Source organism: Paroedura picta, chromosome 1, assembly GCF_049243985.1.
Source record: "Paroedura picta isolate Pp20150507F chromosome 1, Ppicta_v3.0, whole genome shotgun sequence".
Taxonomy (NCBI): Eukaryota; Metazoa; Chordata; class Lepidosauria; order Squamata; family Gekkonidae; genus Paroedura; species Paroedura picta.
The window spans coordinates 12491237-12626010 of record NC_135369.1 but is presented as its reverse complement, the minus strand read 5'-3'; the positions used below and the strand labels follow the sequence as shown (position 1 = coordinate 12626010).

General features: G+C 53.1%; 4 protein-coding genes across 16 annotated transcripts; all 4 read right to left on the bottom strand.

Annotated features, from left to right (window-relative positions):
• Positions 1 to 2011: 2011 nt before the first annotated feature.
• ZBTB7B (zinc finger and BTB domain containing 7B) lies at positions 2012 to 57183 on the bottom strand. 6 transcript variants are annotated; one of them, XM_077322013.1, is made up of 3 exons: positions 57107 to 57183; positions 8132 to 9128; positions 2012 to 2498 (listed from the first exon to the last, which is right to left on the bottom strand). In XM_077322013.1, exons 2-3 carry the CDS (start codon positions 9118 to 9120, stop codon positions 2012 to 2014), a joined length of 1476 nt encoding a protein of 491 aa, XP_077178128.1. In that variant the 5' UTR covers positions 9121 to 9128; positions 57107 to 57183. The 6 variants fall into 6 exon arrangements, with proteins under 6 accessions (XP_077178128.1, XP_077178101.1, XP_077178137.1 ...); XM_077321986.1 differs by lacking the exon at positions 57107 to 57183 and adding an exon at positions 56704 to 56834; XM_077322022.1 differs by lacking the exon at positions 57107 to 57183 and adding an exon at positions 49249 to 49315.
• A 15363-nt stretch (positions 57184 to 72546) lies between these two features.
• On the bottom strand, positions 72547 to 93061 carry LOC143830080 (mothers against decapentaplegic homolog 6-like). Of its 4 annotated transcripts, none has more exons than XR_013228342.1 (5): positions 92918 to 93061; positions 86041 to 86420; positions 84106 to 84198; positions 77921 to 78753; positions 72547 to 77860 (listed from the first exon to the last, which is right to left on the bottom strand). XR_013228342.1 is itself a non-coding variant. In XM_077321961.1 (4 exons), the coding sequence occupies exons 2-4, from the start codon at positions 86414 to 86416 to the stop codon at positions 78236 to 78238; spliced, it is 987 nt and encodes a 328-aa protein (XP_077178076.1). In that variant the 5' UTR covers positions 86417 to 86420; positions 92918 to 93061; the 3' UTR covers positions 72547 to 78235. The 4 variants fall into 4 exon arrangements, 1 of the variants encoding a protein (XP_077178076.1); XR_013228347.1 differs by having other exon boundaries at positions 72547 to 77758; positions 77941 to 78753; XR_013228343.1 differs by having other exon boundaries at positions 77985 to 78753.
• Positions 93062 to 106909: 13848 nt separating this feature from the next.
• FLAD1 (flavin adenine dinucleotide synthetase 1) lies at positions 106910 to 122834 on the bottom strand. 5 transcript variants are annotated; one of them, XM_077321919.1, is made up of 9 exons: positions 122746 to 122834; positions 120791 to 120990; positions 118805 to 119034; positions 116196 to 116958; positions 114040 to 114187; positions 111966 to 112064; positions 110617 to 110806; positions 109252 to 109325; positions 106910 to 107308 (listed from the first exon to the last, which is right to left on the bottom strand). In XM_077321919.1, the coding sequence occupies exons 3-9, from the start codon at positions 118967 to 118969 to the stop codon at positions 107173 to 107175; spliced, it is 1575 nt and encodes a 524-aa protein (XP_077178034.1). In that variant the 5' UTR covers positions 118970 to 119034; positions 120791 to 120990; positions 122746 to 122834; the 3' UTR covers positions 106910 to 107172. The 5 variants fall into 5 exon arrangements, with proteins under 5 accessions (XP_077178034.1, XP_077178045.1, XP_077178026.1 ...); XM_077321930.1 differs by lacking the exon at positions 120791 to 120990 and having other exon boundaries at positions 122742 to 122834; XM_077321911.1 differs by lacking the exon at positions 120791 to 120990.
• A 3722-nt stretch (positions 122835 to 126556) lies between these two features.
• Positions 126557 to 133882, bottom strand: CKS1B (CDC28 protein kinase regulatory subunit 1B). The gene is made up of 3 exons (XM_077321899.1): positions 133654 to 133882; positions 130581 to 130708; positions 126557 to 127040 (listed from the first exon to the last, which is right to left on the bottom strand). Exons 1-3 carry the CDS (start codon positions 133710 to 133712, stop codon positions 126988 to 126990), a joined length of 240 nt encoding a protein of 79 aa, XP_077178014.1. The 5' UTR covers positions 133713 to 133882; the 3' UTR covers positions 126557 to 126987.
• Positions 133883 to 134774: the final 892 nt, after the last annotated feature.

The window sequence follows — 134774 nt, the reverse complement described above, 5'->3', positions numbered from 1 at the left end:
ACTGGGGTGTGTGTGTGTGTGTGTGTGTGTGCAGGGAGGGGGGGGAGTGCTAAAGAAGACGGGGAGGGGGGGGGAAAGATGAGTGGAAAAGGGGAATGGAGTATAACCCAGGCTGGGTCTAACCTGTTGGGCCCTACGCTGCAATTCTGGACTTTCAAGTAGCTAAAAATTCAAGTTTAAACATACAGGCACTTTGAAGCCGAGGAAGACACCCAGGCGACCCCCCCCCACCCTTTCCCTCCTCCGTGGTGAGACACACACACTCACACACACACACACACACACACCCCGGACAGGGGGCTTCTACTGGGGGTGCGGGCAGAGGACGAGGACGGTATGGAGGAAAAGCGGAGCACAAAAATAATATATTACATCATCTTTTAAATATAGATAAACTCTGAATTAATACTCGGGGAGGTCCCTCTCCTGCCCATGACCACCTCCCCCCCCCGCCCCCCCGGCCCCCCCACAATAACGACAAAGAAAGCGACTCTGCCCCTCCCAAGGGGGGGGGCTGAGGGGTTGAAAATTCCGGGAATGTGCAAACAGGTGGGGGGACGGCCTCGATCCCTCCCCCACCGACCACCACCCTGCTGTATGCCGGCCGGACCCCGGCATTGGTGCCCCCCCCCCCAGTCGACTGGGATAACTCTAGTGCAATAAAGTGGTTGAGAATGGGACGTGGGGCAATTAAAGCAGGGGTAGTCAAACTGCGGCCCTCCAGATGTCCATGGACTACAATTCCCAGAAGCCCCTGCCAGCATTCGCTGGCAGGGGCTCCTGGGAATTGTAGTCCATGGACATCTGGAGGGCCGCAGTTTGGCTATCCCTGAATTAAAGCTTGGGAGAAGGAAGGGCAGGGAGGAGGGGGACGCACCTGTGTGCAACCCTAGTCCCCCCCCCTCCCCCGTACACAGTGTAATTTCTTACTGTGGAGGTATAAATCTATGATTTCGGAAGAGACCCCGTTTTCCCCGCCCACTCACCCACCCAAGTGCTAAATGTCTGTCTTTGTAAAGAGGGGCGTGCCCGTGGGCTCCGGCCCCCTGTGTGGAGCGTTCTCCCCACCTCCCGTGAGGCGGACGGAGGGCAGGGGGGGAGGCCCGGCGCAGTGTGCAAGAGAGCCACCAGGGGGCAGCACGGGCTCGGCCTGCCACAGCGATGCCTCCTCGGCCGTGCCAGGGGACAAGGTGCAGCTGCCAGAGCCAGGCACGGCCTGTTCCTCCAGTTGGGACGGGGACTGCCCTGGGCGGGGAGGGCACCCCCGCCCCCACACCAGGCAAAGTCTGCTCGCCTGGCGCGGGCCCCGAACACAGCTGCCGTGCCCAAGAGGGGGAAGGAAAAGAAAAGCGCGCCGAAACCCCTTCCCCCCCTCCCCTCCCCTCTTTTCTGCACAAAAGTCCAACGGCAGGAGGAGGAGGGCAACGCGACCCGGAAGCGGGCACGGAACCCAGGAGGCCTGGCGGCCACCCAAGACTCTCCGACGCCACCTCTTTCTTCTGCACAGCCTGGCGGCGTCTCTTCCCTCCCACCCCTGCCCCGTTTCGGCCTTCCAAAGTGGAGGGCGGAACCCGAAACGGGCCTGGGCCAGAGGCCTACGGGGTGGGGGCCAAACACCACCCCGCTCCAAATTCTAGCCCCCCTTCCTCCCCCACCCCCCAGGAGGTCAGGACCCCCTGTAGCTGCTTCTTTTGCAATCCTGAGCGTGCAGCCTGTCCTGAGGGTGCTCCCACCCCTGTCCCCCGCAGGGGACCACTTTGGTTCAGAACGACCTCTTCCCCCCCCCCACACCGCCCCAGAGGCCGTTGTAGGCATGGAGGCAGCCCCCTGGGGGAGAGGGCACCCCGTCACCATGCCAACAGTTTGCTACCATGATACGGTCCCTATAACAACGGCACATCAACAGGGTTTGTGAAGGAGAGGAATAGTGCATCTGGTCAATGGCGGAGTCCCTACACAGTCACCACGGCAACCGTCCAAGCAAGGCAGGGTCGAAGCCTCGGCCCAGGCCTTACGCCATTCCTATCGCGGCTGGCCCGTCGGTCTGCATCTTCTCCGCGGCGCCGTCCTCGTCTTCCTCGTCTTCCTCCTCGTCCTCCTCTTCTTTGGGAGCGGGAGACGGGGCGCGGAGGGCACGGTCCTGATCCCAGTAGCGAGCGAGCGAGAGCAGCCCCTCGATCTGCCCGTTGGTCAGCTCGAGGTCGCCGGTGGGCGGAGGCGTCCCCGCGGCGGGCAGGGACTCGGACTCACGGTCGCCCCCACGGCGCCGGCGCCTCGTCCGGACCTCCAGGCAGTTCTGGCCCTTGAGGTGGCGCTGGAGGTGGTCGTCCTTGGCAAAGGCCTTGTGGCACAGGCAGCACTCATAGGGGCGGGCCCCCGTGTGCAGGTGCAGGTGGTTCTTCAGGTCGTAGCTGTGCAGGAAGCGAGCAGGGCAGTGAGGGCAGGAGTAAGGGCGCTCGCCTGTGTGCTTCCGCATGTGGATTTTCAGCTTGTCGTTCCTGCCGGGGAACAAGGGGAGAAGCAGAAGGTGCCGGTCAGTGAAAGCAGGGAGGAGAAGAGAGGAGGCCGAGAGGGGATAGGATGGCTCTCTTGGAGGATGTGAAAGGTGGTCCCTTGGAGCAGGGGTAGTCAACCTGTGGTCCTCCAGATGTCCATGGACTACAATTCCCATGAGCCACTGCCAGCATTTTCTGGCAGGGGCTCATGGGAATTGTAGTCCATGGACATTTGGAGGACCACAGGTTGACTACCCCTGCCTTGGAGGAGGGCAGGGAAAGGTTCATGTTGGCAGCAGAGGAGAGGACCCAAAGGAATGGGTTTAAACTACATGTCAAATGGTACTGGCTAGATATCAGGAGGAGAAATTTCACAGTCTGAGTAGTTCGGCAGTGGAATGGGCTGCCTAAGGAGGTGGTGAGCTCCCCCTCACTGGCGGCCTTCAAGGAGCAGCAGGAAAGATACTGATCACCGTAGAATCCTAAGAGTGGGAAGGGGTCCTATGAGCCATCTAGTCCAACCCCTGTGCTCAAGGTTGGAGAAGTATCCTGGGTGCTTTAGGCTGAGTCTGCCTTGAGCTGAGGGTTGGACTAGATGGCCCGCAGGACCCCTTCCTATTCTAGGATTCTAGGGTTGGAGACAGGAGGGCTTTTGACCCACAAAGAATCCCAGATTTGAGAGCGCAGGTTTCTAGTCCTGATCGTGTTTGGGCAGAGGGGGCTCGGGCAGAGAAAGCTGTTTTCCAACAACTGACCAGGGATCAATTCCCCTGGAGAAAATGGCAGCTGTGGGGGGTGGACTCAGCACCTTAATGCTCTGGCTGGGGTCCCTCCCCTTCCCAGGCTTCGCCCCCCTAATCTCCAGGAATTCCCTAACCCAGAGTGGGTAACCCTAACCGTGGGGGAGGGGTCAAAATGTCATAGGATTGCTTCAAAAAATGGAATGGCTGTCCCTCTAAAGCAGGGGTGGACAAATAATGGCTCTCCAGATCTCCACGGACTACAATGACCATGAGCCGTGCTGTCAAGGGCCGGACAGAGGACGTTAATACAGAAATAATAACCATATCAGGCATCGGCAGGTATAACCAAGACCACAACGCATCCGAGCAAAATTGAGGGCAGGTCTGCGCAGAAAGCACTTGGACCTGGAGGGCCCAGGAGAGCCTGATCTCATCAGAACTCGGAAGCTAAGGAGGGTTGGCCCCGGCCAGGATTTGGGGGAAAAACCCCCAAGGAATACCCGGGTCGCTAAGCCACGGTAGACCAACTCCGATCGTCTCTTGCTTGCCTTGAAGAGCAGGATGGCAAACTGGGGCTCCCCAGACACCCATGGACTACAAATCCCAGGAGCCTCTGCCACTGGCAGGATGACCGTGCTGGGTTAGGGTTAGGGAAACGGGCCAGGACCCGCAAAAACTCCCCCTGAAATCAGCATTGCTGGTCTTGAAGGCACCAGTGGGCTTTGGGGTGACTCGATGGTGGAAAGGGCCCTCCAGGGCCAGAAGGCTCCCGGCAACCCCACAGGGCAGGGTCCCCAACGGGGCGCCCACCAGGAGATTTTTAGGAAGGGGGTGGAGCCAGGCGGGGCTTTGGCCCAGCAGGGCTTCTGATTGGCTGTGCAGATTTTTTAAAATGGCGCTTTGAATCCTAGAATCCTAGAGTTGGAAGGGGCGTCCGGGGCCATCCAGTCCACCTCCTGCAGGATGCAGGAAATTCAAAGCTTGGGAAAAGGATCTTCACTTGCATGACGGTAGGTAGCCGTTTTGGGGCCAACCCTGCTTCGCTTCTCAGAGCTGACTAAATTGGGCCAACTGGGACAAGGTGGGTTGCCAACCTCCAGGCGGCATCTGGGATGATCTCCAGACAACCAAAATCAGCTCCCCTGGAAAAAAACGGATGCTTTGGAGGGGGGACTCTGCGGCCTTAGAACCTGCTGGTGGATTTGTGTCTGGTCAGGCAATACCCTGCTGAGGCCCCGCCCCCTCTGAAGCACCAGACTCCACCCCCAAGCGCTCCAGGGATTTCCCAAGTCAGAGATGGCAATCCTAAGGTCCCCCCTCCTCCTCAAAGCCTTTTTCTGTTGGATTTTGCTAAATGTGTAAAGGGTATAGTTCAGGAGTGGCTCTCCAGAGGTCCATGGACTACAATTCCCATGAGCCTCGGCATCTGGAGAGCCACATTTTGGCCATCCTGGGCTATAGTTCAATGACATTCTGAGACTGGCCAGTCTGCCGGCTGCATTCCAAGAGAGCCTTAGCTGGGCACGAGAAGCTGCTCGGCAACCAACTCCTAAACACTCCAGTTGAATACTTCCTAAACAGTTCGAAGGACCCACAGCTTTCTGCTGCCCCCACCCTCCCACCTGCAAACACTCCAATTTGGGGAAAGAGGGTCGTGCGTCAGACCCGGAAGGGCTTACTGTGCGAATGCGACGGTTGGCTGGGAGTTTGCTAAAAGCTCAGCCGTGTTTCCCCCTGAACGTGTGCCATCCAGGTGAGGGAAGGATGCTGTGGACGTGCCCTCTCCACTCGACCCAGCCTGCGCCGTTCAGAGAGCAGCGAGGCCCCTCAAATCAGGCCCTGGGGATCGGAGTCATGGCGCCCACCCAGGACCTCTCAGGGAGATCATCAGGAGGACCACCAATTCAAATTAAAATTAAACATCATCAGGGCATGCAATTGGGGTCCCTGTGAGTGGGCAGGTAGTTGTGAATTTCCTGCATTCTGCAGGGGGTTGGACTAGATGACCCTGGAGGTCCCTTCCAATTCTATGATTCTATGATTCGATTCTCTGGCCAGATTTCTATTTTGGCTCTTGCTGTCTCGTGCAGGCAGGTAACATGGGCTCTTGTGCCGTCAGATTTCTGTCTACGGGCCTAATAAAGGAGACTGCAGCCCAGGGCAGAATGATTTGGGGTACGAATCTCTGTGATAGTTTCCCAGGACAGATGCCACCCCACTAGGAGGCTCCAGCCTCCGGGTGAGACCCAGGGAATCCCCCGGAATTACAGACTACAGAGATCGGTTCCCCTGTAGGGTGGACTCTGTGGCCTTGGAGCAGACTTTTTGCCATTGAGCAACTCCTGAAAAATCCCTCAGGTTTTGAGAAACCCCAGAAGTGGGACCATCATACAGAATAGGGTTGGGAAGCAGAGCTGTGGACACGCCTACCCGGGGCCCCTCCCCTTCTCACCCCCTCCAGGCCCATCACTGGCCATTTTGGGAGGGGGGGGTTGAGTTGACATCACCCTATAAATGTGTAACAAATTTTAAAAATGTATTAAAAAACTAATTCACTCCCACCCGTTCAGGAAACCCTTCCTGCGCCGCCAAGATACCCCAGGGTTTGACAAAGCCCTGGTTGAAACAGAACCCACTGAGGTCCCTCTCCTGCCCACCCCCAGGCTCTGTCCCCAAACCTCCAGGGGTTACCCACCCTGGATCTGGCAACCCTACCCCATCCCCACTGGTGCCCACCTGCCCCGTCAGCGTCTTTCCTCTGCCCTCCCAGAGTCACCTGCATGCAAGGCTTCCCCAGCATGAAGCTGTAACACAAATACAAAGCTCAGTTCGGGCACAGAATTTTACGCGTCTCCCGGCACACGCCCAGCGTCCATTTCGGGAGCCCTGCCCCGAAACATGCCGTTTCAAAGAAGCCAGTGGGGGAGAGGGAGAAAGAAGCTCCCATCAAAAACCGTTCCTGTGAGGAAGACCGCTGGCTCATCAAGACCAGTTCTGTCTGCTCAGATGGGCGGCGACTCGCCAGGGTCTCTTCCGGCAGCGTTTACACATCACCGGCTCCCTGACTGAGGCTTCTGCCTGCCAAGCAGATGCCTTAGTCATGGCCCCGCCCAAACGCGACCCAAGGATGCTTCCAGTTCAGCTCGACTGTCGTGTTTGGGCAGCAAAAGATTGTCCAGCCATGTTTGCCTTGGGTGGTGGCAGGTAAAGAGGGACGCATCTCTTTGCGATCCCTGACTAGCCCTAGACTGTCAGGTCCCGGAAGCTAAACTGGGCCAGCCCTGCCTAGTATTAGGATGGGAAACACCTAAGGATTAGAATCATAGAGTTGGAAGGGACCTCCTGGGTCATCTGGTCCAACCCCCTGCATTAAGCAGGACTCGCTCATCCACCATCAGATGGCTCTCCAGCCTCTGCTTAAAAATCTCCAAAGATGGAGAACCCACCACCTCCCGAGGAAGCCTGTTCCACTGAGAAACTGCGCTGACTGTCAGGAACTTCTTCCGGAGGTTTAGATGGAATTTAGAATCATAGAATCATAGAGTTGGAAGGGACCTCATGTGTTATCTAGTACAACCCCCTGCACCATGCAGGACACTCACAACCCTCTCGCTCATCCACTGTCACCTGCCACCCCCTTGAGCCTTCACTGGATCAGCCTCTCCGTCAGATGGCTATCCAGCCTCTGTTTAAAAATCTCCAAAGATGGAGAACCCACCACCTCTCGAGGAAGCCTGTTCCACTGAGGAACCACTCTGACTGTCAGGAACTTCTTCCGGATGTTTAGGTGGAATTTCTTTTCCATTAATTTCATCCCATTGGTTCTGGTCCGTCCCTCGGGGGCAAGAGAGAACAACTCTGCTCCATCCTCTGTATGGCAGCCTTTTAAATACTTGAAGATGGTTATCAGATCCCCTCTCAGTCGCCTCCTCTCCAGGCTAAACAGACCAAGCTCCCCCAACCTTTCCTCATACGTCTTGGTCTCCAAACCCCTCACCACCTTTGTTGTCCTCCTCTAGACACACTCCTATTTGTCTACATCCCTCTTCAGCTGGGGTGCCCAAAACTGGATGCTAGTAGGAACACCAGGGGCATGACAAAGAGGCAGGCAATGGCAAGCCACCTCCGAGGGTCCTTGCTGGGCTGCCGGACCACCCTCGGATCTCCTGCCTACATGGCAACAGGCCATGCGTAAAAAGATTAAAGCGATCTCTTGGCAAGCAGCCGTGTTCCAGCATCTCCCCAAGTCTGGGATGGCTGCCATCCGGATTTCTGACACCGTGACCCAGGAAGTACATTATGGACGGGGAAAGGAACTTGAGCTATGGAACCTTTGCTCAATATATATATATGTACATCAGGCTTTCCCAACCAGGGTTTCTGGACAGTCCTGGAATGGTTTCTCAAATGGGTGGGAATCAATTAACTTTTTAATCTCTCTTTTAATTTGTTAAGCATTTATCAGGTGTTAGGACCATATATGGTCATGTTGACTGCCCCACCCTGCCAAAATGGCCAATGAGGGACCTGGAGGGGGTGATGTCACTTCTAGGGGGTGTGGCAAGGGGTGTGGCCAGCTGACATCACTTCCGGGGCTTCCTGGAAGCCTGAAAAATGATTTCACAGGGTCCTCCACGGTCAAAAGGTTGAAAAAGGCAGCCCTGGGCCTCCCACGTATCATCACCAAAACCTCTGGAGCAGGGGTAGTCAACCTGCGGTCCTCCAGATGTTCATGGACTACAATTCCCATGAGCCCCTGCCAGCGTTTGCTGGCAGGGGCTCATGGGAATTGTAGTCCATGAACATCTGGAGGACCGCAGGTTGACTACCCCTGCTCTGGAGGACACGGGCCCGGGTGGGAGAAGGCCGCATCGAAAGGCGGAAGGCACTCACCGAGTGAAGCGGACCCCACAGACTTCGCAGGCGAACGGCTTCTCCCCGGTGTGGGTGCGCATGTGGCGGGGCAGCTTGCCGGCCCCGTGGATCACCTTGTGGCAGACGGGGCACTCCTGCGGCATCTGCGACCGGCGCTTGCGCACCAGCTTGTCGGGAGCGTCGAGGCCTGGAGCCAGCCCGTCCGGGTTCAGCGCCCGCATGCAGCTTAGGATGTTGGGGTCGACGGGGTCTTCGTCCGAGCCCAGGTCCTCGGGCGAAAGGCTCCGGCCGTAGGCGTAAGGGTAGGTGCGGGACGGCTGGAGGCCCTCTTCCTCGTCCTCTCGGGGCAGGCCGAAGGCCGGCGCGGGAGAGGCCTGGCTCGGGGGGCTGGGCCGCCCCTGGGTCCCGGTCGAGGAAGGGGACGGCGAAGGGGACGGCTCCGTGGCGTGGTTGTTGAGGCGGGAACCTTTGGTTTGCAGGAACTTGCGGGTTTTCTTGCTGCGGCGGGGGGCCGGGCAGGCCGGCGGCTCGGCCAAGTCGCCCTCGGGGTTGGGCAGGGTGGCAAAGGCCTCCAGGTAGCGGCGGGCGCGTTCCCGGGCCGCGTCATCGGGGACGGGGGCTTCCAGCCCGTTGCCCTGCAAGATCTCCACGCAGGCCGCGATGACGCAGGGGATCTCCAGGAGGCGGGCGGCCCGCAGCACCTCGCCGAGGCTGCCCGCGCTGATGGTCAAGGTGGCGGTGTAGGCAAAGTCCAGGAGGGCCCCCAGGGCCTCGGCGCCCACGAAATCCAGCTCGCACACCCCCATGCCCGGCCCGGCGAAGAGCCGCTGGAAGTAGCGGCTGGAGGCGGCCAGCACGGCCCGGTGGGTCCGGTATTCGGAGCCCTGAGTCCGGAGGGTCACGTCGCAGAGCACCCCCCGCCGTCGCTGTTCGTTCAGCCGTCCCAGGAGTTCGCTGCTGTGCTCCGGGAAAGGGATCCCGATCAAGTCGTCTTCGGGGCTGCCCATTGCCTCACCTGGGGGGGAACAGAGGGGACGGGGAGGTGAGCGCCGGGCGGCATGATGGGCAGAGGGAGGCAAAGGTTGGAGCGTTAGGCCAGACCTGGGCTATCGGATTCAGGATCAGAGCTGGAAGGGACCCCGAAGGGCCATCCAGTCCAGCCCCCCGCCTTCTCCGGGACTCATAGAATCACAGAGCTGCACCTCCAGGGTCATATAGTCCAACCCCCTGCAGAGTGCAGGAAACTCACAACCACCTGCCAATCCGCTGTGACCCCAATTTGATGCCCAGATGGTGCCTCCCCCGAAAGAAAAAAAAAACAGAATCCCTGGCCAGTGGCCTCCCGATTCCGAAGTGGCCATCGACATTTCCCTGGGCATTCAAGAGACAAGCATCTAACAGGGACTCATCCAATCTCCTCCTCAAAACGCCCAATGAAGGAGACTCCGTCACCCTCCGAGGAAGCCTATTCCGTCGACCGACAGCCCTCCCCGTCAGAAAAATGCTCCTTAACATTTAAGTGGAACATCTTTTCCCATCGTTTGAACCTACTGCTCCTCGTCCTTGCCTCTAGAACTGCAATGAACAAGCTGGCCTCCACTCACCCACAAAACTCCCTGGGTGTCCCGGGACCATTCGTTCCCCCTCGGCTCAACTTACCTCTCAGAAAAGGAGAACTACCCCATCTTCCACAGAAGTACAGAGCCTGGCTTCTCAGCTATCAGGTCAGAAATCCTTTGAGGTCCCCCAGCGAGGCCCTGCCATGTACTTATTTATTTTTATCTATCAGTTTCCTATTCCGCCCTTCCCCAGTGGCTACGTTCGGCAGGGGGTGGCACAGTGTTGTGGAAGTCCCCTTCGAGCAAGACTCCCTTCTTGAGCTCCCCGTTTCCCTGAGATAGGGATAGTCACTCTGTGGTCCTCCAGATGTCCGTGGACTACAATTCCCATGAGCCCCTGCCAGCAAACGCTGGCAGGGGCTCATGGGAATTGTAGTCCACGGACATCTGGAGGACCACAGGTTGACAACCCCTGCCTTAGATGAGGAGCTGAAAATGGTGTCAGAGGCCCTCGGAAGTGCACGGATGGATGCTCTCTTGGTTTTTAAGCTCGTAGGCGATTAGCTCCTGACATATTTGACCAGTTATTGGCTCCCATCGGCTGCCACTACGTATCTCCCCTCTTTAGGGATGGTTTTGCTCATGGATGGTTTTCTGTCTTAGGGCATAAGGAGGCTCGTGCAGGTCAGAAGGAGGGACTCAAGTTATTTTTTGACCCAACGAAACCGAGACACGTAAGTACATTTCAAGACCCTTAGCGTTAGCTAAGATGGGCTGCAAGAGCTAACAGAGCGCAGTTTAACTCCCCGGTTTAAAATCTCTCTTGTTCTACAAACTTGCTAGATTTCGTAGGCCTTACGCCATCTTTTGAAAGAGAGTCCTGCTGCTCCTCCACATATAGCCATCTGGGTGACCTTGGGCCAGTCTCAGTTCTCTCAGAGCTCTCTCACTCACTTATCTCACAGGTAGGGATGCCAGCCTCCAGGTGGGGCCTGGGGATCTCCCAGAATGACAGCTCAAATTCAGGCTACAGGATCAATTCGCCTGGAGAAAATGGCTGCTCTGGAGGATGGGCTGGAGGGTCTTGGATACCACTGTGGCCCCTGCCCTGGCTCCATCCTCAGATTTCCAGGGGCTCCCCTACCTGGATCAGGCAACCCATTTCCCCCAGCCCATTGGCAACTCTACTCACAGGGTGTCTGTTGCAGGGAAAGGAAGGATAGGTCACTTAGAGGCTCCTTCCGACCGAGAAAAGTGAGGTACAAAACACCCAGCTCTCCTGGAGGTAGCAATTCTGCTCTACTTCACAAGATTATTGAGCAGTGTGTGATACATCTGAACGCCGTAGAAAGTGGCTGAGGAAATCACAGAATCCTAGAATAACAGAGTTGGGAGGGACCTCCTGGGTCATCTAGTCCAACCCCCTGCACTATGCAGGACACTCACATCCCAATCGCTCATCCACTGTCACCTGCCACCCCCTTGAGCCTACACAGAATCAGCCTCTCTGTGGGATGGCTCTCCAGCCTCTGTTTAGAAATCTCCCAAGATGGAGAAATGCTGCTGTCCCGTCTCTGCAGAGGAGGGAAAGCCAGAGCAGTGAGCAGACTACCCACACAGGTCACGGAGCAAGTCTACAGAGCCCACAAAATTTGAACTGGGGGCTTCTTGGCTCGGCACTAGGATGCCAGACTCGCTCTCCCTACCCCCCCTCCAAATCTGAACAAGCCTTCTTCAGGGGAGGAGGAGGAGGAGGCAGCCGGGGACCAAAGCGGCTCTAAAGGAAGTGTAAGCACACCAACAGAACGCCGCGGCTTTGTCTCCACCGAGAGAGGAAGTCCTCTCGCCCCCATACCACGCAGAGCAGATTGGGGGCCCAGATACCAGCTTGGCTGCGGCAGATTCCTAGGAAAGATACAGCCGTTCCCTCCTGCCACCCACGGCCTTCTCCCCACCCCACACCCAAGTGGGGGGAAATGTTAGAATTTGCAAGCCTAGGGTTCGAACCCACAGCCCAATGCCGGTCCTAGAAGAAGAGTTGATTTGTGGATGTTGCTTTTCTCTGCCAGAAGGACCCTCAAAGTAGCTTCCAATCGCCTCGCCTTTCCTCTCCCCGCAACGGACACCCTGTGAAGTAGGTCGGGCCGAGAGAGCTTGGAGAGAACTGCTCAGAACAGCGCTATCAGGACTGTGACTGGCCCGACGTCACCAGCTGGCTGCGTGTGGAGGAGCCAAGAAGCAAGCCCAGCTCTCCAGCTGCCGCTCTGAACTGCGACACCAAGCATAAGAAACTCCGCTTTCCCTTGCTTGACGTGCGCAGCTTCCGTGCCCTGGCCTTCCCCTCCATCTGTCAGTGAGTCCCTGCCCCACCCCTGTGCCTGCCCACAGCAGAAATGCAGCAGGTAAGTCTTCTCCTGCAGGTCGGCTTCGCCAGCTGGATTTCCGCCCGGACACCGGCACCTCTGGCAGCTGCCGATCGCTCTCCCTCCTTAATTGTGCCACTTACGCTGACGCCAACCCACCCTGCTGTTCTCTGCAACATACAACCCTGTGGCAGACAGTGGGCTGCCGACCGAAACCAGGATCCCAAGGTCAGAACCCGCAATCAGAGACAAGGATCAGAACCAGCGGCAGCCGGTAATTTGGCAGAGGCAGAGAGAGCTGCACCGTGCTTATTAAATGGGCACAAGGCCGAGGCCCTGAGAAGCATCAGAGAAGCCATGTTGGATTCAGGCTGACACTCAGCGTCACACAGTGGCCAAAGGCCAGGCACCCTCAGGAGGACCACCGATGGGGCCAGGACTCCAGAAGCCCTCCCACTGTGACCTTCCCAGCGCCAAGAACATCAGGGAAGCCATGTTGGATCAGGCCAATGGCCCCTCCAGTCGCACACTCTGTGTCACTCAGTGATCAAGACCCAGGGGCCATCAAGAGGTCCACCAGCGGGGACAGAACTCCAGAAGTTCTCCCACTGTAGCCCCCCAAGCACCAAGAAGAGAGCGCATCACTGCCCCAGATATAAGAACATAAGAAAAGCCATGTTGGGTCAGGCCAATGGTCCACCCAGTCCAACACTCTGTGTTATACTGTGGCCAAAACCCAGGGGCCATCAGGAGGTCCACCAGCGGGGCCAGAACTCCAGAAGCCCTCCCCCTGTGCCCCCCCAAACACCAAGAATACAGAGTATTGCTGCCCTCAGAGACTTCCCTCTACCTCGTGGCGAAGAGCCACGGATGGACCTCTGCTCTCCAGTTCCCTCTTGAAGCTGCCTGTGCTTGTAAGTCACCACCCCGTCCTGCGTGTCCCTCAGCCACCCCAAAACTGAACCAGGGATGACCATCATGTCCCCCCAGCCCCTTCCAACGTACTTATTTACAGGACACTTGTACAAGGTGCAAGCCAGGGGGGCACTGATGTGCCCCATAACCAATACCCTGCCCAATGCCTTTAACTGGAGAGGCTGGGGCTCAAACCGGGGACCTTCTGCATACAAAGCAACTCCTCTACTACTGAGCCACGTCCCCCCCCCCCTTAGACGGCCCTGTCAAAACTGGTTCCTCACCTGGCCTTCGTCCCTGACCGGGGCTGTTCCCTAGCTTGGCATCCTACGTGCCAGGAGACCCGAGCGGAATTCAGGGTTCCTGAGTCTTACACCTTAGTACAATCTGTAATACTGGCGCCCAGCAGGCAGAAATCTAACAGGTAGAGCTTTTCCTCATCGGAGGTCAAGCAATGGGGAAAGGCCTCACCAGGTAGCCGCAAAACGCACATCGACCCTGCTTGGTAGGAAAGAAAACACTGGGAGACTTAGGAGGACAACGGCCTGCTAAGCTCTATAAAGTGTCCTGTCTCTCCCAGCTATTTTAGGGAGTCTTCTCCCAGAAAGGACAATCCTGAGACAACCCTTCCCCTCTTTGCTAGGGCGCTTTTAAGACCCGCACGGTTATCTTTCCCTCCTTCCCCCATCACACCGACCCTGCGAAGCAGGCCTGGCAGCTCTGGCCTCTGTGGCACGAAACACCTTTGCCCTAGATAAACTGGCTGCCCATGGGCACGCAGGGCAAAGGTGGGGGGGGGAGGCAGAGGGAAAAGAACAGCATGCCCCTTCTCGCCTGGGCACGGAGGATAGCGCTCTCTGGCCACTCCCTGCCCGCCTTGGGTGCCCGCCAGCGGAGCTGTTTGCCTTTGCAGTGGCAGGCAGGGGGGTGGGTGGGAATGGGCTCCGGCAGGGGCAGCCGCGCCCCTCTCTGCCAAGCAGGCCCAACCGGCCGGGCGAGGGGACGGGCGGGCTCCGTGGAAACTGCCAGGCGTGGCTGCGAGGGAGCACTCTGACCCGGGAGCTGGGTGCGGCCGCGTCATGACAGCTCCCCGGCCAGGGTGCCAGCTCAGCCGGAACCCGCATGGCGAGGAGCAAAGGGGCATTTCTTGGAGCCGGCTGGCTGGCAGGCTGGCTGGCTGCCTACCCGGGGGCGGCACTGGGGAAAGCCAACCGTACCGAGCTCGGGCTCTTCCCACGATGCCAGCTGGCCTGGCCTTGAGGACCGAGGCAGCCGGGCTCCTCGCCTGCCTTCTTGGCCATGCAGGGAGAGTGAAGCCAAATGCTCATCTCCCCCCCCCCCAGTGCCACCAGGGTACCATCTTTTCCAGACTGCTATAGGGAGGGAATCTCCAGTTATTTTTCAGGTTTGGGACCCCGGTTCCGATGTGCGGGCAGAGGGCCTGCTGCAAATGGCCCTTTCGTCTCTTGAAGAAGAGTTGAAGAGGGATGTAGACAAACTGGAGCGTGTCCAGAGGAGGGCAACAAAGATGGTGAGGGGTTTGGAGACCAAGACGTATGAGGAAAGGTTGGGGGAGCTTGGTCTGCTTAGCCTGGAGAGGAGACCACTGAGAGGGGATCTGATAGCCATCTTCAAGTATTTTAAAGGGTGCCATGTAAAGGATGGAGCAGAGTTATTCTCTCTTGCCCCCGAGGGACGGACCAGAACCAATGGGATGAAATTAACGCAAAGGAAATTCCGTCTAAACCTCCGGAAGACGTTCCTGACAGTTAGAGCGGTTTCTCAACAGAACAGGCTTCCTCGGGAGGTGGTGGGTTCTCCATCTCTGGAGATTTTTAAACGTAGGCTGGAGAGCCATCTGACGGAGAGGCTGATTCTGCGAAGGTTCAAGGGGGTTATGGTTGGATGAGCGATTGGGATGTGAGTGTCCTGCAGAGTGCAGGGGGTTGGACTAGATGGCCCAGGAGGTCCCTTCCAACTCTATAATTCTAGTATTCTCTGCACTAGTTCCACAACCACCGTTCCTATCTGCTGTCCGAAATTCTGGGGGAGATTGATCCCCGGATCTCTCACTCTGCCAAGGAGTCAGAAAAGTGGCTTTTCCCGGCACAGGAAACGGGGCAGGGGAAGGGAGGGGAGGAAACAGGAGCTTGACCTGTTGCGTTCTGCCTGCCGGCGTGGCTTGACAGTTCGAGGAGGGAAATGACGAAAGCGCGTGGAACACCAGGGAAGGGGGAGGTGGAAATCCTGGGTCTCGACTCCCACCTCGAGCTGGGAATAGAAACCTGGGGAGTCCTGAGATTACCCACGAGGCCTCCGCACCTGGCCTTGCGGCCCCAGGTGGAAAGCAGGAAGGGTGGTTTAGTGGCAATTAAGCCGTCAGGCCCCCTCCAGTTTACCAACCCTGACAAAACCCCGATCAGATTAGAGGCGGATTAAGGAGGAAGAGTCAAGGGCTGGGATTAGAGCAGGCAGCTTCTCCCCGGGCGAGAGGGGAAGGTGGTTTTGGCGGGGGAAGGGAGAGGGAGGGAAAGGTGCTTCAAGGCAAGGGGGGGGGGGTTGAAGACATCCTCGGGAAGGAGGCAGCATCTGCCAAGCAGAAGCCCAACAGGTTCAGCGGTCTCCAGAGAGGGGAACGAGGCCTGTCCTGCTTAAACTTGCCCTGTCCCTTAAGGGGGTGGGGGAGCCAGGAAAGGTATCGATTTGGAGCACCTCACCCCTACACCTTGTGCAGTTCCATCCCCTCTTCTTCGCAACTGGATGCCAACGAGAAAATCTCTGGGCCCATAAAGAGTGTCATTCCTTCCTGTGATCCAGCACTTGAAAATGGGGTACTGGTGCATGGCAATCTCTTATCTAGCGCCTGAAGAAGTGTGCATTCCCATGAACAGTTATACCTGGAATAAACCTTTGTTGGTCTTAAAGGGGCCACGGGACTCAAGCTTCAGTAGCCTCTTATGACACCGCTGGAGCAGGGCCGGCGACCCCCACCCCCTGCACATGCCAGCCCACCAATGGACAAAAATGGAGATGGAGCGATGCTCGCATCCCCGCCGCATGTGTGAGAGCCAGCCCGGTGCCAGCTTGGTGCAGCGGTTAAGAGCAGGGGCTTCTAACCTGGCAAGCTGGGTTTGATTCCCCACTTCTCCACCTGCAGCCAGCTGGGTGACCTTGAACCAGTCGGAGTCCTGACAGTGCTGTTCTCACTGGGCAGTGCTGCCAGAGCTCTCTCAGCCTCACCTATTTTCCAGGATGTCTGTTGTGGGGAGAGGAAGGGGAAGGCGATCGTCAGCCGCTTTGAGACTCCTTCGGGCAGGGAGAAGAAGAAGAAGAAGAGTTGGTTCTTATATCCCGCTTTTCCCTACCCGAAGGAGGCTCAAAGCGGCTTACAGTCGCCTTCCCCTTCCTCTCCCCACAACAGACACCCTGTGAGGGAGGTGAGGCTGAGAGAGCCCTGATATCACTGCCCGGTCAGAACAGTTTTATCAGTGCCATGGCGAGCCCAAGGTCACCCAGCTGGCTGCATGTGGGGGAGCGCAGAATCGAACCCGGCATGCCAGATTAGAAGTCCGCACTCCTAACCACTACACCAAACTGGCTCTCTGGGAAAAGCAGGGCATAAAAAAGCCAACTCTTCTTCTTCTACTCCTACTTCTGAAGGCCTCCCCATCCTGCTTCTCAGTGCTACACATTTCCTCTGCGCCCACGTCTCTTGTGCGCTTTCGGTGCCAAGAAGGCTGTTTGCTCTTTGGGTTAAAGTTATACTAGATCCGGGCCGCAACCGTCACCGTCGCCGGTTCAAGCCCCGTTTCCGCAATGGCAGCAGCGTTGCAAAATGCCCAGCAATGCACGGCCCAGCACACCCGTGGCCATGTGCAGGCACTGAGGGGCACTTGAAGCGAGGTCCCACCTAAAAGAGTGACTTGGTGGATGATGGAAAATGCCAGGTGCCACAAATCGCACTCCCCAAAAGCAAATGTCTGACAAGACCCCAAATACAGGTGGGGAACAAGAAAGGACAGGCGGCAGAAAAGTGGGAGCTGCGCAGCATCGAGGGTAACCCTTGCTGGGTGTACCTCCTCAACTGCCACGGCTCAAGCAGCACCCAGCACCTCACAAGGTAGGACACTGCTAGGTGCATCTTCACTGGCCATCTTCAAGCAAAGGCTGGAGACACACTTTTCTTGGATGCTTTAGGATGCTTAGGGCTGATCCTGCGTTGAGCAGGGGGTTGGACTCGATGGCCTATATGGCCCCTTCCAACTCTATGATTCTATGATCCTGCGTTGAGCAGGGGGTTGGACTAGATGGCCTGTATGGCCCCTTCCAACTCTATGATTCTGTGATTCTATGATCCTGCGTTGAGCAGGGGGTTGGACTAGATGGCCTGTATGGCCCCTTCCAACTCTATGATTCTATGATTCTATGATCCTGCGTTGAGCAGGGGGTTGGACTAGATGGCCTGTATGGCCCCTTCCAACTCTATGATTCTATGATTCTATGATCCTGCGTTGAGCAGGGGGTTGGACTCGATGGCCTGTATGGCCCCTTCCAACTCTATGATTCTGGGATTCTATGATCCTGCGTTGAGCAGGGGGTTGGACTAGATGGCCTGTGTGGCCCCTTCCAACTCTATGATTCTATGATTCTATGATCCTGCGTTGAGCAGGGGGTTGGACTAGATGGCCTGTCTGGCCCCTTCCAACTCTATGATTCTATGATCCTGCGTTGAGCAGGGGGTTGGACTCGATGGCCTGTATGGCCCCTTCCAACTCTATGATTCTGTGATTCTATGATCCTGTGTTGAGCAGGGGGTTGGACTAGATGGCCTGTGTGGCCCCTTCCAACTCTATGATTCTATGATTCTATGATCCTGCGTTGAGCAGGGGGTTGGACTAGATGGCCTGTCTGGCCCCTTCCAACTCTATGATTCTATGATCCTGCGTTGAGCAGGGGGTTGGACTAGATGGCCTGTGTGGCCCCTTCCAACTCTATGATTCTGTGATTCTATGATTCTAAACAAGCACCCCAGTAGGATTTGCTCACCGCCCTTATTCGGCTCGATCCAGTCGAAGGGAGAGGAGGACTCAGCTGTCGTTTACAAAAGAACGGAAGCGGAGATAGGGTTAGACGTTGGGAAGGCCCGCACTGCAGGGCGGTTGCTAAATCTGCTGGCTCTCGATATCTATGTCAGTATTGGTAGGGTTCTTGAGGGCGAGACGGGTGGAGGCAGAACCCGCCGATTCAGCGCAGGAGGGACGGCAGGGCCAGTGTCGATGGCAGGACGTATGGGCCACAACCAGAGGGTGGCGAGTTCCATTCCTGGCGTCTCAAGGGCCACGGACACACCGGGCTGCATATTGTGCCACTGCGGCCTACTCCCACAAGGAGAAGACGGTCCAGTTGCAGGCAGTTTCTACGATGCTGTGGGTCACGCGGTATCTAACGATGGGCGGCCACAGCCCAGGCAAAGGACCGCAGGTTGGTGGAGAGGAGAAAGACCTGGACAGTATTCTGAGTCTGCAGAACAGGGGTCCCCAACAGGGTGTCCACAGCCCCTGCCTGCACTTTCGCTGGTGTCCAATCAGTGGCTTTAGAAAGAAGGTGAAGAAGACCTTTCCCTTGCAGAGCTGCTACTGGCCAGAGGGGGAAACCTTAGGTGAGGCAGAGGTTCCCAAATTGACTCCGTGGGGGCCATGGCTATGCGGCCAAGCGCCTGCGTTGGGTGCCAAAGGCTCCGGGTTCAATTCCCGGCCCCTCTGCTTCAAAGGTCTGTGGCGGGTGGTATGGAAAAAGAGATTCCCTCGCCCGAAATTCCGGTCAGCGGCTGCTAATCAGAGCAAGTAACAGTGAGTGAGATGAACCAGTCGTCCTGATGCATTAGAGATTCTGCTGTGCAAATGTCCCTTGCCAAGAGAAGGGTTGTGGGCCCTTTGCAAGGGGAGAAGGGCAAAGCATGTGGCTCAACAGTCCAAGGTGAATTCTGGCACAGACTGGAGAGCACAACTTTAAGGGGGCTAGTTTATGGACTAACCACTATGCGGGAGAAAGAGGAGGAGGAGGAGAAGAGCTGCTTTTTGCTACCCAAAGGAGTCTCAAAGCAGCTTACAAACACCTTTCCCTTCCTCTCCCTGCAACAGTCACCCTGTGAGGGAGGTGGGGCTGAGAGAGCTCTGTGAGAAACATGACTGGCCCAAGGTCACTCAGCTGGCTGCCTGTGGAGGAGGAGTGGGGAATCCAACCTCTTCATGGACAGGGGTTCTGGGTTGGGTTTTGGCCTTTTTCTAGACGTAGAACAGGGGACACGGGGCGAGCGGGCAATCAGGAGGCAGCTGTGAATTTCCTGCATGGCGCAGGGGGTTAGACTAGATGGCCCTCAATGTCCGTTTGAGCTCTATAGTTCTATGTTAGGAAGTTTCCACTTGTCTGACACAGCATATGCAAAAAGATCTGGAAGGGGGGGGGGCAGAAAACAGCTTGGCTATTGTTGCAGCTAATCGGGCGTCACCTGTAAACTTCTTTTGTCACCTTTCGAGGTTAAGTGACGTCTACCCCTCTCCCCCCCAATGCTACAAAAGAGCAAATGTGAATCTAAAGGAGGCAAGCCCTTCTTCAGAGTGAGATTTCTGACGCCTCTCAGATAGTGACACCAAAGCCACATCTTTAGCTTGCCTCCTTCTCCCTCCTCACCCCGACCCCCCCCCCACATCGTTCACCGTGGGTGCTCTGGGTTCAGGTTCCTCTTCCTGCTTTCAGAGAAAGAGCTGCACAGTGGCAGCCAGTGGCCCAGCCACGGGGCCTACGAGAATCGCATGGCCACAGCCCCCCAAACACCGTCTAGGAGCATGATTTTAAGTCCCGGGCCGGAGGCTGTAGCAGACACACACACACATGCACACGCACCTCTCACGTCTGGCAAAAACAGTTAGTGGTCCATCCTACGTTTTGCTAGCAAAGGGACAGAGGGCAAACCCATCGCCTCCTCCATGAGGTCTGGAAACATGCTCCTCCCCAAACAGAAGTTTTTTAAAAAGTCAGAACAAGGCTTTTCTTGGATGCTTTAGGATGCTCTGGGCTGATCCCGCGTTGAGCAGGGGTTTGGACTAGATGGCCTGTATGGCCCCTTCCAACTCTATGATTCTATGATCCTGCGTTGAGCAGGGGGTTGGACTAGATGGCCTGTATGGCCCCTTCCAACTCTATGATTCTATGATTCTATGATCCTGTGTTGAGCAGGGGGTTGGACTAGATGGCCTGTATGGCCCCTTCCAACTCTATGATTCTATGATTCTATGATCCTGCTTTGAGCAGGGGGTTGGACTAGATGGCCTGTATGGCCCCTTCCAACTCTATGATTCTATGATTCTATGAAGAGCTCTCTCCGCAGCTTGGAGGCCCCTTTTCGACAGTGGGTCAGAAACACACCGAAAGTGGCACTTTCCCACCACCAAGCTGAACGCAGTGCCCACCAACGTATGGCAGGTCCTACAAGGCCTCGAGAAACCTGATTCTGCCAAGTGCCCCGGACGGCACATAATGCAGGAATTAGTCATCAAGAATCTGGCATCGTAGCTGATCTCTGGCTGACCAAGATCGGTTCCCCTCGAGAAAATGGCTACTTTGGAAGGTGGAGCCTGTGGCATTGCATCCTATCAAAGTCCCTCCCCTCCCCAGGGGCCCCACCCCGAATACCTCCGGCTTTTCCTTAAAGACAACCATGGGTGGCTGGCAGGGGAGCTGTGACTGGTTGGGGGGCTTGAATCTGCCCTACAACTTTCCAGAGATTCCTCTATGGTCTGCCACAGTCCTGATTTTCTGGTCCCCACCCCTTGTAAGTCAATATACTGCTATTTACTTTTGGGGAATGCCTTCTTGAAACATTGAGGAGGTAAGTTTTCAGAATCACCAAAAGATAGGGGTCCTCGGGCTTTTTACAGCCAATGGGCCCCTCTGGAATTCTGGCACAGAGAGGAGGGTGCAGCCACAAAATGGCTGCCATTGGAGGCGGAGCCAACAACACAGAGGACGCCTAAGCACAGGGGGAAAGAGGGAAATTATATTAAATGATACACTGGGAAAGAGGAGAGAAACAGAATGAAATCACCCCTGGGGCGGCAGCTGCCATCAAAACAATGTTATTTAAATGTGTGACTTTAATTCAGGAACGAGGACCGCTCTGACCAATTGGCTACCTGTGCCAGATTGTTCCCCCGCATCTCCAAAAGTGACACGCTGTTCTTTGTGAATGCAGAAAGATCATGGAAAACAGAGAACGGCCTGCCCACAAAGACACGGCTGACGCGGGCCTGTCCAGACTAAAGTCCTGACACCCGGCTATGAGATCGGCACAAATCCTGCAAGCTAGCGAATGAATGGGGGTGAACCCGGATGAAATCAGTTCTACCTGATATCCAGAACCGGATAAGCCCCAATGCAAGGCCTATAGGATTTGACTTGCCAGGGCAGGTGGGGAAGACAGCCAACAGAATATGAACAGGTTTTGGCAGATGTGCAGGCCTGTGGTGTAAATGGGGCAAAGTACCCCACCAAACTATTTTCCACCTGTCACGGGAACGTCAGCATTGTGCTTTCCAGGGAGATGTGACGGAGCTCTTTGAACTCTCCCCAGCTGCAAATGAGTCGATGGGAGACTTAGATATCAGTAGTCAAGCAGATTGCCCGATCTGGCTGCATAACCGTTGTACCTACTTGGCTATATATTTTTATATTATTATGTGTTTCCTGCGCCTAACTGCCATGCAATCATCTGCCCAGCTGGAGAATCAGAAGCTTGGCTGGCCCCACGCATTTCCTAAAACACTAGGAGCCCATGGGCACCGTGTTGGGGACCTCCTGAATTCGACAAGCCGCAGGTGCCACTTTTACCCTAATGTACATGTATGCATGGAAATGGGCGCATGTGCACATGACAGCTTCAATGAAGGCCCTGTCTGACCGCTCACATCCTGGTGACGCTCGTTTTCATAAACTGCTGACCCATCTTAGGGGAAATGAGTCTCTAGCGTCCCTTTGGCCAACAAACAAGCGTCTTCTTGGGCCTGAAAAGCAACAGCAGAGAAGCCTTTGCAGAGCCAACCCACAGAAAACCCCTTTAGCAACTGAACAGCTTGTGCATGTTTGGGGGGGGGGAGAATATCCCAACCACATTCCTGTTTTCACCTGTATAAGAATCAAGAAGGTCTCTGAACATGCGCAGAGGGCCCTCCCGGGACTTGTGGACTGCAACCAGCAGACCCTCAAAGCGGGTTCCGGGTCGGGCTGGGGGCAACACCCAAGCTTTCGACCGCAGACCTGACAAAATTCGGCGCCGGCTTCAGGCCGGATGCAACAACGGGGCTGAACTACCCATGCGGGGTGTGGGGGAGGGGGATTTTCCACCCCTGCAGTTGTGGGGGGAAGATCCTGACAAGATAAGGTGGAAAGGTGTGGGGGGGGGGCAGAGAAGAAAGACGAAAGACACATCTTTAGGCGCTGAGGTGGCGCATTTACTGGAAACCCAGAGCATGAAGGTGACCAGATGCAAAAGAGAACGAAACTCCAGTCGCTTGGGTCAAGAGCACGGGGGAAATTTGTCAGGCAGAGCTCAGCGCGGAGAGGAGAGCAGAGAAGCTGCCGTTACCAAATGTCCCCATTACAATTTAAACCCCGTTTCCCCCCTCCCAAAAAAGAGTTCAAGGGCAACGCCCACAGTTCTCCAACCCTTGTTTGATCCTCACAGCTAGTATAAAGATATAAAAACACCCCTGCTGGGTCAGACCAGGGAGGGTCCATCTAGTCCAGCCTCCTGCCTCACACAGGGGCCAGCCAATCCCTCTCCAGGGCCAGCAACAGGGCAGGGAGGCCGAGGCCTTCCCCTCATAAGGACACAGGAGAGCCCTGCTGGGTCAGACCAGGGAGGGTCCCTCCAGTCCAGCCTCCTGCCTCACACAGGGGCCAGCCAGTCCCTCTGCAGGGCCAGCCACAGGGCAGAGAGGCCGAGGCCTTCCCCTCATAAGGACACAGGAGAGCCCTGCTGGGTCAGACCAGGGAGGGTCCCTCCAGTCCAGCCTCCTGCCTCACCCAGGGGCCAGCCAGTCCCTCTGCAGCACCAGCAACAGGGCAGGGAGGCCGAGGCCTTCCCCTCATAAGGACACAGGAGAGACCTGCTGGGTCAGACCAGGGAGGGTCCCTCCAGTCCAGCCTCCTGCCTCACACAGGGGCCAGCCAGTCCCTCTGCAGGGCCAGCCACAGGGCAGAGAGGCCGAGGCCTTCCCCTCATAAGGACACAGGAGAGCCCTGCTGGGTCAGACCAGGGAGGGTCCCTCCAGTCCAGCCTCCTGCCTCACCCAGGGGCCAGCCAGTCCCTCTGCAGGGCCAGCAACAGGGCAGGGAGGCCGAGGCCTTCCCCTCATAAGGACACAGGAGAGACCTGCTGGGTCAGACCAGGGAGGGTCCCTCCAGTCCAGCCTCCTGCCTCACCCAGGGGCCAGCCAGTCCCTCTGCAGCACCAGCAACAGGGCAGGGAGGCCGAGGCCTTCCCCTCATAAGGACACAGGAGAGCCCTGCTGGGTCAGACCAGGGAGGGTCCCTCCAGTCCAGCCTTCTGCCTCACACAGGGGCCAGCCAGTCCCTCTGCAGGGCCAGCAACAGGGCAGGGAGGCCAAGGCCTTCCCCTCATAAGGACACAGGAGAGCCCTGCTGGGTCAGACCAGGGAGGGTCCCTCCAGTCCAGCCTCCTGCCTCACCCAGGGGCCAGCCAGTCCCTCTGCAGCACCAGCAACAGGGCAGGGAGGCCGAGGCCTTCCCCTCATAAGGACACAGGAGAGCCCTGCTGGGTCAGACCAGGGAGGGTCCCTCCAGTCCAGCCTTCTGCCTCACACAGGGGCCAGCCAGTCCCTCTGCAGGGCCAGCAACAGGGCAGGGAGGCCAAGGCCTTCCCCTCATAAGGACACAGGAGAGCCCTGCTGGGTCAGACCAGGGAGGGTCCCTCCAGTCCAGCCTCCTGCCTCACCCAGGGGCCAGCCAGTCCCTCTGCAGGGCCAGCAACAGGGCAGGGAGGCCGAGGCCTTCCCCTAATAAGGACACAGGAGAGCCCTGCTGGGTCAGACCATGGATGGTCTATCCAGTCCAGCCTCCTGCCTCACCCAGGGGCCAGCCAGTCCCTCTGCAGGGCCAGCAACAGGGCAGGGAGGCCGAGGCCTTCCCCTCATAAGGACACAGGAGAGCCCTGCTGGGTCAGACCAGGGAGGGTCCCTCCAGTCCAGCCTCCTGCCTCACCCAGGGGCCAGCCAGTCCCTCTGCAGGGCCAGCCACAGGGCAGGGAGGCCGAGGCCTTCCCCTCATAAGGACACAGGAGAGCCCTGCTGGGTCAGACCAGGGAGGGTCCCTCCAGCCCAGCCTCCTGCCTCACACAGGGGCCAGCCAGTCCCTCTGCAGGGCCAGCAACAGGGCAGGGAGGCCGAGGCCTTCCCCTCATAAGAACATCAGGAGCAACTTACAGCCTTTTTCTCATCTCGGTTTAATCCTCACAACAACCCTATAAGGTAGGCTAGCTGAGAGGACACAACAGGTTCAAGGTCGCCCAGCAAGCTGGCACAGAAGCAGCCAAAAGCATTTCATCTATGTACACCCCAGCTTTCTGTCCACTCCGATGGGCAGCAGCTCTCCAGGGTCCTTCACATCACCTTCTGCTTGGTCCAGTTTAACTGGAGATAATGGTTTGAATCAGAGACCTTCTACATGCCATTCCAGCTTTACCACTGAGTCACACACTCGCTGTGGCCCTCCAGGGTCTCACGTGAAGGCCTTTTGCATGCCCTACAGCCTGAATTAGAGCCTCTTGTGGCGCAGAGTGGTAAGGCAGCCGTCTGAAAGCTTTGCCCATGAGGCTGGGAGTTCAATCCCAGCAGCCGGCACAAGGTTGACTCAGCCTTCCCTCCTTCCGAGGTCGGTAAAATGAGTACCCAGCTTGCTGCTGGGGGGTAAACGGTCATGACTGGGGAAGGCACTGGCAAACCACCCCGTATTGAGTCTGCCATGAAAACGCTAGAGGGCGTCACCCCAAGGGTCAGACATGACTCGGTGCTTGCACAGGGGATACCTTTACCTTTACCTTTACAGCCTGAATCTTTAAGTGGAGATGCTGGGGATTGAACCGAGGACCTTCTGTACATCTCTACCCGAGTCCCTCCCTCTCAGAGTAACCTGCCTCACAGGCATCATGAGAAGAGACACCGGAACAGAGATGAACCACGTTTGGAGGACAGGTAGGATGAGCTCTCTAGAGAGCCAAATTAAACTCACTGTTTCTTCCCACCCATCCCTTCCAGGGTTTCACAGATCAAAATACAAATGCGTTTTCGGCTCCTATCAAGTAACTTGCTGCAAAGTTCACCCTTTAGCGCACGGTGATGAAAGCTCTTTCCCAGCCAAGCCGGTTCGCTCCACCCGCATTTGTTCCAGGGATTTAAAATACCCTCCGTGGACTGAAAACCACGCTCTCAAAACCTGAGCTACCTCCCAGGGTGTTAGCGACAGTTCAGAGCATACCTCGGAAGTAGAAGGCTGTCAAAGAGTGTGCAGTGTTCATGCGCGGGCCATGCGCACCAGAAACCAGACGCCCACCAGGACATATCGCTTTGAAAGAGAGTTCGGAGGTACCTTAAAGAGCAAGAAACTCACGGCGGCAGAAGCTACCGTGAGCCCGGAAAGAGAGACGCTGATCTAAGGCCAGCCTTCGAGTTTCAGCAAGAATTTGAACTCGGGACTCCCAGGTGCTTAGCTCTACCTGCTAAACCGCTGTGTCTCCTGGGTTTAAGCCAAAAGATCCGAACAATGGAATCCCACGAGGGCAAAGGGGGATCGGGAATTAAAAAGAAACAGAGACCAAGTCACACGTCCGTCTGGCGGGAGAATCCTAATAGTTGGATGCACACCACAAAACAAAATTGAGGTGCACATTAAGGCAATGCAATACAAGACTGCATCGCTAGGAGCACAGAAACAAGAGCATGGGAATTACAACAACGCTCCATCCCACAGTGGCTGGGCCGCATTCAGGATTTTGTGTCCAGTTCTGGGCGCCAAAACTTCAAGAAGGATAATAACAATCTAGAACAGGGGTAGTCAAACTGCGGCCCTCCAGATGTCCGTGGACTACAATTCCCAGGAGCCCCTGCCAGCGAATGCTGGCAGGGGCTCCTGGGAATTGTAGTCCACGGACATCTGGAGGGCCGCAGTTTGACTACCCCTGATCTAGAAGGACGACTAGGATGGTGGAGGGATTGGAACTCAGGCCTTACGAAGAGAGGTCGAGAGAGCTGGGCATGTGTCGCTTGAAGAAGAGGAGGGGAAAGGGGGATCGCCGTGTTTAACTACGGCAAAGGCCCGTTGAAGGGGGGGGGGCAACTGGTTTCCTGCAGGGTTAGAGATAGCCGTGGGTTCAAATGATGGGAAAGGAAGTTCAACTTAAAAATTGGGAAGTATTTTCTGACAGGGAGGACAGCCCGTCGATGGAATAGGCTGGCTCGGAGGGTGGTGGAGACTCCTTCATTGGACGTTTTGAGGAGGAGATTGGATGAGCCCCTGTCAGGAGGGTGTGGTTTTTAAGTCCCCAAGAAAGTGTGGGGCTGGACTAGATGGCCCTTTGGGGTCTCTTCCAGCTCCGTCTGATTCTGAAAAGAACTGCCAAGGATGAAGAAGGCTTTTATACCCCACTTTTCACTACCCTGAGGAGTCCCCAAGTGGCTCTCTATCGCCTTACCTTCCTCTCCCCACAACAGACACCCCGGGAGGTAGATAACGACAAGACAGCTCTGAGAGGACTGCTCTAGGAGAACAGCACTATCAGGGCTGTGACTAGCCCAAGTTCACGCAGCTGGCTGCACGCGGAGGAGCAGGGAATCAAACCAGATTCGAAGCTACCGCTCTTAACCACAACACCGAGATGGCACAGCCTAGGCACCGGTTACAGGCAGGTCCCTAAGCAGCCGGGCATCTTTGCCCAATGCCCATAAATCCCTCTGACGCAAGGCAGGCCCGAAGGAAAGGGACTAAGGCAGCACTCAGGAGGTGCCAGTCAGGCTGTGGGTGGGAAAGTGGCGTGCTCAGGCAGGCTCTGGGAACAGCCCCTGGTACAGAGGGCCTCTCCCCTGGGTCAGGACGACCCTGGCACAGTGCGAACTACCCAGCCCGCCAGCTAAACGGGGCTGGGAGGGGAACAAGAACGAGGGCTGCAAACCACACCGACGCCGCCTGGCTGTGCCATGGCTGCCAGCGAGTTCCCAGAGGAAGGGAGGGGCCCAGATGCCAGCCCCTTTGCAGATCGGGCCACCAGATCGGCTGTGGACAAAGATGCCGAGGAGTCTGGAAACTCGGGCTCACCGAATTTCACACACCAGTTCAAAAGCGTATTGGCTTAAAAATTAATGCCATACAGAGGGGTAGGGGGGGCTGCTGGGTGGAGAAAACCTCATCAGCCAAGGCAGACAGAAGAGGGGGGAAACAAGAAGAAGAGTTGGGTTTTATGCCCCGCTTTTCACAAAGCGCCTTCTGCTTCCCGTAGCAGACCCCCGAGGAGGTAGGTGGGACTGAGAGAGCTCAGGCAGAACTGTTCTCTGAGAACAGCTCTAACAGGATTGTGACCAGCCCAAGGTTACCCAGCTGGTAGAGGAGTGGGGAATCAAACCCAGGTCACTGGATTAGTAGACGAAACTCCTAACCATACGCCATGCTGGCTCAACCCAAAAAGCTCCCAATGTGCATCAAAAGCTCCAACAAACTAAAAAAAATGAAATCTTTATTATATAGGCAGCGCTTACAGAATTAATAACAGGGGTCTGAGTGTCAGGCTCACCAATTGGCAGACATTCCAGGTGGGTGAATCTGAGCCGAGAACCACGTAAAACCAGACCCATTTTTGGCTTCCGTGGCCGAATATAGTCCATTTCGATTTTAATAATGGGGTTTCTCATCCCCCCTAGCAGGGCCTCATGGGAACTGTAGCCGCAGTTTGGCCACTCGTGCAAGGGTAGCCAAACTGCGGCCCTCCAGATGTCCATGGACTACAATTCCCATGAGCCCCTGCCAGCATTCGCTGGCAGGGGCTCATGGGAATCGTAGTCCATGGACATCTGGAGGGCTGCAGTTTGAGTACCCCTGGTCTACGGCAACGTGAAACAGCGTGGGAACAGCACGAGAAATGGGCTAATACAAACACACACGCCTGTGGAATGCAGAAGAGTCACATGTTACTAGTCCTCAGCGTTACTGGGGGGGGACAACTGACTCCCTTCTGGCTTCTCCTGCTCTTCTCCTCCTCCTCCTCCTCATTATCCACTGTGGGATCTGCCTGACTCGACGCCCTATAGGAACACCGCCTCTCCCATCTGAAATGGCCCCAGACCAGGCTGCCTCCTCTGCCCAGTGGCACAGGAACAGCCCAGCACAGAATGGATTCCATACCATGGCAGAACTGCAGATAGAATCATAGAACCATAGAGTTGGAAGGGGCCATACAGGCCATCTAGTTCAACCCCCTGCTCAACACAGGATCATAGAATCATAGAGTTGGAAGGGGTCACACAGGCCATCTAGTCCAACCCCCACAACACCCCCACAACACCTCAGGAGTGGTGTTCTCTGAAACGTGACACAGGCGTTCCTGTTTGCAAGACAGCTTTTTAAAAATAAAGTTGTTTGGGGGGGGGGGGGAATGCTCAAAGACGGAATGCTCAAAAACAAAGAGTTTTGCTCTTTCTTGACTGGAAAGAGCACCTTGAAGCTCTACGATTCAAGGGCGGGTTTCCGGAGTGATGGGAACCCTGCTTGACATGGGTAGAGAGCCCAAAGAGGCGCAGGGTGCGTCGGCCACAGGGGGCCGCTGGGTCCTGACCCGAACGAGATCAGGCGACACAGAATCTGGTCCAAGCAGCAGCCCGTGAACTGGCAGCCACTTAAAAACTGGCTTGCAATCCCTCCACTCTGTTTCATCTATCTTCTATCCAGTAGATTTCACTGCCCCTTTCTCCCTCCCCCCCCCCGAATCCAGCATCCCTATAAAAGTTAGCTTTGTTTAAACCAGGGGTAGTCAAACTGTGGCCCTCCAGATGTCGCGTTCGCTGGGGCTCATGGGAATTGTAGTCCATGGACATCTGGAGGGCCACAGTTTGACTACCCCTGATTTAAACACCTGAAAGAGGTTACCTTCTAGATTATAAAGGTACCTGTCTTCAAAAGACCCAATTTCCCTGTATTTCATAAACCAAGGCCCATAGGATTGGAAGGAGATAAGGCTAACGCAGGGACTCGTGCAGAGACGTGATGGAAAGCCTCGTTTGAGGGGAAAAGACTTGATGCTCCACAGAAGAGATGGGGCAGACTTGTGCCTTGATGTATCCATTTGCTAGGAGCTATCGAAGACTGGCAGAGTCTGGCAGAAGCTAATTGGAAGGACTCAAGCGTGCAGCAGGGGGAATCGTGCAGAGTGGCAGCAGGCAGGCTCTTTCTCGGCACTGTGAGCTCACAAGCGCCTAGAATTATTTCTCATATTGGCGGACTCAGAGAGAGTTTGGAACAAAAGAGCGCACCCCTTGTTCAAACAGGAAAATGCCTGCTTGTTTAAAAAAAAAACCTTAAAAAAACCTCTTTGCTTTCTATAAGCCTCAACAGAGAGAAGCAGATGACTTCAAGGTACCCCATCATCATGAATAGTTTTGCCAAAGTGGAGAGGGACCCCAGGCTTTTAGAAGAAGAAGGAGGAGGAGAAGGAGAGGGAGAGGGAGAGGGAGAGGGAGAGGGAGAGGGAGAGGGAGAGGGAGAGGGAGAGGGAGAGGGAGAGGGAGAGGGAGAGGGAGAGGGAGAGGGAGAGGGAGAAGGAGAAGGAGGAGGAGGAGGAGGAGGAGGAGGAGGAGGAGGAGGAGAAGGAGAAGGAGAAGGAGAAGGAGAAGGAGGAGGAGGAGGAGGAGGAGGAGGAGGAGGAGGAGGAGGAGGAGGAGGAGGAGGAGAAGGAGAAGGAGAAGGAGAAGGAGAAGGAGAAGGAGGAGGAGAAGAAGAAGAAGAAGAAGAAGGAGAAGGAGAAAGAGAAGGAGAAGAAGGAGAAGAGTTGGTTCTTATATGCCGCTTTTCCCTACCCGAAGGAGGCTCAAAGCGGCTTACAATCGCCTTCCCTTTCCTCTCCCCACAACAGACACCCTGTGAGGGAGGGGAGGCTGAGAGAGCCCTGATATCACTGCCCGGTCAGAACAGTTTTATCAGCTCCGTGGCGAGCCCAAGGTCACCCAGCTGGTTGCATGTGGGGGAGCGCAGAATCGAACCTGGCATGCCAGATTACAAGTCCGCACTCCTAACCACTACACCAATCTGGCTATAGTAGGTGTGCAGACAACGGATTTTGAACAATCCATGTCTCCTAAAACACATTCATCATGCCTTCTAACCTCAGCCTGATGGGAAAGGTTGTTACTGGCCACTCGAGCTACGTTAAACCTCCATAGACTGAGGCAGTCTAGCTCAAAATACCAGACGACAAGAGCAAACCAGCAGGGGAAGGCCTCTGTGCAAATTTCCCAGAGGAACCCTCGATCTAATTCAGAAGGTTCATCGAACGGGCGACATTTCCCTTCTGGTACAACCCGGCAAGGGTTCCGGCTATCTTGGGGTTACTTTGTCCTGCTAAATTATTTTTGGCACATGGATGCATGGCTAATCTGGGGCTCAAGATTTCAGAGAGGGGAGCTGGTCGAGCGGGGTCCCATTTGTGGGGCTGTGTGGAGCAAGACTTTGTGGGGCAGTTGCCATGGCCTGCCAGCGTTTGGGGGGGGGAGGAAAAACCTCCTTTCCCTCCATCATCCCAAAAGCCAACAGCAAACCCTACCTAGAACACTTCGCTAAATCATTCCAGCTTTTGACGGGACGGTCCTGACGGCTCCTGGCCAATCTATCTATCCAGTCGATTAGGATCCTGCTCCTCCTCCAAGGAAGGTTCTCCGTTCCGTTTTACCTTCAAAACAGCCCTGTGCTGCAGGTGAGGCAGAGATTGACAGCCACCAAGCAACCTTCACGGCAGAGGAGAGATTTGAACTTGGATCTACTGTATCCTGCTTGGGCATTCTAGATGTGGGAGGAAAGAGACGGAGCCACAATCCAGGACGTTCCTGATCCAAATTCGCTAAAATGGGCTTGAGCCAGGGGTAGTCAAACTGCGGCCCTCCAGATGTCCATGGACTACAATTCCCAGGAGCCCCTGCCAGCATTCGCTGGCAGGGGCTCCTGGGAATTGTAGTCCATGGACATCTGGAGGGCCGCAGTTTGACTACCCCTGGTTGAGCAAATCACTTGTTCTCAGCTTTGTCCCCTTTTCTCCTACCCATCTGCAATACAAATTTAATATTATAATAATAATAATCTGGATTCTGCGATCTGTCTTTTGCCGAAGCCTGGAGCGCTGGAGAGGGAAGGAGGTTTGGGAAGACAGGGAGAGCCACATGGGGTTCATGGCAGAGGCAGATGTGAAAACACAAATGGCCAAAAAGCCCCTCCAGGTTTGCTTGTTTCTCCTGAACTCGCTGAGGACTAGGAACATGTGGGTGTTCTTAATTCCAAATTAGATGCTGGCATTTTTAGCAGCCATACCAGTTCAGAGCTATAAAACCTGAGCTTTGACACTGCCCCTGGGACGACCACACCTGTTGCCTGGTTCTTGCTTGATGCCCGCCGTTAAGCAAAGGTGAATCTTTATAGGCTGCAGAGGGGAAGCAAGAGTTGGCGTTTCGGGTACGAAAAAAGCAAAGTGGGAGGGAAGGAAAACTACCAGCCATACCTAGAGACTGGACGGACTTTCAGGAGAGAACCTCAGCGTGGGCTTCTGCGAACCATCCTGTTTTCTTTAAAGATAAGCACGGTCGGAAACCGTATGATGCAAACCAGAGAGGGATCACCAAACAGAGGGACGGAAAGCCGGTCGCCTCTTAACCACGCCTTGGAAAGAATAGGCAAAGCTGTTCTTCCTGACCTGGGTGGACCAATCTCTTATAGAGATAGAATCATAGATTTGGAAGGGACCTCCTGGGTCATCTAGTCCAACCCCCTGCACGATGCACGACACTCAAATCCCAATTGCTCATCTACTGTCACCTGCCACCCCTTTGCCTTCACAGAATCTCTTCGTGTCTCAGAAGCTTAGCAGGGCCAGCCTCGGTCAGCATCTGGATGGGGGACCCTCCAGGAAGTTCAGCATCGGCCTGCCAAGGGAGGCAACGGCCAACCACCTCTGCTATTTTGCCTCGAGATCCTCACGGCTACAGTTTCCTGTCCCAGGAAAGGGGAAACGCATCAGGCTTGGACAAGAATCCCACATGCTGGATCTCGAGATTGCTTAATCGGTAGGAAACCGTGCACACATACCCCCTTCAAACCCCAAGCCCGACTACGGGGGCAGAAAGGCCTTGCCAGGCAGCCTCAGGGACCTGGCCGCGCCACGGTGCCAGCAAAGGGTGATCGCCGGCTGAACATCGGCCTCGGAAACGGGGGGTGCCCTTTGCGCCAAGCCACCCGGGGACGGCCCGTACCTGAGCTCAGGGCCTCTTCCTCGGCTGCCTTTCACGCGGGCACGAATCCCTGGCACAGGTGACCTCGCTCGGCACGGCCACTTGGCAGGATGTCCCCCACCCCCAGGCCTCACCCCGAATATGCTGTGCCCCCCCATTTGTCGTAGGTGCCCCCAAGGTTACCTCACTTCCCCTCTGCCTGCCTCTGCTCCCCGTCGAGCGCCGCAGATCTGAAAGCAGCCTGGCACCCGGACGCCTCGCTCTCTGAGTGCAGATTCCCACCTCAAAAGCGGGCGACGCCCACACCCCGGGTCACGCTGCACCCTGCCCTCCGTGCGCCTCTCCGCCACCCCCCTCTTGGCCGTGCTCTCTGCTGGGACTGGAGGGCCCTCGTTCCACCCTCCCCGCGGGAGATAAGCTCCTGGGCTTCCCTTGGAAAAGGCCAAGGCTGGTGACGGTTTATCTGGAGGTTGCACACCGCTGGGGAAGGCCTTGCCTCCGAGCCAGATACACGGACGGACAGGGTTTGCAGCAAGGAGGGAGGGAGGGAGGGATCGAAACAGCCAGATCTGAGCAAGCAGCTTGGTGCTGTGCCTCCAACAGCCACCCTCTGAAACAAGAGCTTCCACGTTCAGATGCAGTGTACCATCCGAAGCAGAGCTTCCACGTTCAGAGGCACCGTACCGGATGTGGGGAGGATGGTGAGGCCGAGAGGGGCGGTCCTATAAATCAGGGGTCGTCAACCTGTGGTCCTTCAGATGTTCATGGACTAGAATTCCCATGAGCCCCTGCTGGGGCTCATGGGAATTGTAGTCCACGAACATCTGGAGGACCACAGGTTGACTGCCCCTGCTATAAATCCAATAACAAGTGAAAAGCGTGGCTACGTCTCTGCTCATGAGCTTCCAACTGGAACAAAGTGATGACACCAGTCCTGTCACTTGCCGCTTGCAGCAGGTGCACTGCCTCTGAATATGGAGGCTCCACGAGGTAGCTGTATTTGTTATTTGCTCTTACCTGCCCCCTGCATCTGGTATACTGTCTTTAATCATGGAGGTTCCGCGATGCAGTGGTCATCGCTTTTTGCCAGATCTAAGCCCCCACTCTTGTTCCAAAGCTCAGGATTTTCAGCCTGGGAGCGCACAAGGATGAACCTCATTTACTTATGTGATCCTTTTAAAACAACATTAAGGTGTTTTACCTGTTTCAGTGGGTTGAGTTGAAAAATCTCCCCCTCCCCACACACACACTACATTTAGGGACAAGGGACAGCCCAAAAGAGCTGAAATTGCTGGGGAATTTTCTTAAGTGCCCATTCCAAAGAAAGGACCACGGAGCATGCGCAGAGTGCTCTTCCAAGATTCCAAACCTCACTGTCCAAAAGTGTTCCAGGAGCCCCAACAGAGCTGGGCTCAAAAGCTGAATCTCAGCCGCTCGCTGTGGATTCTTTGTTCTCCCAGCCGCACAGCCCCAGGCCTGGCCTTGGCAGGAACTCAGCTTGGATATCGCCTAGGCCTGGCGTCTCCAACCATTCTGAGTCCGCGGGCACAGTGGGCATTCCGACACGGCATAGTGAGTGGAGCAACAAAATGGCTGCCACGGGAGGCGGAGCCAGCCGCAAAATGATCTCCGCAGCTGAGCTTCCGCCACGTGGCACAGATCCTTGTCCTGCGGTGGCAGCCGCTACCTAAGCGACATTTCCGAAAAAATCTGCACAGTCAACCAAAGCTCCAACAGTCAGTCAGAAACCTTGCTGGACAAAAGCCCCGCCCACTCTCTAACGCGCTTGGTGGACACCCCAGAAGGTGTTAGTCAGTGACATGGCGCTCACAGGCACCACATCGGGGACCTCGGACCCAAGAGACCCAATCTGCTCAGCAATGTCGCTTGAACAAGCAAGGAAGTGGTCAAGGGCAGGGAGAAGCCTGCCACCCACCCACCTGCCCAGCCAGTGTCAGCCGAGTGGCCGGGAGTAGCTGAGTGGCCGGGAGCAGTGGGTTGTACCCTCCTTTCTTCTCTTCGTGCCCCAGTTCTCCAAACCGGATTGTGTCACCCCACCAGGGCTGGGCCAGGGTTAGCATGCCCTGACCTGCTTGGGTAAGTGGCCCGGCAAGGCGGGCGCTGCCACGGCCGTGCCGGACCACGCCCCATGAGAAGTCACTCCCCGAAAGTGCCAGCCTGACGCAACCAGCGAGCAGGAGCTGCCGGGCTTCGCCGCCTGGCCCCGCAATCCCTCGCCGTGATCTGAATCGATGAGGGTACAGCCGTGGCAAGGCCCCAGCTGGCACCCGCAGGGCCAAGCCCCAAAACCTACCGGGGCCAAGGGGGTGGAATTGCAAGGAAGCCGGGCGACGCCAGCGAGAAAGGGCAGAATTTCAGGCCCGTCTGCTTGTCTTAAGAACTGCAACAACCCAACAAAAACTGGGGTTGACAGTAAATGGGAAATCCCAGAAATCTCAAGGAGCTCGTTGTCGCTTCCTTCCCTGAACCACCGAGCAGGCTGGGTGCAGCTCGAAAAAGTCCCATACGATGTACTAAAATTAGTTCCCTTTTTAGAGAATTCTCCCAAGTCGATTTTTTAAATTTATTCCCTGGAAGAAGTTGATAATATTATATTCGTCCTGTTGGGTCCGCTGTAGAATCCGCCCTGCGAAAACAGGGGGCTACGAGGCCCACGTTTGGACTTCAACTGGGCCTAACCTGTTGGACTTTTGCCTGATTTTTTTTTTGTATTACACCTGTTGCATTACTGTAGACAGCAGGGGTAGTCAAACTGCGGCCCTCCAGATGTCCATGGACTACAATTCCCATGAGCCCCTGCCAGCATTTGCTGGCAGGGGCTCATGGGAATTGTAGTCCATGGACATCTGGAGGGCCGCAGTTTGACTACCCCTGGTATACAGAGTTATAGCATTGCATGGCTATTACTCATGACTGTCTTGATGATGCTTTATAAGGGGACTATTTTTGCACTTTTGGAGGCATTCTTTCAAGGTCTCTGCAGAAGCGGGTGTGTGCCCACAAAAGCTGGAACCCCAAATAAAACTGCGCTGGTCTTAAAGGTGTCACCAGACTCTGCTGTTTCCGGAAATGCTACGTTCGCATCACAACCTCCGGCACGGTGAGACAGATTCAGCCTGGTAGTCAGCATGGTATTGTGGTTAAGCGCAGCAGCCTCTCATCTGGAGAATCGGGTTTGATGCCCCACTCCTCCTCCCTATGCAGCCAGCTGGGTGACCTTGGGCCAGTCGCAGTCCAGATAGAGCAGTTCTCTCGGAGCCCTCTCAGCTCCACCTATCTCGCAGGGGGCGTCTGTTGTGGGGGACAGAAAGGGAAGGGAAGCCGTTTGAGACTCCTTTGGAGAGTCAAACGTCTCCCCTTCTTCTCCCCACAACAAACACCCTGCGAGGTTGGTGCGACTGAAAGAGCTCTGAGGGCACAGTGCCTGGCCCCAGGTCACCCAGCCCCAGAGGAGCACGCCTGGCCTTGACCAGACCCAAGGCCTTTTCCACCCCTGCTCCAGCCTGGTAGAACAATTTGCCAGCTGAGATCCGGGCCCTTTTTGGTGTTCTGAAGGGCCTGCAAAACAGCACTCTTCCGCCGGGAATACGATGGAGGCCAAGCACTCAGTGGTATCTCAGTGAGCCTCCTGCCTCCCTCCACTCCCCCTCTCTCCCATCTAAGCTGGGGTGAAACTCTGATTCCTCCACTCCCACACCTTGTTGGGCTTTGTTTTAATGTGGCATTAAACAGGCTGCTTTAAATGCAAACGGTTTCATCTTGTACGAGGTTTTATCTGTTGTGAGCCTCCCCGAGACTTCCGCTAGAGAGGGGGGGCCCAGAAATAAAAATGGGAAAAGGAGGAGGAGGAGGAGGAACCGGGAATCAGAAATCGACTGCAGCCAAAATCCGACTATATTCCAAGCATTTTTGAGCATGTGAAGAGTGCTTTAACTGTCCTTGCCTCTGTGCGCTTAGGGGAGTTTTGGTTCCAGCGATTTTATCTTTATCTTCATCATCATCTATCCCAGGGGTAGTCAAACTGCGGCCCTCCAGATGTCCATGGATTACAATTCCCATGAGCCCCTGCCAGCATTCGCTGGCAGGGGCTGATGGGAATTGTAGTCCATGGACATCTGGAGGGCCGCAGTTTGACTATCCCTGATCAATCCTTTAATAGCAGGAGTAGTCGACCTGTGGTCCTCCAGATGTCCATGGACTACAATTCCCATGAGCCCCTGCCAGCAATTGCTGGCAGGGGCTCATGGGAATTGTAGTCCATGGACATCTGGAGGGCCGCAGTTTGACTACCCCTGCTTTAATAGCATATAAGGCTCCAACACTGGAAAAGGTGGATTTGCCTGATCCTCCCCAAATAATTTTTTTTAAAGAAACTGCAGCCGACATAGCAAAGAGGAAATGAGCAAGCTGCACAGATGTACACAACTCTCTTCTATGGAATCAGACTCTTGGCCAACCAAAGTCAGCGTTGCCTGCTCAGACAGGCAGCTACTCTCCTGTCCCAGGCTGGCAGAGGTCTCTTGTGTCACCTCCTACTTCAATATTTTTAAAACAGGAGAAGCCGGGGATTGAACCTGGGACCTTCCAGGTGCCAAGCAGATGCTCTGCCACGGAGCTTGGCCTCTACTCTGAGTAGCAGGATCTCTCCAGTACCTCAGAAGGAAGGTCTTCCAAATCACTGGACGTGCCGGGGATTGAACCGGGGACCTTCTGCATGCCAAGCAGATGTTCCACCACAGAGAAGAAGAAGAAGAAGAGTTGGTTCTTATATGCCGCTTTTCCCTACCCGAAGGAGGCTCAGAGCGGCTTATGGTCGCCTTCCCATTCCTGTTTCCTGCCCCCTGCCCCAAGGCCTCTACTCGGACTGTCAGCATCTCTCCAGAGATTCAGGCAGAGGTTTTCCACATCACCTGGTCCTTTCTAACTGGAGATGCCGGGGACTGAACAATGGACTTTCTGCATGCCAAAGAGAAGCCATCCCACCGAGCCACACCCTTTCCCCAAAACATGAACCTGCCATCTACTGGATCAGAGCTTTGACCCGTTATGGTCGGTACTGTCTCCTCCAGAGTCGCAGGCCGAGGTCTTCCACATCCCCCCCTCCCTGGTCCTTTGGGCTGGGGGCCCCCAGTGATTCAACCTATTACGTGCCACGAGTAGGAGCCCGCCCGCTCTTTTCACTCACCATGCCGGGGAGAAAACCCGGGAAGCTCCGCAGGCCAAGCGGCAGCTCTGCGGCCGAACCACAGCTCCTCCCGGAACCGAACCACGGGAGGAGCGGAGAAGGGCCGACCGAAAGGCCGGGGCTGGGGGAAGCCGAGAGCCCACGAGATTTCCCTTTGCCCGGCCCAGCGGGCGAGAAAACGGAAGCGGGGCCGGGGTTGCCCAAGAGCTCTGCTGAGCCAAGAGGGCTGTGAGAAGGGGGGCCTGGTGGTGCAAGAGACCCACCTGGGCCAGCCGGCGAAGCGGGCGGCAACCAGGCGGGGTCAGGAGTCTAGACAGGCACCGGCGTGCCCGGACGCGAGGCCCAGAGCAGGGGCACACGCACGGGGGCTCCTGGCGCTTCTCTGGAAACCGTCGGCTTTCCCTGCCTGGGCCGGGGGTACCGAGTCATGCCAAGGGATGGGTTACAATGCCTGAATCACACCCCGGCAAGCCAACTCAGAGGAGCTGTGGAGGCACCAGGGGAGCCTTTTGTATAAGTCTCACCCCTGCCACAAATTCAGGAGCGCGCTATTCCGGCTATGCACTCCCTCCCCAATTCTCAATTCCCAGGGATGGTTTATGGCTGTTTGGCCGCGCGGACGGAGTACGCTGCTTCGGGGGATTTGCTCGCTTTTATGATGGCAAACGTTCCGGAGCCAAGCTCTGGCAAGCAAAAGGCGGCACTAGGCCGTGTGCCCTTTGGGTCGGCCCTGGCTCCGGATTCATCCTGGTTCCAGCTCTCTTCGGCGCAAACACCCAGCCTGTCCGTCCCCCCCCAATGGGGTCCTTGCAGCCGTCCCAGTCTCCACATCTCTTGGAGCCCACCACATGTTCTCAAGGCATCCGACTGGCTGGGTAGATTTTTAAAGACATCGCCAAAGGAACAGCGGCCACCGTAACACGGGGATCTTGGCCACGTGGCCAAAGGTAAGCCCTGGTTCGTGCTTTGGCGGCAGATGTTTTGCTGCTGGGCCCACCGGAGATGCCTGGAGGCTGAAAAAGCTTGGGGATCCCCAGACTAGGATCTGGGGATCCCTGTTCAAATCCCTGTCCAAATCATGGAAGTTTTCAGGGTGACCTTGGGCCGCACACATCCCTTTGGCCTCACTGACCTCGCAGGATCATTCTGAAAATAAAACAGAGAAGAGGAGACTGTCCTACGCCACTTTCCGTCCGGGTGGGAGAGATAAATGAGGGGCAGGTGAAATAAATAAAATAAGATTGCCAGGGCGGGTGGAAGTTTGAACTGGGCCACTGGGAATCGCGGTTCTTCAGGGAGGTCTCCTCCAAAGGTGTGCCTCCAAGTAATCCTTTCTGACCATTTCTTCCCCCTTCCGTGCCTTATCTCTGCTCTTCTCACGTGCGCATGTGCAAGATCCTAAACCCACATGGCAACAGCAGGCGCATAGGGGCCCATGCAGAACTCCCTTTGAGTTGAGACCCTTGGGTGGGATGTGGAGTCTCTGTAGAGCAGGGGTGGCCAAACCGTAGCTCTCCAGATGTCCATGGACTACAATTCCCATGAGCCCCTGCCAGCACGCTGGACACCCCTGCTATAGAAACAGCTGCGCGCTCAATCCTGCGCCTCTCTTTGCACACATGCACACTCAGGGAAGCAGTAAGGTGGGAAGACGGAGGAGATTCGTCCGTGGGTCCAGCCCACAATCCGTTCCTCACCTGGGGATTCGATTTCTACTTCCTCTCTCCAAGGCTCTTTGTCTGATCTGTGTGTCCAAGTCCTGGCCGCGACACCCAACAAGGTCATAACGCTGTCCTTTTCTCCTTTCGAAAAACTTCCTGCACGTGCGGCCGAAAGGGTCTCCTGTTTAAGGGGGCCCGGAAAGGTGAAAGGACAGCGCATGGCTTGCGCCACTGAAGTGCAGGTGCTCTAAGAATGCGCCTTGCCAGATCAGCCCAGAGGCTGCTGTACTCCTGCATCTCGCAAGCCAGCCCAGGGAAATCCAGACAGAAAGGGAATAGTCCTCCATGATGGTTTGTCACTTAACAGGCCTCCCATGCAGGCCTCTGATGGGTAAACTGCCTCTGGAAAGGGAGGATCCACTCCCAGCCGGCAGAATGCATAGCCTTTGTTAGAACGGTCCGATGGGTATTAATCTTTTGGGTCACACAGTGAAGGCCCATCTAGCGCAAGGGTGGCCAAACTGTGGCTCTTCAGATGTCTATGGACTACATTTCCCATGAGCACTATGCTGGCAGGGGCTCATGGGAATTGTAGTCCATAGTCTTCTGGAGTGACGCAGTCTGGCCACCCATGAGTCTAGCCCAACATCTAACGACCGGTCAGGTGAAAACATGAAACTGCCCTGATCAAGCCCGTCAGCCCATCAAGGTGAATATTGCCTCCTCAGGCCGGCAGCAGCTCTCCAGGGATTCAAGCAGAGATCTTTCCCGTCATCTCCCATCTGATCCTTTCACCTGGAGATGGTGGGGATTGAACATGAGATCTTCGACACACAAGAAGAGCTGATTTAGAAGAAGGGCTGGTTTTTTTTAGACCGTTGCTTTTCACTACCCAAAGAAGCTTATCAAGACTTTTCCCTTCCTCCCCACGACAGGCACCCTGTGATGTAGGTGGGGCTGAGAGAGCTCTGGGAGAACTGTGACTAGCCCAAGGTCACCCTGCTGGCTGCATGTGGAGGAGTGGGGAATCAAACCCGGTTTCCCAGATTAGAGTCTGGCGCTCTTAACCACTGTCATAGCCAGACTCGGAGGGGCTCTGCGGGGTCTCTGGGAGCGAGATCTCTCACGCTGCCTACAGCTTGGTTCTTTTTTAAACTGGAAATGCCCGGGATCGAACCTGGGACTTTCTGCCAGCCCAGCAGAAACTCTTCCCCTGCTTCTGGAAAGCTCCTAAGGCAGGGCGTGAAGCTGGTCCGACCAATTGTGCCAAGCCGCCAGAGGTAGACTGCCCCATGAACATGGAGGCCCCATCTTCCAGTGACAAGTTGGAGGCCCCTGGCAACTCCCTACGTGAGGATGCAAAAGCCGCAGCCCTCCTGGTTGCGCTAAGCGCGGCGAGGTAGACTGCCTCGGAACATGGAGGTTCCATACCTCCCACCCGGCCCTCCGAGGCAGAGCTATGAAATACGAAGGTGCGGCCCCGGTGGTGTCCTTTGGCCCGACGCGGCTCCCCCACCACCACCACCGCTGCCACCCAGGTCGCGCCACTTCCTGCTGCGCCAGGTGCGCCCAGCGAGGAGATAAGGTGGGCGAGGCAGCCTGGGAGGGGTGCAGGCATCTTGTGCGGCAAGAAGGGCTCCAGCCAGTGGCATGGGGGGGGGCCTTCCCGGGAGGGAGTGACTCATCGTGGCTGGGAGGGGTGGCCGGGTGTTGTAAGCGGCCTTCCCTCTGTTGCAAGCCACCGGGTGGTTATTCGAGCCGGTGGGGGGTAGGGAGCGGCGGCAGCCATGGGGCCACGGAGGAAACAAACCCACCCAAATCCCTGCCTCCCCTCCCCTCCCCTCTGTAGCCCCGAGCTGAGTCTTCTTTTACAGCGGCTCTTGGACACGCAGGCACACGTAAGAGATATATAAACAAGGGGGAACAAAGGCGGGAGGCCGGGCGCAGAAGAGGCTCACGGGGTTTTACCCAACAGGCTTGGAAGCACCGAGGACCACGTGCCAGAGGGAGCCCCGCTGCTCACGACCCAACCGTGGCCGGCGGCCTTCAACCGGGTCCCACGTAGGGACTGCCGAGCTCTGAGTTCTCTACTCGGCAGAGTGCAATCTGGAGAACTGATTTCCCGCTCTTCTTCCACCTGCAGCCAGCTGGGTGACCTTGGGCTCTCGTAGAGCTGGCTTCACAATGCAGTTCTCTCAGAGCTCTCTACTTCGCTCGGCGCCGGTGGTGGGGAGAGGAAGGGAAGGGTGTTTGCCACTTGCGTTGGGTAGTGAAAAGTGGGGCTATTAAAAAAAACCAAACAAACACAGCTTCTCTTCTTCTCCCAGGTGTTTTACGTCTCCACGCACCTTTCGAACTCTGACCCGGCGTGGTGGGCACAGCAGCCAAATGGATGCCACAGCCTCCCTCCAGTGAAGATCCTCATGGGGGGGGGGGGTTTGGCAGCTGCTGTCCTAGCAATATTTGCACCTAGCTGCACAACCGGCAAAACCTGCAAAGGCCAATCAGAATCCTTGCAAGGCAAGCGCTCCACCCAGCCCAGCTCTTTTGCTACAAAAACAGTTGCCAGGGGCCAGGGAAAGTGCGGATGGGGGCCGAGGGGCCCATGGGTGCCACGTTGGGGACCCCTGGTCTGGCCTCCCCGACAGCAAGGAAAGGTCTTCCCCAGCACCTGCCTCTCCAACAACCACTCGCTGGTGATGTCTCGAACAGGAGCTGTTCCCACGTTGCAAGCAAAGGTCTAGTCCAGGGGTAGTCAAACTGCGGCCCTCCAGATGTCCATGGACTACAATTCCCAGAAGCCCCCTGCCAGCGAACGCTGGCAGGGGGCTCCTGGGAATTGTAGTCCATGGACATCTGGAGGGCCGCAGTTTGATTACCCCTGGTCTAGTCTGACAGTCACCAGCCCAGGGTCCCCAGCAGAGAAAAGCCCGCCCTCCACATCTGCCACTTGGAAACTTTAAACGGGCCAGGCCCAGGATCGAACCTGTGGCACGCAAAACTCCCTGCTCCTGAGACGCTGGCCCCGCTTACAAGCACCACACCGATGATATGCATTTGCTTCTTTAATACCCTGCCGAAGCAGCCGACGTTCTCCTCCCTGGTTTATCGGCACAGCAGCCCTGCGAGGTAGGCTAGATGCTGAGGGTGTGACTGGCCCAAGGTCGTCTAGCAACCTCCCACAGCAGAGCAGGGATCGGAACGCAAGTCTCCCACAGCCTAGTCCTCGCCTCTGCTCTATCCTCACAACAGCCCTGTGAGGCAGAGAGAGTACGACTGGCCCCAGGCCACCCAGCCAGTTCCCATGACAGAGAGGGGATTCGAACCTGGGTCCAACGCTCTATCAGCATGAAGGCTTCCAAGGACCCCGGAGTAATTTGGATGTTGTCTCAAGAAATGTTGTTTTCTGACCTTTTTTTTCTAGTGCCAGATTATCAGGCGATCTGATAGCCATCTTCAAGTATTTAAAAGGGTGCCATATGGAGGATGGAGAAGAATTGTTCTCTCTTGTCCTGGGGGGACGGACCAGAACCAATGGGATGAAACTAATGCAAAAGAAATTCCGTCTAAACCTCCGGAAGAAGTTCCTGACAGTCAGAGCGGTTCCTCAGTGGAACAAGCTTCCTCGGGAGGTGGTGGGTTCTCCATCTTTGGAGATTTTCAAACAGAGGCTGGAGAGCCATCTGACGGAGAGGCTGATTCTGGGAAGGCTCAAGGGGGTGGCAGGTGACAGTGGATGAGTGATTAGGATGTGAGTGTCCTGCATAGTGCAGGGGTTGGACTAGATGACCCAGGAGGTCCCTTCCAACTCTATGATTCTATTATTCTCTACTCTGTCAGATTTCAGAGTGTCAACTCCTCAGGGCAGGGACCCACAATGCAAAGCACTGTGCACAGCCATTGGGGGAGGGGGGTGTCTTTCCCACCTCTGCCGGAAAGGCAACTGTGAACACCCATGAACACATGAAGCTGCCTCAGACTCAAATCAGACCCTTGGCAGCAGCTGGTCTCAGGCAAAGGTCTTTCACAGCATCTGGTCCTTTCAACTGGACATGCCAGGGATCGAACCGGGGAAGTTCAGTGTTCCAAGCAGAGGCTCTGCCACTGAGCCACAGACCAGCAGTGGCTCTCCAGGGTCTCAAGCCAAGTTCTTTCCCGCCTGCCTGGGCCTGCCTGGGCCTTCCTAGCAGATGCCAGGGACCGAACCTGGGACCTTCTGCATGCCAAGCAGCGGCTCTGCCACTGAGCCACCGCCACAGGCCAAAAACCAGAGAGACCTCATTGGTCCATGGCCGTGACATCATCTAATAGCACAGCGGCAGCCGCCCAGTTCGGCAAGTTCTGCTTGAGTCCCCGAAAGAAGAGAACATCAGCCGGCGGAGCTTATTCCAGGGAAACCCCGGGGTTCTGAGGAACGCTCCCCGGATTTCTTACCCAAGATTACGAAAGCTGCCTGAAAGAAGACTTCCTCCCCACCCCCGCCCCACCCCTGCCCCAGTTGCCCACTTGGGTCACGGCAAGAAACAGCTGCCAACTGGGTGTCCCAGAATCCTCTAGGAGGGGTTTCATGGCAGGCCACTCAAGGCAGAGCCATCCTCTCTGTGGCCGCTGACCCCAGGTGGCGATCGGCCCCTCCACGCCCAGGGGACCTGCAGGAGGCCACAGAGGGTGGCCATCTCCAGGCGATCTTCCTGGGGGAATTGGGGGCACAGTCCCCAATTTTTTAAATTGCGCACATTAAAAAGTAATATAATTTTAACAATACAGACATTCAACCTTTGTAGCTCCTAACTGTTACTAGTTAGGTTTTTAAGATTCCAGTTCTATTTTCGACCCCCCCAGTTTTGGTTTTTTCCCCTCCTGCATAGGGCTTCCAACCTCCAGGTGACACCTGGAGATCAGCTGTAATAGGCAGGAGTTCTCCTGGAAAACCTGGCATCATCTCCTGCTGTGGCCCCTTCCCTCCCCAAACCCTGCTCTTCCCATCTTCCACTCCCCAAATCTCTAGCTGCCCCCCACAGGTGGCCAGAGCTAGCCACCTGACTCCTCTGAGCTGGCCACCTGAAGAAGAAGAAGAGTTGGTTCTTATATCCCACTTTTCTCTACCCAAACGAGTCTCAAAGCGGCTTACAATCACCTTCCCTTTCCTCTCCCCTCAACAGACATCCTGTGAGGGAGGTGAGGCTGAGAGAGCCCTGATATACCTGCTCGGTCAGAACAGCTTTATCAGTGCTGTGGCGAGCCCAAGGTCACCCAGCTGGCTGCATGTGGAGGAGGAGCGCAGATTCAAACTCGGGTCGCCAGATCAGAAGTCCACATTTCTAACCACCACACCAAGCTGGGGAGGGGAGGTCCTCTATCAGGCACCGTGCCATACAGACCCTTCCAAAGTACCCGTCTTCTCCAGGAGCAGTGGCACCGATACGTTAAACAAATCAAAACGATATAAGCTATCCACGCAGCCTGGAGGTGCGACACAATTCTGACCTGGAGGCTGGCAACCCGAAGGTCACTGCGCCACAGATAGGGGCTCACAGTCCACATTATCCCGGATGGCCTCAAGCGAAAAGAGCTGCACAAGTTGAGAGAAGGCACGCATACCCCCAAGGCCTGCCGGGTACCACAGGCAGCAATCCCAGAGGGTTGGTGACCCCCTCCCCGAATAGGGGCTGTGGTCAGTTTGGGGGAATCTCAAGAGAAGAATTTCTACTAGAGAGGGAAATTCCCACCGAAACTCATTTAGGGGTGGCCAAATTGTTGCGCTCCAGATGTCCATGGACATTAATTGTAGCCTGTGGATACCTGGAGAGCCACGGTTTGGACACCCCTGCTGCAACGGAATGCCTTCCATTCCCAAATACAGGAAGGGGGTCACCCAGCAAACCGCACCAAGGGGAAAACGGTTCTGTCAGACCCTTCTGGAAAGGGATCTTTCTCTGAAGAAGGGAACTGTGACTCTCGAAAGCTTGCACCCTGAAACTCATGTTGGGTCCCCAAGGTACTACGGGACAGCTTTGCGAGAACAGTTCTAAAGAACTGTGAGAGGCCCAAGGTCACCCAGCTGGAGGAGGAGTGAGGAATCAAACTCGGGTCTCCAGATTGGAGGTTGCCGTTCTTGACCACTACACAATCCTGCATAGTTCAGGGAGTTGGACTAGATGTCCCTGGGGGACCCTTCCAACACTATGATTCTAAACGTGGTGAGACAGAGAGCTCTGAGAGAACTGACTGGCCCAAGGCCACCCAGCCAGCTGCATGTGTAGGAGGAGGGTGACCCTTCCAATATTATGATTCTAAACGAGGTGAGACAGAGAGCTCTGAGAGAACTGTGACTGGCCCAAGGTCACCCAGCCAGCTGCATGTGTAGGAGGAGGGGGAAATTGATGATGATGATGATGATTCTAAAAGAGGTTAGACAGAGAGCTCTGAGAGAACTGTGACTGGCCCACATGTGTAGGAGGAGGGGGGATTCAAACCCGGCTCTCCCGATTAGAGCCTGCCGCCCTTTAACTGCCACGCCACGCTGGCTCGCCACCACGTTGACCGCTTCCTCCCGCCCCGTTGTAGGCAGCGTCAGGCCCAGCTTCCCCCACGTCCAGCGGAGCGCTATTGGGACCGGAACTTTTCTTGAAAAGCGATGTGGCTCTTAAAGAACAGCAGAGCCGGGTGGGATCCCCCCCCCCCCCCGCGTTCACCCAGCCAGAAAGTTAAAAGCCAAAGGCAAAAGGCAGGACGGAGGGAGAACGGAAGCTGCTGGGGAAGCCACACACGGAGGAGGAGGAAACAGGAAGGAAGGATTCGAACGGCCACAAAGTACCCGGGGTGGAGTGGGGGGGACGACAAAGACAGAAGAGCTTGTTCTAACTCTTGCAGATCTCTCTCCTCCCACCCGTTGGCACAAGGGATTGGGCCTTAATGCAGAATTCAGGCAACAAGGGGGAGGGAAACCCATTGCCTGTGGGGTTACCAACCTCCAGACGGGGACTGGCGATCTCCCAGAATTACAAGGGATCTCCTGACGGCAACAGCTCCTCTCGCCCCAAACGGCAGAGGCGAAGGGTAGGCCTTGGCCCTACAGCCCACCGAGGTCCCTCCCTTCCCCATACCCTGAAAATCTCCATGGTCTTCCCAACCCGGAGTTGGCTAGCGAAGGAGACACAGGCTAGGCAGGTCTCCAGAAGAGAGCTGGAGCTTTGGACCTTAACCAAGCCTTTCCCCAGAAGCCCACCGCTGGCCGTTTTGAATCCCTCGGCTGAGGTTCCTTCTCCCGATCCCGGCCTCGGGAAGAGACGGAGCCAGCCGGGGTGGGGGGAGGACGGGGAGGAGGCGCCACTTGGGAACGTTGCAGGGTGGGACGCAGCCCCGCAGGGCTGGGGAGAGGCTCTTTGGGTGGGGTTCCTCGAGTGGGCGGGCGCCAGCAGCAAAAAGGGGCAAGTTTGGAACACCACCGGGGGGGGGGGGAGAAGGAGACACGCCAGGCACCCAAAAGACTTGCAAGCTGACCTCACGCTACACCGCCAGTCGCTCAGCCCGGCCTGTGCCAGCCTGAGTTGGCACTGCCACGGTGAGCGGGCAGAGGCTCGAAATGCCTTGGATCCTGAGCTATGGCCGATGCTTGCTGGGCAGTGCCAGGGTTGCTGGCTGTGCCTGCCGGGCAGTGCCAAGGCAAAGGGCAACGCAATTCCGGCCTCCAGACCGAATGTGCCCGTAGCCCCCTGGAAGGCCTGCGGCTTCCTAACAGGCAGGGAGTGAACAGAGGAAACTTTAACCTGCCGCTGCAGGTACCTGTTGAATTTCTGCCTCGCAGGTGCCCGATTAAAGCATAAACCCTCTGCTGACAAAGAGGCTGGACGCCGTAAGCCACAGAACCGGTGGGGTTAAAGCTTCCAAGGGTTCCTTTCTTTCCCCGAAACCGCTCCCCAGTCTCTTCGAAAGCCCAAGAAGAAAGTAAACCAAGCTCTCTTTTCCATAGCCAGGCCTCTGACCATATGCAGGGCGCCCTTTCCGACGAGTAGCCAATGAGCAGATTAGGAGAAACGATTCCAGACAGGGGAGACAGGCGTTCAGGCCTCAGCATCTGTAATTTGGGGAAATCTCAAAGGCCTGTGGAAATAAGCAGGCTGTCTCCCTTTCCTCCCCACCCCAGCACGACCTTACCTCCGCCAACTCCAAGTACGGAGCCAACCAGAGAGGAGACAGCAAGTCTAATCCTCTGGGCCGGCTGGCCTCAGCTCCACCAAACAACCTTTGCCTTAGAGACCTCCCCCCCCTCCAAACGCCCCCAGGCCAAGCTGCCAGACTCTAGATCAGGGGTAGTCAAACTGCGGCCCTCCAGATGTCCATGGACTACAATTCCCAGGAGCCCCTGCCAGCGTTCGCTGGCAGGGGCTCCTGGGAATTATAGTCCGTGGACATCTGGAGGGCCGCAGTTTGACTACCCCTGGCCTAAACCATCCAGGATAAGTCTCTGTCCAGCCGCTGCTTGAAAGCCTCCTCTAAGTGACACCCTTTCAGATCCTTCAAGAGAGCCATCCTGTCCCCTCTCAGCGTTCGCTGGCAGGGGCTTCTGGGAATTGTAGTCCATGGACATCTGGAGGGCCGCAGTTTGACTACCCCTGATCTAGATCAGTGGTTCTCAACCTTTCTAATGCCGCGACCCTTTAATACAGTTCCTCAGGGCGTGGTGACCCCCAACCCTAAAATTATGCAAGTGTTCTTTCACTGAAATTAGGCCAAAACTGACCAATGGCATGAAGATCCATTGTTCGTGATTGCATATAAATTGGGTTTCTCAGTTCAGTTCTGCCTCTTGTCCCACCACGCCGATCTCACTCTTTTCTGCTGCTCCAGACAGACGAACGCTCTATCTCGATCTACCCCACAAGACTGTTGTGTAGATGGCACCCCCCTAGCCAAGCTGCTTGCCCTGCTGCGACCCCTGTGAAAGGGTCGTTCGACCCCAAGGGGGTCTCGAGCCCCAGGTTGAAAACCGCTGCTCCAGAGAATTCTCCTCCAGGAGCATTTTGCCATGAGCATGTCCCCAAAAGCTGCCTGCCCAGGAAAGCCAGGCGCGATCATAACCCCCTCCTTGCTGCCCATGCACTCCGGGCACCAAGGGCACCTGTGAGGTGGAGCCAGGAAAGAGCCGTGGGGTTTGTGTGGAACCACAAGGGAAGCAGGAGGCAGGGTCCCATGCGCCGTGCCATAGCCCTGCACGGCGCTACCCCCAAAAGCTTAGGGCTCCCAACCTCCTGGTGGCACCTGCAGATCTCCTGGAATTAAAAACTCGATCTCCAGGCTAGTTCTGGAGAAAATGACTGTTTTGGGGGCACTGTACCCTGTTGAGGCCTCTCCCCTCCCCAAAATCGACCCCCATATCCTCCGGGAATTTCCCAGCGAGGATGTGGCAACCCTACCCCTCTTGATATTCCAGCGTCCATTCTTTTTTGCACTCCCTGGGCATGCAATGGCTGCCAGCCTGTACAGGGTGAGTGCGGCTATTTCCCCGTGGCAGTGGAGGCCTAGCTGGTCTAGCGCTCCCATTCAAGCCTTCGACCGGAAGCCTTATGAGCTTGCTTTCTGCCTGCGAGGGCAGCCACCTTCGCGGCCTTCAACACACCAGGTTACCCCGGGACACCTTGCTCAGAATTACCTCCCGTCCGTTCCTCGCAGGGCACCGCCAGCCCCGAATTCAAATCTCCCACGATGTGCAATTCTCAAAAAAAAAAGTGGGAGGGGAAGGAAACAGGTTGTTCCTTGCCCTCCCTGGTTGCAACCGCAGCCGCCCAGATCAAGCCGACCGTGTGAAGCAATCCTCTCTAAGCAAGCCCGGCTGGCCGCCAGCCTGGCTCCTCTGCCCCACCGACGGCTCCCGCCCCCCTTCTTACCCCTCTGCTGCCCATGTGGCCGGTGAAGAGCCAGCAGCCCAGGCCTCAGGAGGGTGGTGCCAGCGGAGATGTGGCGGCAGCACTGCGCCCAGCCCAGCCTGACCTAGTTATCTTTCCTTTCTGTCACCTGCTCCTTCTCCCTCCTCGGGGAGGGGAAGTCGGCCGAGCCGTGCCCACAGTCGCTCAGGGGGGTGGGAAGAGAGCCCACGCGCCCCCCAAGAACATAGGCCCAGGTGTGTTCCTTTTCGGGTCTTCGGAACCCGCCTCCACTGGAGAAAACGACAGAAAAGACGGCCGCGTTGCACCTGAAAGGCTGGCAAACTAGGTCACCGGGCACTGGCTCAGTGGCATGAGCAGGCAATCGATACTGGCACGAAATGGTGAACAGGGCCTCTGGCCTACTACTTGCACCCATCTGACTTTCTCTGTATGCCATAAAGGCAGTGGTGTGGGGGGGGGGACAGCAGCCGGACCTCCTGCCAACCACTCCGGCCCTGCCTCTCCTTGGCAATGCCAGAGGCTGGCAGGGGGCCCACCTTGGCCTCGCTTCCCTGCCGCTTCCCCCCTGCCAACGCAAGCTCATTTTCAGGCCTCGCCCGTGGCAGAGCTGCCAGGACGGCGTTGCGTGCCGCGGGGTTGCTATGGAGCGGGCGGGAGCTCAGGGGCAGCGTCGCCCCCACCCTGGGGGGGCACCTGGCACGAAGGAGAGGGCGTGGCGGCAGCAGGGACGGAAGGAGAGTTTCTCGGCGGTTTCATCAGCTGCCCCAGAGGAGCATGGCTGCTGCTGCCTCACAGTCGTCGAGGGCTCCCACGGCAACGGTGCCGTGGAGGCCGTAGGCCCGGATAGGCTTTGCTGCGGCCTACTCCGGGCAGGGCTATACCAGGCTTGTGATTCGTGCTAGCAAGGGCATATTTAGGAAAAGCAGGCAGTGCGATATCATGGTCAGAATGTGCCGTGACTAATGTGCCAGACCGGGTCTGAGAAGAGTTGGGTTCAAATCCGCACTTTGGCCTCTCTTGGTCTAGTCTACTCCCAGTCTCAGCCTAGTCTACTCTGGCCTAGTCTGTTCCCAGTCTCGGCCTAGTTTACTCCCAGTCTCGACCTAGACTACTCCGGCCTAGTCTACTCTGGCCTAGTCTATTCCCAGTCTCGGCCTAGTCTACTCCGGCCTAGTCTATTCCCAGTCTCGGCCTAGTCTACTCCGGCCTAGTCTATTCCCAGTCTCGGCCTAGTCTACTCTGGCCTAGTCTATTCCCAGTCTCGGCCTAGTCTACTCCGGCCTAGTCTATTCCCAGTCTCGGCCTAGTCTACTCACAGTCTCGGCCTAGTCTACTCACAGTCTCGGCCTAGTCTACTCAGGCCTAGTCCCAATCTCAGCCTAGTCTACTCACAGTCTTGGCCTAGTCTACTCAGGCCTAGTCCTTGTCTCGGCCTAGGCTACTCGCAGTCTCTGCCTAGTCCACTCCAACCTAGTCTACTCGCAGTCTCCGCCTAGTCTACACGCAGTCTCCGCCTAGTGTATTTCCAGTCTTGGCCTCATCTACTCTGGCCTAGTCTACTCCAAGTCTTGGTGTACTCTATTCCCAGAGTTGCCGTCAAGATGAAACAGAAGTGGGGAGAAGCATGCCAATCGCCCCGGATTCCTTGGCATGAGTAAATAGCCTCTCCCTTCTCATCTATAAAGATTTTTATCTTCCCTACCCTTGGAAGAATCTGGACAGGCATAGATGCGTTTCCTGTGCTGTCCAAAACCCTGTGAGGTAGGCTAGGCAGAGAGGAGTATGACTACTAGCCCCATGTCACCTATTAAGCTTTGGGTCCTGAGTGGGGATTTGGACCCTGGTCTCTTAAGCTTCCAGGTCCAGGACTTGGCAGTATGGCCTACTGGATAGTGTGTCAGATGATGATCCTGGGAGACCCAGGTTCGAATCCCCCCATGTGAAGCTGCCTTATACTGAATCAAAACCTTGGTCCGTCAAAGCCAGTATTGTCGACTCAGAGCAGTGACAAGCTCTTCAGGGACTTAGGGGGAGGTCTGTCCCACCTCCTACTGCCTGGCCATTTCAGCTGGAGATGCCGGGGACTGAACCTGGGACCTTCTGCATGCCAGACAAGATGCTTTACTGCTGAGCCTTTCCGCAGCGGCCAGGTCACAATCTCTCAGCCTAGCTTCCCTCCCAAGAGTTGTCACTGTGAGAAAACGGAGGCACAGATCAAAACATAAAAGCAAATGCATCTAATCCAAGCTTTCATGAAACCCTGGGGTATCTTGGGTTTCGCGAACGCATGGGAGTAAATTTTTTTTAATTTGTTAAATATTTATTGGGTGTTATGACCGTATATGGTCATTTTGACAAATTTCCCCCCACCCTCCCAAAAGGGCCGATGGGCCTGGCGGGGGGTGAGAAGGGGGGGGTCCCTGGGTGGGCGTGTCCACAGCTATGCCTCCCAATTATATTCTGCAAGATCAATCGCACCACTACTGGGGATTCTCTAAGCCTGAAGATTGTTTCAGGGGTTTCTCAACAGTAAAAAAGTTGAGAAAGGCTGATCTATCCACTACCCCAACCACGTTTGACCCCCCCCCCCACTAGGAAAATGTCCCTTGCATGGAAATCTCCACGACCACACCCCTCCGGACAATTCAAGTGTGTTAGGGGTGAGGAAAGGAGGACGTGTTTAGCCTTGCTGCCCTCCACCAGGCTTCAAGCCCCACCTTCCTCTAACATCTTTACTGTTACAAAAGGCCTTCCTGGTCTTTGGGACGCAACATGCACTTCCCCCTCCTCGATGCTTTAAACGTCTTAACAGAAGGAAGTCAACAAGTAGAGTTCTTCCTAGTCTCTGACGAAAGGAGCTTTGCACATGCTCATGAGAATTGTAGTCCATGGACATCTGGAGAGCCACAGTCTTACACCCCCAAAGTCTTGCTGGTGTCTGAAGTATGTCTGGATTTAAATCTTGCTGTATCCTGGCATGGTGGTGTGATTGGGATAAGCTTTTCCTGTTGGATTTCTGCCTGCTAGGGCCTTTATGGGTTTTTTTTTTCAGAAGAGAGGGCCCGGTAAGGTCTAAGCACCCCAACCCTGTGTGAATTCAGAACCATCAGCAGAGCTGTCCAAGCTATCTAAAAGGTAAAGGTAAAGGTATCCCCTGTGCAAGCACCGAGTCATGTCTGACCCTTGGGGTGACGCCCTCCAGCGTTTTCATGGCAGACTCAATACGGGGTGGTTTGCCAGTGCCTTCCCCAGTCATTACCGTTTACCCCCCAGCAAGCTGGGTACTCATTTTACCGACCTCGGAAGGATGGAAGGCTGAGTCAACCTTGAGCCGGCTGCTGGGATTGAACTCCCAACCTCATGGGCAAAGTTTTCAGGCGGTTGCCTTACCACTCTGCGCCACAAGAGGCTCTCCAAGCTATCTGGACCTCCCTAATTTATCCTCCTTAAAATGAAATAAAATTTAATGCCCGGGATTATATAGATAAGGCATGGTTCTTTACTACTGCTCCTTCTAAACTAGCCTCCACCCATCTCCAGCACAGGAAGGCTTTGCACATGCTTAGAGACACTCTGGTTATGCTTTGACAAAAACCACCCAATAGGCGTCCATCGCTGCCTATCCTGCCAGCTCTGCGTGAAAGCGAAGCCCATTTCAAAATTTGCATTGCTTCAAATGACTCTGTGCCCCCATGCAAATGAGATGGGCAGAGTTGATGCCTTCAGGGAGAGCGGCCGACCACAGGAGTCCCCTCTGGCCCTTTATTTCTGAAGCAAAGCAGCACCGGGGCTCACCAGCCAAGGACCACACAGGGGTGAAGCTGGGGGGGGGAGGGGGGTTGCATGAGAAAAATAACCCCAGACATGCTCAGAGGCAATCGTATCCCGTCGGCCGCCATGGAACAAAAACAGCATCCTTCCCGACAAGAGAGAGAAGAGCAATGCCCGCCCCCAAGGGCTGGTACCAGGGCTCAGATTAAATTTCTGCGAGCCTCCTCCTTACCTTCTCAGCCGTGCTGACAGCCTGCCTGCTAATTCCTGCCTGTGCGCTCAAACGCCTCCAATCCCCTTCGGCTGCCCTAAAGCCCCCCCTCCCCCACAGGCACAAGGACACCTGGGGACACAGAGCAGGTGTATTCTTAGGCATACATCCGCCCCCACCCTGCTTACCCTTGCGCTGCCGGTTCAGAGCCCTCGGGGAGGGGGGCCGATGCAAACAAACAGGTGCGGCAGGCAGGCCTCCCGCTCAAGCCCCAGCGTGCATGGCTCGGGGAAGGGCACCCCACCTCTGGCACGCAGGCGGACCAGCAAGGGTGCCCACCTGGATCCCGGGAGGAAGGGCTTCCCTCCCAACTGGCATGGCAGGGAGGAGCAGCCAAGTTCCACCCGTAGCCAAAGCCAAGCCCGAGAAGACCCAGGGGCTCTTTGCAATGCCATGGGTAAAGCCTAATCCAATGCCACCCTCTCGGTGCCCTCTGCTTTAATTAATCTGGAGTAACGACTACCTGCGGGTGCCCGATTTCCCCACGGCCAGTTTAGGTCATCAATCGGACGGTGCCATCGGCCGTAAGGGGCGGGAAGAAGGTACCAGTCTGCCCCCCCGAGAGGCCTGATTCTGTGGGCCCTCAACACAACCCCTTTCCCCTATAGCAGGGGTAGTCAACCTGTGGTCCTCCAGATGTTCATGGACTACAAGTCCCAGGAGCCCCTGCCAGCAACGCTGGCAGGGGCTCGTGGGAATTGTAGTCCATGGACATCTGGAGGACCACAGGTTGACTACCCCTGCCCTATGGCATTATCCGATGGCAATGACTGGGCACGCCCAAGGAAGGTTCTGTTCCCCACAATTTTCCCACGGCTTTACAATCTCTTTTCTTTTCTCTCTCTGCTGTATCCCACTGTACCCAACTCCTTAATTTACCCGTCTCACCGTACACCTCCAAGAATTAATTAAAAGCCCTTCGTTTATATTCCTCACTGTACATTTCCAATAACTGCTGGAAATGTAAGTCCTGCCTCACTCAGAAAGAGAGAGAGAGAAACTTTTTGACCCTTCTCAACTCTCTCGCTTGCGAATGAAAGGGACTGGTTGAAGGCAAGATACGAATGACCTCAGTTCCCACACGGATGCTAAACCAAGCCTCCATACGCAGAGGCAGTACACCTTTGTATCTCAATTGCCAAACAGGCAAGAGCTTGAGAGCACTGTGGCCTCCCTGTCTGGTTTGCAGGCTTCCTGAGAACATCCGGTTAGAAACAAGATGCTGGACTAGGTGGGCCTTTGGTCCGACCCAGCTGTGCCTGTCGAGATCAGAACCTGGCCCCTCGTGGGTCTTTAATCCTGGCATTTAGCATCAGATTGAGGGGCACATTGTGGGAGAAGAAAGAAGGAGCTCTGGGAGAAAGGCTGGCAGAAGGACAGCTGGCACATACTCAAGAGGGGCACTGCCAGGACAAACACGCATATCTACACCCCCGTCGGGGAGGGCAGAGGCATCAGGAGGGCTGGGTGTGCCCAGGGGTGTGTATGTGTGGGGCCCAACAGGAAAGCTGCCCAAGGAAAAACCTGTTGTTGGTAACCGGGCACTTGAAAGCTTTTAGTCTAAAGTCCTCCAACATTTATGCCACTGACCGTATTCATTGCCCCAGTTCCGGCCGCCATCCACAAACGGGATCTACACGAAATGGATTGTTCACGAGTAATCCATTCCCTGCCTGTGAATCCAAGAACAGGAGGAGGCAAAAACCATGTTGGATATTCCGCTAGTAAGATTGTGGCCACAGAAACCCACCTGCTTGCTCAGGACATTTACGGGGTTTAATTCCCAAAAGGAGCTGGAATATCACGAGACAGATGACTTTAAAGGTCAAGAGAGCACATCAGTTGTTATGAAGGGAGAGGTGGGAGAAATCAAAGACCGGGCCGACATAAAAGCAAGTGGAAACGTCGGTAGCCAGAATAATCTGAACTGTCAGGTAGGCCTTTCCCAATACGGCCCGCTCAAACCCAAAACACAGCCTATGGAAAAGGGGTAGGAAGAAATAAGCCGTAGAAGAACAGCTAAATGGTAAATTCAGGGGGGTAGCCATGTTGGTCCGAAGTAACAGAACAAAGTCTTGAGTCCAGAGGCATCTTTAAGAACTACAACGTTTTTGTTTTTTTCGGGGTATAAGTTCTTGTGTACACGCACACTTCTTTGCATACACCAAAAAAAGACATCTTCAGCATTACATATGGGCAGAGAAAAGGGAGGGGGCTTAGTTGCCAGGAAGGACTAGTTGGAGTCAAGAGGCAGAAGTAACCCAGCGGTAAATATAGCTAAAATTGGATTAAACCAGTTGTAAAGGTCTGGGAATAGCCGCACATGAGCATCCCAATAAAAGAGTTAACAAATAGATGCCGGGACTGACTCTGAGTCCAGCGGCCTCTTTAAGCCTGACAAAGTTTCATGCTGAGCTTTCAGGGGCATGCACACTTCATCGGACCAATGGTAAGAGATAGCTCAACGCCAGCTTCGGTGGCTGCCCAAGCAGGGGGGGGGACGATGCCCTTGGCGGGCACAGGCCGAGAAACACCATCGGATGATCCTCCGCTTTTCTCACCAGACTGCTTCGCCAACCGGGCTAGAAGGGGGACCGGGCCAGTCGGCACACTACCCTCCCCCCCCCCTTTTGGCCAGCGCATCCCATATGTGAAAGGTTAAGCAGAAACCCATGTGCTCGTGCCTCCCCACAAGGTACAGTTAGACCGCCAAGGCCCAGACCGGACACAGGTATTCCCAAAACGGCATCCCTCACTGCCCCCCCCACCCCAGCACCCACACAATCCTCTTTCTCACACCACCCACTAGATCCCCAGCCTCTCTCCCCATCAACGGGTGGCACGTCACTGCCCAGGGCCAACGTGGGCACCCCAAGACCTTTCCTGGCTGCCAACCCCAGGCAGCAGAACGGCAGAGGTGCCAGTCCCTTTACTGGGGGTGGAGGGCACCTAGGTTTTGGGAGGGCAGAATCTGAGCAGTGGGGGGTACCGGGATCTCCCCAGCACCACCCCCTTTCTCCATCCCCTACAAGCAGAAGGACGCTGGGTGCTTGCTGAAAATTGCTTCCCTTTCGCTGGAGGCCAGGTCATTTGTGTCCCCCCCCATCAAAGGCCGGACGCTAAGGTTGAGTCAATAGGGGAAGAGGGGCTCAAGGGGGAACGGGGAAGGATGTCTGAAGCAGGGACGAGTCGGGGAGGCTGCGAGCGAATGCCAGCCGAGGCGAGCGCCGCCGTCCAGACGCGCCGGGGCCGGGATTCGAACTCGGCTCCCGCAGATCCTCGGAATCCAGCGAGCGGGAGGGGAAGGGGCGAGTGGGAAGTTGGGAGTGGGGGGGCTTCCCAAATCCTTGGCCGGCGGACGAAGAAAGGGGGAGGGGGCGGCAGCCCAGCCGGCTGATCGGAGCCGCGCTTACCCCTCGCAGGTCTCGGCGTGGCTGTCGGCGCGGGGGCTCCGGGGGGATTCCTGCCTGCTGCTCCGGGCTGGGCGTGCGGGGCGCGATCCCTCCGTCTGCCTGGGTGGCCCTCCTGCCTGCCTGCCTGCCTGCGCGCTGGCTGGCTGGCTGGCTCCCCCCCACCTGCGGCTCCCCCCGCGGCTCACCTGTCCCGGCCACGCCCCCAGCTCACCTGTCCTCTCCCGCCCCCCCCCCAGCTTAGCAACAGCTGGAACAGGCGACGGCCGCCTCCCCCAATAAGGGAAAAGAGGCCAGCCCTCCTCCTCCCCCCCCCCGCACGGCCGAGCGGCCCCCTTGCGGCAGCCCCGCCTCACCTGCCCTCAAGCCCCGCCCTCCCGCCGCCCGCCGCCCCGCCCCTTCCCACCTGGCTCCGCCGCCGCCGTCACTCGCCATCCCTTCTGCCCAGGTTCCCGAGCGGCCCGGGAGAGCCCCGCCTCCTGCCCCGCGCCATTGGCCGCAGGAGGGATCCGGGCGCTGCGATTGGCCGGCGCGGCTGTCTCGGAGGCCACGGGCCTCGCCTCCTCCCGGCCCGGCGCGGCAGGGGTTAAAGCGGAGGAAGGGCTGAATCATCCCAGGCTCCGGAAGAAAAGTTTGCAAGGGGAAAGGATGATGAAGTCCCCCGGCGGCGGGGCAGGGGCGGGAGGGGGGACTTCCCGGAGGGGGGGAGGGGAGCCCCCCCCCACTCACACACACACACACACACACACACACACACACACTTTGCATGCCTTGGCCACTTGCCCGGGCACCACGTTGGGGAAGGGAACAGCCGCCAAGCCCCCTCTGCTGGCCGCTTGGAGGCCCAGATGCCCACTGTGGGCCAAAGGCGCTAGGCGTCAATCTGGGGTCTCTGGCCGCCTTGGGGGTGGGATGCCAGCCTCCAGGAGGGGCCTGGAGATCCCCTGGAATTACAGCCCACACTGCAGACATCAGGCCCCCTGGAGAAAGGGGCTGCTTGGGAGGGTGGACTCTTGGACATTGTACCCCACTGTGGCTCCTGTCCTCCCCAGATTCCATCCCCAAATTTGCAGGTGTTTCCCAGCTTGGACATGGCAGCCCGATCTGGGTGTCGTGAAAAGGGGATGGGCGTGTTATTGGAGTCGCGGCAAAGGAAAGGATGTCGGCAGGCCTCTGCCGCAAGGAGCTTACAGAACGGGCATTGAAACGCACAGTGGTTCTTTAGTTCTTTTTTGGAAATGTTGCTGTCTCACCTTTCCACCCAAATAGAGGTCCACAGCCACGCTGGGCAGGATCACTGGGGGACCTCTGGCCAGTCACGGGCCAACCTTGCAGGGTTGTTGTGAAGGTTAAAGGGAAGTAAGGTGAATGACGTCAGGTGGTTTGGGACCCCACTGGGGTGAAAGGCAGGCGATAAATAAAGTAACAAAATAAATTAAAGAAATGTCAGGACATTTCAGCATTAAAACAACACATTGAACTTAAAAAAGAAAGGTCTGACGTGAGATAAATTGACTCTAAAGGAATCCCCGACCTTCAGTTTTCAAGACCTGAGTGCAGCTGATGGGACATTCCAGGGGATGGGATCCTCCAGGGGAACAGATCTCTGTTGACATAAGATCAGTTGTGTTCCCAGATGATCTCCAGCCGCTGCCCGGAGGTTAAAAATATGAAAAACGGAGAGAGGCAAAGTAGTGGAAAATATTTAATGCTCTACTTCTCAAGAAAAACAAACAGCGAGTCAAGAAATAAAGAATCTGTTGCCATATCAGCAGTCGAGAGCTTATTGGGAGACATTCGACTTCCCAATTGCTCAGATGTAGAAGGATGTTTCTCAATAAGCTTTCTGATGAAGAATTAATTTGAAAACAGTTTTATACCGGATATTGTTCAATTGTGACATGCTACTTTTGAGAAGGAATGCTTCAGTTCTCTGCTTTTACGTTCTGGAACCGGAATGATATTCTGATTGAGTCCTGCTAGTTCTATGCTTGATCTTTATTTTTGATTCTGCCATTTCATTTCTTCTGGAAAAGTAGAGCATTAGCTATTCCCACTATTTAGCCCCTCGTAGTTTTTCTTATTTTTCACTTGCACCGTGTGGCCCATTCATTTAATGTCTACCACCTGGAGGTTGGCAACCTAGAAGCAGCTGAACTCTTGTTTAAGGCAAAGCTAGCAGTTCACCTTTGCAAAATGTTAACAAGGTAACCTCCTCATCCCAGGCTCCCCCAAAAGAAAAGAAAAATAGCAGAAAAGGGGATTCTTTGGAAGACATCTGCAGAATTAATTTTGGCAAACACCCCCTGCTGGGTCCAATCCCCTCCCCCTTTGCGCTTCTTTTTCCTTGGACGTGTAAGAGATGGGCACATCTGAGGGGTGGGGAAGTCTGACACATCAGGGAGATAAAGGGGAAGGGGGGAACCCCTTGTAATCTCAAAGAGGACTGCAGGATTCTCAGATCCAACCTACACTTCAGGAAGAGAATGAGGCCTGGTGTTTTGCAAGAGAGAACCAGCACGATGACGTGATTAAACAGCGGCAAACTGTCATCTGGAGAAACGGGTTTGATTCCTCATTCTTCCACGTGCGGCCATCTGGGCGACCTTGGGCCAGTCACAGTTCTCTCAGAGCTGTTCTCGCAGAGCAGTTCTCTCAGATCTCTCTCAGCCCCACCTACCTCACAAGGTGGCTGTTGTGAAGAGAGGAAGGGAAAGGTGTCAATAATGAAAAGCGGGGTAAGCCAAAACCAGCTCTTCTTCTTTGAAAGGCTGGGGCCGACCATTGGTGTGGGCCCCACACCCCACAGGAATTTGTTTGGTATCAGGAGCAGCTGGGAAAGGCTGGCCCTGAGGGCATCGAACTAAGCCCAGCATGTGAAGGGGATGGTGGGAAAGAGAATTCCCGATTCCAGTAACTCCGATCCCGGTATCCAGAAATAACCTTGACTCCTCTCTTTTAATCACATGCTCCTGTCTGATTCCAGCGCATTCCTGGGAAGGGAAGGGAGATGCATGCCTCTCATGCACACCCTCCCAAGGTCTGTTCTCAACCTGTCCATGGAACTGAGACTGGGAGGGCTTTTGCGGGGTTCACGGGGACAAGGAGTGCAGCCGGAGAATTACACGGGCCGGGTCTGGCGCTCCGAACGCTATGCAGGCGAACAAATGCTCAGTTTTACCACAAATCGCGTTGCTGGTTTTTCTGCCGGTTGAGGGGAGTGGTCAATGCAAGCGGATGGAGCAGGGGGGTCTGGGAACGGCTGACCCAGAAAACATCCATCCCAAATCGCAGGGGGTTGGCACCGGATTGGTGACGGTGCCTAGGATGCCTCATGCATTGAAGAGTTTGTGTCGCTGACTGTTTCCTGGGCCACGTCCTCCCCTCACTTGAGGCTCCGGAGGCCTGGCCTGGCCTGGCATGAAATTCTGCACCTTGCCCCACAAACGGAGGGTGTTGGGGGGGGGGGTGTTTTGAAGCCAGTGTGGATCTGTGGTGGAGCTGCCTGCTGTTGAAAGAGTCCTGCCTGTGCCTAGCAGGGAGGGGCTGCCCTCTGTTCCTGCTCCCCCTCACACAGGTGACTTGGGTGGGGTCACAAGTACAACCTGTTCGGTTCAACCCGACGGGTGGGAACGGAGCACCACGTTCCGAGCAATGCGTTCACCTGGCCTCACCTTCGGGACCCTCCCTCCTCACCTGGCTCTAGCAGGAGACCTCGTTTTCCCCGCACAAACAGCTTTGTCCTGCCTCCAACCTCCCTTCCTCCCCCCTGCCTGGCTCAGAGAAGCGACCCACAAGCCGTTTCTTGAGTTGATCCAGGCAGAAAGAGAAAAGGCACCTGGGGCCCACAGGTGGAAGCGAACAGCATCCTGCGCATAGCGCCACTGAAGAGGAGAGCGACTAGGATGATCCAGGGGCCTGGGGAGGAAAGGTTGAGGGACTTGAGAATGTTCAGCTTGGAGAATAGGAGGCTAAGAGGGGACAGGATGGATCTCTTGAAGGATCTAAAAGGTTGTTCCTTAGGGAAGGGCAGGGAAAGGTTCCTGTTAGCAGCAGAAGTCAGGACTCATAGCAATCGCTTTGACCTACATGTAGAACCATATCGGATGGATAGCAGGAAACAAATGTTCACAGAGTAGTCCAGCAGTGGAATGGGCTGCCTAGAGGAGGAGGAGGAGGAGGAGAAGGAGAAGAAGAAGAGTTGGTTCTTATATGTCGCTTTTCTCTACCTGAAGGAGGCTCAAAGTGGCTTACAGTCGCCTTCCCTTTCCTCTCCCCACAACAGACACCCTGTGAGGTGGGTGAGGCTGAGAGAGCCCTGATATCACTGCTTGGTCAGAACAGTTTTATCAGTGCTGTGGCAAGCCCAAGGTCACCCAGCCAGCTGCATGTGGGGGAGTGCAGAATCGAACCCGGCTCGCCAGACTAGAAGTCCGCACTCCCAACCATTACCCCAAACTGACTCTAACGAAGTGGTGAGCTCCCCCTCACTGGACAGAGACTGATCCTGGACGCTTTGGGCTGATCCTGCACTGAGCAGGGGGTCGGACTAGATGTCCTCTATGGCCCCCTCTAACTCTGTGATTCTATGAAGTGTCAAAGGTGTAGCAACAGACCAAGGTCGCATTCATTTCCATCATCACCATCATTATTGCTAATGATCATGATGATGTTGTTGATGATGATAAATTTTCTAGACCGCCCTCCTGAGGTCAGCTCAGGGCAGTGTCCATACATAATTATGAATAGCAGCAGCTGCCACAATTAAAACAACAGTAAAACTTTAATACAAGCCAATCTCTAAAAACCTCCTAACCATTGAGCAGCATCTGGCTAACAGCATTGCTGGTCTTTCCATCCAGCCGACTGGTCGCTGCCGGTGGGTCATCCCAGGATGGATGTCTGTATGGGGGGTATCTTTTTAGGTGTGGGGGGGAAATGTTTAATAGTCATTGGACCCAACCAAAGGCTTGGCGGAAGAGCTCCATCTGGCAGGCCCTGTGGAAGTGTGCCAGCTCTGACAGGGCCCTGATCTCCTCTGGGATCTCATTCCAGGACTGAAGACGTCCTGGCCCCAGTGGAAGCTGTTGATGGAATCATAGAATCACAGAGTTGGAAGGGACCTCCTGGGTCATTTAGTCCAACCCCCCGCACTAGGCAGGACACTTACCACTAGGCAGGACACTTATTGCTCATCCACTGTAATGGATTTAGTTTACTTTTAATTTAATTCGTTTGGACCTTGCCTTTCTCCTCAGTGGGGAACCGAGGTGGCTGACGTCATTCCCCTCACCTCCACTGAGTCCTCCTAACAACCCTGTGAGGTGAGTTAAGATGGGCAGCCGGGTTAGTCCGTCTGTAGCAGTAGCAAAGAGCCAGAGTCCAGGATCAAGGCTGAATTCCGAATCTGTATGGCTAAATGAGGTGCCTTCTACAGAGATAGGTCAAGATGCGTGGCCTTGTGACAGTAGAAAAGAGCCAGCAACACCTTCTAGGCCAGGGTTAGTCAACCTGTGGTCCTCCAGATGTCCATGGACTACAATTCCCATGACCCACTGCCAGCATTTGCTGGCAGGGGCTCATGGAAATTGTAGTCCATGGACATCTGGAGGACCACAGGTTGACTACCCCTGTTCTAGGCCACCAAAATTTGTGGCTGGGGAAGAGTTTCCATGATTCACTGCTCCCTTCTTTGAATACAGCTAAAGTGTGAGTCCATCTGTCCTTCTATTGCAGGGTTGATGGAGTCCCACTCTGTACGGCTAAATGTGGTGCCTTCTATGGAGATAGTTTGAGATGGACGGCCGGGTTAGTCTGTCTGCAGCAGCAGAAAAGAGCCAGAGTCCAGAAGCACCTTCAGGACTATCCAAATTGGTGTCTGGGGAGGAACTTGCAGGAGGCACGGCTCCCTCCTTCAGATCTTTCAAGCTGTGACTCATGAAAGCTCCTCCTTTTGCCACAAATTTTGCTAGTCCTTGAGGTGCTTCTGGACTCTGGCTCTTTCCTGTGAAGTACATTAGGATGAGAACTGAGCCTGGCCTAAAGTCACCCCACAAGCTTCCAGGGGCTGAGTAGGGATTCGAACCTGAGTCTGCTCAGATACAGTATCGATAGTCTTAACCACTGTGCCACACTGGCAAAAGCCAACTTGTTGTAGTGGTTAGGAGTGCGGACTTCTAATCTGGCAAGCTGGGTTTGATTCCACGCTCCCCCACATGCAACCATCTGGGTGATCTTGGGCCAGTCACAGTTCTCTTAGAGCTGTTCTCACTGAGCAGCTCTCCAGAGCTCTCTCAGCCCCAGCTACCTCACAGGGTGTCTGTTGAGGGGAGAGGAAAGGGAAGGCGACTGTAAGCCGCTTTGAGACTCCTTCAGGTAGAGAAAAGCAGCATATAAGAACCAAGTCTTCTTCTTCAAAGAGGTGCCAACTTCCCAGAAGAGTGAGGCTGGAGATCTGGAATTCTCCCTGATCACAGGGATGAGATCGTCCAGAGAAAATTGCTGCTTTGGATGCCTGGTTCTTCTGCTTCATAATCCTCACCTCCCTAAACTCCACCCTCTCTAAGGTTCTGTCTCGAAATCTCCAGGAATCCCCCAACCCAGAACTCCTGCATGTTTTCTCTGCCAGAGCTGGAAAACTTGGATGTCCAGCCCACTTCGTGACATCATAGAAAGCAGCCATGAAAAAAATTCCCTGCCCCAAGAAGCATCCATTGTGCATTTGCAGGATGGGTGAAGGAGGCAGGACCAGGAAGAGAGTATCCCACTTATAGGATTCACATGGGGTTGAAGTCAGAGGGATTAAGTCACAAGCGTTGCCCTCTGAGTTGGCGCAGGGCGGTGCCAGGTTACACCATCGTTGTGCACACGGTGACATAAATAAGGGACGGCTCCCTGCCCCGAGGAGCTTACAGCTTCCCTTTAGGAGGGGTTGGGGGGTAAACAAGGCACCTGTGTGTGGATCATGCTGAGGAGGAATGCTTGGCTGTAGTTAAGACTGGACAAAAGTGCTCCTGAGCAGGTTAAGAGTGCGTTCTGCAAACGGTGCGGTAAATCCAGCACGTCGTCCCTCAATAGAAGGAAGGCTTCCTCCAGTCATTCACTGTATGTATCCACCTTCTAAAAAACCCAGAATCTGTGCTTTTTCTACCACAAACAATTCTGCGAGGTAGGTGAAGCCAGCTGAAGATCAGCCTGTGAAAAATGAAGAAGGAGGAGGAGAAGGAGAAGGAGGAGGAGGAGGAGAAGGAGAAGGAGAAGGAGAAGGAGAAGGAGAAGGAGAAGATGGAGGAGAAGGAGAAGGAGAAGGAGAAGGAGAAGGAGAAGGAGTTGGTTCTTATATGCCACATTTCTCTAGTAATAGTTTGAGCCAGGAACTGAATGTGAGTCTGCCACAAGGCCTAGCCGGTCCGTAAACCCCGGTGACCTGACCCTACATCCAAACAAACATGAGGTACGGCATCTTTCTTCTTTAATTTATTATTACACCATCAATATGCTTGGCATGCTCCGCAGTACAGGAAGACAGGTCCCTGCCCCGAGGCGCTTACAATCTAAATTTTGCCATAAAGCATGAGGAGGTGGAGATAAGTGGAAAAAGGAGGCAAGGCCTCATTCCGGTGACACAGGTGTTTTGGCTTCCTTCCGGTAGTAGGACATTCTTCCCCCTAGGATGACTGTCACTCTATCCCTTTTGATCTCTCGCTTCTTCCTGGAAGACCAGAGTGGCACAGAATGACTCCCTCTCCGCATTTTGTTGTCACAACAACCCTGCAAGGTTGGCTAGGCTGAAAAGGTAATAGGCCCAAGTCGCCCGATGAGCTTCATGGGTTCCCCAAGGTGGTGCCTGTGGGTGCCACGATGCCCACGTTTTTTGAGAAAGCAGGTGGGGCTTTTGCCCAGCAAGACTCCTGATTGGCTGGTGGCGATCTGATTGGCAGTACTGGTTGTTCTAAAGAGCAGTTTAGGCAGCTGCCACTGTCACAGCACAAGGCTCTTCACGGCTGCGCACAAAATGTTTTAACATACAGGGTTGCCAGTCCCCCAGGTGGCACCTGGAGATCTTCTGCTATTGCCACTGATCTCCTGGAGATTAGTTCCCCTGGAGAAAATTATTATTGTTATTATTATTATTGTTATTGTTGTTGTTGTTGTTGTTGTTATTATTATTATTATTATTATTACCTGGAAATGGCTGTTTGGGAAAAAATGGCTGCTTGAGAGGGAAGGCCCCATGGCTTTAGACCCCACTGAAGTCCCTCCCCTCCCCAAACTCCATTTCCCACCCCACGGCCCTGCTATTCCTCAGAAGTCACAATTCCAAGTCCTAGCCGGGGTCAGACCGGCTTAGCTTCCAAGATCTGCATGGATCTGGCTCCCCTGGACTATCCAGGGCTTATTCTGCACACAATCGATAATGCACTTTCAATGCACTTTAGAAGTAGATTTTCCTGGGCCTAGTCTGCACACAATAGATAATGCACTATCAATGCACTTTAGAAGTAGATTTTCCTATTCTGCACAGGAGAATCCAGCTCCTGAAAGTGCATTATCCCAGGGGTAGTCAACCTGTGGTCCTCCAGATGTCCATGGACTACAATTCCCATGAGCCCCTGCCAGCATTTGCTGGCAGGGGCTCATGGGAATTGTAGTCCATGGACATCTGGAGGACCACAGGTTGACCCCCCCCTGCATTATCCTATGTGTGCATAGTGGGCTCAGGTTGGGTATAAGATTGCTATTTAATCCCATTGACAGCATGAGCTCTGACGTTCTCACTCTCACACCTGTGGAAAACCCAAAAGGATGCCACCCACCTTCGTTTTTTCTCTCTGTGTGCCGCTGGAAGCCAGCCTGGTGCTGCGGTTAAAGAGCAGCGGCCTCTAATCTGGAGAGCCGGGTTTGATTCCCCGCTCCTCCTCCGCATGCAGCCATCCGGGTGACCTTGGGCTAGTCACAGTCCTGAGAGAGCGATTCTCACAGCACAGTTCTCACAGAGTTCTCTCAGCCCCACCTACCTCACGGGGTGTCTGTTGTGGAGAGAGGGAGGGAACGGTGCTGGCAAGCTGCTTTGGGTCTCCTCCGGGTAGTGAAACGCGGGAGATGGGGGGAAAAAAACCAGCTCTTCTTCTTCTTCTTCTTCTTCTTCTTCTTCTTCTTCTTCTTCTTCTTCTTCTTCTTCTTCTTCTCTCCTGCAAGCAACACCCAGAATCCCCTGTGGGATTCCTGATCCTGCAGATGAGTCACGAGGCGTCCTCTGCCACGGGCTTCCTGTGTGGCCCTGGGCCCCTCCCTTCCCCCCCGAGCGGCTCCATTTCTCTCCTTCGCAATGGGCGCCGTGACCTATTTTTCAGAGGCGACAGAGTCTTCCGGGTCTCCCTGGCCCTTGGCTCAGGTGCAAGCGACCTGCTACGTGATGTGCTGAACGGGAGTCGCAGCCGTGGGGCCAAGCCTCTTCCCTGTCTACCCCACCCCACCAACACCCCGATACAGGGAAGTCCCACCAAGCCTGTGGCCCGGGGTGGGAGAGGGTGAATCCCCCAGGAAATCTCTTGCCAGTGCCTAAACCCACAGCCCTGTCGTGGTGCTGAGACAGCTGGGCCGTTGTTGCTTTCGATTTTGGGGGATGAACATCTGCATCGGTGGGGGCAGGGGGGTAGCCTGGGCACGCTCCGAGTTCAGTTTCTTGTCTTCCTGCCTTTCTTCTCCTCCCAGAGCCCCACAGCAGAGGCAGAGGGCTTTGGGGACTGGGCTGGGGGACCTCTCAGAATTACTATTCTCCAGGAGACGAGAGAGCGGTTCTTCCGGAGGAAATGGCTTTTTAACAAGGCAGGCTGAGTGGCATGATACTCGGCCGCCCCCTCCCGCCCCCACCCTCCCCAGATTTCACCCCCCAGATCTACAGGAATTTCCCAACCTGGAGTTGGCAACCTCAGAAAGCTTTCTTTCCCCAGTTCGCATATCTAATCGTGAAGCTGCCTTCTGGAAGAAGACTTGGTTTTCATACCCCGCTTTTACTACCCGGAGGAGACTCAAAGCGGCTTACAATCAACTTCCCTTGCTCTCCCCGCAACAGGCAGCTGGTGAGGTGGGTGGGGCTGAGGGAGCTCAGAGAGAACTGCTCTGAAAGAACAGCTCTAACAGAACCTAAGGTCACCTAACCGGCCGCATGTGGAAGAGGAGCGGGGGAACCAAACCTGGCTTGTCAGATGAGAGGCTACTGCTCTCAACCACGACACCACGCTAACAAGCGGGAGAGAACCAGAGGGGGAGCCCTCAGAGAACCGAGAAGGGCATTACATGGTGGGAGATCTCCAGGGGCCACCCTCAATCCCGTAATCTTCCCAATAACATTTCTCTGTACATTCCCCATCCCCTATCTCAGGGTTTCCCAGCTGGGGTTCTCGGGATACCTGGGATTCCCCAAAGGTCCCACAGCCTGTCCTAGAAGTTCAGATGGCCGCTGATTCATTAGACATTCCCAGAGCCTATTTCCCCCGTTGCTGTACAGGCCTAGTCTCTTTTTCCGCAAGGGAAAAACGGTAAATGATTGACGGATTGATCGATTGATCGATCGATTGGCAGGCTCCTGTATCTTACTCCACTTCTCTGAAGGGCTCTGCCACCACTCCCGGAGTTCTTGGAAGCCTGAGCAATATTTCAAGAGCGCCTCCCGAGTAATAAGGTTGAAAAAGGCTGCCCAGTCTAAGCCGTGGGGTTGTGACCCTCGGGAATTCATCCGGAAAGAAACGCAGCTCGTTTTTAAGGCCCCGCGCGGCCTTGTCTTTTCCTTCCGATGGCAGCTCTCGCCTTTGTTATCGGAGGAGCATAAGCATTATGGGGGGCAGCAGAGGAAGTTAGAGGTCTCCAGCCTTCCCCTGTGACAAAAAAACCATTTCCCTCCCGGGGATCCAAAATTAGAAGTCAGGCGGTGGGCCTGGTTTCGCTGCTCGCTTGGCACCTGGCAGGGCGGTTTCTGCCACACTGCTGGCGGGCTTCCCTGCCCCCTTCCCACTTTCTCCCCCAGCCCCTCTGAAGTGGTTGACACAGGAAGGCCGCCCCCCAGGCTGACGCCCCCAAAGCCGGCGCTGAGGGTACAGCTGTCTGCTCCGGGAGCCGCAAGGTGCGCTTCGGCTGACTGCGAGCATCCTTTTCAATCAGTGCCCCTCACAAATGTGAGATAACGCTTCCGACACCCACAATCCGCAGGCACGGGGCACGGCCAGAGTTGGTGCTCTTCCCACAGAACGCGGGCACCCCCGAATCTCTCAAACTCCGGCCTTTGTGGCCACGCTGCTCCTCACTGACTGCTCTTCCCCCGGCCTGTGGTACGAGCAAGGGGAGGGGGGAAAGAACTGGGAAACGAAAAAGTCCTGCGTTCGAATCTCCGCTCTGCCACAAACGAACCGTGCTGTCTTTGGCCAGTCACCAGCGACTCAGCCCAAGCTCTTGCAAAGGAGGGAGACAACAGGACGGGCCTACCTTACAGGTGTGTCGGTCAGGATTGCTGAGCAAGACGTGCGAGTGTTCCAAATTTTTTTGTGCTGTTCGTTCATATTAAGTGTTTGATGATCATCGGTCAGCTCGTTGCTGGAAGGAATAAGACATATCTTCAGATAGGCTAGAGGAGGAGGAGAGGGGATCCTATTTCTTTCGTTTCCCCCAAATGAACCAGCTTGTAATAGTCTAGTGCAGGGGTGGACAAACTGCAGCTCTCCAGACGTCCGTGGACTACAATTCCCATGAGCTCTTGCCAACATGAATGTACTGTGTGCATATAAAATTAAAACCTCTAGGGGGTCTGCATCCCAGCATTCCTTGGGGATGAGCATGTCCTATGAACCACATGAAGCCAGATGGGTCACGGCCTTTACAGCCTTCCTCAGTGGTCAAAAATATCTAGAATCATAGAATCCTAGAGTTGGAAGGATCCTATAGGTCATCTAGTCCCACCCCCTGCTCAGTGCAGGATCAGCCTCAAGCATCCAGGAGAAGAATCTGTCCAGCTGCTGCTTGAAGACCACCAGTGAGGGGGAGCTCACCACCTCCTTAGGCAGTTGCTTTCCCACTGCTTAACTACTCTAGCTGTGAACATTTTTCCTCATATCTAGCCAATATCATTCTACATGTATTTTAAACCCATTACTATGGGCCCTGTCCTCTGCTGCCAACAGGAGCCTATCCTTGCCCTCCTCCAAGGGACACCCTTTCGGAACCTTCAAGAGCCATCCTAGAATCATAAAATCATAGAATAATGGAGTTGGAAGGGACCTCCTGGGTCATCTAGTCCAACCCCCTGCACTATGCAGGACACTCACATCCCAATCGCTCAATTACTGTAACCTGTTCTCTCTCAACCTCTGCTTCTCCAGGGTGAACATGCCCAAGTCCCTCAGCCTTTCCTCACAGGGCCCCACATCATCCTCGTTGCTCTCCTCTGCCCCCTCTCAATTTTGTCCATGTCTTTTTGGAAGCGAGGCCTCCAGAACTGCACACAGTATTCCAGGTGGGTTCTGACCAGTGTGGTAGACAGAGGGACTAGGGCATCCAGGGATTTTTATGTGATGCCTCTGTTGATGCAGCCCAAGACTGCATACCTTAAACACTCACCCAACTTTGAGACGTCAAAATATAGGAGAACAGTATATAAACGGATGACTACTGCCCTAGCTTGTAGCTGAGTTCATTAAGGCAGAAGGAGAAAGCTGAGGGGAAACCTGGGGACCCCAGGAGGTCCACGGACCCCTGGCTGGGAATCCCCGGCCTCAAGCATCCAGGGTAAATTTCTGTCCAGCCGCTGCTTGAAGGCTGCCAGTGATGGGGAGCTCCCCACCTCCTTAGGCAGCCCATTCTACTGCTGAACTACTCTGACTGTGCAATTTTTGTTCCTGATATTTATACGGTTACGTTCCACACATAGTCTTGGAAATAGGATCCCCTTTCTGAAAAAGAGATGTCCCTGGAAAAGGAGAAAGAGGGTTGGCAACCTCTAGGTGGCGTCTGGAGCACTTCCAGAATCCCAGCTTTCCTCCTGAGGACAGAAACCCTTTTCCCTTCTCCCTCTCATTGGCGTCTTCAAGACAGATATTTATCCTGGATGCTTGAGGACTGATCCTGCACTGAGCAGGTGGTTGGATTAGACCAGGGGTAGTCAAACTGCGGCCCTCCAGATGTCCATGGACTACAATCCCCACAAGCCCCTGCCAGCATTCGCTGGCAGGGGCTCCTGGGAATTGTAGTCCATGGACATCTGGAGGGCCGCAGTTTGACTACCCCTGGATTAGACGGCCTCTCTGGCCCCTTCCAACTCTGTGACTCTATGATTCCATGATTCTACGCAAATAGCTCCTTTGGACAAGGAACTCTGTAGAGTTATAGGCCCACTGTGCTTCCTCCCCTGTCCAAACACGGCCCTTCCCCCCAGGAATTTCCCAACCCAAAATGGAACCAAATGTAGAATCTAAAGTAGAAACATAGAAGGGGGACTCCTCTGAAGGCTGGTAACAGTTCCCAGAACGGTGACTCGTGCAGGGGGACACAAGGCAGGCTCAGGTCGGAAGGTTTGCCCAGAACTGTGGCATACAGGGGAGTGCGAGCCAATCCTTGTCAAGGTTTATTCCGGGGGTGGCCACACTGTGGTTCTCTCTGGCAGGGCCTCATGGGAATTGTAGTCCACGGATATCTGGAGAGCCACAGTTTGGCCACCCCTGGTCTATCCTGACTCTTTCACAGCATTCACAATTTTTTTGCAAGCACTAAGGCTGAAGCACCCTCAGAATTTACTTTGGGACCGAGGGGAGCGTGATTCAGCCAACAAGCATCCAGCTGGCCCTGTTGTAATAACTCTCTTCTGCCTTCCAGCCGGGCCCTTGGGTGTTTAGCCTCCTCCTCCTCCTCCTCTTCCTTCATGGCAGGCCGATGAGAAACATACGGTTCCCCCACCCATTGCCCCCACCCACTCCCCCCACCCACCTTTGGTTTCTTTGAAACAGAACGATTTCTCCGAAAGTTTGACTGTCACCCTGTGGGCTGGGGGTGGGGGTGGGGGTGGGAAGTAAACCGAGGAGGAAATTGTCACTTCCCCCGTATGGTAGACTAAGAACTCAGTCTCAGATCTGGCTGAATGTATGAAGGAAGGGGGGGGGATAGTGCGTCCCTATTTTAAAGCAGTCTATTTTTGAACACAGATATTGCTGCCGCTATCTTGAGCTGGAAACGCTGGAAAAATCAAAGCGGTCTGCTGCTGTTGTAAACAAGACTGGTTCATGTTTCGAACTCGTCTCTCAACATCTTCTTCAGGCATTTTCTTGGGGAGAGCAAAGAAATGTGTTTAACTGAATTGTTTGTGTTGTGTGACAGACGATGACCAGAACTTGAGTTCTGAGTTGGTATCATAAAGTGTGCAATCGGGAGTTTGAGATACAAGCCAGGGACCGTAAGAACAGCCAATGGGGAAGAAGGATTACTGCTGTCCTGTGACGAATGAAATGCCAGAGTTAATGGCCAATGAGAGGTCTCCACTTAGGACCAATGAGGTTACCGGGCAAAGAGATCCTTTAGTTCTTTATTTGTATGTAAGTTGGGGTTGTTGGTGAGTTTTTCTCAGTTCAGTTTTGCCTCATATACCATCACGCTGGGATCACAATAAAGAGCTAGTTGAATGCCCAGTGGTCCTGGCTTCCTTTGAACCCACAGATTTAACCATTTTTAAATAGGAACTGAGCATCGAAAATAGAAAACGTGCAAATTCAAAGTACACCTGTGAGTTCTGAGGATAGGTGAGGGAAGACGGATTGCGAGTTTCAGTTTAGAAGAGAGACAACCTGGGAGCGGGACATTGTAGAGGTTTTAAGCATGATGTTATGGTGCATGGAGAGAGCTGGCCACAAGAAATTTTTCTCCCTCCACAAGCTACCTTTAGCTATTGTTAGTATGACCTTATACTCTGTCTAGAGATTCTTTTATAAAGTTGAAATTGGTCCTAAAATATGAAATACTGTCAAGAGATTCTTTTATAAAGTTGAAGTTTATCCTAAAATATGAAAGCCATTGTCCCTTGAAAAAGCTATAAGGTGAAATGCGTCGGGACTTGTGTGAAATTATAAAGAATTACTGAAGACAGAAGACTCTATATAAGTCCATTTTGGATATTTTATTGCCATATTGGTTCCCCAGTGCATCTATATTAACCCAGTTCATTATTTTTGCAAGTGCCAGGAAGTGATTGGGATGTGAGTGTCCTGCATAGTGCAGGGGGTTGGACTAGAGAGCCAGTTTGGTGTAGTGGTTAGGAGTGCGGACTTGTAATCTGGCATGCCAGGTTCGATTCTGCGCTCCCCCACATGCAACCAGCTGGGTGACCTTGGGCTCGCCATGGCACTGATAAAACTGTTCTGACCGGGCAGTGATATCAGTGTTCTCTCGGCCTCACCCACCCCACAGGGTGTCTGTTGTGGGGGGAGGAATGGGAAGGCGACTGTAAGCCGCTTTGAGCCTCCTTCGGGTAGGGAAAAGCGGCATATAAGAACCAACTCTTCTTCTTCTTCTTCTAGATGACCCATGAGGTCCCTTCCAACTCTATGATTCTATGATTCTATAAGTGGCATGGAGGAGGAGGAGGAGGAGCAGGGGGCAGGCAAGACCCACAATTGACCCTGAGTGGGTGAGTGCCCTCTCCTTAATGGGGACATGTCTCCCAGTGAGGGCCAATCGGAGGGCTTGGAATGTTCAACACGTTGTCATAAGGATGGTTGGTTTTTTATATATATGGTATGATTATACGTATTACATTATCATAAACCTATCGTGTGTGGTTTTCCGCACACTGAAAATATTACGAAAACTTAATGTAATTTAAAAAATTGACAAAAAATATGGAGTTTTAATATTTGATGTTTTAAAATACATCTTATGCAGCAACCCAGTTCTTGCAGCTTTTTTATTTCCAACCTAATTTGCCCCTTTCCACATTTTACTTCTCAGCTAAAGGGACAGGACATTTTGGTTCATCCAGGGCTGTTGGGGAGCCTTTGGCTATGGCTCAGCCTTACAGCATCTGCTTGGCATGCAGAAGGCCCCAGGTTAAAGCCCTGGCAGGAGGACCTGCTGATTCAGTATAAGGCAACTTCATGTATTCTAGGTGTGTAGCAAGGAAAGGTAAGGAAGAGAACAGAGGTGTGGAAAATGTACAAAGACCGCCCTCTGCTGGCAGCTATAAAATCTCCGCTTTGGAAAGCCATTGATTCATTTTGAAAATCAGGGCTCTGATTCCAGCCGAGGGTAGCCAGCTCTTGGTTAGGATATAGCCACATATTTGGGAAGGACAGAGTTTAGGGAGGAGACAGAGCCCAGTGCAGTGTAATACTATAGAATCCACCTCCCAAAACAGCCATTTCCCTGTGGGAGCTGATCTCTGTAGTCTTCAGACCCTGCTTGGTCTAGTTCAGCGGTTCTCAACCCAGGGGTCGCGACTTCTAATCTGGTGAGCCGGGTTTGATTCCTCGCTCCCTCATATGCAGCCAGCTAGGTAACCTTGGGCTGGTCTCAGTCCTGATAAAACTGTTCTGACCGAACAGTCATATAAGGGCTCTCTCAGCCTCCCATCCCTCATAGGGTGTCTGTTGTGGGGAGAGGAAAGGGAAGGCGACTGTAAGCCGCTTTGAGACTCCTTCAGGTAGAGAAAACCAGCATAAAAGAACCAACTCTTCTTCTTCTTCAGTAATCTCAGGGTTGTCTCAGACTCACCTCCATCACAGGGTGTCCATTGTGGGGAGAGGAAAGGGAAGTCACTCTGAGACCCCTCCCGGTAGAGAAAAGCAGCACATAAGAAGAAATTCTTCTTGGAATCCCAAGAGAATTCCAGGACTCACCTGGTGCTTGGCAAGCCGAATGGCTGCATTTCAGACCAGGCCTAGAGGGCTCTTTGGTACAGTTGCCAACTCTGGGTTGGGAAATACCTGGAGATTTTGGGGGTGGTGTTTGGGGAGGTTGGGATGTCAGTAGGATATTCTGCTACAGAGACCCCCATCCCAAGTAGTCCTTGTCCTCCAGAGCAACAGATCTTTTCTACTCACTGGGTGAGATCAGCTTTGAGGGCCACACCGTGGGCAGACTTTAAATAGTCCAAGGAGCACTAGCTGCTTAACGAACAAATAACTTGGCTGAGAATAGAGAAACAACATGGAAAGAGAGAAGAGAGAGAGAGAGAGTCCTAACAGTTTGACTGACTGTGTTCTTCCAACATCTGAAGGCGAGTAGGGGAGAATTTGTCCTCAGTGAGGTAGAAGTCTCCAGTTGAGCCAATCAGGATGCAGGAGGGGGTCCTTTGAAGAAAAACCAGAAAGTTTCTGATCTAAATATAGGGATGCCAATCTCCAGGTGGGACCTGGGGATCCGGTGGCTTTATAATTCCCAGGCAACACAGATCAGTTCCCCTGGAGAAAATGGCTGCTTTGGAGGGTGGAGTTCATAGAAAAAGAAGAGCTGTTTTTTTGTACCCTGTGTTTTACTACTCGAATGAGATTCAGCAGCTTACAATCACCTTCCCTTCCTCTCCCCACAAACAGACACCCTGTGAGGGAGGTGAGGCTGACAGACCTCTGAGAGAACTGGGACTGGATGAAGGTCACCCAGCAGGCAGCATGTGGAGGAAGCGGAGCGGAGTCAAACCCAGTTCTCCAGAGCCGGTTCCGGGAGCGGCGGGAAATAAAAATCCAAAATAAATAAATAAAATAGATAAATGCTACCGCTTTAAACCACGACACCAAAATGACTCCATGCACAGTGCGATGGGCTGGATCCTTGCAGTGCATATCAAAGGCAGAAATCGCTTTGCGTTTACAAGAGAGATTGTGTTGAGAACACTAAAGGTAAAGGTAAAGGTATCCCCTGTGCAAGCACCGAGTCATGTCTGACCCTTGGGGTGATGCCCTCTAGCGTTTTCATGGCAGACTCAATACGGGGTGGTTTGCCAGTGCCTTCCCCAATCATCACCGTTTACCCCCCAGCAAGCTGGGTACTCATTTTACCGACCTCGGAAGGATGGAAGGCTGAGTCAACCTTGAGCCGTCTGCTGGGATTGAACTCCCAGCCTCATGGGCAGAGCTTTCAGACTGCATGTCTGCTGCCTTACAACTCTGCGCCACAAGAGGCTCTGTTGAGAACAGAGGGTTACAAAAAAAGAAACACAACCAATTTTTTAAAATAACATATTGTTTTTCTGCAGTTTAATCTTGAACTTAACTACAAGCAGGATGTTCAGGTCCCCCCTCCTCTGTCCCCAATCTTCCTCCTCTGGTGCGATATTTTGGTGCAACAAGGGCATCGTTGTTTCTTTTGCGCTCACTCAAATCTTTCCCAGAGCATCTTGGGTGAACCATCTTGGCTCCATTCCCTTCTCAACTTTTCTATCCTTTTCCCTGAACCCTCCCCAGAAACTAAAATGACTCAGCTGAGGCTATCGGATTTTGGTCACAGTGTGAGAAGAGTCTCTGGAAAAGGAGAATAATGTTAGAAAAAGTTAGAGGCAGCAGGGAAAAAAGAAGCAAAGCAAAGCGGAGTTCCACAAGGTATAGATCAGGGGTAGTCAAACTGCAGCCCTCCAGATGTCCATGGACTACAATTCCCAGGAGCCCCTGCCAGCATTTGCATTTGCTGGCAGGGGCTTCTGGGAATTGTAGTCCATGGACATCTGGAGGGCCGCAGTTTGACTACCCCTGGTATAGAACATGGGCTCTCCAGATGCCTACAATTCCCATCAGCCCCTGCCCGCACTGGTGGGGGTTCATGGGAATTGTAGTCCATGGGCATCTGGAAAGCCCCAGTTTGGCCACCCCTGGTATAGAGGGAACACTCTGTCTTGGGGACAGATGTTCTGTCTTCTTGGTGCTTGTCAGGCCACAGTGGGAGGGGCTTCTGGAGGTCTGGTGGACCTCCTGATGGCTCCTGGGTTGGCCACTGTTGGACACAGAGTGTTGGGCTGGAGGGGCCACTGGCCTGATCCAACATGGTTTCCCTGATGTTCTTGTGTTAGGAAGACCCAACAGAAGATGGAGCGACTCAGTCAAAGGAATCCACGGCCTTCAGTTTGCAAGATGCTTTTGAGGGAATTAATTAAAAAAAAAATAGCTGTTTTTGTATACATCGCTTTTCACTACCTGAAGGAGTTTCAAACCGGCTTACAAAAACCTCTCCCTTCCTCTCCCCTCAACAGACACCATGTGAGGGAGGTGGGGCGGAGAGAGCTCTGGGAGAACTGGGACTGGCCCAAGGTCACCCAGCTGGGCTGCATGTGGAGGAGGAGTGGGGACTCCAACCCAGTTCTCCAGATTAGAGGTCAGGGCTGTCGAGTCGCAGTCAACGTACGGCAACCCCAGCAAGGGGGTTTTCAAGGCAAGTAAGAAGCAGAGGAGGTTTGCGGTTATTAACAGAGGTTTGACAAGACACTGCTTCATCAAGGGCTGTTATTGGCCTCCGTGCCTTGAGAAACATCTGTGATCCATGTTCACGCACTAAGGGACACGACATGTTTCTCCAGGGCAGTTGGCAATTGTACTCTCTCTCCAAGCAAGGATTGGGGCCCTGCTGAGCACGTTACAGGTGAACAGGAGGGGGGGGGGAGATGCCCTAGACAGAAGGAGGGGGGGGAGATGGCCTAGACCAGGGTTAGTCAAACTGCGGCCCTCCAGATGTCCATGGACTACAATTCCCAGAAGCCCCTGCCAGCAAATGCTGGCAGGGGCTTCTGGGAATTGTAGTCCATGGACATCTGGAGGGCCGCAGTTTGACTACCCCTGGCCTAGACAGCTGCAAGCTTAAACATGACGGAGGCAAAAGACTTCATTCACAGGGCTGCCAACCTCCAGGCGGCAGATGGAGGCCTCCTGGGATTTCAAAGGCTTTCCAGGGGACAGAGATCAGTTCCCCTGGAGGAAAGGGCTGCTTTGGAAGGTGGACTTAGGGATGCCAACCTCCAGATGGGACCTGGAGATCCACTGACATTACAGCTCATCTCCAGAGTAAACAGATCCCCTGGAGGAAAAGGCTGCTTTGGAAGGCATATTTAGGGATGCCATCCTCCAGGCAGGACCAGGGGATTGCCTGGAATTACAGCTCATCTCCAGGCACTAGAAATCAGTTCCCTTGGAGAAAGGGGCTGCTTTGGAAGGTGGAGTTAAGTATGCCATCCTCCGGGGAGGACCTGGGATCCCTGGAATGACAGCTCATCTCCAGGCGGCAGAGATTAGTTCCCCTGGAGAAAAGGGCTGCTTTGGAGGGGGGACTCTGTGACATTCTACCCTCCTGAGGTCCCTTCCTTCTCCAAATCCCCTCCTGCCCAGGCTCCACTTCCCAAATCTACAGGTATTTCCTACCCCAGACCCAGTCATTCCCCACCAGGGCAAACATCTCAGGCCTAGACCCCCCTCTAGGCCTGGTCCCCAAGGCAGCCAGTTGGCTTGCCAACCTTCAGACGGGGCCTGGAGTTCTCCTGATATGATGGCCTCCCAGATGACAACTTCCCCTGGGGGTGATGGCAGCTTTGGAGGGTGAGATCTGTGGCACGGCAGCCCCACTGAACTCCCTGCACTGCCCCTCCTGCCTTTCTCAATCCTCCAGCTGCAATCGGCAGCCCCAACCACTGTCTGTCTTTAGTGTACATTACTATATTTCCTATATAACTGGAAGTTCTGCTTAGCTATAATGGGTTTCCTCCGTGTGTGTCTCAGTGTGTGTGCGGCTCCAAGGCCCACAGTGGCCGTTCTGTGGCTTCACTCCCTGGCATCTTGTGGCTGGCTCAACCTTGGCAATGGCACCTCCCACCTCATGCCGGAATTCCAGAGATACCTACGGGCTCAAAAGGTTGGAAGGGGGCTTGCTATAGGAAGAAGCCCACACCCCATTTTCTGTCCCCAGGGTTCCTTGAACGGGATACATGACCGTAGTTTCTACGCAACCAACACTGTTTGGTGTTCCTGAGCAGATTGGATCCTGGTCTGTCAGCCTTGCGTCTACAACTAACTACTAATCTACCTTCTCTACATGTATATGCTACTTTCTCCACCTGTATATGCTACTTTCTCCATGTATATTTTCTCCATCTCTATACGCTACTTTCTCCAACTACTAATCAACTTTCTCCACCTGTATATGCTACTTTCTCCACCTGTATATGCTACTTTCTCCATGTATATTTTCTCCACCTCTATATGCTACTTTCTCCAACTACTAATCAACTTTCTCCACCTGTATATGCTACTTTCTCCACCTGTATATGCTACTTTCTCCACTTGTATGATACTTTCTCCAACTGTATATGCTACTTTCTCCAACTGTATACACTACTTTGACCACCTGTATATGCTGCTTCCTCCACTTTCTGTATATTTGTAGAAGAAACAGATTTTAATTAAGGCTCCTGAGCTCTCTCTCTCTCCCTCTCCTTCTCCCTCCTCCAAAAGATGCTTGGCCAGCAGAAGGTCCCCTGAGAGGGGGGCACCGAAGCCACCCTTGCCCCCCTCCCCCAGCGTCTCCTCCCCCTTCATCCGTGGGTGCTCAACAGGACTTCCAGCCAGCACGGGCAAGAGGTGATGAACCGGCGGGAGTAACTTGGCCCCCAGCCTTTGGTGAAGCTGATCCGGACGGCGTGGGTGTCGCATGGCCCCTCGTTCGGCTCCCGCCGCCCCTCCAGGCTGCTCGCGTGCTTGTAGTCGAAGGCCTTGATGGAGTAACCGGGAAGGATCTTGTGAACGGCCGGGCCCAGGGTGGGGGAGCTGAGGAACATGGGGTGGTCGCTGCGGTTGTAGGCCCAGACGCTGCCTTCTTCCCAGCTGAGGGTCAGGCCTTGGCCGATCTTGCCCCGCGCGCGCCGGACAGCCTGGCTGCGGCTCCGGGACGCCAGCTGAGCCACGCAGAAGCCGTTGCCTGCCGGGAGCTCGGAGAAGATGTTCACGGAGTCGTTGTGGACGGGGTAGAGCCTCCCCACCCGCAAGCGGTACTCCCAGTAGGCCAGTTTGCACCAGTAGCCATCTTTGAGAGAGTGCCGAGAGAGGCTGGTGTCTGCGGAAGGAGAAGGAAGGAGCGGGTGAATCCTTGGCATGTTTATTTCATTTATTCATATTTATTTATTAGATTTTTATCTACAGGTACCCAAAGGTTCCCCCCTCAAAAAGACAAGATTGGCCTTTCCTTGGGTTTGCCAACCTCCAGGTGATGGCTGGAGAGACCTCCTGGGTTTACAACTGTTCTGCAGTTGACAGAGCAATCCCCCTGGAGAAAATGGCCAGTTTGGAAGGTGGGCTCTGTGGCCTTATAGCCCATTACAGTCCCTCCCCCTGCCAACCCCCAAGTGTTTTTATACCCCAATTTTCGCTTCCTCTAAGGAGTCTCAAAGCGGTTTACAATCGCCTTCCCTTCCTCTCCCCTCAACAGGCACCCTGTGAGGGAGATGAGGCTGAGAGAGCTCAGACAGAACTGCTCTGTGAGAACAAGCCAGAGGCATCAAACTCATTAAAAAGAAGAGTTGGTTCTTATATGCCGCTTTTCTCTACCCAAAGGAATCTCAAAGTGGCTTACAGTCACCTTCCCTTTCCTCTCCCTTTCTCTACCCGAAGGAGTCTCAAAACGGCTTACAGTGTTTTTATACCCCACTTTTCGCTTCCTCTAAGGAGTCTCAAAGTGGCTTACAATCGCCTTCCCTTTCCTCTCCCCACAACAGACACCCTGTGAGGGAGGGGAGGCAGAGAGAGCCCGGAGATTACTGAAGAAGAATTGGTGCTTATAGGCCACTTTTCTCTACCCGAAGGAATCTCAAAGTGGCTTACAGTCGCCTTCCCATTCCTCTCCCCACAACAGACACCCTGTGAGGGAGGTGAGGCTGAGAGAGCCCTGATATCACTGCTCGGTCAGAACAGCTTTATCAGTGCTGTGGTGAGCCCAAGGTCACCCAGCTGGCTGCATGTGGGGGAGCAGGGAATCTCGCCGGATTAGAAGTTCGCACTCCAAACCACTACACCAAGCTGGCTCTTGGTGTTATAAGAGCCAGATCTGACTCAAATGTCATTTCGTCAGGCCGGGCTACACGTGCCACAAAACAAAGTCAGGTAGAAATGACACAGGTAAACTCGATTGATGTGATATTTGCACTCAAAATACACGCCAAAACAACGGATTCCCAGGCGTAAAAGCCACTGATGTGCTGGGGAATCCACCAAAGCCCCGAGAAATGTGTTAAGTCATATGCAAGACTAGCAGGTTTTTTCCGAGGAGGGGGGAGTAATCTTACATTTCCCTACACATTAGTGACTTCGTATATATAGCACTTTTAGGAGATGAGTCATCGTCCTTTCAAATAAATAAGGTAATTTTTCAGCACAGCCTCCTCCCCAGAAGCCATCTTGCTCTATGTTTCCCTCCAAGTCCTACCTCGGAGGAGCTTGAAGGACACCGAACTTCCTCCTCCCCCCCATCGCTGACAACAAGCCTGCAAGGCGGGCCAGCCTGAGTGAATGGCCCCGAGTGACCCAGACAACAGGGTTCTTGCTCGGGGAGGGTGGCCCTCCTGGGTCCCCTCCTTTCCCACAGAAGTGGCCAGGTGAAGAGGAAGGCCTGATGGAGAGGCTGTTTCCGAAACCCCCAAATAAATTGTGCTTCCTGTCTTCCCACAGAGAGACCCCCTGCACTGTGCAGGTCACTCACCACCCTCTCGCTGACCCACTGTCACCTGCCACCCCCCTTGAACCTTCACAGAATCAGCCTCTCTGTCGGCTATCCAGCCTCTGTTTAAAAATCTCCAAAGATTTTTCTCCCTTCCTCTCCCCCACAATAGGCACCCTGTGGGCTCTGTGGGGCTGAGAGAGCTCTAAGAGAACTGCTCTGCGAGAACATCTCTGCAAGAGCTGTGACTGGCCCAAGGTCACCCAGCTGGCTACATGTGGAGGAGGGAGCGGGGAATCGAACCCGGCTCTCCAGATTAACCACCACCTCACCTTCTTTGTATTATTCGCCTCAGAAGATTGATTTTGCTTGTTCGTCACCACCTGGAGGTTGGCAACCCACCCTGGAACACCCCTCAGCTCCTGCCACCTGGGGCACTTCCCACGCCAGCCCTGCGGGCCTTCCTCCACGTTGGGGAAAGCGTGAGCAATCAACTCTGCCTTTTCTGGACCCCTTCTGAACGGGATCTCCCCGAGGGAACTCTGAAGGGAGACAGACCCTGTGGCGCAGGCACCAACTCAAGTGTGCACGGTTCCAAAAACTGAAACATCCTGGGACAAAAACGGCCGGGGGTTCCCACGAGAGCCCCGGCCCATGCGGCAGGAGCTGTGAGCCAGCACGTAGGCCGGGGACACCACGCCGGGGCCACGTCGTCGTCAGGCGGGCCGGAGGGGAAGCAGAGTCGAGAGGCGCCGGCTGTGCTCAGATGTGGTGGTGTGGGCCAGGCGCCAGAGGCCGGCTTCGCTTTGTACGTCAAGACATATTGTCTGTGACTCCACGGGCCGTGCTTCCTCTGGGCGGGCGAGAACCAGAAATAACCGGGGGCAGCCGTTTGTTCTCTCCCCCTTCTTTCTCAGGAAGGCCTTCGGCTGGGCTCCTCCCTGGCGGCTTTTCCTCCTTCTGGGAGGGGGGGGAGGCGCACCGAGTCACAGGACCGTCCACTAGAAGCATGTACAGTGGACGCGGGCTAGGTTTCGTTCTGAAGTTTGTCAGACATCTCTTGACCACTAGGGAAAGAACTGCTGTTTTTTACACCCTGTTTTCCCTTACCTGTCCCAATCCCCCCGGACACCTTTCTCCCTTCCTCTCCTCACATTTGGCACCCTGTGGGCTCGGTGGGGCTGAGAGAGCTCTAAGAGAACTGCTCTGCGAGAACATCTCTGCAAGAGCTGTGACTGGCGCAAGGTCACCCAGCTGGCTACATGTGGAGGAGGGAGCGGGGAATCGAACCCGGCTCTCCAGATTAGAGTCCCCCTTTCTTAACCACGACACCATGCTGAGATAAGGTTAGCCAGAAATGCTGATTCTGTGAACGTAGGCAGATTGTAAGTAGATGGGCAGAAGGGATTGTGTCTGAGCTTGGCTCTTGTGGTTGTTCTTGCATGCCCAGGAAAAACCTGATCGCCACTTTGGGGTTGGGAGGTGAGTTTCCTCCAGACCAAACTGGCCAGTGATTCTGGTTTTTTTGTAAGGGGGGGGCATCATCTGGACATGGAATTGGGTTCACTGTGGCTGGGCAGGTAGCTGTGAATTTCCTGCATTCTGCAGGGGGGTGGACTAGATGATCCTGGAGGTCCCTTCCAACTCCATAATTCTATGATTCTAAGACATGACCTGGTGCTACCATGAGGCCGTCCTGGCAGTGGTGTTGGGCCCCCATTCAAGAGGGCCTGGGTTCAAAAAGTGACAATCCCCATGAGTTTCCCAGATAGAAAGAAGGGCCCTTAGAGAGGACTGAAATCCAGGGGTCCCGAGTTCAAATCCCCACTTGGGCTCTGGGAACTCCACCTCTCTCAGACCCAGCTGGCTCATGGTGTTTTACAGAAAAATCTTAAAATAAAATAAATTGTTGTTGTTATGTGCAAAGTCATGTCCGACCCATCGCGACCCCATGGACAATGATCCTCCAGGCCTTCCTGTCCTCTACCATTCCCCAGAGTCCATTTAAGTTTGCATCGGCTGCTTCAGTGACTCCATCCAGCCACCTCATTCTCTGTCGCCCCCTTCTTCTTTTGCCCTCGATCGCTCCCAGCATTAGGCTCTTCTCCAGGGAGTCCTTCCTTCTCATGAGGTGGCCAAAGTATTTGAGTTTCATTTTCAGGATCTGGCCTTCTAAAGAGCAGTCAGGGCTGATCTCCTCCAGGACTGACCGGTTTGTTCGCCTTGCAGTCCAAGGGACTCACAAGAGTCTTCTCCAGCACCAGAGTTCAAAAGCCTCAATTCTTTGATGCTCGGCCTTCCTTATGGTCCAACTTTCACAGCCATACATTGCAACTGGGAAGACCATAGCCTTGACTAAACGCACTTTTGTTGGCAGGGTGATGTCTCTGCTTTTTAGGATGCTGTCTAGATTTGCCATAGCTTTCCTCCCCAGGAGCAAGCGTCTTTTAATTTCTTTGCTGCAGTCCCCATCTGCAGTGATCTTGGAGCCCAGGAAAATAAAATCTGTCACTAGGTGTTTTACAGAAAAATCTTAAAATAAAATACATACAAAAATACAAATACAATACAAACTGGCGGTAAATCCTGGGGGCTTGTGGCGTTGTCCGGCCTATGGGGCCCATACAAGGAGGGACCTGATCTTGGCCAACCTTGGGCTGCTCACACACTCCCATCCTAACCTACCTCACAGGGTTGTTGTGAGGGGAAAAACGGAGGAGAGGAGAAGGATATAATAACCCACTTCGGGCCCCCACTGGGGAGAAAAGCAAGGTTTATATTAATTAAAGAAACTCAATCAATTAAATCAATCGGCATCTTCTGCAAAATTTGATACTGCTGTAGATTAGTTGAAAGCTGGGTGTTTATTTAGTCCGCTCCCCAACAAAAAATGTTGGGAGCAGGGTGCATTTTTAGGCACATGGGAGGCACATTTCCAAATCTGTGCTTTGACAAGAGCGCTCCTTAGAGAGGAGGAGGAGGAGGAGGAGGAAGAGGAAGAGGAAGAGGAAGAGGAAGAGGAAGAAGAAGAAGAAGAAGAAGAAGAAGAAGAAGAAGAAGAAGAGTTGGTTCTTCTATGCCAGCTTTGGAGTCTTCGGGGGTGGAAATTGGAGTGAGCAAGAGCAGGATATGGGGTGGGAAGGGACCTCCCTGGAGCATAATGCGATGGGCAGGGGAACTTGCACGGCCACCTGAACCGGAGTGTCTCAAAAGCCCTGAAGCCACAAGTACCCAAATAAAGAGTGAGTGGTGTTGTTGAGCTAGGATTTCAGAGGGCTGGGTTTGAGTCTCCATTCTGCCATGAAGATTGGTCAGTCACATTAGGCCAGACTCTCTCTCTCTCTCTCCCTCCCCCTTTCTCTCTGTCACTCATACACACACGCATACACACACACACCCTCACCTACCTAGCAGGAAATACCCAGTTCAATCCCTAGTATCTCCAATTAAAAAGGACCAGGCAGTATGTCCCCAGTGGCTCAGCAGCAGAGCCTCTGCTTGGCATGCAGAAGGTCCCCGGATCAATCCCCAGCATCTCCAGTGAAAAGGTTCAGTGAATATCGGCCTGGGCCCCTGTAGATCCCCTGCCAGTCTGGGTAGACAATACCAACCTGGACAGACCAAGGACCTGGTTCAGTATCAGGCAGTTTCATGGCTCTGCTTTCCTCGGACTTGAAAACAGGTTCTGGACTGACCACCCCATAGCAGGTCTCACTTTGTGCAAAGCCCCCCATCCATCCCCCCCATCCATCTCACCTTGCCAGACTTTGCGCTTGTTGTCCAAGGTGCTGGGACCCTTTGAGGGGACGGCAAAGGGGGAGGTCTTGCAGTACGGGGGTGGAGGAGTTTCTGGAAGAGGGGGGAAAGGAGGACAGGTGTTAATTCTCAGCAGCAGGCATCCCCTGGACCTGTCACGGAACAGCCACGGTGTTATGGGACCCTGCATGACAAGCAGAGACACTTTGCCCGACCACTTCTGAGGGGACCTTAAAGTCTGATTTGGTCAACATGTTTTGGGAGGGGCTGCGGCTCAGGGCTAGAACCTCGCTTGACATGCAGAAGGCCCCACATTCTCCTCATCTGAATCAGCCCCCATTTGTTGGTCGTTCCAGCCCCAGAGAAGCGCACCTGGCCTTGACCAAGGCCAGGGCCTTTTCGGTCCTAGCCCCTACCTGATGGAATGAGCTCCCGGGAGAGCTGCGGGCCCTGTGGGAGCTTCCAGTATTCTACACGGCCTGCAGGTCTATGGTTGAGGCCAGGGCAGTGAGGAAGATCTGATTGGGGCTCTCCTGGCACTAGGTAACGTTAAGATAATCTATTATCTACGGCCCCCTCTTCCTACTCCCTTCATCACGTGTTTTACTTGGGAGGTGGGAGATTGAGTAGTACCGCCATGTTTGTTCTGGTTTTGTTTGTTGTATGATTCTCTGTGTCCTTGGATTGTTTTAATGGGGTTTTATTGGGGTTTTACAATTTGTAACCCATCACAAGCTGGTCTTGTGGAAATAAATAAAATCATCATCATCATCATCATCATCATCATCATCATCATCATCATCATCATCATCATTAATGTGGTCCTGTTGGAGGAATCTAACATCCAGCAGATCCCATAGTGGGCAGCCCCATTGGTCCCTTGCACCAAAAACAAACAGGAATACAATAATGTTTGACCTCCAAGATTTGAGTCTGGTAGAGCCTTCAAAGCCAACAAGATTGACAGCACATGAGCTTTCAGGGGTGTCAGAGCTCCCTTCATCAGATGCAAGTAGGAATGGAGATCCCAGAATCCTTATATCCAACCTTTGCTTGAAGACTGCCAGTGAGGGGGAGCTCACCACCTCCTTAGGCAGCCTATTCCACTCCTGAACTACCCTGACTGTGAAATTTTTTTCCTGATATCTAGCCTATATCGTTGTACTTGAAGTTTAAACCCATTACTGCGTGTCCTCTCCTCTGCAGCCAACAGAGGTTGATGTCACAAGGTCGATGGATTCCCACTCTGCATGGCTGACTGAGGCACCTTCTATTGAGATAGATCAAGATGGGTAGCCAGGTGTTGGTAAGAAAGATCCAGAATCCAGCAGCACCTTCAAGGGTACCAAGATTTGTGGCAGGGAAGGAGCTTTTGGGATGTACACGGGGGGGGGGGGAGGGGCTCATGGGTATCATAGTCCAAGGACATCTGGAGAGTTCACAGTTTGGCCACCCCTGCCTTAAAGACTAATCAGATTTGTGGCAGGGGAGGAGCTTTTGTGAGTCGCTGCTCACTTTTTCAGAGACAGCTAGAACATGAGTCCATCTGGCTCACTTTTTCAGAGACAGCTAGAACGTGAGTCCATTTTGGAGAGTGATGTGATTTCAAATGCTGAATGACAATAGCGGTCAAGTACAGTCTCACAGGGGGAGAAGAAAGAGAGAATGCTGAATTGCAACTGCTCACGAAGCTCAAGACAATGCATCCTCCTGGACTAAATAAAGACCTGGGTTTCCTGTCTCATTTCCAATGCTGATTACTCCACACCCGCAAGAATAGCGAATATCCTTGTGCAGTGGCAGCAGCTACTTCCAATGCAACATTTAAAAAAAAAAAAACCTAGCAGGCCCCAGGATATGTGCCGGTGGGTACCACAGGTCCCCGGGCACCCCCCAAATATTGCTGTTGGCCAAATCTCCCAGTTTCCTACTCACCAGGGGTTGCGAGCCGGCTGAGATGGTGCGGGTTGCAGCAGTGGGCAGCGCCTTCGCCCCCAGGGCTCCTGCAGCAGCTCAGGCGCTTGAGTTCATGCAGGTGGCACACGTCTGGCCAGCGGTACAGGCGGCACAGGAGCAGCGGGGCGGGCAGGCCCAGCTTGGTCCCTCGTGGCTCCACCCAGACGCAGCCCAGCTCGCCTGCTCCGCGGCTCTCCACTGCCTGCAGCAGCAGCTCCAGTTCGGTGTCCTTCAGCTTCTTGAAGAGGGCGTGAGCGGCCGGTTTCAGGGCCCCGGGGCTGTCGTCCGGGCCGGGCGTGGTGCAGCGGAGCCTCCAGAGCCGCTGTATTAAGGTGGCTCGCCGCGGCCGGAACATGAGGCTGGAACAAGCCAGGAAACAACAAGACGAATCAGGGGTTGGTGCGATTTCTGAAAACGCAGGCTTGGCTCCTCTCTTGAGTTTCGCCCCCAGTTCGCAATGCTGGCAAGCGTTTTACAAATATTATAGACCGTGCAGATGTCGAGGGCCTTTTGAAAAGGGGCCTTTCCTGCAAGGCAGGGGTTGTCAAACTGCGGCCCTCCAGATGTTCGTGGACTACAGTTCCCACGAGCCCCTGCCAGCATTTGCTGGCAGGGGCTCATGGGAACTGTAGTCCATGGGCATCTGAAGGGCCGCAGTTTGACTACACCTGCTGTAATGCTTCAAACAACAGGGAATCCCCCCCCCCTTTCATCTGTCTTAGTCTGAAAATACTCAGCATCCTTCCACATGTCCAAGGAGTTTTGCATTTTCCTTTTGGATACAAAGTACCGGCATGAACCACTAATGGCCTTGGTCTGGTTTATCTTCAAGAGAGGCTCTCAGCCGTTATCTTCCGGAATGCCTCTTTCTGAATGCATGAAGCTGCCTTATATCAAATCAGTCCCTCAGTCTGTTAAGGTCAGCATTGTCTACTCAGACCAGCAGCTGCTCCCCAGTATCCCAGGTGAAAGAATTCCACATCACCTTCTGCCTGGCACATTTTAATTGGAGATGCTGGGGATTGAACCCGCGACCTTCGGCATGCAAAGCCTAGGCTCTTCCACTGAGCCACAGCCCCTAACCAGACTTATATGAGGACCTGCCACCAGCACATGTGCTTTGAGGTCATCAAAATGGGCCTGTCTCTGTCCCATCGTTGTTAGAGGGGTAGACTTGTAAGCAACAAGGAAAAAGGGGGCTTTTTGTTGGTAGAATTCCTTTCCTAAGGAGGCTTACTAGCTCTTTTCCTTTTATTGGTTTTGCTACCCGCCACGAGTCTACAGAGAGTGGCGAGATATAAATTGAATTTTTAAATTTATTTTCTCTTGGATTTATATCCTGCCTCTCAAGACTTTTGTCGCCTTGAGGTGGCTAATAATTAAAACCATAACAATAACCCCATAATTGTAAAAAAAAAACAATTGAAAGAAGAAGAAGAAGAAGAAGAAGAAGAAGAAGAAGAAGAAGAAGAAGAAGAAGAAGAAGAAGAAGAAGAATGAGAAAGGCTATGGTAGATCCTATTTAGTTCTGAACACTGATTCCCACAGCCAGACGCTTCTACGAAGCCTCTGGGCAGGGCAAGACAGTAAGAGCTATCCTTTCCCCAAGCAGCTGATATTCACGGGTATGCTGCCTCTGAATATGAAGGCTCCACACATCTAGTGACTCAGAAAGGTTGCGTTGCAGGGGAGGACATCCTAGTGTCAGGCCTTCCCTTGTGGGATCCTGTAGAGCAGGGGTAGTCAACCTGTGGTCCTCCAGGTGTTCGTGGACTACAATTCCCATGAGCCCCTGCCAGCATTCGCTGACTACCCCTGCTGTAGGGAGCCATATCACCCCTTGCTAACCCCCCTTCTCTTCCTGACCCTCCTGATAAAGCAGTGGGGGATGATCTGATTGTGTCAAATACCTAGAAGCATGGAAAACCTTTGGAAACACACCCGAGCCTGCCCTTGCTCTCAAAAACGGATCTGAAAGCAGGTATCTGCCATATCTGCCCGAATTCCAAGGCAAGCGGAATGACATTGCAAGAATGCACTTTCGGCTAAACATCCGGAAGAGGTTCCTGACAGTTGGAACAGTTCCTCAGTGGAACAGGCTTCCTCGGGAAGTGGTGGGTTCTCCTTCTTTGGAAGTTTGTAAGCAGAGGCTAAACAGTCATCTGACAGAAATGCTGATCCTCTGAATTTAGGCTGATAGTGAGTGGGTGGGCAGAAAGGACTGTCAGTGCTTGGCTCTTGTGGCCTGTTCTTCCACGCCCAGGGAAATGCTGATTGCCACTTTCGGATAAGAAGGTGAATTTCATAGAATCACAGAGTTGGCCATAGAGGCCATCTAGTCCAACCCCCTGCTCAACGCAGGATCAGTCCTAAGCATCCTAAAGCATCCAAGAAAAGTGTGTATCCAACCTTTGCTTGAAGACTGCCAGTGAGGGGGAGCTCACCACCTCCTTAGGCAGCCTATTCCACTGCTGAACTACTCTGACTGTGAAAATTTTTTTCCTGATATCTAGTCTATATCGTTGTACTTGTACTTGTAGTTCAAACCCATTACTGTGTGTCCTCTCCTCTGCAGCCAACAGAAACAGCATCCTGCCCTCCTCCAAATGACAACCTTTCAAATGCTTAAAGAGGGGTATCATGTCCCCTCTCAACCTCCTTTTCTCCAGGCAGAACATTCCCAAGTCCCTCAACCTCTCTTCATAGGGCTTGGTCTACCAGGCCAGAATGACCAGTGATCCTCATTGGGGTGGGGCATCATCTGGGCATGGAATTGGGGTCCCTGTGGGTGGACAGGTAGTTGTAAATTTCCTGCATTCTGCAGGAGGGTTGGACTAGATGATCCTGGAGGTCCCTTCCAACTCTATGATTCTACTTTCGCCAATCGACACATGGATTCAGTCGCACAACAAAGACATTCAGCAGAACAATTCTGGGAAGACATTTTGATGCAAACAGAGCCAGCTTGGTGTAGTGGTTAGGAGTTCGGACTTCTAATCTGGAGAGCCGGGTTTGATTCCACACTCCCCCACATGCAGCCAGCTGGGTGACCTTGGGCTCACCACGGCACTGATAAAGCTGTTCTGACCGAGCAGTGATATCTGGGCTCTCTTAACCTCACCTCCCTCACAGGGTGTCTGTTGTGGGGAGAGGAAAGGGAAGGCAAATGTTAGCCGCTTTGAGACTCCTTTGGGGAGAGAAAAGCAGCATATAAGAACCAACTCTTCTTCTTCAGTGATGCATAGTGATAGCAGTAGACAATGCCGGAGTTCACCTGAGCCTGGGAACTCCCCCTCCCACACACACACATCCCTTCCTGGCAGTGTCCCCCTTAAGCTGTATGCATGACCTGGAAGCCCTGCTCAGCAGGAGTCAGGAACTGCTCAGGCTCTTGGCCAGGCCCTTGCCCTTTTCAAGATCGGGGTGGTTCTCTTCTGCTCAGGATGTGAACGGCTGCGCTCAATAGGGGGAGGAGTAGTGGAGAAACATTGCTCCCCAATAATCTCCCTCGCTAGCATACACAAGCCAGTTAAAAACTATATCACCTAGGCTTACTTGTAGTAAATGAAGAAAAGCGGGGTTTATTGTACCCCGCTTTTGACTCATCGAATGAGTCTCAAACTGGCTTACAATCGTCTTCCCTTTCCCCTCCCCACAGCAGACACCCTGCGAGGTAGGTGAGGTTGAGAGAGCTCTGAGAGAACTGAGACTGGCCCAAGGCTACCAAGCTGGATGCATGTGGGGGAGTGGGGAACCAAACTCAGGTCTCTGGATTAGAGGCCACCACTCTTAACCACTACACCAAGTAGCAGGAATCTTATCTGCAAGGGGTCAGTTTCAATATAAATCTCTGTGTGACCTTTTCTGGAACATCAGAAGAGCCCTGCTGGATCAAGTTCAGCATCCTGTTTCTCACCATGGCCTTTGAGAAGACACAAAGGCAGCCAAGGGACCAAGCCCTATGAAGATAGGTTGAGGGACTTGGGAATGTTCAGCCTGGAGAAAAGGTTGAGAGGGGACATGATAGCCCCCTTTAAGTATTTCAAAGGTTGTCATTTTGAGGAGGGCAGGATGCTGTTCCCATTGGCTGCAGAGGAAAGGACACGCAGTAATGGGTTTAAACTACAAGTACAACAATATAGGCTAGATATCAGGAAAAAAATGTTCACAGTCAAAGTAGTTCAGCAGTGGAATAGGCTGCCTAAGAAGAAGAAGAAGAGTTGGTTCTTAAATGCCGCTTTCCCCTACCCGAAGGAGGCTCAAAGCGGCTTACAGTCGCCTTCCCATTCCTCTCCCCACAACAGACACCCTGTGGGGTGGGTGAGGCTGAGAGAGCGCTGGCAGTCTTCAAGCAAAGGTTGGATACACACTTTTCTTGGATGCTTTAGGATGCTTTGGGCTGATCCTGCGTTGAGCAGGGAGTTGGACTAGATGGCCTGTGTGGCCCCTTCCAACTCTATGATTCTATGATTCTATGATTTTCTCTGCCCTGCAAAGAGATATTCTAAGACACACTGCATCTGAATGTGAAGGTTCTATCTATTGAGGTCTCAAGCCTAGCAGACTAGCCGTGGCGAGCGGAAGGAATTGTGTTTGGATGATCCTAGGTTTTATGAATCTGCCAAGAAAAGGAACCTTGCGCATTCTTTCCCCTACAGACAAAACAGACCTACAGGCAAAACAGAACTAGGAAAATTGGCATCTCCCTATAAAACGAGATAGTCTAATGCAGGGGTAGTCAAACTGTGGCCCTCCAGATGTCCATGGACTACAATTCCCATGAGCCCCTGCCAGCAAATGCATTCGCTGGCAGGGGCTCATGGGAATTGTAGTCCATGGACATCTGGAGGGCCACAGTTTGACTACCCCTGGTCTAATGCATGCAGCGCTACACCAGACAGGCAGTGACTCTCCAGGAACTCAAAGAGAAATTGTATGTGGCGGAAAATGCTAATATCAGTGAACATCAAATAACACACTTGACAGAGCTTCTTCCTTCCATGGAACTCCCTAACTCCCTAAGGCTCAGGGCGGTTCACATTAAACAGAACAGAAACAGTACTTAGATTAACAATAAGGAATGAAGTGAAACAACAAGCAACATGGAACAGTAGAAAAATGTGGGAAACATTAAATTAACTCCAACTGATAACCCAGAGGGTTGGGCGGAATTGTAGGGGGTGCCATAGGAGGGGGCTGAGGAGGATGCCCCTTGGGAAGTGGTGGTACAGGTAGACCTCAACCAAATGCCTGGCGGAGGAGCTCCCTTTTGCAGGCCCTGCAGAACTGTTCAAGTCCCATCAGGGCCCTGATCTCCTCGGGAAGCTCGTTCCACTAGGTGGGGGCCAAGATGGAAAAAGCTCTGGCCGTGGTTGAGGTCATAGAATCATAGAATCATAGAGTTGGAAGGGGCCATACAGGCCATCTAGTCCAACCCTCTGCTCAACGCAGGATCAGCCCAGAGCATCCTAAAGCATCCAAGAAAAGTGTGCATCCAACCTTTGCTTGAAGACGGCCAGTGAGGGGGAGCTCACCACCTCCTTAGGCAGCCTATTCCACTGCTGAACTATTCTGACTGTGAATTTTTTTTCCTGATATCTAGCCTATATCATTGTACTTGAAGTTTAAACCCATTACTGCGTGTCCTCTCCTCTGCAGCCAACAAGCGAGCTTCCCTGGGGCCAGGGATCACCAGGAAGCTGGAAGTGCCGGAGCGTAAGGCTTTTTCGGGGGTGTAAGCAGAGAAGCGATCCTTCAGGTACACTGGGCCCAGATTGCATATGGCCTGAAAGGTGATAACCAGAACCTTGAGTCTGATCCAGAATTCAGCTGGAAGCCAGCACAGCTGCTGGAAGATGGGCTGAATGTGGGACCTCCAAGGCCCCACGCAGAGCCTTGCGCTCTGCACATGCTAATAGACTGGAGGTTCCTGGCCTGCAGGATGTTTGCCTGGCCTCGACCAGGGCCAGGGACTTTTTGGTCCTGGACCCCGTCTGGTGGACTGAGTTCCCAGGAGAGCTGAGGGCTCTGACGAAACTGTCAAAGTTCCGTGAGGTCTGCAAAACGGAGCTCTTCCGCCAGGCGTTCAGTTGAGGCCGACAAAAAAATCTTGCCCCTCCTCCAAATGCCTGACTGGAACAACAACCTGGAGATGGCAACCAGGGAGTAGAAAGATAGGTTTGAATTGGTGGTGGCTGGTATGGGGGGGGGGTTAAGGTGAAATGTTATTGCATTGTATTTTTATTGTTTTACCCATGGTTGTAAGCCACTGTGAGCCGGCAGGGCCAGCAGCTGCAACTAGTAAGCAAGCAGGCAAGCAAATAAATAAATAAATAATAAAAATAAACAAACATAATTGAAAGCAGAATTTGCTTGAACAAAACCGAACTGAAAATGTTCTGGTATGTACCTTTTCAGTTCAGTTCAGTAAAGCTATAAACGAACAATCCCACAAATCAGCAATGTATACAAAAGGAGAAATTTCTAGGACCTACAGCAGACCCTTTTCATACTATATCCAACTTGACCCATTCACTGGAGATGCTGGGGATTGAACCTGAGACTTTCTGCATGCTGAATAAATCCCCTGCCATTGAGTCACAACCTCTGAACCCTCAAGTTGGGGTGTATCCACACCCCTCTATTTGGTCACCCACCTTGGCACATAATGCACAGAAAGAGGCACAGGTGTTCCAACATGTCAGAGTGTATCTGCAAGCAAATCATGTACTATGAGGCATTTAGAGACACACTCATCTATGTGTTCAACCCGCCCCCCATCACCCCCAATAAGCAGTGGCACATAGGCAGAGGGGTAAGGGGCCCTGTGCAAAGCCAGCTTTGAGGAGTTACTCACTGTGGAAGCAAGGGGTGGGTGAACACACCGCTGGGTGAAAACCCGCTTGGAGACCGGGACGGCTGAGCTCCAGGACTTCCTGACTGGGCTTTTTCTTTCGGGCTGTTCCCTCCCCTCCCTTCCCTGGTCCAGCCTCTCTGTGTGGGAGCCAGTGGCCACAGGAGGAAAGGGGAGGGCTGGAAAAGCCTTGGTCTGGAGACTGGGGGGGGGGGGACTGCAAAGAGGCACTGTTGGGGCAGCCTGGTCATAAGAACATTAGGAGAGCCCTGCGGGGTCAGACCAGGGAGGGTCCCTCCAGTCCAGCCTCCTGCCTCACCCAGGGGCCAGCCAGTCCCTCTGCAGGGCCAGCAACAGGGCAGGGAGGCCGAGGCCTTCCCCTCATAAGGACACAGGAGAGCCCTGCTGGGTCAGACCAGGGAGGGTCTCTCCAGTCCAGCCTCCTGCCTCACACAGCGGCCAGCCAGTCCCTCTGCAGGGCCAGCAACAGGGCAGGGAGGCCGAGGCCTTCCCCTCATAAGGACACGGGAGAGCCCTGCTGGGTCAGACCAGGGAGGGTCTCTCCAGTCCAGCCTCCTGCCTCACCCAGGGGCCAGCCAGTCCCTCTGCAGGGCCAGCCACAGGGCAGGGAGGCCGAGGCCTTCCCCTCATAAGGACACAGGAGAGCCCTGCTGGGTCAGACCAGGGAGGGTCCCTCCAGTCCAGCCTCCTGCCTCACCCAGGGGCCAGCCAGTCCCTCTGCAGGGCCAGCAACAGGGCAGGGAGGCCGAGGCCTTCCCCTCATAAGGACACAGGAGAGCCCTGCTGGGTCAGACCAGGGAGGGTCCCTCCAGTCCAGCCTCCTGCCTCACCCAGGGGCCAGCCAGTCCCTCTGCAGGGCCAGCAACAGGGCAGGGAGGCCGAGGCCTTCCCCTCATAAGGACACGGGAGAGCCCCTCATAAGGACACACCAGGGAGGGTCTCCTGGCTCTGGGATCCAGAGGCTTAGTGCCCCTGTTAAGAGCATCAGAGGAGCCCCACATGACAATAGCAAATTTGCTGATGCTGTTAGTTTCATGGCCGAAGGTGTACAAGCCTATATACATATTAACTGGTTTGGGTTTTAGAATTTCTATCATATTGACCTGGGTTTCTTTAAACAGGTGTGAAATCTTCCCCCTTTAAAAAAAAGAAGAAGAAGACTGTGGGGAAAAAGTTAAGAATCTCAGAAGAGCCCTGCTGGGTCAGACCACTGAGGGTCCTTCTAGTCCAGGGGTAGTCAAACTGCGGCCCTCCAGATGTCCATGGACTACAATTCCCAGGAGCCCCCTGCCAGCAAATGCTGGCAGGGGGCTCCTGGGAATTGTAGTCCATGGACATCTGGAGGGCCGCAGTTTGACTACCCCTGTTCTAGTCCAACGCCTTGCTTCACACAGTGGCCTCAGCCAGAAGGGCCAACCCAAGAGCAGAGAGGCTGAGCCTTCCCCTGATTTTGCTTCCTAGTTCTGGGATTCAGAGGTTTAGTGTCTCTGAATGTGAAGGTTCCCCTCAGTCACCTTGGCTAGTAGCCACTGATGGACTTTTCCTCCATCAGACGTTTGCATGCAGATGAAAGTTTATACCCTGAATTAAACTTTGACCCATCTTTGGCTTTAAAGGTACCACTGAACTACACTGAAGAGCCAGCTTGGTGTAGTTCAGAGCAGCAGCTTCTAATCTGGCAAGCTGGGTTTGATTTCCCACTCCTCTACGTGCAGCCAGCTGGGTGACCTTGGGCTTGTCACAGTCCTGATAGAGCTGTTCACACAGGGCAGGCTCTCTCAGGGCTCTCTCAGCCTCACCTGTCTCACAGGGTGTCTGTTGTGGGGGGGGGGAGGAAGGGAAGGTGATTGTAAACCATTTTGAGACTCCTCTGGGTAGTGAAAAGGTGGGTATAAAAACCAAATCTTCAACCTTTGTTCTATTGCTTTGGACCAGCAAGTATACCCACCTGGATCTTGAGTTCTGAAGAATATTACTTGGTGTCTTCTTGCATAAGCCCTTGTTCCAAGTAACACCCTCTGAGGAGAAGAATGCAAGCACAGAGCAGTAACTCAAACAGAGATGCAGCAAGGAGCCTCCTTTGCGGGCAGACACTTTTGGGGCTCTCTCAGGAGCCTGTAGTAATTGATGGATCTTCCTACAGTATGTCTGTCCTCCTCTAATCGTATGGAGCTTGGGAATTCTACAGTGTAGTGGTCAGAATTCTAGCCTCAAATCTGGGAACCAATCTTTGGAAAATTTCTCCATCTTTGGAAATTTTTAAACAGAGGCTGGATAGCCATCTAACAGAGAGGCTGATTCTGTGAAGGTTCAAGGGGGTGGCAGGTTACAGAGGATGAACGATAGGGTTGTGAGTGTCCTGCATAGTACAGGGGGTTGGACTAGATGACCCAGGAGCTCCCTTCCAACTCTCTGATTCTATGATTTTATGACCCAGTTTCAAATCCCCGCTCTGCCATGGAAACTTGCTGGGTGACCTTAGGCCAGTCACACGCATTCGGCCTGAGCTACCTCTCAGGATTGTTGTGAAGATAAATTGGAGGCGAGGAATGCTGGATGTAAGTTTCTTAGGGTTCCCCATTTGGGAGAAAAGTGGCGTATAAATGAAGTTCATAATATAAATTTACAGCCGTCTGCTCGAAAGATAAGGTCTTAGAGGCCTTGCTGAGCGCTTAATTGCAGCCCCTCTGCCTCTAAGGTGACCAGATTTTAACATTGGTAAAGCGGGACACCATTGACTGGGGGGGTTCTTGATTAGGTGCCCCCAGATGTCCCTCCAAAAGTGGGACAATTTGGTCACCTTCAGAGTCTGTCCTGAATTTATGGGAAGCCTGCCACCCACCTGCATGATTTCAATTAGTGAGAAGGGCCAACACTCCCCAGGTAGTAGAAAAGAGCCAGAGTCCAGGAGCCCCTTCAAGACTCTCCGAATTTGTGGCAGCACAAGAAGTGAGTCGTGGCTCAAGAAATCTCCCCCCCTACCAACCATTTTGCTAATCTTGAAGGTGCTACAGGGCTCTGGATGTGTTCAGCTGCTGAGGCAGACTAGCAGGACCACCCATCTCAATCGAACCGGCTGGCTAGAATTCCTCTATGTTCAGCAGGCCGAAATTCAGCTGATAAAATCTTCCGACAGGGCCCCAGGCTGGGGGATGCAAAGGAGGGGAGGGGGAGAGTATCTGCCGCTTGGTTTTCCGCCTCCTTTAAGGAAGTCTGCCCGGGGAGGGAAATGTTTGTGTGGTGGGGTGATGCCAATCGTCCTGGAGCCAGAAGGGCTGTCCCCTTAAGAAGAGAGAGGCCCCTTTGATGGCGAGTAACCCACCACCATCTGCACTTCCTTCTCCAACTTCCCAGAAAGATAAGCCCTGTTCGGCTGGCGCCAGCTCTGCTCTGTCCATCCCCTTCAAACAAGAAGCTCGAATGATTTGGGCACCGATTGCCACGTTATGCCCAGCCGTACCCCCTTTCCCGCAGCAGGCCTAGCAGGGAATCAGGACCCCCCCTGGGGTCAGGGCATAAGGCCACCTGGGGGAACCTGTGTCAGACAGGCCCCTGCAAAGCTCTGGCGTTGGCACAGTTTGCCGATCCACAGCCAGGCATCGCCAGCCCGGTTTTCAAAGGGCAGTGCCTGCTGGCTGGCGGCATTCTCAGCTGGACTGTGGCCTGGCCAGCCAGTGACCTTTGGGGAGCTCCAGCCAGTCTGGGCTCTGTGCAGAGAGAGGATCTTATCGGAAGAGGCAGGAAACGGTCTGGAGCAGAACTGGAGACACGAGGGGCAGGGAAGGGGGGGGGGAGGCTGGTCGCTGGCCCCAGCCCAGGAATGGGGAAGCAGCTACTGCCGTGGCGTGGGGGGGTGGGAAGGGAGGGCTGCTGGCCTCCAGGATTCCTCCAGAGCAAAGGAACTGCCTTGCTGGATCTGTGCTGGGAGGACAGAGCAAAGAACTGTGACAAAAGGGGAGTCGGTTTTATACCCCGCTTTTCACTGCCCAAAGGAGTCTTTAAGCAACTTACAGTCCCTTCCTCGCCCAACAGGCACCCTGTGAGGTGAGTGAGGCTGAGAGAGCTCTGACAGGACTGTTCTGTGAGAACAGCTCTAACAGGGCCTTGAGGAGCTCAAGGCACCCAGCTGGCTGCATGTGGAGGAGGAACGAGGAACCAAACCACTCCCGCAGATTAGAAGTCACCACTCCTAGTCAGGACACCACACTGGAGTCCTGCAGCTTGCCCCCAACATCTGGGCTTTGAAAGGTACATGCTTGGGAACCTGGAAGTTCCATTAAGCTATCATTGCACACACCTCTCTCCCAGATTGATGTAGTAGGTTAGAGTGCGGACTTCTAATCTGGCGAGCCTGGTTTGATTCTGCACTCCCCCACATGCAAGCAGCCGGGTGACCTTGGGCTTACCACAGCACTGATAAAACTGTTCTGACCAAGCAATAATATCAGGGCTCTCTCAGCCCCTTCGGGTAGAGGAAAGCAGCATATAAGAAACCATTCTTCTTCATAAGAGCCTGAATTTAGGCTCCTCCGTCATCCTGATTCACGCAGTGACCAGCCAGAAGTCTCAGGGAAACACAGGAGCTGGCCTATTCGGTGCCTGATGGTATTCTGCCCTTGTGAATGGAGGGATTGTAGCTCAGCGGAAGAGCCTCTGCTTTGCAGGCAGAAGATCCCTGGTTCAATCCCTGGCATCTCCACATAAATAGGACCAGACTTTAGGCGATGAGAGAGGCCTCTGCCTGAGACCTGAGGGAGCGTTTGCCAGTCTGAGTAGACAATACCGACCTTGATGGACCCAGGGTCTGATTCGATGTAACGCAGCTTCACGCGTTCAGGAAAAGGCATTCCCGGAGATAATGGCTAAGAGCCACTCCTGAAGATAAATCAGACCCAAACCGTTGGTTGTTCATGCCAGTAGTTTGTGTCCAAAAGTAAAAGGCAAATCTCCCTGGACATAGAGTCATAGAATTGGAAGGGACCTCCTGGGTCATCTAGTCCAACCCCCTGCACTATGCAGGACACTCACAACCCTATCGCTCACCCACTGTCACCTGCCACCCCCTTGAGCCTTCACAGAATCAGCCTCTCCGTCAGAGGGCTCTCCAGCCTCTGTTTAAACATTTCCAAAGATGGAGAACTCACCACCTCCCGAGGAAGCCTGTTCTACTGAGAAACCGCTCTGATTGTCAGGAACTTCTTCCGGATGTTTAGATGGAATTTCTTTTGAATTAATTTCACCTCATTGGATCTGGTCTGTCCCTCTGCTCCATCCTCCATATGGCAGCCTTTTAAATGTGGAGGGATGCTCAATATTTTCAGAGTAAGACCCTGAGATGAAGGGGGAGGGGCTAGAAGGTAAGGGCAGGTGATTGGCATTTTAGGGGGTGGAGTCTATTGTGTTGGTGCAGAGTTATGGATACCTAACGGCGCAGCATAGGGCAGGTCAAGGAAAGAGGTCCTCTAATGCCCAGGAGGGAATGCTTCTCCCAATAGACAGCTGGTATACTGCCCTTGGGCATGTGCAGAAGAGCCTCTCCTTTGCAGAAGAGCCTCTCCTTTGCAGGCAGAAGGTCCCCGGTTCAATCCCCAGCATCTCCAGTTAAAAGGACCAGGCCGCAGATCAGGGGTAGTCAAACTGCGGCCCTCCAGATGTCCATGGACTACAATTCCCAGGAGCCCCCTGCCAGCATTCGCTGGCAGGGGGCTCCTGGGAATTGTAGTCCATGGACATCTGGAGGGCCGCAGTTTGACTACCCCTGCCGCAGATGATGTGAAAGACCTCCGCCTGAGACTCTGAAGAGCAGCTGCCAGCCCAAGTAGAAAGGATTCACTTTAACGGACCCTGATTCAGTATCAGGAGGTTTCATTCAGTTGTCATGGCTAATGGTCACCCAAAGACTTCTCTTTTTTTCCCCCAACCGCTTTTTAAATTGTAGCCCTATCTTGTGCTGATTGCATCCCTACCTTATGGCAGTGAGTTCCATAAACGTTCCATAAACGTCCTGCAAAGTTTATGCTGAACGACACCCAAATTTCAAAGATATTTTATTGTCATTCCAAAATGCACAGAGGGGAAAGAATCAAGGTACAGAAGGCTAGAACAGGGTTGTATAAAGTGTGGCTCTCCCGATATCCATGGACTACAATTCCCATGAGCCCCTGCCAGTGCACAGGCAGGGGCTTATGGTAATTGTAGTCCATGGACATCGGGAGAGCCACACTTTGGATACCCCTGGGTAGAACGTATATATCTCAGGCTGGTTTGTTCCTGCAGCTGCTCTGAGCCGACTTGTCGAGAGGGGTGGGGTATAAGTTTAATAATAAAATAAAATAATAATAAATATTCGGAATATACGTTTGATCTGCAGAAATCAATTGTGCAGTAGTAGTTAGAGTACTGGATTTGGCCTAGGGAGCCTTGGGTTCAAATCCTTGCTTCTCCTGAAACGGACTGGGTGGGTCTCGGGCTACCCACTGTCTTCCTCTCTCAGCCTGACTCACCTCACAGAATAAGGTCACGGCAATCAATGCTGCCCACAGCTCCTTTAAAGATACACAGGATACAACGATACCTAAATTATTTAGCTTGACTGCTGTTGGAAGCACAGATGCAAGAGCCTGAGACCAAAAGCAGGCAGCCCCAATCACATCATTGTACGTTCCCCCACCATTGATAATAACAAAAAAAGTCCCTGCATGAAGAAATCTAGTACAGCAGGGTTATGAGCTAGCTTTCAACAAGCAGGAAGCAGCCATTCTGAAAAAGGGGAAGACTGGGTGTAAAAGAAGAGGCCTTTGTATAGAGTTGTATTGAAGACAGACTCAAAGCTTTTCTGTGCCCCCTGTTGCAGCTGCTGATAACTCTGCTGTTGACCTGTTGACCCGACTGTCCGTGATGGGAGATCCAGGCATCTTTTGCGTCTGCCCACCTCACTCAACCCCAATCCCAAAGTGAAATTGATTTCAGAAAGATCACATAAGAGTTCCATGCTGGGACACACAGACGGTCTTCCTGGGAGATGCCCATAATTTGCATTTCAAGGCCGGAGTCCCTCTTGGGCTGTTTTCATAACATTTGGAAACACAGCATTGACGCCAGGCTGCCTCTTCTTCTTTCCTTCTTCCCAGGAGGCCCCGCTTTCCAAAATGCCGTCATAGTGCCTGTCCTTGGGAACACTGGAATTTTACTGAAACAAAACATCAAGCAGGTTGGAAAGCTGGCAAGACCTAGAGAAACCTCCCTTATTTTTCACATTCAGATAGACTGCGCCTGTTCATAGGCCATGGTGCAAACCCCCCCAAAACTCTTGTGGACAGCTGGTTCCAAGGGTCATGCACCTCCACTTTTGTCCCTTCCCAAAACTGCATGGCATAATGTGCTCTTTTGAGCTGGGCTGTAAGGCAAAGCTGAGACAGTGCTTAGCCTGCTGCCCACACTGAGCCTCTTAATAAGCTTTGGATATCTAACTCCACTAGCCATCTATGGACACATGCAGAGTCCTTCCACCTTGAAAACATCATATCGATGTTTATCAATGTACAACATTTGATTACCAGTTTGTACCCCAATTTGGGCTTTCTCCACCAAATTGGGGCCACTCCCACACCACCCTCTTCATGTTACTGAAGAAACACATGTTTTTCTTGTTATGTTTTTAATAGGGATGCTCCCAAACTCAGCTCAATTTATTGGGTATCCTGCATTTAGTAGAGAGCCCAATGCATAGGATAATAGAGTTGGAAGGGGCCATACAGGCCATCTAGTCCAACCCCCTGCTCAACGCAGGATCAGCCCAAAGCATCCTAAAGCATCCAAGAAAAGTGTGTCTCCAATCTTTGCTTGAAGACTGCCAGTGAGGGGGAGCTCACCACCTCCTTAGGCAGCCTATTCCACTGCTGAACTACTCTGACTGTGAACATTGTTTTCCTGATATCTAGCCTATATCGTTGTACTTGTAGTTTAAACACATTATTGCGTGTCCTCTCCTCTGCAGCCAACAGAAACAGCATCCTGCCCTCCTCCAAGTGACAACCTTTCAAATACTTAAAGAGGGCTATCATGTCCCCTCTCAACCTCCTTTTCTCCAGGCTGAACATTCCCAAGTCCCTCAACCTATCTTCATAGGGCTTGGTCCCTTGGCCCCAGATCATCTTCGTCACTCAATAGCATGTACATAAGTACACCAGAAGAGCCCTTGGGTTAGACCAATGAGGGTCCATGTAGTTCAGCCTCCTGCCTCACACAGAAGAAGAAGAAGAAGAGTTGGTTCTTATATGCCGCTTTTCCCTACCCAAAGGAGGCTCAAAGCGGCTTACAGTCGCCTTCCCATTCCTCTCCCCACAACAGACACCCTGTGGGGTGGGTGAGTCTGAGAGAACGCTGATATCACTGCTCGGTCAGAACAGCATTATCAGTGCCGTGGCGAGCCCAAGGTCACCCAGCTGGTTGCATGTGGGGGAGCCCAGAATCGAACCCGGCATGCCAGATTAGAAGTCCACACTCCTAACCACTACACCAAACTGGCTCTCAGTGGCCAGCCAGTCCCTCTGGAGGGCCAGCAACAGGGCAGGGAATCCAAGGCCTTCCCCTCATAAAAACACAGAAGATCCCTGCTGGGTCACACCCCACAACAGATACCCTTTGAGGTAGGTGAGACTGAGAGAGCTTGGAGAGAACTGTTTAGTCAAAACAGCATTATCAGGAATGGGATTAGCCCAAAGTCACCCAGCTGGATGCATGTGCAGGAGTGGCGAGTCAAACCCAGCAAGCTGGATGACAAGCTGCCCCTCTTAACCATAGATTCAAGTGGGTAGCCGTGTTGGTCTGAAATAGCACAATAAAATCAGAGTCCAATAGCACCTTTAAGACCAACAAAGATTTATTTAAGGCGTGAGCTTTCGAGTGCAGACACTCTTCCTCGGACTAAACGAAGAACCGTCATAACTGTAGATAAATAAGGCAGAAGCAAATTGTGGCAAATTAGTAAACTGTGCCATAATATCCAAATTGTGCCATATGATGCCATATAATAATTATTTGCACATGATCCCCCCCCCCCCAGTTAAGCTGGGATTCAATAAAGGAAATGCAGGGGGGAGGGGGGGGAGAAGATCTGGAACGATCTATGAACAGAATAGGAGAAATCGTCTCCTCGTTTCTACCCCACCCAAAGGAAACAATCCCCAACAATCAACAAAGAGACTTACTCAAGGCCTCCTGCCTTTTAGGGGCAGTTTGCGGGCGCATCGATTCGGCGAGTGACACGGCAACACCCGGGCTGGGCAGAAGAACGGCAGCACATCACACAAAGAGCTTGCCACTAAGCGTGGGCACCACCCAGCCTGGGCAGGACCACACATCATGGCACACAAACGTGGGCACCCAAGAGCCCCTCTAGTCCAGCAATTCCTTCAGGCACCAGCAGCAGAGAAGGACGTAAGCGCACTGGCGGAGAGTATCCAAGCACCAAGAGCCAAAGTTGGCCGGCAGGTTGTTCTTGAAGTAGGGGAAGGCTGCGTCTCGCGCCGTCCTCCACGGGCCATAGCGGCCCAGGGGAGCCGCGGTGGCCCAGGGACGTGAGCCCGCAAACCACTGAAGAGGATACATCTTGCTGCAAAGGACTCAGAGCTGAGTTCTGGCTGGCGTGTGAGGCTGCCCCGGCCTCTATGGGAGTTCGCTGGAAGCTTCTGCATTTCCCGAGAGGTCACAGGGGCCCTGTCGTTCCGGCCTCGTGGAAGCGCAGGTGCTGCTGCAGGAGCCTGCATTGTTCCCGTCCCCAAAGAGGGGAGAGTCACACCTGTTCCACGTGCACATCCCAGAACAACAGGACTGCAGAGTCTCGTGTTTGAGCGTCATTGTGAGCTACCAGGAACGGTTTGGATGGAAGGGATGCTCTAAAGAGATAGAAATATCCAGCCTCAGCCCTCATTTCAAAGTGGATAGCGGCCTTTTTTGTTCTGGCAGAGCACTTCCTGTTGCTGGCCCTCCCAAACTGGTTGAGGACACTGTGTGAGGCGGGAGGCTGGATTGGAGGGACCCTCCCTGGTCTGACCCAGCAGGGCTCTCCTGTGTCCTTATGAGGGGAAGGCCTCGGCCTCCCTGCCCTGTTGCTGGCCCTGCAGAGGGACTGGCTGGCCCCTGTGTGAGGCTGGAGGCTGGACTGGAGGGACCCTCCCTGGTCTGACCCAGCAGGGCTCTCCTGTGTCCTTAGGAGGGGAAGGCCTGGGCCTCCCTGCCCTGTTGCTGGCCCTGCAGAGGGACTGGCTGGCCCCTGGGTGAGGCAGGAGGCTGGACTGGAGGGACCCTCCCTGGTCTGACCCAGCAGGGCTCTCCTGTGTCCTTAGGAGGGGAAGGCCTCGGCCTCCCTGCCCTGTTGCTGGCCCTGCAGAGGGACTGGCTGGCCCCTGGGTGAGGCAGGAGGCTGGACTGGAGGGACCCTCCCTGGTCTGACCCAGCAGGGCTCTCCTGTGTCCTGATGAGGGGAAGGCCTCGGCCTCCCTGCCCTGTGGCTGGCCCTGCAGAGGGACTGGCTGGCCCCTGGGTGAGGCAGGAGGCTGGACTGGAGGGACCCTCCCTGGTCTGACCCAGCAGGGCTCTCCTGTGTCCTTATGAGGGGAAGGCCTCGGCCTCCCTGCCCTGTTGCTGGCCCTGCAGAGGGACTGGCTGGCCCCTGGGTGAGGCAGGAGGCTGGACTGGAGGGACCCTCCCTGGTCTGACCCAGCAGGGCTCTCCTGTGTCCTTATGAGGGGAAGGCCTCGGCCTCCCTGCCCTGCTGCTGGCCCTGCAGAGGGACTGGCCGGCCCCTGGGTGAGGCAGGAGGCTGGACTGGAGGGACCCTCCCTGGTCTGACCCAGCAGGGCTCTCCTGTGTCCTTATGAGGGGAAGGCCTCGGCCTCCCTGCCCTGTGGCTGGCCCTGCAGAGGGACTGGCTGGCCCCTGGGTGAGGCAGGAGGCTGGACAGGAGGGACCCTCCCTGGTCTGACCCAGCAGGGCTCTCCTGTGTCCTTATGAGGGGAAGGCCTCGGCCTCCCTGCCCTGTTGCTGGCCCTGCAGAGGGACTGGCTGGCCCCTGGGTGAGGCAGGAGGCTGGACTGGAGGGACCCTCCCTGGTCTGACCCAGCAGGGCTCTCCTGTGTCCTTATGAGGGGAAGGCCTCGGCCTCCCTGCCCTGTGGCTGGCCCTGCAGAGGGACTGGCTGCCCCCTGTGTGAGGCAGGAGGCTGGACTGGAGGGACCCTCCCTGGTCTGACCCAGCAGGGCTCTCCTGTGTCCTTATGAGGGGAAGGCCTCGGCCTCCCTGCCCTGTGGCTGGCCCTGCAGAGGGACTGGCTGGCCCCTGGGTGAGGCAGGAGGCTGGACTGGAGGGACCCTCCCTGGTCTGACCCAGCAGGGCTCTCCTGTGTCCTTATGAGGGGAAGGCCTCGGCCTCCCTGCCCTGTGGCTGGCCCTGCAGAGGGACTGGCTGGCCCCTGTGTGAGGCAGGAGGCTGGACTGGAGGGACCCTCCCTTGTCTGACCCAGCAGGGCTCTCCTGTGTCCTTGTGAGGGGAAGGCCTTGGCCGTGAGCTCCCGTATACTGGTGGTCTTTAAGCAGCGGCTGGACAGATACTCATAACGGATGCTTGAGCAGGGGGTTGGACTAGAGGGCCTGTAGGGACCTTCCAACTCTAAGGTTCTATAAAATTAGTGCTCTTCAGTTTGGAGAAGACTGATGGTGATATGATGGAAGTTCACAAAATTAAGCATGGAATAGAGAAGGGAAAGACTTTTGCCCCTTTCTCACAATACAAGAAGTCGTGGGCACGCCATGACATTGATGAGCAGGAGGCTTAGAGCAGGAGTCCTACACCCAGTCACGAACATGTGGAATTCCCTGCTGCAGGAACTGGTGACAGCTATAAGTCTACACAACTTCAAGAGGGGACTGGAGAAACACCTGGAGCAGAGTCCATCAGTGCCTCTTAGCCACAAGATATAGAAGTGATCTGGGGAAGTGATGCTTTCTTTTCTTGGTGCTGGGGAGGAGCAACAATGGGTGGGCTTCTGGAGTTCTAGCCCCATTGGTAGACCTCCCAATGGCTCCTAGGTTTGGGCCACTGTGCAACACAGAGTGTTGGACTGGATGGGCCATTGGCTTGATCCAATATGGCTTCTCATATGTTCTGATGTGTGTTCACATCTTTTTATTGGTGCGTGTTAGCATGAAATTAAAAAAAATTTCACCATACAAACGTCTTCTGCCGTTTGGGCATTTGATGCTGCCCTAAGAGCACAACCAAGAAATCAGAAGACGATTGAAGGGCAGCCAGGAAGGAATTCACAAAGATCTTTAAGGACAAGGCAGGACTCTTGGAGACCAAGATCCACCTAAGTCATCATGTTCCCCATTCCTATGTGTGGACGAGAAGGCTGGAGAATGTGGAATGTTAAGAGAAAGAAAGCAGGTTCAATTTGCAATGGGGTTCTAGAGCAAGCTGAGCCTGAATTTTTTCTAGAAGTGAAAACAACAAAACTATCATACGTTGGTCACTTTGTTAGAAGACTCACTGGAAAAGGCAATGCTAGGCAAAGTTGTGCGTGGTGCAGTGATTAAGAGCCACTGTGGTGGTTAAGAGTGGCAGCTTCTAAACTGGTGAGCCGGGTTTGATCCCCCACTTCTTCGCATGCAACCAGCTGGGTGATCTTGGGTTCGTCAAAGCCCTGTTAGAGCTTCTCTAGAGCAGGGGTAGTCAACCTGTGGTCCTCCAGATGTTCATGGACTACAATTCCCATGAGTCCCTGCCGGATACTGGCAGGGGAACTCCTGGAGATTTAGGGATGGAGTCAGGGGAGGACAAGGACCCTTTTCTCCAGGGAACTGATCTCTGTAGTCTGGAGATGAGCTGTAAAACCGGAAGGTCCTCAGGTCCCGTTTGAAGAAAAAGAAAATGGTACAGGCTAAAAGTTTTTTTCTTCCTTTTATTCAGATTGAGCCAGAGCAGGATCCGGATACAGAAACTGTTCTCAAAACCAGATTTTCAACAGTGGCTCACAAATAAATTCTTGACAAGTGTTCCCATATCCTTATTTTCTAGAGCAGTGGTTCTCAACCTTCCTGATCCCGCGACCCTTTAATACAGTTCCTCATGTTGCGGTGACCCCCAACCATTAAATTATGCAAGTGTTCTTTCACAGACATTAAACTGAAACCGAGGTGAAGATCCATGGTTCATGATTGTATATAAATTGGTTTTTCCCCGGGGTTTCTCAGTTCAGTTCTGCCTCTTGCCCCACCATACCGATCTCGCTCTTTTCCGCTGCTCCAGACAGACGAACGATCTATCTCGATCAACCCCGCAAGGCTGTTGTGTGGATGGCGACCCCCTGGCCAAGCTGCTCGTCCTCGTTCAACCCCCAAAGGGCTCCCGACTCCCAGGTTCAGAACCATTGCTCTAGAGCAGGGGTAGTCAAACTGCGGCCCTCCAGATGTCCATGGACTACAATTCCCATGAGCCCCTGCCAGCATTTGCTGCTCTAGAGGATTCTCTGAAGTGTATTAAAGGTAAAGGTATCCCCTGTGGAAGCACCGGGTCATGTCTGACCCTTGGGGTGACGCCCTCCAGCGTTTTCATGGCAGACTCAATATGGGGTGGTTTGCCAGTGCCTTCCCCAGTCATGAAGTGTATTATGCTAGCTTTATTCACAATTCTACGGGTGTCAAAGCGGTCGTCGGCTCTAAGAGTCAAACGGGGGAGGTGCACGCTGTGCTCGTCCTATTCTTAAGAATTTATTTGTGAGCCACTGATGAAAATCTGGTGTAGAAAACTTTTTATGTATCTAGATTCCGTTCTGGCTCAACCTGAATAAAAGGAAGGCAAAAACGTTCAGCCTGCACCGGTTTCTTTTTAGGTTTGGCTTCGTGCAGCTGGCAGGCCCTTTCGTTTTCAGCACCCACCTGCAGGACGGCATCCTTACCAAGGAGACGACGCAAGAACTGGCATCAACAGGATTTACTAACTTGGCCCCCTGGGCTCACTTAACGTAGGGGTGCAGCCTGCGTAGCCTCCAACTGGCTGTCATGTGGGGCAGCCCCACAGGCTGCCAGTGGGGCTGGAGAGGCTGCTGGACGGCATTCCAGTCTGCATCTGTGGAGGGGCGCTGGGGCTTTCCCACTGAGGCCTTATGGGCCGGGCTCAGTTCCAGTTGTCCTCTAGGAAGGCTGAGTGTGGCTGGGGCAACCACGGCTGCCCCGAAGGGCTCAAAGGCGGGAGGTGCGTTCATCCTCTTCGTTCTCTAGCTTGTAGGCCGGCCGGTACCGTTCCCGCCCCTGGGCGTCCGTGTAGCGCAGCGCCGGGTTCTTCTGCGTGTTGTTCATGCTCCCCAGAGAGGTGTAGCTGTCAAAATTGGGGGAGAAAGAAACAGAGAACAGGTCACTACTACTGCAAGCGGAGGTCTCTTTGGTAGGCTGTGGTCAACTTGAGAGTCAGTGCCGGAGACCGTTTCACAACAACTCAGTGGGGTAGGCTAAGGAGGAGCAAGATTGGTCCAAGGGCCCCCAGCAGACTTCACAGGAGAGCTGGGATCTGAACTCAGAGCTCTCCAGTTCTGGCGCAGTATTCGACCGACTGCACCACATTAACCTGCTCTCCGAAGCTTTGACTCATTGTCCTTGGGTTCAAATTCATGCTCAAGTCCCGTGGATGACACTCGGCCCATTCACAATCTCTTAACTAAACCTACCTCACTGGGCTGTTGTGAAGGCTTAAAAAATTGTGCCTGCTATGCTAGCGGATGGGAAGTTGGACTCAGAACTGGGCCTGGGTCCCTGCTCAGTAGGGATGCCAGCCTCCAGGTGGGACCTGGGGATCTTCTGGAATTACAGTCCATCTCCACATGATAGACCTCAGTTCCTCTGGAGAAAATGGGTGCACTGGAGGGGGGTCTCTGTGGCTCTGTACCACACTGGGGTCCCCATCTTCCCCAGGCTCCATCCCCAAATCTCCAGGAATTTCCCATCCTGGAGCTGGCAACCCCCCCCCCCCCCCAGCATCTCTTGACAACCCTACATCCAACCCTATGAAACTCTTTGGCTGTCCTTGGGCTGGGTTAAGCCTTCCTCACAGGACTGTTGTGGAGACCACACAGTAGAAAAACCCATGAATGACTCCGAGCTTCTGAAAGGAAGACCGGGATACGAAATACGACTTCTCGTGATTGGGCTTCTCCAGTTTTAATCAACCAGCTGAATTATTTTTGAATCATTAAACCTGCATATGGTCAAAATACTAATTCGCTAAGTTAAAAACAGGCTTATTTTGTTTCTGAAGGATGCCTGTGTGTATCCATTCAGACCGAGGTCCCCAGCCTTGTTCAGCCCGTGGGCACCATTGGAGTTCTGACACAGTGTGGTGGGTGCAGCCACCAAATGGCTGCCATAGGAGGCAGCGCCAACTGCAAAATGGCTACAGCAGCGCCCCTTCAGTCACACAGCAACGGAGCTGCTGCCAAAGCGACATTTTAAACACTCTGCACAGCCAATCAAATTTCTAGTCACCAATCAGGAGACTTGTCCCACCTGGCCCCACCCACTTTGGAAACACACTTGGTGGACACCAAGAAAAGTGTTGGCGGGTGCTGAGGCGCCCACGGGCACCACGTTGGGGACCCCTGCATAAGGCAGTCATCCTGAAAGAGGTATCCCCCCCATTCTTTTTCACACAGAAGAAGAAGAAGAAGAAGAAGAAGAAGAAGAAGAAGAAGAAGAAGAAGAAGAAGAAGAAGAAGAAGAAGAAGAAGAAGAAGAAGAAGAAGAAGAAGAAGAAGAAGAAGAAGAAGAAGAAGAAGAAGAAGAAGAAGAAGAAGAAGAAGAAGAAGAAGAAGAGTTGGTTTTTATATGCCACTTCTATCTACCCAAAGGAATCTCAAAGCGGCTTACAGTCACCTTCCCTGGTCTCACCCTGTGGGTTGGGTGAGGCTGAGATATTCCTGATATCACTGCTCGGTCAGAACAGCTTTCTCAGTGCTGTGGGGAGCCCAAGGTCCCCCAGCTGGTTGCATGTGGGGGAGTACAGAATCGAACCCGGCATGCCAGATTAGAAGTCCGCACTCCTAACCACTACACCAAACTGGCTCTCTCCTTCCAAGGCATCTTCTTCCAAGAAGAGGCTTTCCTTCTTGTGTGAAAAGGGCAGGATGCCTCTTCTAGCTGCTTGCCTCACACGTATTTATGCTAAGTATAGGAACCTTAAAACAATCATTTGAGGCCCCTTTTTAATGGATCCCAAGATTTTTAACTGGTTCCTCACACCCCTTGTAAAGCGCCCGATGGTGTGCTTACCCCTTATCATAAAGGATGCAGTAAGGGAGATACAGGCTGCGTAAGAAGGTCCAGATATCCCGGTATGTCCAATCCTGGGGGGAGGGGAGACCGCAAAGGGGGGGGGAAATGTTATCAGCTGGACTGGGAAACCACAAAGGGGAAAAATCTTATCAGCAGAGTTTGTGCCCCCTCCCCAATTTATGTACCGAAGTGACTTAAACTCCAGAATGCTGGATAAGAACACAAGAGAAGCTGTGTTGGATCAGCCAAATGGCCCATCCAGCCCAACACTCTGCATCATGCAGTGGCCAAAACCAAGGTGTCATCAGGAGGTCCAGCAGGACCAGGACTCTAAACGCCCTCACACTGTTGCCCCCCCTCCCAAGCACCAAGACCATGACTGCCCCACACATAAGAATATCGGAGAAATCATGTTGGATTAGGCCAGTGGCCCATCCAGTCCTGGTGTCATGCAGTGCCCAAAACCCATCAGGAAGTCCACAACGAAGAGCTGTTTTTTTTTTGTATCCCGCTTTTCACTACCCAAGGGGATCCCAAAGTGGCTTACAAACCCTTTCCCTTCCTCTCCCCACAACCGGCATCCTGTGAGGTAGGTGGGGCCAAGAGGGCTCTGAGAGAACTGGGACCAACGCAAGGTCACCCAGCTGGCTGCATGTGGAGGAGTGGGGAACCAAACCTAGCTCTCCAGATTAGAGGCCACCGCTCCTAACAATAATTGTTATGGCATTAGTATGTATGTATGTACTGATTTTACTGAAGCTATGCTAAAAATCTTGGGTTTTTAACTTGTGACTAATAAATACTAATAAATACTATGAGCCTCTTGTGGCACAGAGTGGTAAGGCAGCAGACATGCAGTCTGAAAGCTCTGCCCATGAGGCTGGGAGTTTAATCCCAGCAGCCGGCTCAAGGTTGACTCAGCCTTCCATCCTTCCGAGGTCGGTAAAATGAGTACCCAGCTTGCTGGGGGGGTAAACGGTCATGACTGGGGAAGGCACTGGCAAACCACCCCGTATTGAGTCTGCCATGAAAACGCTAGAGGGCGTCACCCCAAGGGTCAGACATGACCCAGTGCTTGCACAGGGGATACCTTTACCTTTTAATAAATACTGCTGCTATATTTTTAAAAAATTATGTTCCAACCTCTATAGGCTTAAATTCATTTCCATGGGGTTGACCTTTGTCTGGGTTACGATATTTTCTCCTTTCTTTTTTGGTCAAACCCCCCCCCCCCTCCAGTTTGTCTTCTCCAAAGCTGGCAGAATCTGGACACAAGAGCCCCTTTACAATAACGTGCACCCCCTATCTCAGCCCAATGCAAAGGCCTTTCACCATTGCCAGACCCTGGATGTGGCCACCCACCAGGAGAGGGTTGACGCGCATGTAGGGGGGCCAGTCGGGGTCAGTCATGTGGAAGGGCGTCAAGGTGCAGGAATAAGGGTCGGTTCTCCGAGTCCCCATCAACACGGCTTCCAGCTCTGGGTGCTGCAGCTTCAGGTCAGCCAGGGCCTGTTTGATGTTCCCGTGGACCTCGCAGATGCTGAGGTTATACCTGTGGGGGGAACAAGAGCATGTTATAAGGCGTGTGGGCCTTGTGGCCGGAGCATGCTTAGCATAGGACTCACCGTACTTTCTAGGTCCAAGAGGAAAAAGGAAACATACTGCATCGGCCATTCCGATTGGCCGGCAGTATGGATCCTCTGGATTGGCTGGCAACATGGAGATTCTGGATTGCCCTGGGCCAATATAAATCACCATCTTGGTGTAGTGGTTAGGATTGCGCACTTCTGATCTGACAAGCCAGGTTCGATTCTGCGCTTCCCCCACATGCAGCCAGCTGGGTGACCTTGGGCTCGCCACGGCACTGATAAAGCTGTTCTGACCGAGCAGGAATATCAGAGCTCTCTCAGCCTCACCTCCCTCACAGGGGGTCTGTTGTGGGCAGAGGAAAGGGAAGGCGACTGTAAGCCGCTCTGAGACTCCTTCGGGTAGAGAAAAACGGCATATAAGAACCAACTCTTCTTCTTCATCTTCTGTGTGTTACTCTAGGGACTTTGGAACTGAAGTGCAAAAGCCCCCCCCCCAGCTTATGTGGGACCCTCAAGCACAGTTGCCAGACTCCAGGTGGGGCCTTGAGATCTCCTGGAATCAAAAATGATCTCCATACTAAAGAGATCAGTTCCCATCAAGAAAATGGGAGCCTGCCCACCTCACAGCATGGCTGAGGAAGCTGGCTTGGTGCGTTCAAAATGGGTTGCCATGGGTGTACCACTGGCTTCCTAGAGACCAAGGGAGGCTGAGTGACCATGGTCTGCTGTAGACACCCTGTGCTCCCAGCCCCACTGCATCAGGAGAACACTGCGCCCTCCCTTCCCCTTTCTTCAGCTTGTTTTTAAAACGGGCTTTGCTCCAGTCTTTAATCAACATCATCAAAACAACTGAAGACTAGTGTCCTAGGTAACATCTAGTTTCATTGCTGGACTTCCTCAGTTGTGTGATAACAACTGCATGTGACCAAAAAATTCGAGCAGAGATCAAGCTCTCTTGGAAAACAGTTGACGTCCCCCAGTTGGAATATACAAATTCTTCTATGTTGCAGGATTAGTTGAGCTACATTGTTTTTTTTCCCCTTAAAGGAAGGTGGCCATTTCCCCCCCCCCAACCAACTCCCTTCCCTAGCCCTTTCAGCAAAGCCAGGTAGCTGCTCCTACCTCTCAGCCGTGACTCCGATGAACTGCTCCATCTCAGGAAACGTGGAGACGGTGCAGATGTGCAGCGCCTGCAGCTTCTCTGTCCTTCCTGGGTGTTGCCTGCAAGGGGGGCATGAAGAGATCCCTGGTATCAAGCAAGGCAGGCCTTCTCAACCAGGTTTTCCTGAAACCGTGGGTGTTCTTGAGGACCCTGGAAGGGTTTCCCGAATGAGTGGGAGTTAATTCATTTCTTAGATGCATTTTAAAATTTGCTAAACATTTATCAAGTGACATGACCATATAGAGTCATGTCGACCACCCTCCCAAAATGGCCAGTGATGGGCCTGGAGGGAGTCGGAAGGGGAGGGCCCCTGGGCAGGCGAGGGCACAGCTAAGCTGCCTAACCATATTCTGCACCATCACACCCCTTCTGAGGTTTCTCAACGCCTGAATAATGTTTCAAGGGTTTCTCAATGATTTTTTTAAAAGGCTGAGAAAGGCTGGATTAAAGAAACAGAGACCCCAACCGCTCCAGTCATCTTCGGAGGCCGTACTTTGGAAAGCCCCTTTCCATCTGTGTGACCATAGAAATGGCCTTCTCACTTGTGGAGCTGAAACTTAGAAACAGGCCCCAGGAATATTGGCCTGTCTCCATCGGTTGTTGTCTTCCATCAGCAAGCGAAGCCTTTTTTTGTTTGATTTGGTGTATCCCCTGGAAAGTCTTATTCAGCCCCCCCCCCCCCCCCCAGCTGGGTCATGCTCGTATGTTCAGGATGGACAAAAAGAATGTGCATGCACATGAAAGCTTATGCCGTAGGCCTGCAGGGTCGAGGAGGTGACCTGAGACGGCACTTTGTGGGTATGTGTTCCCCAATTTTCTTTACCGCAAACAGACCTGGAAATTTGTGCCTCTGTTTGAAAGCAACCAATGCCAAGATTTCTTCATTTGTTTCACTAGGGTTGGCCAAACTGTAGCTCTCCAGATAGGCGTGGACGACAACTACCATGAACCCCAGGGCCTCATGGCTGTTGTAGTCCACGGATCTGGAGAGCCATTGTTTGGCCACTCCTGGCTTCGCTGACAATTTGTCTTTTCCACGGAAAACTCAATACACACATTTCTGCAGAAATATCTGTGTTCTCGGCTGCTACGGAAGAAGTTTCTGATGGTTGAGAAGACTCCCAGAAAAAAGGGTTGCCAACTCCAGGTTCAGCAATACCCAGAGATTTGAGGGTGGAGCCTGCGTAGGCTGGGATTTAGGGAGGCGAGGGGCCTCGGTACAGTGCACCCCCCAGCGATCAGCAATTGCTTGGGATCCTTGGTCCAAAAGAAGTAAACCTGGTCTCGATCAGAGCCAGGGCCTTTTAGGTCCTGGCCCCAACCTGGTGGGATGCTCTCCCTGGTGAGGGCAGGGCCCTCTAGGACCTTCAACAGCTCCTGAGGGCCTGCCTGCTCCCAAAACCGGAAATATACTCTTCCTAGTACACCAGTTCACCCAACATAAATGGGTTTCCTCTACAAGGTTCCTAAGAGGGCGTTTTAACAAAACCATTTAATACAATTTCATTACTACATTTCAATTTAAAACATTCAAAAACTATTTATCGATGTAAAATTAATAGTATATGTCTTGTCGTTACCCGCCCTGAGCCAACCGGGAAGGGTGGGCTATAAAAATAATATTGTTGCTGTTATTATTATCATCATTATGGAATAAATGCTTTAAATTTTTACGGTAGTGGGGCTGGCAGGTTGTAGCCTCTATCTTTGCCGTTGCACTGCTGTCTTTTTTTGTAATTTGGGGTTTTCCCGTGCATTGTTTCGTTATAGGATTATATTGTGTTTTATGGTTTTTTAAATTGCAAGTCGCCACGAGCTAGTCTTGGTCGAGAGGGGAAACCAATAAATTTGATGACGACGACGATGATAAAAAAGTGCCTTGTGATTTGTGCTGTTTGGAAATCAGCTGTCATTCTGTGAGATCTCCAGCCCACACCTGGAGATTGGCAACCCTGCCCAGAAAGCTTTCATAGTTTCGTTGAGGGCAGACTCTGGAGGCAAAGCCAAAGGGAGAGGGGAAAACAGAGACATTACCTCTGTACAGCAGCATGGAAGAGATGCAGGAGAGCCGTGCAGTCTTTCCCACCGTTGAACCCGACGCAAATTTTCGACAGTGGGTACCGATCCAGGGCCTCCTCTATGGTCTGCAACGCTGCTGCCACCTTCTGGCCAAGAGGAGAACCTGCAGGCAGCAAGAAGGGTGAAAAGAAACTAGTTGATGACAAGCTGGCAATCTTGTTTTCATTTATTTATTGAGACTCGGTGATGGGTTGTGGTGAAAAGCAGCAGACTCTAACCTGGGTTGGATTCCCCAGTCCTCCATATGCAGCCATTGGGGTGACCTTGGGTGCGTCACAGTTCTCTTAGAGGTGTTCTCATACAGCAGTTCTCTTAGAACTCTCCCAGCCCTACCTACCTCACAGGGTGTCTGTTGAGGGGAGAGGAGGGAGAAAGAGTTTATAAGCTACTTTGCGTTGTGAAAAGAGGGGCATAAAAAGCCAGCTCTCCTTCTTACCCATTTTATTTTTGTTATATTTAGGCCGCCCTTATCACTCGGACTCAAAGCGGATTACAATGCCACACACAGGGCAGGAGTGTCCATAAAACAGTGTGACCGGATTAGCAAGAGTCTAAAAACCAGAAGTGACATAAGGCATCAGTAAAAGGCAGTATAGAAAAGTAATAATAAATAAATATTAACCCAAAATGTTTAAAAGCAGCAGAAATTACACAGTAGGATCCTAGATTAAGCGAGTTAAACCCAGTAGGGTAGACGACGATCCTTAATAATGTATCCAAATAACTCTGTGAATTGTAGGACCAATGGCTGGTAGGAGGATGACGGGAAGGAAATATTATTCCTCCCACTTTGTGCAACTATATATGCAACTTTCTCTTCTCTAAATAAAGACAATTTAAAAAAGAACAGGAGTAAAAGGTGAAAGATCTGGGCAATGTGAAGAGAAACCAGAGTTCCTCTGCTGAGAACTTTATTTCTATATCTCATTTATTCACGTTAGAATCTGATGGAGCAGCTGCCTTTACCAGTGATATTCAGAGTGAGGTAGAAGAAGAAGAGTTGGTTTTCATACCCATTTCTCCGTTGCCAAAGGAGTCTCAAAACAGGTTACAATTGCCTTCTCTTCCTCTCCTCACCACAGACATCTTCTGAGGCAGGTGGGGCTGAGAGTGTCCTGAGAGAACTGGGACTGGCCCAAGGTCACCCAGTGGCCTCATGTGTCTCAAAGTGCCTTCGATCGCCTTCCCTTCCTCTCCCCACCACAGTCACCCTGTGAGGCAGGTGGGACTGAGGGAGAGAACTGGGACTGGGCCGAGGACACTCAGGTGCCTCACAATCACCTTTCCTTCCTCTCCCACAACTGTCACCAAACTGAGGCAGGTGGGGCTGAGAGAGCCCTGAGAGAACTGGGCCTGTCCCAAGGTCATCCAACTGGCTTCGTGTGAAGGAGTGAGCAATCGAATTCTGTTCTCTAAATTAAAATCCAACACCCTTAACCATTCCACTATGCTGGTGGGACTCATGTCTGGAATTTGTGCAAAAATCTACTGGGAAGGAAGCCAGAAGATCCTCAGGAATATGCATGTGTGTGTGTGTTTTTAAAGACTCAAGTATACGCTGACTTTGCACTGAGCAGGGGGTAGGACTAGATGGCCTGCAGGACCCCTTCCAAGTCAATGAGTCTATTTGGTCAGGGAATCAGTTAGAGCAGGGGTAGTCAAACTGCGGCCCTCCAGATGTCCATGGACTACAATTCCCAGGAGCCCCTGCCAGCATTCGCTAGCAGGGGCTCCTGGGAATTGTAGTCCATGGACATCTGGAGGGCCACAGTTTGACTACCCCTGAGTTAGAGAAATCAGTCCAAGTACTTCAACCAGCTAAGCAGGCAGCTGTGTGTTTTTTTTAAAAGCATTAACCATCACGTTTCATAAAACGCAAACTACAACTGAATATCACTAATTTAACAGCTGCATGGAGTATAACCAGATATCGTGGCAATAACATTAATAGTTGTTAATGTTAATTATTGCTAATGTCAGTGTAAGAACATCAGAGAAGCCATGGTGGGTCAGGCCAACCCTCTGTGTCACGTGGTGGCCAAAACCCTCGCCAGCCACAGGGCAGGCCCAGGAGGAGATGGAGGTAGCTTTCTTGGGGCAATGAAACTCACTTAATTGTTTGGCAAGGGCATACACATCCGCAGCTGCTCGGGAGACGGGGTCTGTTACAAAAGGCACCACGGTGCCCTCGGGCAGGTTCTCCATCAGGAAAGCGTACGCCTCCTCTACGTGACTCTCTGACTCAGAGTCCAAGGTGAGTTTGACCCGGAAGTAGTTGCTAACCCAATCCGGGTAGGAGCCCAGGCTCACGTGACGTTTGAAGAGCCCGTGAGCCTTGTCCAGTACGGGGGCGATGAGGACCTCGTCCGCATCCACGTAGATCTCCCGGAAATGGAAGCGGGTCTGCTTGTTGTGGAAGAGGTGGTCGAGACCCTCGAGGGCCCGCTCCATCAGCGACGGAATGCCTGGGAAGACGTAGACGTTACGGACGCTGACCAGGGGGTACTTGGAGGCCAGGCCTGTTTTCTTGTCGACGCCGTAGTTGAGGAACGAGGATTTGGGGACGCGGGCCAGCTTCATCTCGGGACACTCCGTGTCTGTCTTGGCGAAGAATTTCTTCACCAGGTCAACCATCTCTGGGTGGGGGAAGACCTTTTCCCCAAAGGCTTGGGCCACGGCCTCGAAAGTGACATCATCGTGGGTGGGGCCAATGCCGCCCGAGGTCAGGACGTAGGTGAACGTGCGGGAAAAGGACGAGATCTCGGCGGCAATGGCATCCACCTCGTCGGGGACCACGGAGATCTTGGCCACCTTCACGCCCATCGAGCGGAGCTTCCTGCACATGAAGAACGAATTGGTGTCCTGGGTGTAACCCTGCCGAAACACAGAACCATTACTGCTGCTAAAAGCCTACCACATCCTATTTTTAAAAATACATTTTAGAAGAAGAGTCGGTTCTTATAGGCCGCTTTTCTATACCAGAAGGAGTCTCAAAGCGGCTTCCAGTTGCCTTCCCTTTCCTCTCCCCACAACAGACACCCTGTGAGGTGGGTGAGGCTGAGAGAGCCCTGATATGACTGAAGAACAAGTAGAGTTGTTTCTCATATGCCGCTTTTCTCTACCCAAATGAGTCTCAAAGCGGCTTCCAGTTGCCTTCCCTTTCCTCTCCCCACAACAGACACCCTGTGAGGTGGGTGAGGATGAGAGAGCCTAGATATTACTGAAGAACAAGTAGAGTTGTTTCTCATATGCCGCTTTTCTCTATCCAAATGAGTCTCAAAGTGGCTTCCAATCGCCTTCCCTTTCCTCTCCCCACAACAGACACCCTGTGAGGGAGGTGAGGCTGAGAGAGCCCTGAGATTACTGAAGAAGAAGAAGAGTTGGTTCTTATATGCTGCTTTTCTCTACCAGAAGGAGTCTCAAAGGGGCTTCCAGTCGCCTTCCCTTTCCTCTCCCCACAACAGATACCCTGTGAGGTGGGTGAGGTTGAGAGAGCCTAGATATTACTGCTCGGTCAGAATAGCTTTATTATGACTGAAACCAGCCCAAGGTCACCCAGCTGGCTGCATGTGGGGGAGGAGCGGGGAATCAAAACCGAAGTCCGCACTCCTAACAGTTTATCCTTGAACAGCAGCTGCTGGAAAGCAATCCCGAGTAGTACCCTGACCTTCTTGCCCTGTGTGCACGACTCCCAGAACCATCTGCCTGGCATAGGGACGGCAGTCTTCGGGTGGGACCTGGGAATCCCCTGGAATTATAGCTCATCTCCAAACTACAGGGGGTGGACTCTTATGTACCCAGGGGGAGGCCATCTTGGCTCCATTTTAGTTCAGAGCCAATTTAGAGGGCTGCAGACAACTCAGGCCAGCCATACTTAGCAGGCATGTACAGCAGAGGTATCAGTTACGCAGAAGGCGATAAACCATTGTCCTGGGCAAGACAGGTCACAGTCAAGGTCACAACAGTGGCTAGACACCAGCCGAGAATGTAGCTGTCATAAATAACAATGCAAGGCTTGGGCTGACTGCATTCAGCCTACGTGCAAGATAAGAATATACCGAAATACAGTCGATTACGGGGTGGAGAATAAATGTGAATAAGCTAATGGCCAAAGATGGTTATTATAGATTAAAGGTAAAGGTATCCCCTGTGCAAGCACCGAGTCATGTCTGACCCTTGGGGTGACGCCCTCCAGCGTTTTCATGGCAGACTCAATACGGGGTGGTTTGCCAGTGCCTTCTCCAGTCATTACCGTCTACCCCCCAGGATGGAAGGCTGAGTCAACCTTGAGCCGGCTGCTGGGATTGAACTCCCAACCTCATGGGTAAAGCTATCAGGCAACATTTCTGCGGCCTTACCACTCTGCGCCACAAGAGGCTCTTATTATAGATTAGGGGTCGCAAAAATGTGGCTCTCCAGATGTCCATGGACTACAATTACGATGAGACCCTGCCAGCATCATGGTAATTGTAGTCCATGGACATTTGAAGAGCCACGTTTTCCCTACCAAAATGGCCGCCAGAAAACAGCAGCTACGGATGGCAGAACCAGCCACAAAAATGGCCGACCACAGCACATAGTGACCATCCTTGTGCTGTGGTGGCAGAGGCTGTCAAAATAACATTTTAAAACTATCTGCGCAGCCAAGTCTCCAAGCCTTAACCAGAAGCAATGCTGGGCAGAAGTCCCTTGAGGGCCTGCCCCTCGGTTGGCCCCGTACCTTCAAGATCTCGTCCCCAATAATGATGATCCCTGCCGTCACCGTCCTGTCCAAGGAATTTGCAGCGGGACTAGAACTGTCGCTCTGGGCTGCCATGGCTCGGAGGTGCCCGCTCAGCTGTCGAAATGGCCAAATGCCCCTGCACACACCAAGGGTCCGGAGCATCAGCGTTGAGCATTCGGAGCTTGGCAAGCTCTATTCACCACGATGGGATGGCCCCATGGCTGGCACTGAAGAGGGGGTGGGGGGAGAGGGAGAGATCACAGAGATTCTTATCCGGGTAAAGGTAAAGGTATCCCCTGTGCAAGCACCGAGTCATGTCTGACCCTTGGGGTGACGCCCTCTAGCGTTTTCATGGCAGACTCAATACGGGGTGGTTTGCCAGTGCCTTCCCCAGTCATTACCGTTTACCCCCCAGCAAGCTGGGTACTCATTTTACCAACCTCGGAAGGATGCAAGGCTGAGTCAACCTTGAGCCGGCTGCTGGGATTGAACTCCCAGCCTCATGGGCAAAGCTTTCAGATGGCTGCCTTACCACTCTGCGCCACAAGAGGCTCTTTATCCAGATAGCACACCCACAAACATGTTTATTCAGGTTTTTTTTTTTAATCTGCAATATGGCGGCCTTATATGGCGGCCTTCACGGCAAAAGGCATTCAGAGGTGGTTTGCCCTTGCCTGCCTCTTCATAGCTAGGCAACAATCACAGAATCAAAGAGTTGGAAGGGACCTCATGCAGCTTCTACTCAGCTTCCACTGCATCCGCAAACTCACGCCCAGCACAATTGTTTACGGTAGTTTGTTTATGCTCACCACCTTCAAAGAAGGGTGTCAAAACAGAGACAAACTGGACATCAGCTGTGAGGCATTTGCGAGCTATTTTGCAGATAAAATCTCGACACTCCGCCTTGACCCCCTGCCAACTTTTGATTCAGGAAAGAAACTAGAGGCCCTTTGGCCGCTTATTATGGATATACCAGACAGCTTCAGGTGACTTTTGCTGACCAAATTGGACAGGATGAGGGCCTTTGGACTCTGACGAGGTCCACCACCTGCCCCCTAGATCCCTGCCCCTCATGGTGGATCGAAAGGTCGGACGTGAGGATAAGAGCCCCACTCTGAGAGATAATCAACCTCTCCCTCTCAACCAGCCCTGGAGGGGCTGAAGGAGGCAGTGGTTCGGCCTCAGCTGAAGAAACCATCCCTAGATTTGTGGGAGCCCACCAATTACCCCCCGGTCTTGCATTTGGTGTTTCTAGGGAAGGTGGGGAAAGAGCTGCCACGGACCAACTAACAGCATTCCTGGAAGCAGCTTCAATCACAGACCTCACAGAGCTCACAGCCTTGACTCTCCATGATACAGGAGCATTTGCCTCATTATATTCAAACATTAACAAGGACGGACTCATTGCCACTGACGAAAGCCAGACTGAAAACGGAAAACAAATGAATCTAGAGACCGTTTCGGCACAGTCAAAGTCTAAATAAATGACATAAGAGACTTTTTATCTTCTTATGCTTAATTAAGCCACTGGATAGATTCTGTTTCTCCTTCGTCTCAATCACAGACCTGGCATAGTCGGGTTTCTGGCTTGGCCATGGGGTTCAGATAGCGCCAATTGCTCTCATGGACGATGTCCCCCGTCAGTGGAACCGAGGCAGGCCAGCGCTGCTAGTACTACTCGATCTTTCAGACCACGAGCTACCAGCTCACCACCTTGCCGATGCCAGGATACGAGGGACAGCTCCCTCGTATGGCTGATCTCCTTTCTCCGAGGTAGTGGGCAGAGGGAAGCAATAGGAGTGACCCAATCCCACTGCTGGCAACTCCTATGCGCAATACCGCAAGGTGCCTTTCTCTCCGCATTTCTATTTAATATCTTTATGCGCCCTCTTGCCCAGCTGATAAGGCATTTCGGATGGGGATGTCACCAATATGAAGATGACACCCAGCTCTTCCCCATGATGGACAGCCATCTTGACTCACCCCCGAGATTCATTAGCCAGATGCCTGGAAGCAGGGATGGGCTGGCTGAAGCAAAGCCTTCTGAAGCTTAATCCTTCAAAGACAGAGGTCCTGTAGTTTGGTAGGAAAGGTCCTGGTGAGGAAGCGCGACTGCCCTATCTGGATAGGGTGCAACTATCACTCAGCCAGGAACTTGGGCGTGACCTTTGACACCTCCCTTGCTGTGGAGGAAGAGATCACAAGAGTAGCTCAGCCAGCATTCTTCCACCTACGCAAGCCAAGCTAGTAGCACCCTGCCTGGCCCCAGAACACCTAACAACAATGATCCAAGCGATGGTATCTCTACGCTGGATTTCTGCAACTTGCACTACGCGGGCCTACCCTTGACCCAAATCCGGAAACTCCAGCAGGTGCAGAGTACAGTAGTAGTAGTAGAAGAAGGAGGAGGAGGAGGAGAAGAAGAAGAAGAGTTGGTTCTTATATGCCGCTTTTCCCTACCCGAAGGAGGCTCAAAGCGGCTTACAGTCGCCTTCCCATTCCTCTCCACTCAACAAACACCCTGTGGGGTGGGTGAGGCTGAGAGAGCCCTGATAACACTGCTTGGTCAGAACAGTTTTATCAGTGCCGTGGCGAGCCCATTGTCACCCAGCTGGTTGCATGTGGGAGAGCGCAGAATCGAACCTGGCATGCCAGATTAGAAGTCCGCACTCCTAACCACTACACCAAACACTACATTTAGAGGTGGTTTGCTCTTACCTGCCACTGTAGAACAACCCTGGACTTCTCAAGCAGTCATAGAATCATAGACTCACAGAGTTGGAAGGGACCTCCTGGGTCATCTAGTCCAACCCCCTCCATTATGCAGGACACTCTCAACCCGATCGCTCATCCACTGTAACCTGCGAACCCCTTGAACCTTCACAGAATCAGCCTCTCTGTCAGATGGCTATCCAGCCTCTGTTTAAAAATTTCCAAAGATGGAGATCCCACCGCCTCCTGAGGAAGCCTGTTCCACTGAGAAACTGCTCTTAACTGTCAGGAACATCTTCCAGATGTTTAGACAGAATTGCTTTTGAATTAATTTCATCCCATTGGATCTGGGCTGTCCCTCCAGGGCAAGAGAGAACAACTCTGCTCCTTCCTCTACGTGGCAGCCTTTTAAATACTTGAAGATGGTTATCAGATCCTCTCTCAGCCGTCTCCTCTCCAGGCTAAGCAGACCAAGCTCCTCCATACTCCCATCCAAGGAGGGCTAACCCTGTTTGGCTTCCATGATCTGATGAGATTGACCTAGCCTGGGCCACTCAGGTCAGAGCGACAGCCATACAGGCCCCCTCAAAATCCCCAGAGAAAGAAACAGAAGCATTCTGTTGGTCACCTTCCTGACCAAGGGTCCTATGGCACTCCAAAGCTCACATTGTTGTTTGAGTTGGTCTCAATTAAAACTATTCCGTAGTTTTGCTCCTCTGTCAGAGGGAAGGGCCCCTGAGAGCAAGAAGGAATGGTTGTGACCCAGCGCATATTTGCTATGTCCAGAACCGCAGGTGCAGGCCCTGGGCAAAGATCTCCGTGAGACAATATGGAGAGAACTAACCAGCACCTTAATGGCCAGCGAGATTCCCAGGGTAGAGACTAACAACAGTCAGATCCCTTAGCTGTAGAAAGGACCAGGATTCGTAGCACCTTAAAGACTAACAAAATTGGGGGGCCAGGGAGGAGCTTTTGTGAGCTCACAAGCTGGCCACTTGTTTTCCAGCCAGGTATTTGGCTAAAAAGCAGCGCGCATCCTTCAACCTTATAAGAAGTCCACCCTATTTGGAAAGCACTCCGCACACGCTCAGAGGCACCTCCGTTCACGAGTTCAGCTACTCCACAAATGAGCCCTCCATACTGAACATCTATTCCGGAGCCGAGATTGGCGGAGCCCTAACTCACACCCGGCTCTCTGCCCCCTTCCTTGCTTCCCACTTACCCACCGTTCAAGCTCAAAGCGGCTCCGACCTCCACCCGCTCCCAGCCTTACTTCGCCATTGGCTGCTCCAGCCACTGCTGCCTCGGCAATTGGACGTCAGGTACAAGGGGGAGGGACAAGGAATGCTTAGTGGAACCCCCTGATTGGTCACAAGGATTTCTTCCGCACCTGCCTGATTGCTGTATGGCCAGAAGGAGGGACGCCGCGGGGAAAAACTACATCCCCCAGCAGGCCTGGCGATGCAGAACGCAGCCGCGGGCAGGAAAGTCCGCAATGGTGCAATCGAGGGTGACTGTATTTTGAAAAGCAAAATAGATCTTTCACGCCTACGTCAGACGAGTGATCACTAGGAGAATTCTCATTTTAAATGCGCCTCCTATTTAATTGCTCCTCATTAGGAATATTCCCCACCTTTCAACACCAAAAAAGAACATTTTCATCCGTTTATTAGTAAGGGTCCAAGTGGGAGGGAAAGAGGGCATGCTGCAGTAAGGTGACCAGATTGTCCCACTTTTGGAGGGACATCTGGGGGCACCTGGCAAATTGTACTTATGTTGAAATTTTAAAAATATACATTACAATACTATTTTTGCATTCTATGCGTTTTATGAAACTTTTTGTTGGTCCATATAGACCAAATTTTTAATCAAGACCCCCCCCCCCGTCAGTGGTGTCCCGCTTTACCAATGTTAAAATCTGGTCACCTTACGCTACAGGAGTGGCCAAACGGCGGCTCTCCAGATGTCCGTGGACTACAGTTACCATGAGCCCCTGCCAACAGTCCACGGACATCTGGAGAGCCCCCGTCTGGGTGCTCCTGGTTTAAACCATCCCTAGTGAACCAGGGGCTGCAACATCTTTGCTTGCTTTTTCAAAACCGATGCAAACTTGAGTGTTTTGTGCAACTACTGCGATGCTTCATAATATTCTGACGTTCCTATTCCACCGACATTGAGCGATGATGTTTTAAATGGGGGGGGTTATGTTTGAAATAAGCCTTATTCACTGAAAACTTGAGCGATATGGAAAAACAGCATGCAAATACCTTGGCTTTCCCTGTTAACCGATTATAATTGGAGATGTCGGGGATTGAACCTGTGACATTCTGAGAGTGAGCAGGCATTCTACCACTTTTGAAAGGTTTCAAAAAGGGATTGATTGCCTTTTGGCTTGTAACTCCTTAAAGGGTTGCTGCACCCAGTTCTCTTTCATCTTGCATCCTATCCTTTTTTTAAAAAAATTCCACCCGTTCAGGAAATATCCGGGACTCCCCCCACACATGCCCCTTTCCTCTTCACATGAGTAATTAAGCAGGCATCAAGTTGCAAGAGATTTTTATCAATCCCTGAAGGGGTCTTAAGAGGTGAACAGCAGTTCGGCCTCTGACTTCTTCAACAGTGTTCCTTGGAGGGCCTCCCATCCACATACTAATTACGGCTTACCTGGCTCACAGCCAAGTTCCGAAGAGCTGTTGGGCCTCTTTAGGTGGCTATACACATGCTAGGCTGACAGAATAAATGGACCAAGATCACTCTGGGAACTTCATGGCTCAATGAGAATTTGAATGTGGCCCTCTCTCTCCAACCTTTACAAAAATAGCATCTAAGAATTGAGCTATGAACCCTCCCACTGTAGAAAGCTGCTCACGTATATCATTTAGGGATGCCAGTCCCCTGGAATTATCACTCATCTCCAGCTGACAGAGATCAGCCCACAGAAAATGTCTGCTTTGGAGAATATAATTCATAGCACTAGACTTCACTGAGGCCCCTCCCTGCCTACTTCCAGTCCCCCCCCCCCACACACACAAATCTCCAGGTATTTCCCAATCTACAGCTGGCAACCCTAGAGCCAGTTTGGTATAGTGGTTGGGAGTGCGACTTCTCATCTGGCATGCCAGGTTCGATTCTGCGCTCCCCCACATGCAGCCAGCTGGGCGACCTTGGGCTCGCCACAGCACTGATAAAACTGTTCTGACCGAGCAGGAATGTCTGTTGTGGGGAGAGGAGAGGGAAGGCGAATGTAAGCCGCTTTGAGACTCCTTTGAGTAGAGAAAAGTGGCATCTAAGAACCAACTCTTCTTCTAATCCCAATCCTGGACCCTTAAATAGTTTTATCAATAAAGCTGCCCAACACTTGCCACCAAACATCTGTTTTAAACAAGCAGGAGAATAAAGCTGCTTGATGGGCTGTTGTCGCTGCAGGGGGTTGGGTCCAGTTTCGAATGATTCTTCGGACATTCATATCCTGATTCTTCATTCATACCCCACAAGCAGAAAGCTAGCCAAACAGGTAAGCTGCAGGCTCATTACCTTTGTTTGCTGTGCTGGTTTTCTGCTTGCAGGGAATGAGCAGAGGAAATGTCCCCAAGACGCAATGCGGTCCTGATACGAGCCATGCTGTGGTCTGTTCTAGCACCATATTTGCTCACAATGTAGAAACCAGGCCCGAGATCCTGACAATGTAATTGCTGGGGACTGAAGCTGAGACATTCCCTGTATACTTTCTGTTGTGGAGTTGTTATAGAAATGCATTACCATGTCTGCTTAAAGCAGCCTTTTTCAACCTTTAGATCGTGGAGGAGCCCGTGAAATAAACTTTCGGACTTTGATGAGCCCTGGGATTGATGTCAGCTGGCCATGCCTGCCGGCCATGTCCCCGGGAAGCAACATCATCACCCCCCCCTTTTTCTCCCTCTTCCTGCCTTTACTACTACTATGGTTGCTCTGCCTCATATAGGCTGGCAAGGGCAGGAGCTGAGAGGACAGGCCAGACCCCACCATACCACGCCACAACCAATTTCCCCCCTTTGATATTTACACCCCAAATAGTCTCCCTGCTCTTCTTCCATCTGACCATTATTCTTCGAAATGGTCTCAGGCCATTGCCTCTAAAATTAAATCCATACGTATTGACCTTGATTCTTTACCTAATTCTGGAGAGGACCATATTTTTCAAGCCATCCAAACAAGAATCCAAGATATTGATCTCCAGATAATTTACGCTGGTGCAGGGGGGCTGTGTTCTCCATGGTCTATCCTATACCCCAAACTCTGTCACATTATTTCTCCAACTTTATAATACCTTCAAATTGCAGACTGCTTATGTTAGCCAGGCTAAATGTATTTCCTTCTGCAATGGTTGAAGGCAGGTATAGAATTCCCCACAATGACAGAATTCGCAGGTATTGCCATGCAGAACCAGACTCAGTTTGCCATATTAGTTTGCGATGTGAGATGTATAACAACCAACGTTCTGATCTGATCTCCCCACTTTTACCTTTCCCTAAGGTCACAGATGCCAGGTCTCTTGAATTGCTGCTTACTGATAATTGCTTGGAGACCACTGAACAGGCAGCCAAGTTTTTATCTATAGTTATGACCCACAGGGCAAATCAGTAAACATCACTGGATTTATCTATTTGTATTTGCTGGTCCCTTGTCTGCTGTAATTTTTCCAGCTTTATAGATCTGTGTTACAGAACTAATTTGTATACTGTTATATACTTTGGATGCCATTAAAGTTTTTGTATTTGTTTTGATATTTACACCCATGACCTAGCTACCAAGCTCTCCTAGCTTGTGGCCAAGTGCATTAAGGCAGGAGATGGAATGTTGCAGATCCCTTCCGGAGCTTCCGTTGACCCCTAGGGGGTTGGAAATCCCCGGTTTAGGAGGCCTGACAAAGAGATTGGCACAGATTCCTCTGCTTCAGTCAGAAGTGAGCTGATCATCTGCTCATTAACACCCTGCTAAAACTTTCAACCTGTACATTTCAGCAGCATTTCCCCAACAATTAGTCTCAGGAATAAAAGACAAGGTACAATCTCGGTGCTTTACTGAAAGAGCCATAAGAACAGTCGTCTCTAGAATAACTTTATAAGTTCCGAAAGGAGAACTTGAAATATAAGATTTAGAACACACACATTAAAAAAAGAAACCCAACCAGAGGAAACGCACAGAGAGATTCCCCGATTTAAAAACTCAACCAGACCCCCCGCGTGAAAAAGCAGCGGCCCTCGGCTGCGAAAGGCAGTGTGAGGAAATTGCATTTCAACTGTCGTGAAGTCTGCTGACTCCGCCAATTCAGTCCCTTTCAATAAGACAGTTTTTCTGAGGTGAGGAAAGCTGGGCCAGACGTGGGTCTCATCCGGGGGACGTAGCGAAACATTGGTCAAACAGAAACACACAGGGCTTTTAAAAAAGGTGCTTGTATCTAAAACTCCTGAGGGATGTTTACCCACAAGTCACTTCTCTGGCTTCTTTGGCAAGGGCCGTCGGAAAAGCAGGATGTGCGGTTCTGCAAGGGAAGAAAGGAAACGGCATGTGAAAGGCTCTCAAGTGGAGTTCGGGGGGCTTGGACAGAATTCTCTGCTACGAAGGGTCTGAATCCCTTTTTCAAGCCCACCCCCCAAGAGGCCTGCACAGTCTCATCTATTTAATGCAAGAATTTATGGGTTACATCTGTTGTATCTTAACATCTGTTGGGCCCTCCAGAATCCCCAAGGGGAAAATCTGGAATGAGCTGGTGTTAAGGACTGGACAACTGTTCATTATGTTTAAATTTGTTTTAATGCCGGAGTAGTCAAACTGCAGCCCTCCAGATGTCCATGGACTACAATTCCCATGAGCTCCTGCCAGCAAACGCAGTTTGACTACCCCTGTTTTAAGGGCTAGTATACTGTTGAAATTTCAATGTGATTAATATTTAGTACATATTGTATTTTTGTATTGTCTGTTTAACAAGGATGTACACCACCCTGAGCCATCTGATATAAATTCAATTGATAATAATGATGATAATGCCTACTTTTGACTGGGGCATAAAGCAAGTTCCTTCAATCAAGTTTGCACACTTAGTTGATTTTGGACTTTGAAACCTAAGTACCTCTGGATTAGAGAAGTACTGTCGAACAAACAGGACATGGAACACATCCCAGTGGGTGGCCTCATTATCTATTTAGCATTATATTTTTAGGCTGCCCCTCTCTGGCAGCAGTCTTGGGGTGGCTGACAAAAATTATTATTAAAATTCAACGCATAAAACAATCGGTTAAAAGAAAAACAAGCTCGGTCACTAAAACCTGGAGACAGTTCATAGAATCACAGAGTTGGAAGGGTCCTCCAGGGTCATCTAGTCCAACCCCCTGCACAATGCAAGAACTCACAACTACCTGCTTACCCACAATGACCCTAATTTCATGAATCAAGGGAGTTTACAATCCAAGTTTGGAGGGAAGAAGGGGGAGAGAAAGAGCAGGGGAGCCAAATTCAGCTGATGAGAGACTGGTGGGCGACTGCCGTTTTACAGCCTCTTCGGAACTTTGACCGTTCCGAAATGGCCCGGATCTCTGCTGGCAACTCGTTCCACCCGGCTGGAACCGCGGCCGAAAAGGCCTCGAAAAGGTGAACTTCTCTGGGGCCACAGATCATTAACAGGTTGGAATCAGAAGAGCAAAGTGCTCCCTACGAGATGTACTCGAGAGAGGTGGTCCCTGAGATTCGAAGCTAAGAGACGGGCTTCTCCCGCAGACGGCTTATTCTGTCTAAAGGGAAGAGCCTGGAATCTGGCTGATATTGCCCAACTGCCAAGGGCCAGAGGACAAGATTTCCGGACACAAACCCCTGTACCTTTAACACATTGTGAGAAACCAATAGGGAACAAAAACCTTAGAAACCCAAATGCGTTTCAACCCAGAGGGCCTTCACCAGTGGACAAGTAAACTATATGTACGCATATATAATACAATATAATAGCATGACCTGGTTGGTGGCATAAGGTAAAGGTATCCCCTGTGCAAGAACCGAGTCATGTCTGACCCTTGGGGTGACGCCTTCTAGCGTTTTCATGGCAGACTCAATACGGGGTGGTTTGCCAGTGCCTTCCCCAGTCATTACCGTTTACCCCCCAGCAAGCAAGCTGGGTACTCATTTTACCGACCTCGGAAGGATGGAAGGCTGAGTCAGCCTTGAGCCGGCTGCTGGGATTGAATTCCCAGCCTCATGGGCAGATAGCTTCAGCTAGCATTTCTGCTGCCTTACCACTCTGCGCCACAAGAGGCTCTTTGGTGGCATAAGAATCCTGAAATAAAAGATATGACTGTGATTCTTATGTTTTAAGGTTGTTTTTAATCTGCTTAATGTGCACTTATTAATAAATATTTGTATTTCAATCTTAATATATATTTGCTGCTCAACCTTCTGGTTCCTGACTTCCTGAACAGATTTGCATGGGATTATAATCAGAAAGCGCTTTGAGACCTGGTCTTGAGAGAAAAATAAGGCATGGATCTAAATAATAACCAGGGATTCAATGAGTGGCTGCAATACATACAACTCTTAGGAAGAAGCAGAGATCTGTTAAGAAGGAGATAAAACACATGCTGTGCCACCTGGTGTCTAGGGCAAAGGGCTCAGTCAAGGAGAAATAAATATGGACTACTTGGAATTGTGTAGCTTTACATCTCTCTTTATGGCTAATAGCAGTATCTAGTTCAGGGGTGATTGAACTGGAACTCTCCAGACATCCATGGACTACAATTCCCATCAGCCTCATGGAAATTGTAGTCCATGGACATCTCGAGAGCCACATTTTGGCCACCTGATCTAGTATATTCTTATTTAATGTTCAGCATGGTTTACTTAGCTCTCCCCCTTCCCACATAAAAAAATTACCTGAAAGGGAAGTTTAGGCTGGAAAAGTGTCACAGTGAGGATTTGAAATCTGAGACCAGTCATTTAACCACTGCACCACACTGGCTTACTATGACTAGTACCCCCTTGGTGCCTCATTTTAAGAGCATCCATTGTTATACTCTTGAGATTTGATGCATTGATGCTACATTAGATCATTTGTGTGTATGCATGTCCTACATAGCATGAAAACTGGAGAAAACAGAATGGTGTAGTGGTTAAATGTGGCATCTTCTAATCTGGTGAGCCAGCTTTGATTCTCTGCTCCTCCCATAGGCAGCCAGCTGGGTGACCTTGGGCTTGTCACAGCCCTGATAGTACTTTTCTGACCGAGTGGAACCTGTCAGAATTCTCTCAGCCCCACCTACCTCACAGGTTGTTTATTGCGGGGAGATGAAGGGAAGGCAATTGTAATCCACTGTGAGACTCCATTTTGGTGTAGTGGTTATGTATGTGGACTTCTAATCTGCCGAGCCAGGTAAGATTCCACGCTCCCCCGCATGCAGCCAGCTGGGTGACTTTGGGCTCAGCACAGCACTGATAAAGCTGTTCTGACCGGGCAGGAATCTCAGGGCTCTCAGCTTCACTGGGTGTCTGTTGTGGGGAAAGGGAAGGCGACTGTAAGCTGCTTTGAGACTCCTTTGGGTACAAAAAAGCAGCATATAAGAACCAACTCTTCTTCTTCAGCAATATGGGGATTCTCTCAGCCTCACCTCCCTCACAGGGTGTCTGCTGTGGGGAGAGGAAAGGGAAGGCGATTGGAAGCCGCTTTGAGCCTCCTTCGGGTAGAGAAAAGCAGCATATAAGAACCAACCTTCTTCTCCTTCGGACAGTAAAAAGTGAGGTATAAAAACCAACTCTTCTTCTTTCATCAGAAACACACAAACACTACAATTCCAGCAAGATTCAAAGTTGATGATATTTCATTGATTGCTTGCAGCAAGATCAAATCTTGTTTGTTTGAAGTACACATTGCGATCGAGTCTTTCCTTGCACCTCTACAGGGAAGGTTCAAAAGGCCTTGCTTTCTACCAAACAGATGTCCAGCTTAGCCATGACCTGGTGTCATTTGGCATTTCCTCTCCCACCTTGAAGTCTCTCTCTCTCTAGCCTCGGCTGCCTTCAGAAATTTGTCTCTGCAACCCACCTGGTTCGTGGATCATGTAGTGAACCCAGCCCTGGCTCTGCTGCACACCGAGATTCCTCCATTCGGATTCAGACATGAGGTGGGTCTTGGGAACCAGCTTTGCAATGTCTTTAGGCAGCATCACATGCCTGCAGCGAGACCAAAAGCAGAGAGGGCCTGAAATCAGTGGAAACAGAGTGCAGCTGGCCCAAAATATTGTGTGCCTTATGAAACACACGGATATATTTCTTTCATTTTTTACACCCTGCCCGATGTAAACAGACCAAAATGATAAAACAGCACAACACATTCAACAGAATCTGCTGTATGAGAAAACATCTCATGCAAGAAGAAAAACCATCTGAGGGTGATGGAGCAGCGCCTATTCCACATCATTTTTAACAATCTAACAGAGTATAGATCTCCATAGCATTTTCCCATTAGATCCACCCATGGAAATCAGATGAATGAACTATGACATGAACTACGTATGAACTATGACAGCTAAATGGCATTCATGTGGGTAGCCATGTTGGTCTGAAGAAGCAGAACTAAGCGGTAGTCCAATGGCACCTTTAAAACTAGCTAAGTTGTATTCAAGGCATAAGCAATATATCACTCACTACCTTAGGATACTGTTATGATGGTCAGTTCATAGTCTGACGGAGAGCGCTTGCACTCAAAAGCTCACGCCTTGAATAAATCTTTGTTGGTCTTAAAGGGGCTACTGGACTCTGATTTTATTGTACCTTAGGATAGAATAGGGAAATCTGTCTTTGTTCTATCTTGCTGGCTGCTAAATACAAAATACAGTACTAAAATCTAAATTTTGTTCCACCTGATTAATTAATTAATTAATTAATTTAGATTTATATACCGCCCTCCCCGAAGGCTCAGGACGGTTTACATTAAAACTAATCAACGATACATGAAACATAATTGTTCTCTTTTTAACAATGTGTTCACTATTATTATTATTATTATTATTTATTATAAATATTTAGATTTATTTCCCCACTCCCTGTAGGCTCGTGGCGGGTCACAATAGTCTTATCCCCATTAAAATACCCAACATGGCAGAAGCTCTCATTATTCCTACCCCACTATGCCTCAGTAGCTAGTTGATGGACTCAAAACTCCCATCTTATATCTGAGATAGTGTGCATGCACACGTGTCCATAAATTACAGCAAAGAAGTGTACTAACCATGTACAGGATACTTGATATTTCCTTAAACATGAATCATATTGAATATAACATTCAATATGCGTATAGCTGAACATTTGATGAGAATCACACACTTGTCCAATCACACACTTGTCCAATAAATGGGCTCCAGTTTCATTTGTAAAGTGAACACACTTCAGCTGTTCTTACAGATATACGCACAAGACTATTTGATTCAAGAATTATCTGTCTGTCTGTCTATCTACTGGGGGTCGGGACCCCTTTGGGGGTCGAACGACCGTGTCACAGGGGTTGTGGCAGGGCAAGCTGCTTGGCAGGGGGTTGGGGTGCTATCTACACGACGAGATAGAGTGTTCCTCTGTCCTCTGTCTGGAGCAGTGGAAAACAGCGAGATTGGCATGGTGGGACAAGAGCCAGAACTGAATTGAAAAACCCCGGGGGAAAAAACAATGTATATATAATCATGAACAATGGATCTTCAGCCATTGGTCAGTTTCAGCTTAATTTTTGTGAAATAAAGGTAAAGGTATCCCCTGTGCAAGCACCGGGTCATGTCTGACCCTTGGGGTGATGCCCTCCAGCGTTTTCTTGGCAGACTCAATACGGGGTGGTTTGCCAGTGCCTTCCCCAGTCATTACCGTTTACCCCCCAGCAAGCTGGGTACTCATTTTACCAACCTCGGAAGGATGGAAGGCTGAGTCAACCTTGAGCCGGCTGCTGGGATCGAACTCCCAGCCTCATGGGCAAAGCTTTTCAGACGGCTGCCTTACCACTCTGCACCACAAGAGGCTCTATTTTTGTGAAATAACACTTGCCTAATTCTACGCAGGAGAGTCTGTGGGTGTGCGTGGGCATTCCTTTTGAGAGGGGAAAGCTTTCCCCATCTACCTAATGGCTGACTGACAGGGAGGCCAGAGAAAAGCTCTTTCTACCTATACTGCTGTAGTTGGCCTCACTGCTAGAGACAAACCGGGTGTGTCTCTTCTCTACTCTCTGAACCTTTGAGGCCTACCACACAGGATTGTTGTGCAGATGAAATAGGATCCTGTTGCAGGAGTTCTTTAGCCTCCTGTTTCATCTTCACAACAACCTGTGTGGGAAGCCTCAAATGTTTCGTTTGCACAACAACCCTGTCCAACGTCCAAAGACGATGGAAGCTGAGGTTGGTCTGGAGTGGCGCAGGTGCGTTTCACCTGAGCTGTGAGCACTGGCCAGCCCTTACCAGCAAGTTTTTATTTTTTGGCGCAAACAGACAGACCAGCAACAGTCATGCAGGCCTGAAAAGCGCAGGAAGATCTAAATCAGGAATATTTAGACCCTGTAACTGTAAACGGTGAACAAGCAACTGGCTGGAGAGACACAGGGGCTGAAGTGACTTTGCTCAAGTCTGGGATCCCTGGCATTAAAGATCATCTCCAGACGACAGAGATCAGTTCCCCTGGAGGAAATGGCTGCTTCCGAGTGGACTCCACGGCATTATGCTCCTCTGTGGCCCCTCCCCACCCCAAACCCCACCCACTCCCAAACTCTCCAGGTATTTTCCCACCCAAAGCTGGCAACCCCACTCATCCGCCCCGCCACCAGCCCCTGAGATGTTCTCCTGCTAGGCCAAAGTTAAGGACTTTAGCATTGGAAAAGCTCTTCTGGGTCTCATCAGAGATCCACAAACGGAGCTGAGTGACCTATTTCCCAAAGGCCGTTCCGCCCCGCCCACAGCGGGCACTCGGAGCTAGACTGCCTCTGCCCAGGGAAGCTCCACTCGGAGCTTCCCAGCCGTCCCAGGCGCCCGCGAGGCGCTCCCAGGGCGTTGCCATAGCAACCAAGAACCCCCAGATTCGCCCTGGCCGTTTTCGCCGTTCCATTCCCCCAGGCCACGCCCCCCTTCGGCTGCAGCCCCGCCTCTCACCGGTACTCGAACTCCTCGTCGTCGTACTTGTCGGAATAGTAGATCTGCTTATGCGACATGACGACACCGCTCCCGTCAAGCACGTATCCCGGCAGGCCCCGCGAGAGCGACCACCGAACGAGCGCCCCAGGCCTCTCGGAACCCGTCCGTTACAGAGCTGGGCGGAGCCCCGCGAGCACCGCCTCACTCTCGCCCTCGCGCACCCTGTCCCCGCCCTCCCCCCACTATCCAACCGCCGCTTTCAAACGCCACCGCCGGTAGCGCTGATTGGTGAATGTGGATTTACGTCATCACACCCTCGGCGTTCTGATTGGGTCATCCCCCTCTGCCTCAGAGGCCTCCTTTTCGATTGGCTCACAGCCCGGTTCTCGCGCGCTGCCCGATTGGCCCGATTAGGAGAAGCGGGCGCGAGAAACAAAACCAGGCTACGAAGCCGGAGGAGGCGGGGCAACGGTTGATGGGCGGGTCTTTGGAGGGGCGGAGGGAAATGGTGGGCGTGGCTGCCGTGACGATGGCGTCGCCGAGAAGCCCAAAGGCTGAAACAGAAGAGGGACTGGGCAGCGAATGGGCGGGGAGGAGGCGGGACCGGATGGGAATGTGCCTAGGATGATAAAGCGGATGAGGCTAGAGAGGGACCTTCCGGTCTAAAGTGAAATTTGATTAGCCTTGATATTGACATTTCTTCCGCAGCCGAAGACTACTTGGGTTCCATAAAAACAAACATGGATCAAGGAGAGTGGTAAAAGAGAAATTAAGAACTGGGGTGGGGTGGGAAAGGAAACTTAACTTTCACAGCTAGGGTTGCCAACCTCCAGGCAGGACCTGGGCATCCATGGGAATCAGTTTATCTCAAGCCCCCAGAGATCAGTTCCCCTGGAGGGAGGACTCCATAGGATTATCTTCCCCTGAAGCGCCTCCCTGCCAGAAATCCCGCCCACTCCTGGCTCCACCCCAAATTCTCGAGGTATTTACCAACTGAAAGCTGGCAACCTAAGAAGGACCAGGAAATTTTGGGGGAAGGAAGATTTTGGGGGAGGAAATGGGAGTTCTTTTTCTCCTGGTGAACTGATCTTTGTTGCCCAGAGATGAGTTTATTTATTTATAATTACATTTATATCCCG

Bases quoted from the DNA above. Each gene is read 5' to 3' on its own strand.
- ZBTB7B (XM_077322013.1), bottom strand. From the start codon at position 9,120: ATGGGCAGCCCCGAAGACGACTTGATCGGGATCCCTTTCCCGGAGCAC. The intron at 2,499-8,131 runs GTGAGTGCCTTC...GTTCCCCGGCAG, and splicing joins TGTGGGGTCCGCTTCACTCG to GAACGACAAGCTGAAAATCC.
- LOC143830080 (XM_077321961.1), bottom strand. From the start codon at position 86,416: ATGTTCCGGCCGCGGCGAGCCACCTTAATACAGCGGCTCTGGAGGCTC. The intron at 84,199-86,040 runs GTGAGTAGGAAA...CCCCTCTTCCAG, and splicing joins CAGCCGGCTCGCAACCCCTG to AAACTCCTCCACCCCCGTAC. The intron at 78,754-84,105 runs GTGAGATGGATG...CTCCTTCCGCAG, and splicing joins CAAGCGCAAAGTCTGGCAAG to ACACCAGCCTCTCTCGGCAC.
- FLAD1 (XM_077321930.1), bottom strand. From the start codon at position 118,969: ATGCTCCGGACCCTTGGTGTGTGCAGGGGCATTTGGCCATTTCGACAG. The intron at 114,188-116,195 runs GTGAGTTTCATT...TGCTGCCTGCAG, and splicing joins TGCCCTTGCCAAACAATTAA to GTTCTCCTCTTGGCCAGAAG. The intron at 110,807-111,965 runs GTAGGAGCAGCT...TTCCCCCCACAG, and splicing joins ATCGGAGTCACGGCTGAGAG to GTATAACCTCAGCATCTGCG.
- CKS1B (XM_077321899.1), bottom strand. From the start codon at position 133,712: ATGTCGCATAAGCAGATCTACTATTCCGACAAGTACGACGACGAGGAG. The intron at 130,709-133,653 runs GTGAGAGGCGGG...GTCTCGCTGCAG, and splicing joins GACGAGGAGTTCGAGTACCG to GCATGTGATGCTGCCTAAAG. The intron at 127,041-130,580 runs GTGGGTTGCAGA...CTTCCCTTGCAG, and splicing joins CTACATGATCCACGAACCAG to AACCGCACATCCTGCTTTTC.